The following is a 144,179-nucleotide window of genomic DNA, read 5'->3' on the forward strand; positions in this document are numbered from 1 at the left end:
GAGTACAGACACTGTGAGTTTGATTGTATATAGACTTTATTTTTTACATAATCAGTGTATAAAATGCTCACAGTTGCATAAAATCAACAAGTGGCTGCATTAGGTTGGGTTGTCATCTCAATTATTCCGTATTTTTCATACAAATTAAAATAGACTATTGCTTGGGAATCAGGGAATATGGCTCTGTGTAGTGCAATTTTTGAATAAAATATATGAACTAGTCTAGCTGGGGTCTTTGAATGAGCAATAACTTTTTTTTTTTCCATCTGTTTTCATGGCTTCTTAAGGATCTGGCATGCAGATCACTGCATTCTGAGTCACTGTACAGATTAGGTTTTTTTATTCCTGACACTTCAGAAGTTCTGGAGAAGTAACAAACAGGTTCATGATTTCAGACCACTTGGCAAGTATACAGGGGGTTTTGTTTTCACTTATTTCTAAACTGTTTGGAATTAATATTTTTAATAATGGACACATGTATGGGGTAGTTTAAAATGTTTCCTTTCAAACTAAAGTGTTTGGTGTGTATTTTGTTAACTGATTTCCAGGCAAGGATGAGACTTTTTGTTGAATTAAGAAAGATAGTTCAGTACAAATGCTTGTTGTGTGAGGTTACTATCCTTACCAGTAGTAAAGTTGTTTAGAAAATTAATGTTCTTATGCCTCTATATATCTTTCTGGATTATTTCTGCAGCCAGTAAAAGTTGATATTACAAGTCAGATTATTATTAGCACAGAAAATTTTGTTTTCTCTCTAACTCCTTAGCCATGAGGGTAGCATTGTGCCAAGTCCACTGGATTTTCATCTGTACTTGCTGGTGATTATTATGTCAGTTTGGCCAAAAACAGTTTTTGGGAGGGAAAGTATTTAAATCTTTTGGGGCTCATGTTTGAAAAGTAGCCTCTTATTTATTTTGTGCACTCCATGGACTTCTAACGTGAAACTTTCTGAAAGATGTGCAGACTATAAGGTGGTAGTCTCATAAAATGCCTTTCCAGATATTTTAAATTGAAATGAGGAAACAAAGGACTATGTGAATTTGTTAATGATTTCTGTTTGTGTTTTTGAGGACTGTTTTAGCTGTTCCACAGACTCCCTAGAATATGCTTGGTTGTGGCCCTGGAATCCTGTCAGTTTGCTGTCTCTGAGGGCAGCAAGATATTATTTAAATGCTGAATTGTAATTATTACATTTCATAGTCTTTCAATGGCTGCTTCAATTTCCATCATCTATTGTAAAATCTATTGCTACTCTGATTTACATAATGACAGCCTACACATCTGAATTAATATGCTGCCTTATAAATACACTGTATTTATAAGTTTCCTAAGTGAGATGATTAAGTATGCAGCTCAGATGGCTGAAATAAACCAATAAGTAAAGTTTATTTACACTTGAATGTGGCAAGGGTTGCTATCTAACAAGTGCACTGAAAGATGTGTCTCTGTAAAATATTTAGCAGCAGCACAGGGTGTCAAACCAAAGCATTTAGAAGTTTTCATACAGAAGAAAAGGAATGTAGTAAGATTGTAATGGGATGCTAAAGAAAGGATTTGTCTGCTGAAGGGTCTGGGGGCAAAGTATTGTTAATTACTCAGGTAATGGTATCTTCTCTCTGTAAGAGTGTAAAAGCAAAAACTTATTATTGAAGGAAGGCTATGGAAATTGGCATAATCTTCAATTTAGTATCCATTCCTCTGAATAAACTGATGTAACACTGAAGACAGAGAATGTGAAAAACTTTCTGCGTTGCCCACAGTGTTTAATGTAGTGTATTTTTTTTTTAAAGATCTGGTAGCCCAGATGCTGCTACAGAAAAAATTGTTTTTGCATCATTTTAAAGCAAAAGGACAGTGATACCACATTTCAGCATTCTTCTCTTACTTGAGATTTCCTTTCTTGATCTAGTAGATAAGCTTTGAAAGCTTAGATAAGCTTTCTTTTTCATTATCCTGATGGCAGCTAAGATTTTCCTGTTTTCAATATACAAAGAGTAGAGTTCCTGTGACACAGGAGCACCTTCCTTTTTACTCACACATTGCTACTGCTCCACTGAAGTGCAATTTTTTGCACTTATCATTAATTCTTACCTTTTTAATTACACTTTTTCTGTCTGAAAGCTTGGAATCACCTTACATTGCCTATTGGTATGAAATACAGTTATCATTTTTGGTTGCCTTCATGGGTGGTTATTAGTCAGAAAAAACTGCCCTATCTTTTGAGTCCTCTTGAAAGTGATATTAATTGAAGAAAGGGAGACTCATATCTAAGGAACAAGTAAAGGAGGAGAACAGAGAAAACAGAACCAGCCTGTTGTCAACCAGAGTTGAACAGCAGGACAAGAGGCAACGCTCACAAGCAGTAGCAAGGGAAATTCTGTTTGAATCCACACGGAGGAAAATCCAGCAAGGAGGGTTTAGCACAAGAATTGTTTGTCTCCAGGGCTTGTGGAATCTCTATCCTTTGAGATCTGCAAAATGTTCCTGAACAAGATTTTAACCTGATCTGGTTTTGAAATTATCCCGTCTTTGAGTAATTATTTGGGTGACCTTCAGAAGTCCTTGCCCTCTAAATTATTCTGTGATTGTAAGGATATCTGAAGGTAAAATTCTTCAGGAGTGCTTGTTTCATTATAGTTGTTCCCAAATAACTCTCTCATGAGGCAAACATCAATGAGCACATAAATGTTCTGTAAAAAGGTAAAAAGTAAGTTGATGTATGAACCCTGTGGTGCCTGGGGAACAGTGGGTTTCACTTTTTAAACTGTTGAATTCTAGACCTACAAGAAAGGCTGTTGCACCTGAATTTCAGGAAAAATGAAGCCCTGTCATGGGAGGTCAGGTGAATGAATCAGAGCCCCAGTATTCTACAGCCTTCAGTGTGCCAGGTCTCAGCACCATTATTTACAGATGAGGTCTCAGACACTAGGAGGAATAGTTCTTCAAGAGGTGGTTAAATGCTAAGTACATGCTGATTTGAAATGAAAGGAGATCTGGAGCGAGCAGAGGTTTTGAACCTCATTCTCCAGTGTTCAGACCTGGAATTTAAACCAGCAAAGAGCTGCTTTTGCAGTGTGGCTCCTCTGCTCCACAGGCTGCCAAGCACCAGCCAGCCCATAAGGTACACAAGGGACATGGGGTCATTTGAGTTTGGATCCTCTGATTTCCAAAGTTTAAATGGTCTTCTCTCATTTTTGTGGCTTACAGGCTGGTTTGCACACTCAGTAATTAGAAAATCTGGCTTGTGCACTAACATTTGGTTAAATGAAAAAAACAACAAACCAACTGAAAAAACTTGGTGCCTGTGATTTAAGTATTTTTTCAACATGCAATTTTGATGTTGAGACCTCTCCTGCATGGAGGAGTCTGTGTCAAGACTAAGGGTTACCACAAAATATTTCTGTGTTTAATGTAAATTTATATGTACACATATTTACATATTTTGGCTAGAAGATGCATTTTCAAAAATGCATCTCATAAATCTTAGTATCCCATCCACTCCATGACATTGACCTCCATTTGAAAAGAAAAAATTTAGCTTTTTATACTAGTTTAAAGGTAACCTTTTTTTAGGTAACCTTCAAACAGATCCGAGAAACAACCTTAAAAGAGAATGAAAAAAAAAGGTGTTTTTCGTGCTGATCACTAGATTTTCAAATCACTAGATTTGACCAGTAAATAAATCTGAAATATGATGCTACAGATCATGGATTTTAACATATTCTGCTACTAAACTATATAGTTAATACCATCGAGTTAAAAAGCAATTATTCCACGAGTCATTATCAGATCCAGACAGTGGTTTTGGACCCTGCAACAACAGAAGAAAAATACCGAGGGAAGCCACTCGATGTCAGTGTTTCACAAAGTTTTGTGCAGCCCAAACTGCACTGAAAAGCCTCTTTACAGAGAAGATGTTGAGTCAGGTCTGACTTCTGTGTTGCCTGGGTGCTCACCTCTATCTTGTGATAATTCTTATTACTCTATGGCAAAAGAGGTATTAGTGTCACCACAATGGTTCCTAAACATCCTGTATGATGATGTGATTTACCTTTATCTATTTTATGAATGACAAGAATCATATCTTTTTCAGTTTAGGTCCATATTTGATGATCAAAATCAGGAGTACTTTTAAAATTAAGTATGACTGAAATAACAATGCTAAGATAGCAAGCTTCACAGTTTGTCAATTATGCTTGATTTCAATGCACTAGAATTTCAGTTTGGGAAGTGCTTTAAATGTCATAGTAAGTAATTTGCATACTTAAACATATGCTGCCTCGATGCCCTAGTTTATTACTTTTTGTAATACATGTGATTGGTAAACTATTTTTTCCCCAAATTATCAAAATTCAGGAATTCTTTTTTGAGGGTGTGGATTTTTGTCTCTGTTTTTGTGTTGTTCCATTTGTCAGCACTCTTTTATCATTCAAACAGCTTGTATAATATTCTCCTGTACTGTGTTCTGTGATTTACAGATTGCACAGTTTGGTTGCTTTGAACTAGTACCTATCACCCCTTATTTTAAATCTGGCTTACATTCCCATCCAGCTGTGCTTTGTCAAACAGACTTGGAACATTTCATAGGATTTCTTTTGGAATTTTAGCCACCTTTCCAAAAGACCCAAGTTTCATGTGATTAGGATTTTTTCCTGTCTTTTCTTCCTAAGACTTTAATCTAGCATTCACTTAATCTTCTACCCACTGTTTTTTTTTTGTATTTGACAGAAAGATCAAAACCAAGATCAAAGAAATTGTTGATTGGGATAGAGGACAAGGACGAATGGAAATTGCTTTCCCTACTGAAGGTAAGTTGAGGAAAGCTCAATCATTATAGATATATTCAGTGTACATTTAGAGCTCAATCATATATATATATATATATATATATATATTCTGCCAGTGGCTAGCCAGCCAGAAAGGTGCAGATAGCTTTGGATTAATGACAGCATGTACTTTTCCTTGCCCATTGAAGATAGATGGGAGAACAAGGGGAAGTGACTTGGATGTTCTTGAGAAGCAAATGCTGTACACCAGCATGAATACAGGTTTAGTGAGTCAAAATTTGCTTAATATTGGACGTTTGCAGGCATTCAGTGAGTGATCTGTCTTCTTGAGAAAACTTCCAAAGAGCAAGTCACATTATTTCCATCGTGTCATCTATGCCTGCTCAAGGTACAAATAACTTCATTTAACTTCTGTGAGTAAAAGTGAACATAAGCACATTTCTTGAACTTTCCTGTCAGTTTCTGTGATGAGCAGAAGCAGTTCTCTTGCAAGAGAGCAGTGATTTCCTACAAAAGCTTCTTCCTGTGAAGTGGGGAATAGGGCTTCTATCTCAGAGTCTCACAGAAATTTGTCTTTTTGAGTTACAGATTGTATTAAGGTGTCAGATTTTTTTTCTTATTATATTTTTAATTTATTGCTTTTGTTTAAGGTCATAGCTAGAGAATCAAGCTTCCTACCTTCATGTATCCACCATGTATGTAAATACACAATACCTGTAAATGTTAGAGGAGCTGATGAAAATATATGCTGCCCCCACCAAGGTTAACCCTATTTTTACAGAACCTATAATAAATTAGGTTTGAAAAGATGTGATCTATCATGTAATAATTCTAGTCCTTTATCTGCATTCTAAACTTTTACTTATGGTAGTTAAGTTTTTAGTAGTGTACATATGAACACTGCTAGAATTACTGTTCCAAGAGAAAAACATCTATCTAATAACTTGAAAATAGGCTTTACTTAAAGAAGATCATGGAAAGAACGACTTGTAAAAAATCTAACCTTACAATTTGTGTGTAAATATACTGACTTAAATGTATAAAACCAAGATTAATTATGCTTATCCTTGGTGTTCCAGAAAACTAAGTTTTATACACCTGTTTCAGGAAAGGAGAGGGTATGTGAGTCCTGGTAGCTCTGGTCCATGGTGATGCAGTTTCTATTATCTGTGCACACTTTGGGAGTTTATAGACTATAGGTTTTCAAGTTGATGAAAGCCACCTGATGGGAAAATATTTAAACATTGTGTGTGCATTGTATGCGTTTCACTTAGGATGCTGATACGTTTTAGGAAAGTGTTTTTTGATTCATTGAGGTTCAAATGTTGTACTACTATGTAGTGAGGTATAGGCTTGTTGTTATGCATACCTGTACATCTGTTTTCCATTAAAAAAAATTAATTTATTTGTCTGGGGGGCTGTAAATTATATGTTGCTTTGTGTTGTTGCTAACTCACTGTAATTTATTATATCTAAATTGCAACAAAGTTTTTCAAGACCAGTGACAATGTTATCAACCCAGATTTAATATTAATGGACTTTTTAACTCATCAAAGCAATTGTTGGAGTAAAAGAAAATTTCCACACAAATTCCACATCATGATGGACATTCCAAAGACTTTGTGTGTGCAGTTCTGTCTGCACTGAGCAGAGCTTATTTTTAAGTATTAGTTAGAAGATGTTTGCACTCATGCATGCACACACCCATAAAGAGAAGCCATCCCTTGTTATTGGTGAGGCACAAAAGTCTGTTGACATAGCTAATCCCAGGAGTTCAGATATTAATCTAGGGTTGATGAAAAGTGTCCAGATTTACTGACTCTGCGAATATGAGGTGGGAAAATCTCAATTACAGACTTTCTCAAACAGCTTCAGCATTTTGATGTGAGAAGTTTGAAAAATGGAGAGTATGTTCTTATGTGTTTAGTGATGGTTCTTGGTGTCACAATGGTTTTTGGGTTTGGTGTTGGGCTTTTTTTGTCAGTTTCAGAATATTCAGAGCATCTAGCAAACTATGATTTTTATCTTTTTTTTATTGGACATATCTTTTATACAAATACCCATATTTGGCTACATTTTTGCAGATACATATCTATCTGTAGAAATTATTTTGATCTTTTTTTTTTCCCTAGTAAATGTTATTACAGCTAGAGATAGTGAACATTTATGAAAAACTGAGCAATTTCTGAGAGGTGACTGTTTTTCACTGTATCTCGAATGAGTCCTCTCCACTTCTGATCATTGAAGGTAGGGTAAGATCTTTGTTGTGAAACACTTGGCAGCCATAAAAACCTTGATTTTGAAGTCCCTGGACTTCATTTTCAAGGTAAAAGCAGTGTTAGATACACACAAAACACTAACTCCATACTAAAAATAAACAAACAAAAAAAAAGAATCCATGCTTAGAGGTTTATTCTAGTTAATAAAGGTACACTTGTCCTGTGTTTCTTGTGTTCTTTAAAATTCTTCTCATGGCGAAAAGATGGGCAAGACAAAGAATAAGCTCTGCTTATGGAATTGTTTCCTATTATTTCTTTCTTTGCCTTTTCCCTTTGCTCTTCTAGGGGACAAAACAAGGGACACCACCTGAATGTAACTCCACATGCGATGCATTTGCCCTTGTGCCTTTCTCCTTATTGCATTTGTAATAAAAGTCTCATTTTTCTAAAGCTGTTTTGGTTAGGCAATGCTTCAGTTCTGTTCTTCTTAAACTTAGCAAGAAAACATAAATTAAGTGATATGAATAAAAATGGAATTAATTAAAAAATACATTTATTGCTTACTGCAGAATAGTGACTGGGGAGACACTCCACCCATACAGTGTGTGTCAGATTTAAACTTAAGTTCCTTTGCCATCTAGAGATCCATTAAAAAAAAATTAAAAATTAATCACTGTGTCCTTGCTCCATATCAGTCAAGGCATTTAAATGTCCCAACATTTAAATCTCGTCAATGTTCTTATCACTTGGAGCACTTTGTATGGTACACAAAGTGTCTGACATTACCAAGAGAAAAGTTACTTGCTGAACTGTCTTCACTGAGAGAGCCTCTGATGGTTGGAGTACTAAGAGCAGAAAGGAGTAACTTTGAAGAGTGACTGTCACCAGCATTCTTGGCACTTCCCACATGGAGCCAATAACTTCCAGTCCTTCACTGCACTTGGAGCTTGTTATGCTTAAATCCAAAGCTCCAGAGAGAATCTGTGTATGTTTTCAGCAGGACTTATTGCTACCTGATGTTCTGCATTAGCTGCATAAACAAGCTTTTGACTGCCAGTTAGAAGACAAAATGTTGATGGAGTAGAACAAGTTTCCTAGCACTGGGGTTACTGAGGATTTCGTGTGGCCAGAGGAGCCCCCCCCCAAGGAGAGGCAAAGCTGCTCCCTGGGCTTGGCAAGGAGATGCCTGCTCTGCTGGGCACTTCCTGCTCTATTAGCATAGCCCAGCCTATATCCCACACACACCCAGTAATACCTCATTTTGCCACTGGACTGAGGCCAAATGTACAAGTATTACAGGGAATATAAAGCAGGAGGTTACTGGAATAAATCCGAAACTAACATGAGACTAGACCAAATTTTTGCAAAGAGCAAAAAGTGTGAGCTTTTCTATAAACAGTTCTTGCATTTCATGTAGCTGTTTATCTGACTGAAGCATAAAATAAATGCTTTTTATTGAGTACAGTTAGAGGCAGCTGCAGAAATCTTAAGTACTCCTCTTTTTTTTTTTTTTTTTTTCTTTAGTTTTGGAACTGAAAAATCTCAGAAGAGAACTGGAGACTGACAGAGATCAGAGTGACTCTTCAACTGTGCACTCTTCTGAAAGAACTGCTTTTGGGGTGTAGGAAGGATGACAGGAGCAAAAAAGAGAAGAAGTGCAGTTTGGAGGAAGATTCAAACTGTTCGCTTTGAAGATATCAAAATCTGGTGTTTGAGAAGGCTGCCTATCTTGAAATGGGTACCTGCCTACAATTGGAAGGAAAATTTGATTCCAGACACAGTTTCTGGGATGATGCTAGCCATCCAACAGGTGACTCAAGGTACAGTTGACTCAGATTCCTATTTTGAAACTTGACTAAGCTGAACTGATCTGGTCTTTTTTTTTTTTTCTTTCTTTCTAAAGTTTTGTTTAAAACAAAGACATACTTATGTATCTAGTGCTGATTTAATCTAAATATAAGGAAAAAAATCGTAACTTTAACTCTTATGTGTATGCAGTTGATGTGCAAACGTGGTTAGAAATGCCTTGTGTCAGCTGAAGCTAATTTCAGTGAGCTGGAACTTTGCTGTATGTCTCACCCCTCTGAAAATTTTTCAAAGACTTCATGTAGAAGATAAGAGAGCAGTAATATTATTCACAGAGCTTCTGGTAATATACAATGCTTTATCATTCAACTTACCCCCTTCTTTTTTCCCTAATTCATATGGGGAACAAATTATATCTACATAATAATTGCATTGAAAGAGATGCTTCTCTGAAACAAACATTGGCATTATACCTGTGGAAGTCCAGAGAACAGTAGGAAAAATTAACAGCTTTGTGTACATAAAGGGTGTTCCTGCCAGAGGCAATCCCCACGGAGAGGCTCTGCCTGCATCTGCAGTTTGCTTACTTCAGCCTGTGTGTGGATTTAATGCTGGATGACATTACCTACCACATCTATTTTGAAGCAGTGATACAAAATGGGTGGAGCTTGGCTCCATTTGGCAGCTTGGGAAAAATAAACTACAAAAAAACCCAACTACCCCATAAAAACAACAACAACAACAACAAAAGATCTGCAGAAACCTGTCCTGGTAATCTGGGTTTGTTATGTGATTGTTACTGGGAAATTTATTTTTTTTTTGTCAGTTTTTGGTATGTCTTTGACAGTGTCACCTCCTTTGGCAGTATTGGTCTCAGGCAAACTGCAGCTCCTTATCTGCTTCAGATGGACTTCCCTTATTAAACAATATATATTTTTCTCTTAACAATTTCCCATATTAGCTATGGTTAACGAGTCTTCGTGTTGCTAAATTATATTCACTCCTTTAATTGTATTATGGCAGAGCTGGAAACAACTTGTTTAGGTATTTGTGCTTTAAAAGTAATTAGGAACATCTGCATTGGCATGATCTAACTTTGGAAACTTTAATACCATAACACTGCAAAGTATCTAATTTCACTGGAATGTGCGTATACAACAACTGTAATTAAAATGCTGCTAATAACAGTATGTTGAAATTGATCAAAAATACTAAGTTAAACAGCACTTCTACTCTGATGGTAGTTTTAGCCAGGGTTTTCTTGCTTGAGTCTTGTACCAAGAAGTAAGTTAATGTAAGTTAGAAGGTCCAGTGAAGACAGAATATATTGGGTTTCTTTTTTCTAGATTACTTTAAGTATTCTGGAAATAATTTTGTCCTTATTTTATGCTGTTTAAAAACAAATACATCTATACTTTTCTCTACTGCTGACCTGTTTTTCCCTTCTCTCTCTTCCCTGCTGCTCAAGATTTCAGAATCATTTTAGAGGATGAAAAGGAGGAGAGATAGTTACCAAAACATTTAATCATGTTTGTGGTAATTCAACTTGAACATATTTATTCAGATCTTGATTTCATTAGCTCTTTTCCTAGTGTGGTAAGCCTTTGACTTACCAGGACTAGCCTTTAAAATTTCACAGAGAGAGGGTTATGTGCAAGAAAATAAAAAGCACCATTTATCATAGAACAGGAAGAGAAGAGACCCCAAATTTTGAGAGGTCTCCTTGTGTCTCTTTTATTCCTCTCACAAAATAAAATGAGATTTTGTAATGAAGTGAAAGGCAGAAATTCTAACAATGGTAAGAAAAAATAAGTAACCAGTGATAGCTGACATGCAGACCACTGGGTCATTTGGTGTTGCAGCAATATAATCTATATTATAATCTATAGTCTAGATATAGACTATAGTCTATAGTCTAAATATATAGACTAATATATATATATAATATATATAATTAATATATATAGACTAATATATATAGACTAATATATAATTCAAATATATGGCAATAAACTTGTGTTATAGAAGTAAATGGAAAAACCTGCTGTATTTGTATGCAACAGTTTCCTGAGTGATGAAAGCTGCATATTCCAGTGTAGAGAGCAATTCAGTGTCTTAAGAATAATTAAAACCTTCAAATTGAGCTTCACAGTTTCCTATAATGGAATTTCTTACTCATCTGGCATCGGTGGTATTCAGATTATTCAGGCTGGCAACTGCTCTGATCTGGTGTAATGTGTCTAATTTCTAATCCAAATTTTAGATAGTATATCTGGCTTTGCTTTCTGAAGGAAGGGAGAGAGGAAGGGAATGGAGAAGGAAGGAAGGGAGGAAGGAAGGAAAAGTTACTGTCCCTAGTGTACCATAGTAAATACAACAAAGATAATAATTATAACTGCTCCTAAGAGAAATTTAAAGAATTGTTTCTGAAGAATATACAGTAGCAGGTTCGGTGAGAAAAACAAAAGAGAGAATGAGGAGAAAAATCAGCTATCAACGTATGCAGATAATGTCTTCTCCAAAATGTCTTTCATAAAGGTAGAGGATATTTCAGAATGGCTTGTTCCTATGACATTTTTAATTTTTGGATGAAGTTTTAATGAGCAAGTACCATTCATTTTCTGATATTCAGGATAAAAATTATTGGTTTCTAGATTATTGGATTGTAATAGGGCACTTGCTCAGATGTAGACACACATGATGTAGGCATCAACATTTAGGTGAGATGTATCTCAACATTGTGAGATACATAATAATACCAGATTTCTTTTTGTGTCTTTTTCTTGTGTCTTGGGCACCACCTACTTGTACAAGAAGGATACTTTGATCAAGTTGTGTCTGAATTTTTCTCAGTTTCCTTAAACATGATATAGCTAAATCTCCTAAAGCTGTCATTGTGCTTTTTTTCTGTAGCCTTCTGAACATGTACCATATCCCTTTCATATCTCTTCAAAGTGCAGCTGCTTAGCTCCTTTTCACAGTCTGTGGTAACTTTTTATTGCACCAAGCAAATTATTCATCTTTACTTTCAAGGCCTTTCATAGGTGATCTTTTGTGGCATCATTTACTCATTACCAAGCTGTTGATCCAGCTCTCATTAAAATATTTTGCCAGCCTTCTTCATCCAGCCTTGTTCTTTCAACCAAATATGTTTGGCTTTCTCTCAGGGTTTAAGACACTCAATATATGTCTCTTTGTACATCACATTTCAATATTTGCTTTTGCATTCTTATTTAAAATTGGTTCTTTGTGGTTGGCTGTGGTTTTTCTTTTGTTTGGGTTTGTTTGTTTTTATTTTGTTGTTTTGTTCCGTTTGTTTCTTTTGAGCTTTTTGTTCTGTGCAGAACAACTATGCATACTGTCCACAAATACTGGCATCTAGAAGCCATGTAGGTAATGCTGCAACCCATCAGTAAGCCTGTCTGGCAGTAATGGACTGTAAAAAAATAAGTTAGGGTTTGTCTGAAAAAGTCTATACAAATGTACCCTCTGAAATGCAGCTGAGTTCATCACCGGAGAGATTATCCCCAAAGTTAGTCTGCTGGAATATGTATGTTAGTGTACATAATTTATTTATTTATATCAGTTCTCTATATAGTTAGGGGACACAGACACATCTGAAGCATTTTGGTTAAGACATTTGGTAATTTGAAAATAAAGTTGCTTAACACCTAAAATTGCCTTACTCTTGCTCCATGTAAATTCCTAATGTAGGTACCTAACCTCAGACAATCTCAACCCTTCCCCTTGAGATCTTGCTTGAGGTCCTGATAACTATAGTCCTCTTCCACAAGTTGTTAATGACCAAAGAGACTCCTGCTTATGCAAATGTATGACTTAATCTCTGTTTTGCCATTCCCTGATTACAGCATCTTGGAGCTCTTTACATTGTCCAGTAATAGAAAAGTATATGGAGAGGGAAATGAGAAATACAAAAGTACAAAAGTGCCTTTGCTTGAAACACAGAAATGACTCATAGAATCATAGAATCATAGAATGGGTAGGGTTAGACGAAACCTTAAAGATCATCTAGATCCAATCCAGGGATCAGTAGGCAAGGGACAATAAGCAGGGACAGGTACCACTAGATCAGGTTGCTTAGAGCCCCATCCAACCTGCACTTGAATACTGCCAATATTCACTACTTCCCTGGGCAACCTATGCCTTACTACCCTCATAATAAAGAATTTCCTCCTAATATCTACTCTAAATCTCCCCTCTTCAAGTTTTTACCACTACCCATTGTCCTCTCGGTACACGATCATGTAAGGAGTTCTACCCCAGCTTTCTTCATAGGCGAGGTGCTCAAGTCCTCTGATCATTTTTGTGGCTCTCCTCTGGACATGCTCAAGGATCTCTATGTCCTTCTTATGTTGGCTAGTCCAGAACTGGACACAGTAAAGTGTGATATTATATTGATAGTTTATGGTGCAAAGAAAATACAGGTTTCAATAGTTTGGTACTATCCATCATCATGTCTGAGTTAGACCCTTCCAGAAAAACTCAAACCTGCAAATGCTTTTTCAGCCTTAGAAAAACAGAGGATAAAATGAAGACATATTACTTCCTGCCTAAGTATTTGGTGTAGCTGAAGCCTCAGCACAAAATTAACCCTTTGTCTCAGCTTTCCTGAAGGATGATTACTTTGTCCGTGTGGGAAATGGTTGAATGCTTGGATAGGTGACTGAGATTAAACACATGAAATGAAGCACACTCAGACCAAGGGCTGAGGTGGGTAATTGTCATCTCTGAATCCTGAAAGAATAGGTAAATGACATCACAGATCCAGTAACAAGTGCCTTTGATGATTCCATCAAATTTGGAATAATAGGCTCCAATTGGATCATAGTTGCAAGTCTACATTGCAGATTAGAGGCTGGACCAGATGAAAGCAATTGAAGTGTATACCCCTTTTATGATAATAACATAATATTTGCATGTGTGGTAATAAAAGATACCCAAGTGATTGATTCTTCCACACAATTCTGAAGCAAAGCTCTAGGACAGATAGTGAGTTTTGCTTCAGTTTTATATATGCATTCTAAAGACAAATCTGCTGATTCTCTCAGTTAGGGATAGTTTTAAAGATCTGCTGGAAAATAGCCTGTTGGAAAAGATGTTTCAGTAGGTAGGTCAGGAGATGATGACCACAGGTAATGGTGTCTATTGATTCATTATCTGAAATACAGTGTGTCATTTGGGTTGCCTTTATTTGTGGAAGATGATTTCAGACTCCAGTAGGAGAAGAAAAAGGTAGGAGAAGGATCAGGACAACAAAGATTATATTGGGGAGAAGACTTAAATGGTTTGGACAGGTTCATTAAAGCCTAAGAAAGCTTTTCCTTATCAGGAAAGACATTTAAAGATGGTTGCAGCACGTGAACACGTGTATAAAGTAGCATGAATATGTTTAAAGTTGGAAGTAGTTCTAAAAATATTCCATTAAAATATTGGAATAAGAAGATTTAGCTTCTTTTCACATAATTCCATTCATAGATGTACTAAATTACATTTTTGCCTGTCACAAGAGGGAACAGGACACAGGGCAAAAGGGAGTTCCTTCACAAGTTTTTGTTTCCTTTCAATATCTGCTGCTGCTCAAAAAAACTTGGAAGTTTTGAACTGAAATGTATGTATCAATAAGTTAAGACAGATACATTGACAGATTTATAGTGTTCTGCATTTGCAGCCTTTCCTATGACTTATCATGAACAAGAAGTACTTCGGCTTGAGTGGGTTTTGGTGGGCTGTTTTTTTGGGAGGTGGAGGGCCCTTGAGATGTATTTCCTCTAAAAGTGAAATATGTAGATGGCATCTGATGAAATCAGTGGTTTTATTCCTGCCAACTGCTTTTTTCATTCTGCAAGACCAGTAATAACTCACTGAGGATTGGTGTGTTTTGTATGCTTTAATTAAAGTTAATTTAATCTTCAAGCTGGATTTATTGCTGAACAGCTAATTCCTTAACACTGGCTGGAGACTCTGCCATTAAAATAATGAACTATATTGCCTTTATGCGTTCCAGAACTGGTGCCCAGTGTTTTGGAAGGCATGATGCCAGAAAGTTTTTTTGAGTGTTTTTGTTTTTTGGGTTTTTTATTTAGCTTCTCATAGAGGAACCCCAGCTGTGTCTTCTCAAGGGTGATGGTTGCCAGAGGCTTTTTTTCAGGCTCTGACCATAAGTGTAGACATAAATATACTCGTAGCAGACTAACTGGAGCTAATAATTTTATTAAGGGGTAGAGCTGTCTTGTAAATATATATCTGGCATACAAATACCATGTGTAGATGAAATTGAATAAGCACATTTGGAAACAGAGCCAGAAATATCTCCTAGAGAATGCATTGGAGAATCCATGTAGTTCATAAATGATTTGTGGAAGAGAGTGTCCAGCTGAACTCTGTTATAGTTCTCCCATACAAAGAGTAATGATGTAAGCTGATCATGAAATGTAACATGCTATTAAGTAAATATATGGCAATGTTTCATATTTATACAACTTTCCATCTGAGGAGAAAGGCCCTGATGCTGCCGTGCATTCAATGTTTCATTTCTAATGTCTGTTAAACTTCTTTCATGTTACATATATGCTAATACAGACCTGCCTAACAGGCTACTAGAAATGTGAAATGAGCTTCTGAGTGACCTCTGCGTCCTTTGCAGCCTAATGCCCAGGTACACTTGTCTTAGTATGCCCAGAGAAGCTGGGCAGAGGTTCTGCCCCTGTGCCCAGGGGTGCTGGAGCAGCATTGACAGAGACTGGCAAACCCAGCAAATGTTGATTTCCTGAAGGAAGAAGAACAAATTACTTCACCTATAATCTTTCAGATCAGAGAGATCAGGGAAACTTCTAACACTGACATCATTGGCCACCAATCTGTCAAAATGGACACCCTTTTAATGGATTTTCAACAGCTCAGTTCTTCTTGGTTAAGGTCTGTCATCAGTCATGACTGGTCTTTGGTTCTCCAAAGCATTGATGGTTCTCAAAATACTACCTCACAGGGACTTGCTGGTCAGAAATTTCTTATGGGTTTCATTCTCTGCTTATTCTTACTGAGATGCAGAGGAATTTTCTTATAATTCACTTTCAAATTTGGAGTTAGCCAAATTCTGTAGCAAGACGAACCTCTCTTAGGGAATGGCGCTTCAAGGTCCAACCAGGTGTTCCAGCAGAGACTCACGAGCAATGCTCTAAGCCTATGGCTCTCAGAGTTGACTAGCCCAGATTGGTGGTGGTGCTGGTGCTGCTGCTGGTGCTGCTGCTAGAGCAACTGACCTCTCTGCTGACTAGCTCAGGACTGAGCTGAGCCTGTGCTTCAGGACTCACCTTTTATTGGCCCCCTGGTCCTGCTCATGCGCAGTGGGGGCCCGCCCTAATTAGGCACAGGTGGGCTTGACACAAGCTCATGCCCACTCCCTGGCAATTAGGGGCATCTAGTTGCCTTGTTACACTACAAAATTCCTCAGGTAGTATGGCTGACCAGTGTATAATAGTTGATTGAATCCTCTGTATAATAGTTTATAAAATCTCTGTGGTGTTCAGATATCATGTCAAATTCATCCTAAAGATATCTAAATGTGCCCATCATGAGTGGCCAAGAAGGCCAATGGCATCCCGGCTTGTACTGGGAACACTGTGGCCAGCAGGGAGGTGATGGTCCCTCTGTACTCAGCTCTGGTGAGGCCACATTTTGAGTACTGTGTTCAGTTCTGGGCACCTCACTGTAAGAGGGACAGAGAAGTGCTGGAGAGTGTCCAGAGAAGGGCAACAAAGCTCCTAAAGGGCCTGGAGCACAAGTCCTGTGAGGAGTGGCTGAGGGAGCTGGAGGTGTTCAGTCTGGAGAAAAGGAGGCTGAGAGGAGACCTCATGACTCTCTTCAATGCCCTCAAGGGAGGTTGGAGGGAGGAGGGGAACAGCCTCTTCTCCTAAGTGAACTGTGATAGGAGCAGAGGGAATGGATGGAAGCTGTACCAGGGGAGGTTTAAGCTGGATGTTAGGAAATACTTTTTCATTGAGAGGGTTGTCAGGCATTGGAATGGCCTGCCCAGGACAGTGGTGCAGCCACCATCCCTGGAGGTATTTAAAAGGCTTTTGGATCTGGTCCTTAGGGACATGGTTTAGTAGTTAGATTATGGTGTTGATCAAAAGTTGGACTGGATGATCTTAGAGGTCTCTTCCAACCGAAACATTTTATGTGTAAATATTTAATCTCTGATTGTCTGTCAAGAGTCATAGATTTTTTTCCAGGATCTCCAGTAAAAGAAAAAAACCCAGTAGTTTGTATTTCCTATCTGTTTTGGGGTGTACCCAAGTTCTTTTTAGGTACAGAAGGGTCAAGCAATCTCAAACAAAGAATTCATAAGAGGGTCACAAAATCCTCTTGTTTCACCTACAGTAACATTTGCATATCCTTTGTTTTGAACGTCCAGATATGATTGTCAGTATCTGGAGATCTGCAAAGTGGCAGAACAGAACAGTGTTTTCTCAAATATAGTTTTGATATATCTGTCAGATGGTACACTGGTAGAGCTGCATTTCAGATAATATGAAATGCTGTGAAATCAGGTACTATGACTAATAGAGCTGTGACTGAAAGAAGCAGTTGCATGGGAAGGAATTCTTGTTCAGAGAGCTGAGATGTGGACACAGTTTCTGTCTACTGGGTTGAGTTTCTTGTGCTCTACCCACAACGTGACAGTTTATGCTGGATCAAACATAGCCTGTCCATAATCTTCAAATGTTTCAGATTCTGAAGGTCTTAGGAAGCATAAAAAAAGTGAACACATGTAGAGAAGTGAGAACTGGCTTTTATAGTCAGAAGATGTCAGAATATTTTGTGGTAGCTGAACCCTTGTTTTCTTTGTAAAATGTCGAGACAAGAGAGCAATGTATACTTTTCTTAATCCTGGATTAATTGGAAATATTGAAGAGTAAAAGAGTTAGTAGTCCCTCTTATGGAAATATTTAGCCTGAATTGTATTACTGTACCCTTCATTTTTGTTTTGTACAGCTTTTAAGCTAACCTCCTCTTGAACTGAGTGATAGAGTTACTAAGGGTGAAAACTTATTAAAAATGAGCCATGTAGATTTTATAAGGGAGATTTCAAGGTCCAAAATTAACACAATTGAAGGATAAACTCAAAAATAACATGAACATAATCTGTTTTCTGTGAAATGAACTTGATATTTCAAAACATATCTTTCAAAATTGTTAAGCTTTCCCAGCAAACAGGGAGTCTTTGTACTTCCCTTGCAATAACTGATGGAGTCCAGACATTTGGGAAAAAAAATGCAAGGAGGAGAGAATGTAAAGAAAAGGACTAAAATGAGTTCTCTATGCTCTATGTAGCTGTTCTGCAGTGTGTGAATAGGAATTTTTCGAAATAGGAATGTTTTCAGATTAACATGTTCTTCTACATATATACTCTGGTACAGTGTTAGAAAAATCCTTTCATTTAGTGAATATTTGAAGCATAGAGAATTTTGCAGGTCAGGATTTGTATTCCTCTTTTCAATAGTGCTTATTAAGTACACACCTGGCTCATCAGTTGGTACTGAATCTTCTCTTATACTTGACCACCAGAGGTCACTTTATTTCAGTTATGTTGTTACAATTAAAATGTGGCTGAAGTAGTTCTGGTTTTGCTGGTTCCTTTGATATTTGGAGAGCAAAATAATCTTCTTGCATAGTGCATTTTTCCTAGACTGGAAGATCTGTGTGTATTCTACTGCTGTGGTATTCTATATACTGAGTGGTATTCTTCTCCAAGCCTGGAATATCAGGGTGAATGGTATTGATATAAGGGTTAATATAAAATGCCTGCTAGCAGACTATATCAGTATTCTTATAGCCAATGAATGATGAGGGGTTTGTTTTTAATTTCATTCATAAAATGTTATAATGGAAGAGATTTTTAATGCTGAACAATGCTTAAAACTCTCTTCTTTTCTCTATTTTTTGGCTCTTTCTTTCTTTAGTCTGGATAGGGTCATTCAGTCCTTTCCTGTGCTGTTTTTGTTCTCCTTAGGCACCACCCTTCTGTGTTGAACTTGGAGCAGAATCTTCGCTGACATCCATTGATCCTGTGAAATTGGATGTACAGCTATAATTTCAAAGATCTTTCTGATTAATGAAAATGATATGCTAAGAAGAAAAAGGGAGAAATGGTGATCAGTAGATAATGCAAATTAAAAGGCAAAAAAATGAAGTCCTTTTTAAAACAAAACAAAACAAAACAAAACATTTTTTTCAAAGCTTTTTTAAAAAAGCATTGATATTTTAAAACAGACATGTTTAAAATACCTCCTCTCCAAGTCATAACCAATAGTGTTTGCTGGGAGCACTGTGGATGAAGATGATCCCCATAAGACGCATCTCAGCAAAATCTTTACTGTGATGTTTTCCTAAGAACAAGTGAACTGCTAGGCCTTGTCTGCTTCACAGGGAACTTGACACTTCTGTCTTTTGGTATTTTATTGTATTCCTCCCTCATTTGCTCTTTTGTACAGATAAATGCAAATTCAAGAGGAGAGCTCTTGAATCAAAATGTTTAATGTTGCCACTGAAAGGCAATAAGCAAGGATACTCTTTGGCACTCTCTGTGTTATTAAAACCCCATACACCAATGTTTAAGCTAAAAAAAAGTTTTCTGGAGCATTCAGCAAAATTTGGTGAAAACAATAATTAGTCCTATGTATTTGATTTGCTTTGGAGATTTCAGCTGTACACAGAAGGCAACTCCATTTCATTGTTCTGAATCACTTCTCTCATGGACCATGCATGGTCATTCTCCCAGTACACACACACACACACACACACACACACACACACACACCAGTTTAGCCTGGTCACTCAGGTTGCAGGTGGACTTCAGAAAAGCACCTTGTGTTTTCCACAAGCTAACCCTGTCTTCTCTGCTGCATGAAAGGGTATTCACCAAGATTTGCTCGGCCAGATTATTTCTCCTGCTCTTAATTTCTAGTAGTAAAAGCTGTGAAATGGCATTAGAGACTGCTGGTCTGAAACACTATCTGGGGAGTCTCTCTGCTGACTTGAAAGAAGACAATGCAGACTTCCTTGCTATCTTAGATACCTAAAGTTTAACAGCAACCACAGCTGCTGCTTTGCAGGGAGATCTGTATTAAAGGATGATCTCTTGGTATATTCTGAAACTTCCTAAGAAAAAGGTGGATGCTGTCCTCTATAGTTAAGCAATGAATATAACTAGTAAGTCTGCAAACTCTAATCCTAACCAATTCTGTTCTTTCTCAATATGAAAGTCAAATACTTTCCATTTCTGGACTGAAAGCTTTCACAACAGAAGAAACATTAATATTTAAAAGATTAAAACCCCCAGGCACCTAAAGACAATGAACTTTGGAGTAGTTTTGTGGGGTTTTTTTGGTTTTTTTTTTTAAGGAATGAGAAGAAAGCAGACTAGAGTGGCTCCAGACCAAAATGACAGGTTTTGAACTGTTTGTAAGAAATACCTCTCTGATCCCCTGGAGTCCTGGAAGTCTCAAACCCATGTTTATGAGGATGGGGGTGAAATGGTGCTGCCTCCTCCTGTCAGGATGGTCTATTAAAGAAAGTTTAGAACTCTTGATGGAGGCAACCTGGAACTATGATAGCTGGTAGAGTGTATCTGTGATTTCTTTGTTTGTGCTGGTGAGACCCAAAGAAATTGTGAGGCCTTTCATGACACAGAGCAGGCCAAAACCCTCCCATAGATCTTCCTGAGCCTCATTGTACAGTATCTGGCTAATGCTCTAAGTTTTTGTAAGGTAAGGTGAAACTTTTCCCGCTCTTAATAAAACAATAGATGTTTCCTCATAAAAAAATGAAAAATTAAGAGTTTTATCTTCACAAAGTGAATTAATGCTATTTAACTTCCTGTAGGACTGGCCTTTGCGGTTCTGTCTTCAGTCCACCCAGTTTTTGGTTTATATGGCTCTTTCTTCCCTGTCATTATCTATGCCATATTTGGAATGGGACGCCATGTAGCAACAGGTAAGTGTCTATTTGATAAAAAGCTTTTCAGCTATATCATCAATGAAAGGAAAATTACCTAAGGCTAAACAGAAATAAGATGATTTTGTGCTTCCTGTCACAACTATTTTTGCCAGTTTAAGTACTTTAAAGAGCCTCATTAAGAATATATTGGTGTTACGCCATTATAATTTAATATTGGATTGATAACTTCCTTTGTAAATGCAGTTTACAAAGGGTTCTTGTATTCTTACACTGAGGAATCTGCTTCAGGATAAGATTTTAACAAAGGGCTCTGCCAGCAAGATATATGCAAACAGGAATATAAAAAGCATGGCTGCTTCTTTAACTATAGAAAACACACAATACTTCTCACCTGTCTAAAAAACAGAACAAAACCCTGAATTTCTCAGGAAAATAGCTTTCTGTGCATATTTCCTACTACTATGTTCAAACCAGAGATTCTCCCAGTGAGTTCAATACAACTCCTGTCCACTTGTGTAGTAATCAGGTAGGCAGCAAAAGATGTTCTCTGGGTAGTATGTTACTAGTTATGAGTTGCTTGTTTACCTTGGATAAGGAACTGGCTGGCTGGTCACACCCAAAGAGTTGTGATCAATGGCTCAGGGTCCAAATGGAGATGTGTGATGAGTGGTGTTCCTCCAGGGCTGGTATTGGACCAGTGCTGTTTAACATCTTTGTTGTTGACATGGACATTGAATTGAATTCAATTGGAATTGAATTGCACCCTCAGCAAGTTTGCTGCTGACACCAAACTGTGTGGTGAAGTCAACACGCTGGAGGGAAGGGATGCCATCCAGAGGGACCCTGACAGGCTTGAAAAGTGGACTTGTGAAAACTGCATGAAGTTCAATGAGGCTAAGTGCAAGGTTCTGCACCTGGGTCAAGGCAATCACATGCACGAATACATGTTAGGAAGAGAAAGATTTGCAGACAGCCCTGAGGAGAAGGACCTGAGATTGTTGTTGGACCAGAAGCTTAACATGAGCTGAAGATGTGTGCTTGCAGCTCAGAGAGGCAACCAGGTCCTGGGCTGCATCAGAAGAAGCACAGACAGACAGATGAGGGAGGTGATTTTTCCACTCTGTGCTGCTCTTGTGAGACCTCACCCAGAGTACTGTCTCCAGTTCTGGAGTCCCCAGCATAAGGAGGACACAGAGCTCCTTGTAATGTGTCCAGAGGAGATCCACTAAAATGATCAGGGGGCTGGACACCCCACTGTGAAGACAAGCTAAAGAATTTGGGGTTGTTCAGCCTAGAGAAAAGGAGGCTCTGAGATGAACCTAGATCAGCCTTCCAACATCTGAAGAGGGGGCAACAAGAAAGCTGGAGTAGGGATTTTTACATGGGTATATAGTGGGAGGACAAGGGGAAATGTTTTAAAACTTGAAGAGGGGAGATTATGTTAGACATTAGGAAGAAATTCTTTAATTTGAGGATGGTGAGACACTGGAGCAGGTTGCTCATGGAAGCTGTGGGTGCCCCCTCCCTGGAAGTGTTCAAGGCCAGGTTGAATGGGACCTTGATCAACCTGGTCTGCTGGGAGGTGTCCCTGCCCATGCAGGGGGGTTGTAACTCAATGATCTTTAAGGTTCCTTCCAACCTAAACCATTCTATGATTCTATAATTAAAGAGCTAAATCTGATGTTTTATCCTTGGATGGGAAAACTACTTAGAGAAAGATTTGTTGAGAGTCCCGCAGCTCCACAGCTGAATATTCCAGCACAGTCCACGGTGTGTCTACTCCAGAATTCAATATTAATCAAAAAAGGAAACGAAATGGTTCTCTTGCAGTCATGAAGATGTTTTAAAATAAATGTATGCAACATGTGGTCTTGATCCTTTCCATAGAAATGTCTCATGCACTCCTCCCATCAGCCTTGGTTAAGTTATGGAGTGCAGGCTGAAATGCAGCTGTACTACCTGCCTCCTGTCCCCTGATACTCCATAATTCCTCACATTCATTGCTGGCAATCTCTTCTCCTACCAGAATTTTCTGTAAGGCCAGAAGGGCTCTCCTTGTGTACTCAGGCTATGAAAAGTGCCCCTTTTTAGTGGAGTCAGAGGCTAGATTTGGACCAGATGTAAAGAAGAAATTTTTTACAAAGAGGGTGATGAAACACTGGCACAGGTTGCACAGAGGTGTGGTAGATGCCCCATCTCTGGAACATTCAAAGCCAGGCTGGATGGGGCTCTGAGCAACCTGACCTGGTTGAAGATGTTTATGTTCACCGTAGGGGGGTTGGACTACATAACCTTTAAAGGTCCCTTCCAGCCCAAACCATTTTATGATTCCATCCTGATATAAAATGGAAAATTCAGAAATGGTCCAGTTCTGTCAACTTTTACTCACTTGAAATGTCTCTTCTGTGACAGGTGAGTTACTCACATGAGCAACTAACCCATTCAGCTTTTTCTGCACTGTTTATTGGTACAGTTGATCCTGAAGCATCCTACAAGACAGTTTCACCTGTCACCATACCACATAAAGATCTTTGAGTTCAGATAGATTTTTTTGTAAACCGTTTTATTTTGTTTTATTTTGTTTTTGAAGTAAAATAAGAGAATGTGTTTAAAGGAAAACAGAGCAAAACGAAACCCAAAATACTTACAACTATGCTGAATACTGCTTTAAAAATGTATTATATAGCCAGATAAAATGTGTATCATGATTCAAAAAAGAAAATGTCATCCAAGAAAACCCTTCATGGCTCAATGGGACAACAAGAGGACTGTCACAGAGAAAATTATGGCACTTGAAAAATGGAAAGCTTGATCAAATAAGGTGAGCAGGAAAGTCCTGTAGTGTGGTAGGTGAAACATATGCAAGAAGTTTAGAAAGCTAAAAAAAGGGATTTTGAAGAGTGCCATGAAGAGGATGATCAATCTTAGAGTTTTTAAATCATCAAAATCATGAAGCCAGGAAAGAAGCTGCTGGGACACCTTTCTGACAAAGGTGCCTCACAGGGACATAGTGTGACAAGGCCACAGGGCTGTCAGTATCAGTGTGATTTTATCTGTCAGAAGAGCTCTGGGGAGAATCCTTGGAACTGCAGACCTGTCTTGCACCACTATTATTAAAGAATGCAATAAAAAATAAAATCAACTGTCAGATATGTATAACCAAAGACTGTTGGAGAGCAGTTAGTGTGCCTCCTGTAAAGCAAAATCCTACCTCATCTCCTAGAGAACTGTGTGTTTCAGTAGGCACGTGGGAAAAGGAAATACTTTGAATATAAGATATTACAATGGTTGAACAACTACTGATAAGGGTCCACACCAAAGTTTACTAAAGAAACTAAGTTGCCCTTGTGATAGAAGAAAAGTTCTTTTATTAACTATTAATAGCTTAACAGATAAGAAATAAAACACAGGACTCATTGGTCACTTTACAGGGTGGAGGTTTCCCTGATAGGTTCCCAAAGAATTAATGGTGAGAGGTTTACTCTTTGAAGACCAAGGTGAAATTAGAACTGTATTCCACCACGTCCTGCAACAGAAGAAATAAGGAGAGTTCAATGACACTGCTGAGAGAAAACTTTAAAAGCCTTTAAAGTTTAGATTAAAGAAAATACTACAGCACATGGTGAACTTCTGGAACCTTCTCCCAGAGGACATTGTGAAGGCAGAAAATGCAAATGATTCAAACAGAGATTTAATAAATTCAGGAATGCTACTCCATAAACAAAATCTAAAAGGGCCAGAGAAGGATGCACTTCCCTAACACAAGAGCTGTGGATGCTGAGTAATTGTGACAGGATTGGCCTGCAGAAAATGACTGGGCTTCTGTTCCTTCCCTGACTAATGCTTCCAATTGCCAGAGGTGGACCACTGGTCTGACAGAGTAGGATGTTTCTCATGCTCTTGGAGCTCAACATGATTTCTTTGTGTTTTTTAATACTGAATTATCATCCTTATTTATCTATGTGTCATTAAAATTGATTTATCTTGCTCAGAAAATAATTTTTTCTCTCATAATCTCTCTCCATTTGTCAGAGTGCAGACTGTTGAGTTTTTGCTCTAATCTGCTAGTTCTAATGGGTTAGGTACTATGTATACAATGTGAATTAATTGCCCTAGAAATTTGAATGGTAAATGTTTGGTACCTTCAGACAAAAAGATGTTTCCTCAAATATAGGGTGAGTTAAAAGCAATTGTGATAACTTGAAAACAGTGTGAATTGTGCTTGAACCTCTTTGAACATGTCTAAATTAATTTGCTCGCACAAATAAATGGTATTTAATTCACACGTAAGTGTTGTAATTTACAAGAAGATGTGTGTGTTACATAAAAAGATTACCTTAAAATTGTAACTAGGGTGACAGGAATGCACAAAATGACACTTCCACTCATTATGGATAAGTTTTGAAAAGACACTGTGAGTCATAAGTACAGACAGATACAGAAGTATTGGTGACTAATATATGTTTTTTTTTTACAGGAACTTTTGCTTTAACTTCCTTAATATCAGCCAATGCAGTTGAGCGTCTTGTTCCTTCAGTCAGCACAAATTTTACTACAAATAATAATTCAGGAGTTCGGGGCCTCTCAGAGTTTGAAATGCAGAGGATTGGAGTTGCAGCAGCGGTTTCATTTCTAGGAGGAATCATTCAGGTTGGTGGTGAATACATATCCTGTATGCTACTGATGCATTGCACTTGTGACAGGTGTGACTTTTTAAAGACTTTTTATCTTCTCTAGGAAAAACTGCCCACGGGTCTGGTTCGTTGTTTGTGAATTATGAAATTAATGTGTTTTAAGAACTTGGTGCTCCTCTGTTGGCATGAAGCAATTGTCTGTATAGTGCTTCTAAGGTGTTGCAAAATTGAGACCACATTCAGTCAGCTCTAATAAAATATTCTCTTGCTGTTGATGCTCCCTTTCATTCTCCTTCAGAAAAAACATAAGAATCATCTCCTGGTAAACACTGACATATTCCTGAGGTTTTCAATTTCTCTTGTCTTGAAGAGAATGACAATACAATATTCAGTAATTAAAACCGGTAGGGAAAATCTCTTTGAATTATCTTTGGAGTTCACAAACCCATTATTAAAGCAAAATAAATTAGTAAAACAGATGTCTTCAAATGGTCCTCCAAAGCTCATTCAGATGATCAGAAGTCTTTTAATTTTTTCTCTTTTTCTATTCTAACCACAAGCCCTCAGTCCCTTTATCCATTGCCAATAACTTAAGTCTTCAGAGAAGCCTTCCTTTTTTCCTTGTAAATATTAATATGGAAGAAATGTTCCAGCTCTCTACTTTGCAACATATCCTGGGTACCTGGCTGCCAAAAAGAAACTTAAACCCCTGCATTTGGTGCTTTGGATCCCTCTACCACTCAGAGGATGAGCTAAGGAGCCCAGAATGATCTCCAGTGCCCTGCGTGCTTGGCAGAATCTGGGGTATACACTCATGTTACTCAGCAGGGAGTATCATGGTAATTTCTGTTTGGTTTTTTTTTTCCATCTTGTGTTGGCTGAAGAATTATGCTTAGGGTAGCACGAGGGAAACCCTCCAGACAGCATGTGGAGTAGTGATGATGCTGATTGTGCCTGGCTGATGCATGTGCTGCCCCGTTGCACCAGGACATGCAGCAGCACCGCACTGGGTGAGGGGAGGTTGTGGCAGCTGAGTCTTCTGAGCACACTGAGAGCTCTTCACATGTGACTGCTGTGATTGCAGTTACTTATAGGTAAGACTGTCACTTATGTCAGCCCAGAGAGGCTTGAGTGTGGAAGGATAGAATGCTTCAAGCAAGAAGCCAGTTTCTGGATTCCATCAAAAAAATCTGGTGCAGAAGTTTCTTGCTTAGCTGCTGCGGGATCCCGTGAGGTGTGTAAATCCTCCAGAAAAATTCCTCCTTCATTCTGAAAAGTTCTGCTTTTTCACATGCCTTCTGATGATTTATCTGAGCCTATGTCCTGTTTAAGCCTGACTAAGATGAGAAGAACTAGATAATCCTCTGCTTGCATCTTCAAAGCATGTCTGAGAGAGGAACTGCATCACGTGCATGGGCTCCTCTCCCAGGTCAGTCGTGTCACTTGCATTAGAGTCACCCTAATACAGCTGGTGCTTGTAGTGCTGCCACTAGTCCTTCATGACAGTTTAATAGAGACCAGATTAAAATACTTCTTTCCTAGAGAAGTGCCTTGAAGCTACTGATCCATGATAATCAAGTCAAAGTCAGGATTTAGGCTGTGATTAAATTTTCTGTCATCCCCGGTGCTGCTAAGCAGGGAATCCTTGTTTTTCATCATGATTCCAGTCTCCTAGAAGACAGTTGCTGCAATTCCCAGATAAGATGACACGGCACATCATGCTTGTAGTGGAGAGCTGAGTCAGTGACCTGCTTCTACTTATCAGACTAAACTAAAAATTAATGAATATCCTGGAACTCATGGGGTGTTCTGGAACAAAAAGAACAATATGGTGCATTCTGGGGCAACAGACTCCAGGTGAATGCATCCTGAAATGCAAAATAGAATTGTCAGTGTTTGGGATGGTACCTCTTTGGGAAGAGAGCAGACCTGTATTAAGGTATCTGCCCATAAAAATATTTCTTTATACAGAAACCCCCCCCAAAATTGTGGTATTCTAATAACCCACTAATGACTCAAAAATGACTAATGCTGTGACTACCTCCAGCAGCTTCCAAAGGAGGGATGAAATACACATCTTTAAAAGAGCTGTTTTTTTCTTAGACAAAGTAGGCAAAGATCTGAACCTCCTTGGCCAGAAAAACAATTTGATATGATTTTTCCAGTAGCCTGGCTAAGTAATTAGAATATAATGTTCAAGAAAAAAAGAAAGGACACCCCCACACTCCCATATAATATAATGAGTCACATAGGGAAGAGCTGTGTTTTTGAGATTAACTTCCCTTGAGTATTTTGTGTTTGATGAGGACCCATAAGTGTGCATCTGGTTGTGAGGCAACCTCTGAGCAGGTTTTGTGAATCTCAGTGCCATCAAAATGTGAAATAAATTCAAACTGTTTCCTGGTCATCAGGAAGTTTATAAGGTTTGAAATTTGGGGCTTAGCTGCCTAAATTTTTCAAGTAATTAACTTCAGAATCTTGTGTTCATAAAAGAAGGAAGATATTTAGTTGAAAGGCATCCTGATGCAGATAACACAAAAATAACAAAACATAAAATAAAAACTGTAATTATCAAAAGCATTTAATATAATACATTCGGAGCTAATCCTATTTAATTTCAAAAATCAGAATGGAAAGCGTAATGCAGATTTTTTCTTTTTTTATGTTTATGTAACTGCTACACTGTAAGGACAAACAAGGCATGGAAAGCAATGAAATTAATGGAATTATTCCAGGAATTATTCCCTGGTATTAAATATCTCAAAGGTATTGATGGGGAGAGGAAATGACAGAACTTAATAGATTTCTATGGAATTATTTTTTAATTAGAATTGGATGATACCTTTACAGCATAAAAAATTCTCAAAAAGTGGTTTTGTGTAACATTATTTTTCCCCTCTAGCACATTATATTCAAAAGAATATTTGCATAAATATGAAAAAAAAATTGATCATACTAAACTGGAAATCAACATAAAATACATTGAGTAAATAGAGGAAAGCTGCTTGCAGTTCAAAGTGAGAAAAAATATTTTTTCACCCAGAAAAAACAGTTGTATTCTCCTAAGAACCACAGTACTACAGACTTCAGTTGTGCTATTCTTCTGCAAATGAGACATAGCTTGCTACTGCCTTCCAGTATTTTACATTTTTACTGAGCTGATGTACATTATTGGAAAGAAAAATATTTCTGGTTATCTGGAGAACAAGTTCACATAGTCTATTATAATTTGCTTAATAATGAAGGACCACTGTTTAATACAAAATGTGCTTTTGTAAGGGTAATATTCTTGTCAAAAGTTTTGCTTCCCTGTTGGGAAAGTTATGCTGCACTATTCTGTATTATACATAGTTATTCATGAAATACAAACATAAATCTTTATTATACAGTGACAATCAGGAAAAGAGTTCATTTTTCTTTCACAGTGGAAATAACTTCTTGCAGACTGTTCTGTATCTTGAAAAGGAGAACTAGGCTGGTTGAGAATCCTGGTTCCCTCAGTCATGGTACAGCTTGCTACTTGTTGGTCTGGAGAGCCCACAGAAAAGAAGCTTTTTTCTGGTCCAGGAGTGAGGGAAGCTCTCCCCATCAGATGCTACCAAACACTCTCCAGCCACCCACGGTGAACTTCTTTTCCCATAGTGAATGCAGAAGACAAAAGCTCCCAAATATAATATTTATTTACATGGGACAAAAAGGTTTTATACTGGTGTCTTAGTCAAGCTGAACTGTGACTGACTCTCTACAGTTCATCAGTATCATCACTTCTGCAGCCTCCAATTTTGAGATTACAAGATACTAAATGAGAAGCTCAGAATCTGCACTGTTTCCTTCCTCATCTCTCAGCACATGATCAGAAATAGTACCACCTTTTTTTGTTTGGTTTAATGGGGAAAAAAGCCACACCTTTCAGAATGTGGAAATTTGAGAGTTTTAAGGTTTATTCTCCAAAGCTGAATTCATGCAGCAGGTAACATGGTAACAGCCTTTCAATAACTGTGGACAGAAATTTTGAGATTCGTGCTTTCCAAAGTGCCTGTTATGTGATAAAATTTTTTTCTGGCCATAAAATTAGATTAACAACACCATAACAGTGGAATTTTAACAATAATAAACCAAGAGTGTTGTCATGGGAAGAAAGTATTGAAAGTGGACAAGAACCAAAAGAACTTGAATAAATGAACACAAGGGCTTAGCTTTTTGCAACCATTGGTTTCTTTTCTCCTTGCTGAATCCTCATTGCCTTCTGATTGACAGGATAAAATTATGGAGACAGCTGAAAGACAAGGTTCCTTTTGCATTCTTTTTTCCATTATCAACTTTGCTTTTAATTTTTTTCCTATAAATTTTTCTTTTTTTTAAGGAATCCCACCTTCTACCATTTCTGTCTAATCACTTGTTTTAATAATTTATTTCTATGATCTTCTCTCCTTTACAATGCATTAACTCAAGGCTGTTTTCCTTCACTTTCTCCTGTGGCTTTATTTTTTTCTTTCTATGAGAACTCCTGATTTCATTCACATGAATTTAATCAAGACTGTATAACTGGTGTAAGCCAAGTTCAACTCAAGACAGTTACTTTTAATGAATAAAATGTACTCCCCCGGCTTTCTTGTGGGCTCCCATCACGTACTGGAAGGCTACTATAAGGTCTTCCTGGAGCCTCAGAAAATAAGATGTGAAATCTGCATCGTGACCACAAGGATAAAATCATTTATTAAAAATATGTTTAAGAATATTGAATTTTCTACATTTTGGTTATATCTTGGTGAAAGTTTTAATGACATAATGCAAGTGATGCAGTTGTGTGCTGTCAGCCCAGCTTAGCTGTGACTGGTGTTTATGCAAAAAGCAGAGGCAGCCAAGCTGTGAGCTCTGTGTCTGTTTCTGATCACAGAAGGCTAACTGGAGACTTAATCTGGGCCTGAGTAATTGCTACAATTATGAAGAATTCTCACATGCAACTGGACTTGGGAGGCTTGTTTCAAAACTGCTTTTTGCCCCCTCTTCACCTGAGCAGTTTCTGTCCATTACTCATGTTGCAAGGCAGGTAGGAGTTCCCCATACCACCTTATGCCAAAAACTAAATCCTCATCCACAGATGGTTTTTGTTGTCTTTTTTTTTTTCATTTTTAGGTGTTTAACATGGAAGATATATAGATGCATATGATATTTCACTAGAATTTAAATAAAGAACAGGGTATATGTGCTGATGAAGCATTGCTGTTACTCTGGAAGTTGTGAGCTGCTCTCTGCAGTAAGAGATAGGTGATCAGCGTAGGCTGCTCCTTCTTTAATGGAGTGGTTCAGAAATTGCCTACAGAAATTACCTTAAACTATATTCATAATTTGGATATATTTTACATAGTTCAAAATTCTAAACAAACAATAAGAACCATGTTTGAAGTGTAACCTTTTGATTACTATCTGTGAAGCAGGGTTACATCCCTCTAAAATGCTGAAGATTTAAATAAAAAATTAAACAAAAAAAAAAAAGTGAGAGTGATGCTGAAGTTGCTGAATTCTGCAATCTGACTCCATTTCACTGTATTTCACCATAATAACTTTACCTGAGTTGTTAATGTTAACTAATATTTCTCTATGATATTATGTACTTCAATGAATTGTCTTTGTGATTTTGAATCCACAGCTAAATAAACATCAATCTTATTCTCTGAAAACTTAGCTGTTACTCGGTGTGAAATTTCACATCCATACAACACCAGCTGATCTTGGAAACCAAACAAAACATCAGTAGGAAAGGGAGAATTTGTTTCTTATTGAACTTTGCTACCGTGAACAATGTTTTAAATACCTGAATAAGCACACACCATTAGAACAAAGAGCTAAACAAAACATCTGAATTTAGTAATTATTTGGCTTAGGCCTGACTAACTAAATTACTGCTCACTGAGGGTATAACAGTAATTATCATTATTGGGGTCCAATCATGAATGGCAATCAACATTCTGATTGTTCTTACTACAGAGCCATTCATATGTTTTAAGTGGGAAACAGAAAAAAACCACCTCATATTTAATCTCTCAGATGAAAGTGGAAATTGCTCACTAGAGGTTTTTGTGGTGTATGAAAAGCCACCCACTTTGGTGTGTTTGTTCCTTTTGTGGTATTATACTTGTAGCTCATTGATTACAGGTGAGATTTATGGTGGAAAAATAAATGGTTTTCAGGCATAAAGAATGATAACACTTGAAATTTTTAAATTTTAGCTTAAAAAAAAAAGCCAAAAACCAACCAGCCAACTAACAAAAAACCCACAACAAAAGAAAATGAAGCAGAATAGGCTTTTATATTCCAAAAGGATGATATTTAGTAATGTAAACACAAAATAATCCTCTTATAAGGTATTGTAACAACTCTGTGCAAAGAGCATGTAACTTTTCAAGCAGAAGTGGGTTCTTATAGAAGTAAGAAACTTCTTTTTTTTGCCCAAAGAGTCTGCAGAAAGGGAGATAACTTAAATGTAACTTAATATCTTAATATGATTCAGAAAAATATTAAGTGTTATGCAAAACACGGTAGCATCTGTAGGTAAGTAACTACTTTGTTGAAAAAATTAAGACCTTTCAAATCTCATTATTCAGAGGAAAAGAGTGATTGCAGTCTGAAATAAGGGGAGAAAACATAACATACACAGTAATTCTTTGGGTATTTGTCCCACACTCCTACAATGTATCTGCTATAGTTGCACAACTGAAGTCTAGATTCCTGGATTTGAGAGGAATATTATTCTTTAATTATATGTCTTTATTCAGAAATAACATCTCTAACAGTTGCAACAAAGCTGACATAATCTTCAAGGTCAAATATACTGCAACTACAGAGTCTACTTTTTTTTTTTCTATCAGAGAAATTCAGTTTGTATTTGGGATTGTGTTTATATGATTGGATGTTGAATTTTTCTTCCTGTTTTAAATTTTCTGATTGTGTGCAGATATTATGCTTTAAGGTAGTACAAGTATTTCTCAAATGTACGGGAAGTAGATTTTAAAAGTCATTAAAATAGCTTACTTTTGGTATAGGTTTATAACATTTATTCATTCAGAACATATAGCTATATAAACAGACCTGTTTCTCAGTACAGAAAATAAGTATTTTTATATCCTGTCACCTGAAGCAATTTCTGTTTTTCCCTTACCTGGACACCTGCAAACCCACAAACCTCAGTATGAAGCTGATGTAACTAAAGGTAATGGATTTATGATACTTGATGTATTTGATACTATGATGCAGTAGCACCAGAGCACAAAGTATTCCTCTATATGGAACCCTATGCTCAGGATCAGCCTGGAGCACAGCAAGGCTCCATGGGATGACAGAGCTCTGACCATTAGACTCGTATCTCCACAGTTTTAACACTTAATGAATTTGGCAGCAAAATCATCTGGGTTGGAAAGGACCTCTGAGATCATCAAGTCCACCCCTTAATCCACTACCACTGTGGTTACCAGACCATGGCACTGAGTGCCCCATTCAATCTTTTTTTAAAAACCTCCAGGGATGGAGAATCTACCACCTCCCTGGGCAACCTATTCCAATGCCTGATCACCCTCTCTTTAAAGAATTTTTTCCTAATATCCAACCTAAACCTCCCCTGACAGAGCTTAAGTCCATGCCCTCTTGTCTTACTGAGAGCTGCCTGGGAGAAGAGACTTCCCACACACACCCCCCCCGATGTTTTTATAGTGTTTGTTTTGTTCACATGTTTGAGTGGAAGAGAATACTAAGCATTCCATTAAGACAGTTTCTCTGAGACTGATTTTGTTACTAAACTAGTATTAGAGTCTGGTAAACTAGAGGTACAAGTTAAATAATGCAGGTAAACCCATAGTGCTCCAGTGGTTCCATTTTCAGCTAGACTCATCTTTCAAAGGACTTCTGCTTTTTACCTTTACTTCATTTGTCTTACAGCTTATTAAAACAACCCTGATTCTGTGCCCTGTTGCCAGGAAGCTGCATTTTATTATATTTACTGATACTTAAACCTTTGTCTTTTAGGTAGCAATGTTTATGCTGCAGTTGGGCAGTGCCACGTTCTTGTTAACAGAACCAGTGATAAGTGCAATGACAACAGGAGCAGCTACACATGTTGTGACTTCACAAGTGAAGTATCTTCTGGGAATGAAAATGCCATATATATCAGGACCACTTGGATTTTTTCATGTGAGTTCAGTAAAAGAGATGGGCTGTTCCATTAGCTACCGTTTTCTTCAATAACTGTGCTATTTGGCTACATATAGAAGTGTAAGAAATTGCCTATGCATGCATGTGACTGAACAGAAAGTGTAATATCCAAATCTTCACCTTGCTACATCTGTTTGTAAGAACAGTTTAAGAAAATTTGATGAAGCAGGAGCAGAAATAGCTCTTATTTTGAAAGGATACACTAAGCAATTAAAAATCTGTGTATTGCACCATTAGTAACTCCATTCATTAGCCTGAGCAATTCTGCACTTGTACAGGGACTGATAACTCTTTCTGGATCAGTTTGTGGGTGTGATGGTTTAATGCTTGGCCAGCAATTGAATGAATGGGATTCTCTCTGTTAACCCCTCTTCCTTCCCCTATGAGGAAGGGAGAGAGAATAATGGAGTGAGACTTAAGAGCTGGAAAGTAAATGAAGCAGCTTCAATGAAAGAGCAGTGGTGAAAAGGAAAATAATGAAATATATACAAATATATATGAACATAAACAAAATCCACTATTGTGCTGCCCTCCAGTAATGCTCATATCACCCCTAAGGCTGCAAGTCAGGCACTTAGGACCTGGTTGCAGGAGCATGCCAATTCAGGAATGCATGGATCAGGATCCATGAAGGCAGATGAAAAGACAAAGTCCTCTCAGCCCATCCCTGCCCATGAATGGAGGGAACCTGACCTTCATGATCCTCAGATTTATACCAAGTATGATGTGTATGGGGTAGAATAATTTGCTTGGTCTGCTTCTCCCTACAGGAGGGTCCCTTAACTCCCTTTTATTTCCTGAACAAAAGATGTTTCTCAGAAAAGGAGCAGTGGCCCTGGTTCTGCATATCCCTTGTTATCAGTCCTAGAAGTAGACACTGGCTGAAAAACATGCTTTTAATTTCAGCAAGTGGTGCTATTTAGAAGACATTTATCAAAAAAGTAAAATTGCTAGAAAAAAAATTGGTTTTGTCTTGGCTCAAACCAGGACAGTGGGAAGGACATATCATGATATATTCTAAATGTCACCCTAAACATATTTTCATGATATTTTGCTGAATGAAACCTCACCTTCGTGTAGTAAAAGGAACATGACCCATGATTTGTGGATCTCCAATTCAAAAATTACTCTAGATATGTTACTTATTGCTTTCTGACTTAATATTACTTTGCCATAAACACAAGCATATAGCTTTAAGGTAATTTCATAAAATGCATGCAGCCTTCCACAGAGTATCATGGCTACTCCCTTTGAAGAGTTGGCTGAAACATTAAAGGAAAAGGTTTTATATTCTTTTTGCATGAAAGATATGAGAACATATTCTTTATGGTAACTTATTCCAGGAAACACTGAGTTTAGGTGCTGTGAGTATAATCTCTTGGCAGAAGCATTAGTAGTTTTACAATAGTATCTGTTTAAATAATATTATCATAAAAAAACTTAACTTACTTGATGAGGTGACATTAACATTGCACTGATAGCAATTAATTATTTGATGGCCAGATGAAGTGAGGTTACATCTTGTTAGCCACTAAATTAGGACACTTTATTTAAAGGCATGGCCTTTATTTTCTTCCATTCCTTTACTTTTAATTTTTTCCAGCTATTTTTGGGAAATTTATGTCATCTCTGTGATAAGATATAGCTTTTTTAGAATGTTATTTCATAATAGTTTTAAAATTTGGTAACATTTTGTATTGGTAATCCATACAAGTGATTGCCAGGTTTTTACAGGATTAATTTCTTAACGAAAATCAAAGACATGTAATGAACACAAGTAATTAATCTTGCAGATACATAGCTAAGAGTGCTGTAGCCCTTTTTATGAGTAGTCAGTTGGCCTGTGAGACTATTACAAGTGAATCATCAATATTAAAAACCTTTTCATAAATACTTCTTAATAAAAAATGTGACCAGCCTTTTTTTCATGGTGTTTCCATGGAAACTCTACTTACATATAGAAATATTGCCATCTTACAGGGATGACTGTTAAGTACCACAGCCAAGACATAATCAAAATATACATTATGGCCAATAATAAAGAACAGCAATGATATGAAGAAATATTTCCATGTTGGTGTACTGATGATATCATAAATGAGATCATTTGAATGCTTTGAAAGAAATCTATTCCCATATCCCTTGTATTTTTTAATGTATCTGAAACAAGTTCTTTGCCCTTCACTTCACATTTTAGATCAACCCCCTCTGAATATATTCCAAAGAAAGATTTTCTTGATTCTTTTAAGCTTCTGAATTCTCTGTAGACTTGTGTGAAAAGGGCAATTTACCATGCAAGTATTTTACGAAGTTTCTGGTATCTCTTCAGATTTATGCATTCCTTTAAGAAGCTCCAGTATCTCCGTAAGAAGCACCAGATTTTTATTTAATTTTTTTTTTCTTCTTCCCCTTGTAGAGGTAGTTTTGTATGAAAATTATACTAATTACATATATGTTAGAGTGCACATGTCACTAGAGAGTGAAAATCAAATTTGGTATATCTCTTCAGGCATTTTCTTTACTCCAAATGCTTGAAACTCAATTCTGGTATTTTTTTGTTACATATTATTTTTTTTTTAATTTCTCCACTCCAAAACACCTCCCACTCACAAAGCTGATTGCTTTGCCTCAGGCAGCCTTCGGGTTGGCAAGGGAAAAATAAGAATGTTTAATAAAGTGTGACAGGAGAGTTGAAAGTAAAGCAAGCCAGTGAAATGGATTCTTTATAGCAAGTGAGATCATGATTAAGTATGTAAAAATAAACTTTGTATAGGCAGAAAAAAATCTACTACGCTGGTGTTGAGCCTAGGGGATTTTTGTGTTTACTCATAGTGTAATCTATTAATTTCCATTTTCCCTGTACAGGGTTTGTAGCACTGCGGAGGAGCTGCACACTGCAGAGTCCATTTGTACTTTGCAAATGGGAAAGTCAAGGTGTAGATCAATAAAAACAGTGAGGGAAGACTGCATGTGAAAATTAATTTTTACAGGGACAAGTGTCAAGTTTTCCTTAATATCTGAAAACAGCAAAACATCTATATTGCTCTTTATCCCTGAGTAGGTACATTTATCCTTCCACAAGTTTCTGGGAAAACGCAACTCTGCAAAATGAGCTGCAGCCTTACAAACCTATTTGGTCAAATGCAGTCTCTTGTGGCTGGGTTGCAAGTTAGCAGCAAGATCTTTGTGGCTGTGTTGCACCTAGCTGAAAAAATCTTTCACTTTCACCTATCAGTCCCCCCCTTCACCTCCCCCAAGATTGTTCCCTATGCAGTTCAGAGGAGTTGCTTGTACTTTTTTTCCCCACAGTGTTTTATATTCCTCTAATGAACATCAGAATGAAATATTTTTGAAAAAGCAATATGAGGTCATCTACTCTTAAACTGCATTATGTGTTTTAACTAATATGTTCCTTTAATTCTTTTGTTTCCTTTCTCCTCCATACATTTTAGAACTAGTTGTTTTTTTCATGTATATATTAAAAATAAATAAAAAATAATTCACAGCATTTCATAAATACACCAGAATACATAGACTTTTTAGAATATAAATCATTACAATGTTCATTAATACCCTATGAAAGCTATTAAATTCCTATGAGACACATTCAGTATTTGTATCTATATATATGCAGTCAGAATATTGCTTTTTCACTTACATGCAAATTTGCTTCAGTTGCCAAAATGTGCACTGATTCCTCACAATATTACCAGATTATCTCCATAAAAATCTCTACACAAAACTAGCAATGAATATAAAAAAACAAGAGGCAAACTGTGCAATTAGCATATCATTGCTGTATTTTAAGGTTTTGTCAATTCTATAATGACACAAAAAATTCTTTCGTACACTGCAATATCAGACTCAGTTCCACGACCTCATTTCTAAATTATTTCAGTAAGGGCATAATCAAAATGTATCAGATACTGAGTGTGGGGTGATATTTATGGTGAAAGTATTTGTACACATTTCTTTTGAGCCTGATGCCAGTGGTGCTGCAAGCTTGAGCTGTAGGTGCTCACATTCAGGATTTACACTTTCACCTCAGATGAACACAGTAACTTACTGGACAGTAAAATGTGTGAACTGTATAATATAGAGAGAGGACTGCAGGGTGTCTTAACCACAGCCATGTTAAGAGCCGCATGCTCTTTTTCTCTAAATAGCCTATGAGTGGTTTGTGAAATGGTCTCCTGGCTTTGCTAATCCTATCTTGAAATGGGTGAGCTTAGGTTTTCAGAGAATGATTACCCTGGAATGGACCAGTTGGTGGAAGTTCTGTAGCCCGATTCAGTAATTTATTTAATATTTCTGAATTACTGCCAGATTTTTTGTCAGTGTACTAGGGACACTTTGAGGGTGGGGATGTTGGTGCTACTGAACTTGGAGGAGGAATGAAGCATTGGCTGATGTAGAGTACATACTACAGGGTATGATTTGAAAAGGGAAGTCAAAGAATACTGTAGGCAGTTCATGTAAAGTGTTTGTTGTGAAGCCTGAAAAAGCTATACAGAGGTCTCTAAGATCTGGATAGGTATTTAAAAATTAAATGGAAAATTCTATTTTAGTATATTTTAGACAGTGTAAAGAAAGACAGAAATTCTAAAAGTTTATACATATTTCTTTGTAATAATTTATTAAATTTTTATTTATTCATCCAATTTTATGTCTCACTTTGTCTAGGAAAATTCAATTAAATGCCACTAACATAGTTAGCTAATGCTGACAGTTCAGTAGGCACCATTCATTTCAAAACAAGCCCACATCTCTGATTCTGACAACTGAAAATTAGGAATCAATCGTTTCTTCCCTTTTCTTAGCCCTTCACCTTCTCTCTAGCTCAGTCTTTGGTGAGTTTGTGGGCACAGTTTGCTTCATAGTTTTCCAGATTGCCTCCTTTTGTCCTAATCAATCACAGCTTCTGCTTGGGCATTGAGCCAAGTCCTGTGCTCTCTTGAAAATGCACTCTTGAAAATCAGAAGTACAGAGGCTTAGTCCCAAGACACAACCCACATATTGTCTGGTCACAGTGGAGAAATATGTGGTTAAAACACGTGGTTTGATTACCATTCTTCAGAATTACGACATATATAGAGCATACTATTTAACAACATTTTAAAATGTTTTCCTTGCTTTTGAGTGACCTTTGTGCTAAGCATTTTTAATCAAAAGTTAAATGGTTGAATTTTAAAGTAATGGGTTACATTTTTTGTTTTTATGATGAAAGTTACATTTTGTCTTTTTTTCCTGCAACTATTTTTAGAGGGCTTTTTTTTTTCCCCCTAGAGATGATGAAAATTTTCATAGGAAAGATGAGAGAGGAAAAATCAGAAAGTTATTTTAATACATTCATTCTTCAAAATAAATATCATCTTTTCAAGGAGTGATAGAATCAGAAGAATGGAAAAAAAATGTATCATCATATTGAACACCTGTCTTCTGGAACAGTGTTTCTTCCTAAGATAATTTATCTAGTATTTTTTCCTGTCCAATATAAGTATATGTATTTAAGCTCCAAACTGTCAAACCTTGTTAACATTATACATGTGTTTGAGAATAGGTTTTCTGGGGCAGAAAATTATTAATCTTTGTTTTGATAAAACTACATTTGTCACTTTTCATTTATTTTAGTAGTCGTCTTAATTGTTGCCAGAGGTTCAAGCCTCAGTTGCTTGATTTTATTATGTTTAATATTGTGGTTTAAAAAGAAGTTAATTGTGTTGCACTCTAAATCTACGTCCTAGATTTTAACCTCTTTTCTCTACATAGTTTACATTTCAGGCTACACACCATAGTTCTTGGAACAAAAATGCAGAATTCAACAGGCTAAGCTTACCTTGTTTTTTTCCCTCTACAGCTTTAGTAAGCATGTGTAGTATATCAACCTTCCTGCCTCTTTGTTCCTTCAGGCAATAGAATATTGCTTTTATTCATGGGGCATGAAAATACTTGTGTTAGGTTTTTTATTATTTTGTTTATTAGGACATAAGTTCCCTCTTGCTTTCTTTATCCCTTCTGACCATCACAGTAAGCCTGTGATTTTTTTTTCATCACTCTCTCCAAACCTGGTATCATACTGATTTATGCCTCATTTTCTGGACCCTCAAATTCAGAGTAGAATTAAAATTACAAGTCACTGATAACTGAGTCATTCCATGATGGAAGACAACAAGGTTCTGAGTCTGTAACTCACAGCATTGTATTCTTCATTAGAAATCCCTGTTAGTCATCACCATTGGTCATTCTATTCCTATTCTACATTTCTATTCCATATGTTCTGTATATTCATAGTTGTATTTCCTTTCTTCATCATAGACCCAACTATTTTTTTCTGACCATGTTTTACAGCATGTAGCACTGCAGTTTAACCTTTGAAAAGATGAAGGCTTCCTATTTGCAGCTCCACAGCTCTGCTCCTCTCTTCTTTTTCTGTTTTAAATCTGCAGCCTGCTTCTCCCTTGAAGTGATGTAACCATTCCCCTCCTCAGAACCTCCTATGGCAGGGTTGGAACCTGCTGGTCCAGCATGTCCCATCCCTTTCACCTGCAATTCCTTCACCTTGTCATGGAGTTTCCCCTGGAAAGCACTTGCCTCTGGTGTGTTAATCATCCCTTCTTCTCCTACCTCTTGCTTTCCAGCCTTTAACTTATGAATTTATCCTAGGGACAGAAACAAGGCTTAGTGGATCACATTAGTTATTTAAATAGCCAATTACCTCCATATGCAAATCTTGACAGCTAATTAGTGTGTGAGGCATCTGGACCTGATGAATGCATGCTCCATGAAGCACTGTTAGTGCAATGGACAAAACCAGCCAAGAGGGAAACTGAGTGCACCCTAGTGAGGCTATATGGTTACCCCAGAAAAATATTTGGATGGATCCCCTTGTGCACAGGAGAGCATGCCCTGGAGATGTGCATCTAGAAAGGCACCTTCTGCTTCTCTTCCCATCCAGCCACTACTGCAATTACCCTCTCTGTTCTTCCTCTTTCTCTTTCCTCTTCCTTTCTGTCTTTTAAAATTCTTCCTCAGAAGTGCCTCTTAATATTAGAGTTGATGGATGTTATGAGATAAGGACATTGAAAATAAATCATTGTACATATAACCTTCCGTCAACATTTTTGTGCCATACTCATTTGTCTCACTGAACTTAATGAAACTGAATATGGAAAAGATACATGCCACATTTAATTTTTTCCATTGATTCCACCAGTAGAAATTTGTAAATACATATATATACATCTACTGCATTTTTTTGAGTTTTCAAAAGTCCATAGTATTTTAGCAATATGAAATTTGTTAATTTTTTATTGCAAAGTCTCAAGTGAAGGAAAGCTTGTTAGATGACGCAGGTCCTGCAGTATTGATTCAGCTCCCATGGATACTTCTAGTTATCTGAAGTTGTGTAGAGTATGCCATAGATCGTGACCCAGAGTGATGTATTTTTTGATTTGTTGTTTTTATTTGTTGTTCACTGTAGATTTATGCCTACATATTTGAGAATATCAGATCAGTTCAGCTGGAGGCTTTACTTCTCTCCTTGATGAGCATTGTGGTCCTTGTTCTTGTTAAAGAGCTGAATGAGAAATTTCAGAGAAACATTAAAGTTGTTCTTCCCATCGATCTAGTTTTGGTAAGTGCAAAATCCAGTCTCTGACTTTTTGCTTTCCAAAGCTTTCAGTGGTTCAGTCAGTCTGTTGCAGTTATGTTGTCCATTGTATAAGGGGCCATACCTGCTCCTTATAAATGGACAGCTAATTTTCCTGGTTATATGTTAAATGTAAGAACAGGGAACAGTCTGGCTAAACAATTGAGAAAGAAGTGACATGTGTTCCCAATTTGTATAATATTTTTCATATGTTTATTTCTTTTTAAATAATCACAAGAACATGAAACCCAGAGTTTTAAAGTGTAACAAATTTGTAATAGAAAATGAAAAGTAACTGGCACACTGAAACTACAGGCAAGGCTTGTGTTAGGTTGTTGTGGCTCAGATGTTGCTTGTTATCTAATGCTATTGCTTTCTGTAGGCTAAATAAGTTAAATGAAATTAGCTATTGCATTTAAAATCCTTAATTTAAGGATCAGGCAAATAACCAGATCTTAATTTATTTTATCTCTCTTCCACCAATGCAAAAATTTTTGTTATATACTTCCCTGTCTTACTGAATTGATGTAGGGATAACTGCATGAACCCTGACATACCCTTCAAGATGGCAGTAACAAGGATAAAAGCAATAAAAACATTCAATTTTTTTCTGTGTTGAATCAATAGATAATTGCTACATCCTTTGCCTGCTACTATGCTGATATGGAATACGTCTATGGGCTAGAAGTCGTGGGACATATTCCTGAAGGGTAATGTGGTTTTTATTAGCTTGTGGCTTTTAAATATGTTTACTTCTGAGAACAGCCTCTGTTAGCAAAGTAGTTTTCTGAAAGAAGAAATGGCAAAATTCTATTATCTTTTTATTTCCAGATTCCTCAAATATTCTATCACAATTCAACTTCATGTTAGCAAGGTGCGTGTTGTTACCTTGTGGGATAAAAAGTAGGAACTCAATACCTGATGGACAGGTGGTTTTGATGATTGCCTTGGGTTATTGCACCAGAAAGGACTTGCAATGACATAAGACTTGTAGAGTACTAATCTTTCTTCTCCACTCACTTATATATTAATTTTAGAAAATGTGGTTTTTGTGGGAAAAGGAAAGGGTTTAGATATGCCTACTCTAAAAACATTTTAACTACAGATAATGATACATTTTTCTCCATGAACTTGAGTAGAAGGGAAAAATATTCAGTATAATTAGCTGGAAAGAAAAATTAGATTAGATATTAGGAGAAATGTTCAGATATTCAAACTCTAAAGGTTGGTATGAAATAGCATAGCTGTCTAATCCCCCTTTTAGAAATTGTAGGGTTTCCTTACATTTCATACAGATATGCAGCAGACTCTAAGTACTCCAAGACAGCCTGAGTACATGTGGGGCAGCTTCCATTTATAGGAATAAAATAAGGAAAGTTATCAAGAAAGAAAATTGTTTTTAAGTGTACAGAACATGCTATTACATGCTATTTATCTGAGGTTAAAACAGGGTAAAATATCCCCTTTTGGTATGTGTTGTGAACAGCTAAGTTGTATTGGTGCAGCTTTAATCAGGAGCTTATTCTCTGTCTAACCTCACGTGGGAAGATCCTGTAGTTTTGAAAAATGAAAGCAGAAGCTGGGATCCTTCCTATGTATTTTTAGGCACTTACTTGGGATGCCTGACTGCCTTGTCAGTGGAGAGCATTAGAAACCTTCAGAGCACAGTTTGGCTCTTAGAGAGTGTGATTTGAGCTCTGGTGAGAATGCAATTCTTTTGTGGAGTACAGAGACAATCTGGGGTGATAAGGTTCTTAAATGGGGCATTTAATTTCATGACCTTCCCTGGATGGTCTCCATTTTATTCCAGTGTGGAATAATTGTCCACACTGTCCATAACCTACAGGAATATGAAAATTTTTTTAGAGGTTTAAAGTGAACTTTTCAGGAAAGCCAACTAGAAAAAAAATATTTCTGTAAGTAGAATCTCTTTTGTTGTGTATTACAAAATTAAGGAATGGATTTACCTGTCCATGATGGAGCTAAGATATAAGGATCTCTTAATAATTTTTCAAATAGTAGTTTGAAGATGGAAGATTCCAGCTGAAACTCACATCTTCCTGTACAAATTCATCAGTTCCCCATGGACCAACATCTTATTAATAGAAAATACTGAAAAATGTAACTTCACAAGTACTAAAAAAATTAGCTGTGCATGCAGAGATGATTATTTCTCTTGTATTTTCATTACTTGCAGGTATATTGAGGTTAGATAGTGGGCTTTACTAGAAGGATTGTCTATTTTTTTTAGGTTGCCATCACCGAAAACACCACCTATGAATGTCCTGCCTGAAGTAGTCACTGAAGCTTTTGGAGTAGCACTGGTTGGTTATGTTGCATCACTGGCTCTAGCCCAAGGCTCTGCTAAAAAGTTTAAATACACCGTGGATGACAACCAGGTAAAGCTCTATCCTTACTGTCAGCAAGCCTTGAAATGGCTTCACCACTTTGGAAATGTATTTTAGATGAATGTCCAGTAGGAAAGGGTAAGCTCCACATGGCATCCTGAGGCCTTCCAATGATTACAGTAAAGCCCTAATCCAGTCCAAATCAGCTCTGCAGAATGCCCTAGTTGGCTGAGCTTCTCCTTTTGGGGAAATGAATCTTTCAAGATTATTTCTTAACGATATATTCTGTGTTTCATCTTGGTGTTAGTGCATTTTCCAGTGTTTTAAGATGACAGCTTTTCCTCTGGCAACTGAGCACTTAAAGACCTGCTAGGATGTCTTCACTTCAGTCACTGACTGAAAAAAACAAAGCAAATCTATAAATAAACCACGTACCTATAGGGCTAGCACATATTTAATGTTATAAAATGAAGCTAATGCAAAGTAGAAGTCTGATCCAGAATAAAGTTTTTTTTGCATAAAAGAAGCAGAGTGGACTCAAAAAGTGCAGCCAAATTTGCAGCCATAGGAGCTTTCTGTGCAGAGTTCCACTGTCCATGTTAATTTCTGCACTACTGTACTGCTGGCCATTGTAGGTGGGTAACACCAAGCCAATGGGAGATTCATGGACACAGTAATTTAAGCACTGTGGTAAGAGATGCTGAGTTTTAAAATAACTGGCAACAGTGCCGAGAGATGAAAATGCTGCCCCCCAGTTTTATCTTAAGTGATTTGGTGTAAATGACACAAGGCTGAATGAAGAGCAGTTGGCTTTGCAGCTATAGGTCTTTCGAAACACCCTATCTAGACAGGTCAGTCTTGCTGTGTCTGCACATCTCACAACTATTATGTCACTGGAAAATGCAGTGGGAATGTTCTTGCCCACTCAGGTCTCTGAAATATTCTTCTGAATTAATACATTATGCCATAAATTTCTACTGATGCTTCAGAGACATGATTTCTAGGGAGCAGAGGGCAAACGCCACAGTGATGCACTGCATTTTCTTTAGGGCACTAAACCAAGCACAGCAACCTATATGTCTTTCTGCACCTTTGGAAAACTTTTAGCTTAGACTGCTTGATTACTGAAATCTGAAAAGTTATGTGTATGTCTGCATAGAGTAATGGAGCAAAGGAGCAAACCCTCCAATAGAACAGAGACCACAGAGGCTTCGAGGTGGCACGGTTGTGTTGCAGACAGGAGGCAGGCTCAGCGCTCTGGATGCTGGCAGGTGGCTGTGCAAGCCTGGCTGGGGAGCTCTAAGGGGGTTCTGTCCTGTGCTGTGAGGGCAAACTTATGATCAGGTGTTGCCCTGCTTGGATCCAATACCATTGTGTCTACTTCTAGGAGGACTGAGGCATTTTCTTACACATTGTCCTCAGCAGATGAATGAGCTCATTACAGCCTGGGGGAAAAAGGTGGATGCTGGGTTGGCAAGTTGGTGTGCTTTTTCAGAAAACATTTATTCAGCTCAGGTTGCAGATACAAGGTGGATTCCCCACTTTTTCTACTATAAATGTTTGTTCAGATATTGCTGAATTTCGCATGTGAATAAAAGCCAAATAGATTTGTAATGAAAGCATGCAGATAGTATTGCTACCATACCTCACTTTCTCTAAGGCATGCTCCAAAATAAAAAAAAAAAAACCAGTCACTGGCTGTCTTTTTCCAATAGAGTCATAAGCCAGAAACAACATGGGCACTGTCCAAATCCCACTGCTTGAGACTCTGGACTCTTAAAAAGCAAATGTGGATCAAGATGTAAATATTTTGGCTGAATTTCATCAAAACTTAGCACTACCATTTATTCTGTGAATAAAATGTGCCTTCTACTTTTGATGAATCTGGTTGAGCAGCTCCATCATTCAAATTATTTCTGAGTTGTGAAAAGATAAATTATGTTGCAAGATCTTTTATCATGTACATATGTGGTTTTCCCCTCAAAAATACAACCATCCTTTGTAATTGCTAATATTTAGATAGGGTACTCCTTTGTTGGCAAGAAGTATTGAAATTACAGAACAATAGCAAAATTTCCGTATTCTGTTTAACAACTTTGCAGGAATTTTTGGCTCATGGCCTCAGCAACGTGATTCCTTCATTTTTCTTTTGCATACCAAGTGCAGCAGCGATGGGACGGACGGCACTTTTATACAGCACAGGAGCCAAAACACAGGTAATGGGTTAGAGAGAAGTACCTAGGAGAATTAAAACTTTATTACTGCTCACTGGGACTTGCACTGATTTACCAGTTTTATTTCCCTATTCTCCTTTTCCTGCTGGCCTGTCATTTTTAATAGTTTGCATGGATGTGCATCTGTTGAGAAACTGTCTTACTAGGAAAGCTCATGGTTCCACTTACTGGTGTTCACCTGCTTAATTCAATATAAATCCTAAAGTCTGGCAGTAAAGGGGTTGGTTAGGAGATGTGCTTCCACGCTGCAGGGAACAACACACAAACCCTTTCAGTTTTACATGAGTTTGCCAGCACTGTAATAGAAGAGCCCTCTAAAGGTGTTTAACAGATTTGATGGTGCAAGCTAAAATGAAGTTTTAGGAAAAAATCTGATTTAATTTAATGCTTCTATCTGATTTTCAAACTAAATTGAAAGTAATCTGAAGAGCTGCTTGTTAAAAGAAAACCAAGTAAACTCCCAGCTTCTGTCTAGTGACATGGTACACACTGAGACCATAGAAATGAGACTCAGATTTTCCAGGATTCTGGGGGCTGTTTCCTACTGTTGGGAAAGCAACCCAGAGGTTCTTATTGCAGTAGCTCAGAAAAGAAGGACCTGCAGTTGATGGAAATTATAGTTGTGACCTTGTGAGGCTGTTACCTGCCTGAACTCTGCTGGTGAACATGAGAAATAGCAAATCTGTGACCTTTGCTTGTGATGGCACCAGGTGAGCCCTGCAGCCAGGACCCCCTGGGGCAGCTCCCTGAGTGCTGCCCCCTCCCTTTCTCCAAAACTCAAGGGTCCATCAGTGCTATATAAATATTATGTTCTTTGAAGTCTGTTGCTGTTGTCTTTTTCTAACTGTTACACTTCCCTGTAAATGCCATTTACTGCAAGGAAAAGGGTAACAAACCACTGACATCAAACACTTGAATGTGTCCTGAAATTATTTCTCATGCAGATTGCACAATACTAAGAAACAATGGAGAGCTTTCTTTCAAAACTCTACATGTTAAATAATTCCTATTTAACCTACAGAGTACTCTGAACTCACTGTCATAATGAATAATGAATTCAGTTATAATCTTTAAAAGCATGTATATGCAAATAGGTTACCTACCATTTTGCTTTTAGCTGTTTCATATCTTTGAGCTGGATTCAATGTCATACCATATGTCCTCATCCTTATAGACATCCTCTTCTGATACCTATTCACACATTGTCTGTACAATGTGCAGTTGTACTGAATCATGGTTTTTCCAAGTAAACTTTAGGGCAAGTTCAAGACCTATACCTGAAGATCTTAACATGAAGGTGTCTGAGCACTTTCACTCTGGTACATTTAGGTGAAGGCTGCAGTAGAAGGTTTTTCAATATATGAAATGGAAAAAAAGATCCTTGTGGCTTGATTTCAAAGTAGGAAGTTCATGGTAAAATTAGCAAGTATCTACTTGGTTTTATCCATTTGTTACACAGTATAGCAGAGCCTGCATCCAAAAGTAGAATCTGGCCATGCTTTATGAGAGTACTTAATAAACACAAAATTCTCTCTCCTGCCTTCTTTTTGGAAAGCAACACATTCACTCAATCCTCTGCTTTTGAGGCTGTCTAGGAAGAAGGAGGAGATGAGGAGAACATGACTGATATATATTGGTCAGTTTACAGGCAAAAAGAAGATCAAGGGGTTGCTTTGTGCTTTGAGTACGTGGAGAGAAGTTGGTTTACTTTGGCATATTCCATAGAAGAACTGCAAAAGAGCCTTTCAGAGGCTCAGAGCAGCCTTTTTTTTCCTCCAGGGGCTATACCTGGGATGCAGTGATGTTATTTAATCTTCAATGATATCTTTTCCTGGTAGAAAACAGAAGTGAGGGACTTTATAATGAGATAGAATTGTCCTTCAAATAGAATCAACACTTTTTCACTTTTTTTTTTTTTTTTTTTTTTTTTTTTTTTAAGGCAGGAAGAGGGAAAAGTTCCTTGTGACTTTACCAACAGATTTTGTATTCCTTTTTCTGTAAACACTCTGTCTACTCTTCTTGATGGTATTTTTAAGTACACCATGGCTTTTATTTCCTAGTGTTTTAACAACTTGTCTGTTCTTGTTTTTAAAAACTTGTCTCTTAAAATGAATCCCAATCATTTTGGTAAAGAAACACATTATCAATATAAAAATAAAGTGAGCATCTGCCTACTTATTGTCAAAAACCTTCTGTGAATCTGGACTGTATCTTAATGAGACCAGAAGTACTCTGTGAGCAGAGTGGGGTAGGAGATTTTAGTTTTACTGTAGTTTTCCAGCAGATTAATATCATATAATAGTATGAAGAAATGTATCATTCTTAGACTATTTATCTGGATTCATGCCACCTGCACTAATTATAGTTTTAAATACATATCTATATAAATAGTTGTTCCTACATTTTCTAAAGTCCACTGATACTAACACAAAATCATTGGTGGTTTCTGGCTTGACAGAATAGTCTCCTTTTAGTGTTGATCCCAATAAAAGAAGTTATAAATCTTCTCTTTTGCAAATATATACAATACAGTTCACATCTAATTTTTGCTCAAGGCTAAGACAGGTCTGGTTTTTAGGGCAACATAGACTGCATGGCTGTAAAGATGTTACAGAATGACAGTGGGTGCTGTGAAACTTCTGGGATGAGTGAGATACTACACACACATACTCCATTTAATAACTGGGGTGTAAGTGATGCTGGGATGTGTGTCCATGTGTTGTCAGCAGGGTCAAGCACAGATGTTGAAATCCCTTACTATGTTTTCACTGTAGTTGGCTGAAGGTGATCACCAGAGATTAAAACCGAAATTGCATCCACAGGTACCTTCATAGCTAACATCTTTAATATCTGTCTCTTCACTTTGTCTAAATATTTGATAAGTCCTTTTAACACATTTTAAAATTGTAATTTTTTTTTGTTATACTGAATAATCTGCCTTTTTTTGTTTATTCTTATAGATGGCTTGCCTTATCTCTTGTGTCTTAATTCTTGTGGTGATCTATGCAATTGGACCCATGCTGTACTGGCTGCCTATGGTATGGTACTTACCTTCTTTTGTAAAGATTATGGTAAACATTTTCTAATGACTTAACTAATTTCCAAGACACATCACTCAACGTTTAAACCACCTCTACTTAATTTCAATAACAGAAAGAAGAGGAAGGGCACAGCAAGTCTCAAAATCATAAAATGTGGCAACATAATACATATAGATTTTACATGTATATAGCTGCATACCTAGGCTATCCTGTACTTATATAAGAAACCATTTTTCTTCTGCTTACTTTTGTCACATAGTTTATGAAAGAATATAAACTGATGTTGCTGTTGATCATTAAATTGACAAAATGGGGTAGAAGTTCATGAAGATGGAAAATTTTTCTCCAATTAAACATATTATACATCAATTTTCAAATAAATTTGGCACAAATGATTGTAAATAGTGATCTAAATTTAATTGTAGAAAGATTTTAAAGTATTCTTATATCTCTGTCATGGAATACATATTCTACACTCTTTAACTCATATTCTTTGAACTCATATTCTAGACTATTTAAAGCAACATATTGTGCTTTCCCATAAGCTATATAAAGCTTTGGTATTAAAAATTAATGACTAATTTTAACGAGGGGCAAGTCAAAGATGCAAACTACAGATCCAAAATTATCCACAATTTTGCCATGTTGGTGCATGAAATTTTAAGTCAACTTTGTTTAAAATTTACTTTGTGCCACTGTTTACATGTATCACATGAAGGTTCTCACTTTCCAAACACAGATCTTTTTATAGCTCATTTTCACTGTGTAAAGTAAGAGGACTTGAAGAGAGGTGCACAATATGTCCTTTTTCTTTCTATACTGCTTTCCTCTCTTGATTGTTTCTGTGGATTATATGTAAATTTGGACTAGTTTCTTGTAGGCTTTTCCCCCATCTTTTTAAAAAGACTTTTAATATGTTGTTTTCTCTATATTTTATTACTTTTCCACAATGCTTTTTTAGCCCTCTCCACATTTGCACTTCAAGTGCTTGGTACTCCATCCTTTTTGGGTCCAGATTTCTTCATCCATTTCCTCTCTTTTCTGATTTAGAGAACATTATTTTGTTTGCCTCAAAGTTGGATTTTTTGCACTAGAGGCTTTCTCTAGAGGTGATGAACAGTGGGAACTATAATTCTTCACTGTGTAGAAGTTGAGTGCTGATTTGTTTCTGAGTGCCCAGACTATGACAGAATGTTGTTGGTCTGGTGACACATGGAGATTGTTGAGAATTGCTGATGTTTCTATCATTTTTCTCACAGTTAGGTGGCCTAGAGATTGACTTCAGGAAAAACAAAAAAGGAGCTGATGCTGTTATGTTTGTGTGTGAGGGATGCCTGTGCTTATCCTGTTTTTGAAATACAGACTTCATTTTTTGATAGTGTAATTATAATATTGTCTGCTAACCTGAGTAAAGAGATTTGTTTTCACTACCAATTCTGCAAAGGGCTTTTGTTTTTTATGTTTTGGCAGTGTGTGCTAGCAAGCATTATTGTTGTGGGCTTAAAGGGGATGCTTATGCAGTTCCGTGACTTAAAAAAATACTGGAATGTGGATAAAATAGACTGGGTAAGTGAAAAATAATTTAAGGAAGTTTTTCCTAAGACTCTTTAACAAATTCCTGCTAAATAAGTTATAACAGTTCTGTGGCTTTAGAAGAGATAAGTGCAAGACATTATTATTAGGGGTTTTTTGTACTATCAACTTCTTTTTGATCTCGGAATAACAACATCTGTAATGTCAATAGTATTTATAAATTAAATTTTAATAAATGATAAGGAATAAAACTTATTTTTATGCTTAAGATGTGTATATAGACAGCTCAGATCAATCTGCCCAGATATGTGTCTAATTTTGTATGTCTTCTCTAGCTGGTTAGCATGCTTTTGCTTTTGTGGTATTATTGAAGAGATCTGGGTTATCTTTGTCCTCAGGGGATATGGAATGACCATACAGCACAAAGAGAACTGGAAAGACTAGAGATGCAGAAAGACACATGTCCTAGAATGCTGTATCTAAATTACCTTCACTCTTTCAGTTTTTGCAAACAAAATGCCTATTGTTTATCTCCTAAAGAAAGATTCTATAGTATGATAGGAAGAGTACATCAGAAAAACAGATAGATGGAAAGAGACATAATACGACAATCTAATTTAATGCAAAGTCTGAACAGACTGACATACATTTGCACTGAATTCCTAGTAAATATTAAAGATGAGTTCATATTAGGGTGACCCCAAATTTCCTCTTCTCTGGGAGTTTTTGAGTATATTGGCCAGTTAGTGGAACCAAAACCTCCAAGCACTTACATAAATACATATTGACATCCCATAAAGCTTTTGGAAATTCTATTTATGCAGTTACAGCTAACAAATTTTCAGAAGGTATTTTGTCCATACCCTCCTCCTCTGTGGTGCAGGATACACCATATTACTGTAGGTAATATGGGATTTCGTTGAAGTCACACAGTTATTTATTTCTACAGGGATAATAGCAAGACTAGACTGGCAATGTGAGGTTTTTCACATTTTACCATGGAAAACTAAAGAGTTGTTTTTTTGTGTTTCTTTGGGGTTTTTTTTGTGGGGTTTTTTTGGTTCTTGTTTGTTTGTTTTGGGGTTTTTTTTGTTTTGTTTCTTTTTTGTATCATCCAAATGAAAAGCTTCATCATTCATGAAATCTTATGTTCCTCAAGCAGCATAGTTCTGAAAACATTTTCTACCGTTTGTAGTGTATTTGATCTTCAGCTTAACCTAGATTTCCAGTGTCCCAGAGGGTGGATGATGTGGATCAAGAATTAATTTCGGGACTTGGACATAAGAAAATTGGTATTTATGGGAGATATATATGTAGCTTCTTTATCAATGCATGGAGATAATGAGTAGCTTAGTTTTCCAGAAGAACATTCTGCAAACTCACTGATCTTGGTGTGTCTTCATAGAAAGACTAGCCTGATTGATATTTGCTTTTGTGGTTTTGGCAGAGAAGGATGGATGAGAGATTAGTTATTACATCTCTGGCATATGTAGTCATTTCTAAGAAAGGTTATTGAGAGGGAGAGTTTGCTGGGTTTGTCTTCTTGACTGGATTTGCTTGAGCAATGATTTATCTTCAAGTAGTTGCACTATAAATCCTTAGGCTGACAGGATTAAATTATCTTGCTTTAAATAGCACCATCTGAAGTAAGGCTGTAATCACTGATCTTCCATTGCTGCCTGGTCTGAGGAGCCCCACCAAGCCCAGTGATTTGAGTAACTACACTGGTGTTGGTTTTGGCCTGAAAAGATTTATCCTAGCAATAAACAGCACATTGGTGATGAATCAGTTCCATTACCCAGGTTATCCAAAGTGTTTTGAAGATAGAAATGCTAAAAAAAATTTGGAAATAATTAGCAGCTGTCATTTTTTGAGCTGATTCTTTGAAGGGTGTGTGCCATGTAACATAGAAGTTAGGTTTGTTATGCTCCTAGGTTTGGCAAGTGAGGGTGGGGGAAAATAGATTATTATTTTATTATTTTGTTACCTTGTTCATTTCCACTTCTTTAAGCTTCTCATTGAAGACAAACAGGATGAGTAATATTTGTTGATTAGTAATATTTGTTGATTCTGTCTTTATAAAACCTAATCCTGTTAAATGTATGTCAGGAATTGAACTCAATGATTCTCATGGTTCCTTCCAATTCAAGATATTCTGTGAGTCTATAAAATCTCTCTCTTTGTCCATGGATTGGTTTTTTCTTCAAGATTTAATGTATTGGAGCTCAGCTCATAGGAGTAACTAGGCTGACAGACTTAAGTAGCTAATACCTAATATTATCAGCTGAACATTACTACTTATATTTGCTTCAGTTTTCTTTCCATTTGTTTTGTTGGGGGTTTGTGGTTCTTTGTGGTTTTTTGGATCAGCTCTCAGGAATGTCCTGTTTTATATCCCACCTCTCAACCTAGAACCCTTACTCCAAGGGGCCCTTTCCTCCTGTTCACAGCACTTCAAAGGTCTCTTGCTTCAGTTAAGGTCTTGTCAGTCCCTCCATCTTCTTGGATGACTTCAATAATTTCACATCAATAATTGCTCTATTCCACTCTATATGTTAAATGCATAACTGTGTGCACATCAGCACTTGTCCTTCCTCCACTGTCTTAATGTTTTGGCTGTTTCCAAGCTGTTGATTCCTGTGTTATCTCTGTTCTGTATATTAACTTGATTGGTCTTGAATTTTTGCCACTTTTTGGAGAAATACCAGGAAGTTCATCTGGAATTTTTCTTCAAGTGTATCTCAGTTTTCAGGTCTTCAGATCAAAAGCTGATTTTCAAATCCTTGCTGCAAGCTTAATTTTTGGTGCAAGCCTCCCTCTTGACTGACCACCCTTTTTTTATTCTCCTCTTGTTTGTGCACTCTCCTAGTAGCAACTGAAAGACCAGTGAAGTTCTTAACTCTTGTTTTTAAGGCTGAACATCCTTGATGAGCTGCAGACAGTTAAACTAGGCAAAAACTGCTGCCTGGTAGTGGACTGCTAAAGAAAAATGTTCTTTTTCTGTTAACTATTGGACTTGAAAGTCACAAAAGTTGAGGGAAAAGTATTTCAAAAAGTAATCCTTTAAGTAAAAAATGACAAGAGAGGAAGGATTATTTTTACAAGTTAATTATATAACAGAGATTTGGGGTACTTAACAGAGAAATATCATGGCATTTAAAGAAAATAAAACTTTTAAATTGTACAAATGACTTTGCCAGGAAATGACCACAGCTGAGGCAGAGCTAAGTTCTACACTTGACTTGTGAAGCAGAAACAATGGGAAAATTTATGGTAATAATTATATATTCCCTGCATGGTGCAACAATGGGAGATGTAGTTATGGATGTATGAACTTCAAGTGTATGCACATATATTAAAATATAAGAATGTAAAAAAATGCTACTAATTCAGCAAATAAAGTAGATTCAAAGAGGAGGGTCTTCATTTTGGCAAGTGTCCTCCAGGATCTTGCCAGTGTGAGTTTCTAAGACACAGAGTCAAGATAAACTGGAGTAAGTGCCCAGGGAATGTTTTCCATGGAATTTTGGAGCTCACTGATGCAATTTTATGTATTTTTAGTACTTTTAACATATTATCCTCACAATGGAGATGAACTTCTTTCTGGTGAAGTTCATATTCATCACATGGGGGCCCTGATTCATGAGAGAGCACTTTCTAGATAGACAATTTTCCAAAGAGTAAGAAGCTGCCTCTTCTGTGGTAATAATTTTATGCGAATGCTTCCAGCTTATGACATGCTAGGGAGATTTTCTATACTTCCCTCATTAGTGAACATGCTACCCTGAGTTGTATTAGGTTTGCTGCAGTTAATCTCAGTGGGGTGGGGGGTAATTTAGAAATGCCTTATCTATTGCAAGTATAATTGCCATGCACATTCTTTCTAAAAAATAATATTTATATCAGTCTGTCTGTCTCCAGCGTGGTCTGTATAATTACCTTCTCAACCATTGCTTATGGAATGCTTGTGAAAACTTGTATAAAAGAACTACCATAACATTTTACTATTAAGCAGTTCCTGCTTTGTGGTTGTAGTGGTCTTCTTTTCAGCACTTGAATCTTAAGTTGTGATGAAAGGTGTGCTGAAGATGTATGCACACATCAGTCATTTGCATAAGGATGTGGGAGCATGGGCATCCTATGCAGCCTCACTAGAATCAGAGTCTTGTCCTGAACTCCAGCATCTTGTCTGCCAAGGCATGGGCATTGCTCCCTGAATGTACATGGCTTTTGTAGGAGTCCTCTTTTGCTGGTTACTTCAGCAAAGACCTCTGTATCTGAGCAAGTCATCACATCTCATATTATGGACAGTACAAAGCTGGTCAGTCAAGTGGTGTGAGGGAATGATTCGCCTCTTCTTGAGTAGGTAGCAGCATAATCAGGTAGTAGTCAGGTGAACTGAATCTTAAATTCTCTTCAGAGGTTAAGCAGACCTCTGTTGGTTATTGTGGGAATATTGACAGTTCACCCAGCTGTAAAAATCTGTGCAAGAGATAGTTAATGCCAAGAGAAATGCACTCTACCCATACAGGCAATAGCTGATTTTCTTCTCAGCTTGCAACAACAAAAAGGAAGTTTATAATCTGCAGCAGAAACATTTAATGTGATAATATCTTAGTATTGCATTGTTTAGCCAGTGGCTCAGAGAGTATTCTCCCACTTCACCCATTATTTCTTCACTTCACTTACGGTTCCCATCTCTGTTCCCATCTGTTCCCCATTGCTCTCTACAACTACCTGTAAGGAGGCTGCAGTGAGGTGGTCTGTTCTCCCATGTATCTGGTGATAGGAGGAGAGGAAAAGGACTCAAGGTGCACCAGGGAAGGTCCAGATTTAGTACTAGGAAAAATGTCTTTACAGAAAGAATGGTCAAGTATATGAATTGGCTGCCTAGGGATATGGTGAAGTCATTGTCCTGGAGGTTTTCAAAAAACTTGTGGATGTAGCACTTAAGTGTATGATTTAGTTGGTTGGTAGTGTTGAGTTGACAATTGGACTTGATGATCTTAGAGGTTCTTTTCCATTCTTAATGATTCTATGTTTATATTCTATGATTTCACACTCTCCACAGCACTGGATGTGTAACCTTATGAAATGATCTACGTGGAAACACACTGCCCACAGAATTTCAGATGCAACTGCTATATAGACAGTCACAATGCTTCCTATACTTTCTGAGATAAGCAGATTTACATATAAATCCATATTTCCTACTTGGGTTCTTTTCTCCCTCTTCAGATTTTTCTAAAAATTATTACAAGCATATTTTGAACTATTTTTTTGACTTCTGAGAATAACATGTACCTGTAATATATTACTTCTGAGATTTGAAGAGTGATTAGATTCTCTCTATTCTGGAGTATATAATAACCATTGTAAAGTAAGTTGCTGCAGAAAACTGATATTTTTTTTCAGCTTCTTTATTTGAATGTTGTGAAAATGCATGAATTAAAAACAAGTCTACCAGATCAACATAAATTCTTTTTACAAGTTTGTTGCTACACTGCATAAAAAAGTACTGACTCCAGGCCAGTACAAACACTGACAAGATGATTGACAGACGAGGATAAGATTGTTTTGGCTTATCCCCTACAACAATTGCAGTATCCAGTTATAGCTATGATATGAGACACTAGGCTTCTAAGTACTCAGCAGTGCTTTAACATCATCACAGAATATGTCATAGAGTGGCTAGGGTTGGAAGGGACCTTAAAGATCTCTAGTTTCAACCCCCCCTCCATGAGCAGGGACACCTCCAACCAGACCAGGTTGCTCAAGGCCCCATCCAACCTGGCCTTGAACACTTCCAGGGAGGGGCCACCCACAGCTTCCATGGGCAACCTGCTCCAGTGTCTCACCACCCTCAAATTAAAGAATTTCTTCCTAATACCTAACCTACATCTCCTGTCTTCAAGTTTTGAGCCATTTCCTTTTGTCCTCTCACTACACACCCATGTAAAAATCCCTACTCCAGCTTCCTTGTGGTCCCCTTGTTGGAAGGCTACTCTAGGTTCACCTCAGAGCCTCCTTTTCTTCAGGCTGAACAACCCCAACTTCTTTAGTCTGTCTTCACAGGAGGGTACTCCAGCCCTCTGATCATGTTAGTGGCTCTCCTCTGGACACATTCCAGGAGCTCTGTGTCCTCCTTATGTTGGGGACTCCAGACCTGGACACAGTACTCTGAGTGAGGTCTCACAAGAGCAGCACAGAGTGGGAAAATCACCTCCCTCATCTGTCTGTCTGTGCTGCTTCTGATGCAGCCCAGGACCTGGTTAGCTCTGAGCTGCAAGCACACATCTTCAGCTCCTGTTAAGCTTCTGGTCCAACAACAACCCCCAGTCCTCCTCCTCAAGACCATTTTTGGCTTTGATTCTTCCTATGTGGACTTTGTTTTGGGTTTTCATGCTTTGTGTTTTATTTTGGGATTGAAAACTTTTGCAGGTCTTACAACAGTGATTTAGTGAAATGCAATGAGGCTCAGGTCTGCAGCTGAAGCACACTGCTTAATCTGAGGCACTGCCAATTATTCAGATTATTCAGGATGGACCAATTCTTGTTCCCTTGTGAACTTCAGCTTTGTAGTACTTCTATTAGTCCTTTCACGTCCAGTGAGTACACTTAATATATATTTGTACAAACAGATTTGTTAATCTTAGCATTACTTTCTCACTGATTATTCAGAAGGTCAATGTTTGTTACTTTCAAAGGCATTCTTTGCAAATATATACACAACTATTTTTATGATATGTCATAAAATATAACTGGAGGTTAAGCAGCTGCACCATTGAAGAGACAGCAAAACCTCTTGCAGAAGTTTAAAATTTTGAAGATGGGGGAGGAGGAAGTTTCTCTGTGAAGCACAAATTACTACAGTCTGACATTTTAAATTAATAAAATAGCAGTTCTGAAATCTGCTCAAGCAAAATTCCTGTGCTCAGGCTGAAAGTACTCTATTGTCTCTGACTTTCCTGAGCTAAGTGAAAGCATCAGAAAGGATAATTTTAACACTCATTGTGCCAGTGTAATGTGACCTGTTCCTCTGCAAACATTAATAAATCACTCTGATTGTTGAAATGCACCTGTGGAGATCAGTATATCCAGAACAGTGCAAATACTTTCCATTTCACCTTTAACACTTTTTTTTTTCTTTTTGTTTTAAATAAAGATTAGGTACAGCCCCTGTTTAAAGCTCCCTCAAAGAAAGAAAGAAATATGTGCTGATAGTATGTTGGTATAAAAAAAATCAAATAATTTGTACCTTTCTCCTTTTAATTGTAAAATCTGGATATCTCTCAACCATGCACATCATTATAGTATGAAAATATAAGTGATTGTTTCTGTTTAAAATATAATTTAGCAAATATTTTAAAAGTTAAAATAATTTATTTTTTTTATATTTTAAATTCCTTTTCAAAACTACTTCTGTTTCAGATATGCTTCTTTAGAGTTTTTTTATATTGTATTTAAAATTAATCCAAGCTTTTATTACTCAGGTATTGAGAGATGAAGAAGTAATATGAAATCTCGCAATTTCCATGTGAAGTAATTAATTCCCCAGCAATTTTTATTTGTTATAGGGTTGGTTTGAACAGCTGTACTCTGATAAATACCACTTTTAATTAACCTCTTTGAAAATAATAATTTCCACTCATACAATTAGTGGGAGAAGAGCTCTCTGTATGTAATGTTTAGAGTACCTCGTGTGCAGTGAAGAAGGTGACAAATACTTGCAATGTGAAAAAGAAAACATAGATTTTAGAAAACAACTGAGTTAATTCTGAATCATGCTGTTAACACAACTACATGTGCTGGTTTTAGTAACTTGGAAAGGAACCTCTGTGAGCACTGGGATTTGTAGTGCCTTGCTATTTGTGTTTCCCCATGGGTTGGTCTTATTTTAATCACTATAAAAATCTTCAATATTTGTCAGTTCAAAGATCAAAATTTTTACCTCTGAGAAACTGTTAATTTCAAAAAGTCTTTATTTGTGATTCACAGGATGTACATTGTTACAACAATTAAAAGTAATCACCTCTTTCTGTTTCTCTCCTCAAAGAGCATATGGGTCAGTACCTACGTGTTTACAATTTGCTTTGCTGCTAACGTGGGGCTGTTGTATGGTGTTGTCTGCACTGTAGTAATTGTGATTTTCCGCTTCCCCAGGTAAGAAATAACTTCCTGAAATGTTCTATTAGCACATTGTTATGTCTTCTTTCTGGCACATTGCTTCACTGTCAGTGTAGCCATACAATATATTAAATTTCACTATGAAACATTAGGTTTTTAGTTGCAGAAAATGACAGTTCAGGAGGAAAAGTCACACCTGTGCTGTAGGTTTACTGTAGGTTTAGGATCTCTTATACATTTCACATGAAGTGATTATTTTGGGATTTTTCTAATGTCTATGACTCATTAAGTAAAGTGAGCATAAGAAATCAAGAGTAAGATTATAAGAAATAGATATAAGATATAAGAAATTATAAGCATAAGAAATAGCAAGAAATCAATAACATTATTATTTTTTCCATTAGATACTTATTTGTTTCCGATGGAGAAAATACATCTGGCAAGCCTTAGTAGCTAAGCACCTCTACAAACTCTTAGATCTTATGTTGCATGGGAGCTGATAATTGCCATTAGCACTGCTGACACATCTTAATAAAGCAGGACAGCCTAAATATTCTAGTGTCTAATGGAAAGTACATTATAAATTCTATGTATGAATTGCAAAACCCAGGACAAAGAAACCAGAGTGAACACAAATTCCTATATTCTTTTTCATATATTGCAGTAGCTACTTTGAATTTTGTGTAAAGGGAAGTATCAGTTGAGGTTCATGATCATTTTGTGCTACAAAATTAATACATAGCCCACCAGTCCTGAAAATTACTTGCAGCTTGCAAGAAGTTGTTTCCATGAACATTGAATCCCCCTCAAATTAAGTGCATTATAAATAACTGCTAAAGTCAGTGATGTTAATCATTTGTGCATAGCTCTTATAAAATTGTAGAGTGAAAATAGCTCTAACAAATTATCAGAGATGGTTTTTGCTTGAATTAATCAGTACTTTTTTGGTAACCATTTGCTACTCAGCAAACCAAAACTTTGATAAATCCTGCTAGTAAGGGAAAAGGGAAGTTTTCATGGGGTTTATACTCTGTGCCTTGCTGTCTGATGTTCTGCAGCAGCATAAAAGGAGAGATACCCGACACAAAACATCTTTTATTGTCTGATCTAAGAGACCTCAGTCTAAACCTGCACTAATTAAAGCAAATGAGATTCTTCCCAGTGATTTCTGTGCCCTCCAGTCAGGTTGCACTTGATTATCCATTAGAATGTAAAGAGATTGAATGGGCTCACAGCCTTACAACCTGTGCTGTGCACGGGAGGTTAGCAAGAGAACATGAAGTCAGTTGTGGGTAAAAAGAGTAGTAAGAAAATGCTGTAGGTGATTTACTGGGAAGGTTCTGTTCAAATGCCAGAGTATCAAACACGGTACCTGTTACATATCAGAGTGTATTAAAAGCAGCAGCAGCTACAGCTCAATTTATGCAAACAGGAGATTTTTGCTGATTTTTGCAAGCCACATTTAACCAACTCCAGTACCTACAAATACACCTCACAGACTGACACATCTATTACATGTCTGTATTCTGGAACTGTTTCCATTGCCTAGCATTAGGCACGGAGCTCAGATGTAGCTGGTTTTGTAGTCTTCTTGTACTGCAGTTACATCCTTCCTGGAAAAGATGTGATGCAGAAGAAGTTTCATCATAAACTAAGCTGCCTTTCCAAGGAAACTTTCTTTTTCCCCTGACTGTGTAGGGAGCAGAGGGGTACTGACTTCCAGTTAAGTTTCCCACTTTGAGAGCTAGAGTGCAATGCTCTGCTTCATCATAGAGAGAGGCATCAAAATTAATGACAAATAAATCACCCTTAGTCTTCATGACCAGTATCTATTCAGTATCTTTCCCCCCCCCTTCCTTACAATATGATTTTGCAGGTGGAAAAAAATATTAATTCAACCTCTGTGGCTATATATTAGCTATTTTTGACTTGATAAGAGTTCTCTGGCCACCTATAAAAGAAGAACAAAATAAAAAAATCAAGATTTTATTTAGCAGAAATTTCCATCACTGCAATTAAAAACTTCTATGATATAGTGTTGATATATATCTTCTTCCTGTTTCTGTTAAAGACTACTGATGGTAGCCTTACAGATTTCCTCTGTCTACTAATTACAGAGCAAAGACACTGAATTTGAAAAATGTGAAAGAAGTGGAATGCAAATACAAAGCAGAAGATATTTGTGTAAGTTAAATGTTGATGGTTGAGTTATTTGGGTTTTTGGGGGTTTTTTTGTTTGGTTGGTTGGTTTTTTGTTTTTCTTTAAATTGTGCTAAATCAGATTTGTTTCTTTTCTCTAGCTGATTACCAGATTCTAATCAGTGAGTCAAGGGAACATTTTTCTGAAATAACCACCTGAAATTTAAAGCCAGGGTGACCTAGTAAACACAAAACTATTCTGGGCATCAGAAATGGGAATATTTTACTGATGGTCTGCAAAGTTAGGCAAGTCCTCTTAGATCTGTCTATCTCAGTTTATCTGTTGCTTTTAATTAGGAAATGATCTTTGTAAAAGTTTCCTAGTCCCTCAGTCTAAGAAAAATCTCTTGACATCAAAGGCAAGGCCCACCTGAAGAGACCGTAGTGATCTGTATATTCTTATCAGATTTCCCAATTTTCTATATGTCCTTTAATAGTCTCAGTATCCACAATCTCATTTCTGACCCCATTTCTTCCTCTAACACCTTGTGATTGGGGAAGCAGGGACAGGCTGTTTCACCCATCTCACCATCCTATCCCCAAACAAGGGTACCCTCACAGGAATAAGATGGAATAATCTCTCTGAAAGACTGTACTTTTAAAATTTGGCTTCTTACAAACTTAAACCTACCGGTCAGAGGTTTTAAATTCTTTTGGTTACTTTCATTGCAATTATCATCAAAGATGCCTTGTGGTCAGGCCTATGGTAAGATGAGAAGGGTAATGATCCAGAGAGGTGAACTCCCTCCTCTGAGATGGGGAGGTCAGCAGCCAAGACAGAAGTAGAACCATGTGCCCTTTCAACACAGAATCCTGTTATTAGGACATTCTGCCTTCTCCATCATGGCAGTTTCTATGTCGTCTTTCCTTTCCTAATGCTTTAAAGGGTTTTATGTATCACCAAGCAACATGCTCAGCAGTTATTGCCTCACCATTAAGGAGCTCTCTTCAGAAGAATTTATGTTTTCTGGCAAATGTTTTACATCAGATCTATCTTGGGCTCAAAATCTGTACTTGGCTCAGGGTCTTTTACTGTTTTGGCATGCTAAACAATAGTGTAGTGATAGGTACCTGAGAGTGGAAAGGACTATGAAATGTGAATTAAAAACACTTGTTGAGACTGGCTCAGCTGTCAGTTATTATATCACTTTTCATTCTTAAGAAAAATGTTGGAGTAACTTTGTCAAGGATGAGTAAATGAAATTTGATTTGTCTGCTTTTCTTCATATCAGTTCATAAATTATTTTGTACAAATCCCTTTGTTTCTTTTTGTCAAGCTCCCCTGCTTTTTTTTTTCCTCAGTCATTAAGATTAATGCCAGTAACCAAGTAATAACAAGCTAGTGTCTGCAGACAGTGGGGAAAATAGCATTTTGTTAAGAAAGCAAATTGCTCAAGAGCTTATTACACAAAACAAGGAAGAAAAATATTTTTAGGATTTAGAAACATGCCTTTAATTGAATTTACAGTCACTGGGTTGCAGCAGGCATTTAGAGTAATTTTTCATGTATGAATGTTAGACTGATCCAAGTTCCTCTGGTAAATGACAGCTTAAACATAAACAACAGGACTTTTAAACATGAAAGTATGCAAGCTTAATGATCTACCCTGCCATTAAGGTCTGTGGATTTGTAGGGTTTGTAGGAGAAAAGACTCTTTAATGTGGAAAAAAAGTCAAGAGGGTACTTAGAATCTTATGTGAAACACATTTCATCACTGCCATTCACTGAACTGAACTCTTTCCCAAGCAAAGGCAATGTGTGCAGAGTGCATGGGGCAATTGCCAGTATCTTGATAAGGGGCACCTGAGATAATTTTCTTTCTTATCAAGGTCAGGGCAATGAGGAAGTCCATTTTCTATCAACTGTTCCTATTAATAAATGAGCTAGAACCAAACCAGAACCAGGAATAAGTGAACCAAATTAAGCAGAGTTGTCCTTGCCCATCCTGGACAAAAAATTCACCTAAGTCTGCCATCTCCTTGATTTGGCCTTATGGTTTGAGCTTTTCAGGTTTTTGAATTTGAATTTATGGAAGCTTGCTAACTTCTTGTATACCACAGGCATGTATATCACATCTTGTATATCTTGTAGATCTTGTATATCACATCTTTGCATGTCACTTCTCCTGTTTTTGGTTTTCATCTTCCACTTGCAGTTTTGCTATGGCGCCAAAGTGCCCATTTTTCTCCTCATGAAGCTGTGTATAGCCTTGTTTTAAGGGAATTTGTGGGATGTCAGAGTATTTCTCCCTTCAAGCATATATTGCCTTTTGTTTTGCCCTTATATTATAGTTTTCTTTCATATGAATTTAGCTATTTGAATTGCCAGTTAGGCTTCGCCCCTTGACTGACCAAGGTATGTTGGTGATGTGATATTTACCACAATCCCATTCATAGGTAAATTGTGCAAAGTCCCTGTACATAGTTTGGGGTTCATTGCCTCAGCTGAGGATGTTTGGAATGTTTCCTTAGGCTGTATGATGGTCACTGTGGTGGTGTCCGAGAGACGGTCTGGTTCCCAGAAGTGGGAATTGCAGTCTACAATAAGGAGGTAGTTTGAGCAGTTTGTGGTGGAGCTTTCCATCCCTGCTTTGTCTGAAGGTCTGTTGGGAGAACTGTGGATCTTCAATGCAAACCCACACTTTTTTTGAACTACTTAAAAAATTGTCTGTGTCAGCACCACTCACTTACATTTGACTGTGACCTTGTAACATGTCTCTGACTTCTGTTAGGAATAACAGAAGCTTTTCAAACCTGTATTATCTTGCAAATTTTTTGTTTTTACTTCCCATTACCTGCTGTCACAAGTAGTTAATTTTTGACAGTTGATACTCACATGAATCAGATATTTTATTTTAGTAGCAAATGGATATTTGCAGTATTCAAACCCCTTTCTGCACTTAGTGATAGGCTACTTCATTGCATATAGCACTTTCATGGACTGAAATCCTCTCAGAGAACTTCTTGAAATCAGATCTCTTGGTCTGCCCTCACAGCCTGAGCTGCAGTATTGTCAGCTGCAATCTTCGCTCATTAAAATCCATAGATAGGTGTCTCCTACTCTGTTGTCATTCTTTCAAAGTAGGCAAAGTTTTTGTGAGGCTGTTGAAGATGACAATGAGTGATACCAAGTTTTGCATGGAAAAATGCCCAGTGGGAATAATTGCTGTACAATGGTCAGGGATTATGTGCAAGAATCTTCTTTTCCTCTCAGCTGGAAGGAGAATGCTCTGAACTTTCTCATGTAACCTAGAGATTCCCATCTTCCATAAAATACATGCCTGAAAGGCAAATAAACCCTATTAATTTTTGCAAATTAATCCTATTTTTGGCAACAGGTGCTGATGAACAGTGTTACTGAGATTATTTCAGATTCTCTAGTTCCATGCATGCTCATCAACTAGAAAAATTAGAAAATGCTACTGAAAATATTGGTAACTTTTACCAACGTTTTTACAATCTACTAACTTTTGCAGGCTATACATTATCCTTCTTACTCCTGTTTACAGCACTAGATGAGCTTAATACAGTTATTTATTGGGTTATAAATGAGGAAATTTATAAATAGATGTAATATCTTTTACTGGAACAAATAGTACAACTAGCAAAGTGCAAGACCCTACTGGCCAGCAGACTATTCCTCAGATCTGAAATAGAATCAGCAGAAACCAAAGCAGCAAGAACAGTAGCTCCATGTTCAATTCAGTCTGTCTCAGACAGATTTTTTCCTATGGAGATGACAAACACCATTTTTAACCTGCTTAAAGTGGAGAGTTTGGTAGAATTAACTTCATTCTACCTACCTGTGTACCCAGTATTTCAACTGATCTTGTGATTGCTGCTATCTAATATATTTATATATAAATCTTTTTACTTGCTTTTGAAAATGCTTTATAAATCCACTTGAGAATGAGACACATAGGGCTTGTTTTGTGGAAAATGGTCCCCAGTGATACCCAGGGGTTTCTGACCTTTATCTGGTGTCCTTCACAAATCATTCTGCTGCATAACTTCTGTGTTTTGAGCTTCACAGTTTCTTTGAATGTACCAGCTGAACTGATTGATAGTTATTTAAGGAAGTGAAGAGACATGTTCTTGGGCAGCTGATGGTTCTTTTGTAGGTTATTTATTGTGTTGGTTGTAGGTATGTGCTGGCAAAGATTTAAATGTGTCACTCAAGCTTTTCGGGATCTGCTTACCTAAGCATTTCCATGGAGAAATATCTCTGTTGTACTAAAGTCAGCTTCAGTCAGCTGAGATATTTCCAGTGTTTCCCAAATCACCTGTAATGTGTGGCCCAAGCCTTTGTGTAATTTTTCCAATATATGTGTATTTCGAATAACAGATATTCCCTGTCCGCAAACCTATCTTGCCCATGGGGATCATACCAACTCTCATTCACCAGATAGTAGTTTTTAGTATTATGAATCATAATGAATATGATTTGTCTTTCATATTAACTTGAATAAAGAAAAATTTTCCTTTTAGTTTCTTGTGTTTCCTTTTTTACCTCAGTTGTGTGTGAAGACTGATGAATAAAGTTGCCTGTTAAATAACTCTTACAGTCAAAAGCTCCTTCTGAACTGATTTACAGGAATTTTTGGGACTTTTGAAGAAATTAGTTTGTTTTATGTTCTGCAAACCCAAGATAATATTTTAAGCATCATGTTTGTTTTATTCCCCAGGAATCATTAAAACAGGTAAAGATAGTTTCAGTCTGCAACCCATTGGTCTTTCTGAATGCCAGGAAATTTCATGCTGACTTGCTAAAGATAATCCAGAAGGACAGCATGAGCAGCCAGGCATGTGAAGATGGAAACAAGGTAGGATGAGCCATGTGGTTCAGCAATCATGGTGACAGTATTGAAGTAAACAATTCTTTCCTTGAATTTTGTGGAGACCAAATCAGAAAAGATATAAAACATAATATTGCAAATCATTATTTTAGAATAGAATAAAGTTAATTCTTATCATAATCAGATTCAATGTGGATTTATTGGTTAAGTGGTGTAAGGCTGACAGTTGGACTTGCTGATCTTGAAGGTCCTTTCCAATCATGATGATTCTATGATTCTATTACTTGAAAATGATGTCTCTACTATTTCTGTATATGATCCCATTAGAGACAATAAAGCAGTGATCCAATATTCTTCAAAATTTTTGGCAGAACTTGCATAACTTCAGATGATATAAAGCTGTGATTTTAAAAAGACAATAACTACAAATTTGCTTCAATAAAATCTTATTCTTTTGATGGAGATGAAGCCATGAAAGACAAGGCACAATTTCTGTTTCTAACCATAAATAATTCTAGAATTAGGAAGAAGACACATATTGGCTAAGGTTTTTATCAAAGATAGTGTTTGGGTTTTGTTTTCTACACTGATTGTATTGGAAAAATAAACAGTATACAGCTGATGTATACCCTTGTTTTGAAGATACCTCTGAAAGCCTAGGGTTTTCTTTATTTTCACATAACTATTGCAGCTTCCTACAACACTCCCTAAAATGGAAAAAAAAAATTTTTGTTGTTTTTCTGTCATTACAATGAAGACATTCCAACACCATATAATGCTTCCTGTAGGTCATTTCATCTGGTTTGTCAAATTGGGCTGAGAAATCACAGCTGTTTCTTCAATAATTTGTTAAGACAGTGTTCAGCAATGTGTGTATCCCACATCCACTGACAATTGCCACCAAGAGCTCTGCTCATACCTACGTTGATGGGTGGCCTCTTCTCATTGTTCAGAAATGCAGCTCAAAAACTGTGCTGCTTTTTTTTTCTTAGCAATGCTAAGAAACCGATTTGGGTTAATGTGAAAACAAACACCCAGTCAGAGAGAACTTACTTGGGATTTGCATGGAATTAAATTGTGAAACAATTTAATAAGTTTATATATAGATTAGGAAGAAAATTTTAACCTTTGCCTCTTCTCTAGGGTACTTGACAGTATAGATACCTTCAATCCCTTGCTGGGTTTTTTTTTGGGTTTTTTTTTGGTTTTGTGTGTGTGTGTGTGTGCATGTGTGCGGAATAAAGATTTATTCTGTAGCCCATAAAGGGAATGTAAAACATTGCACTTTGAATGTTGTTTCTGAGCTGTATTTCTGGTCCTAAAGCATATTTTGACTGATAACATTCATATTGAAATAATTATTAAAAAATTCTCCAGATAAAAGTAATTCTTTAATAAATTTATGTGTCAAAAATGCTCTCACTTTAATATTAGTATGGCAGATGAGATTGCAGCAAGTAGAAAATAAATCAAAAATTAATTTTATAAAATCCCTGGTTAGATTTTATCTTTTAAAGAACATATTTTCCATCTTTTAATCACTTAATAAACAACCTCTGCTTTCTCGAAAGCACCACGTTCATAACTTGCTTTATAGTGAATCCCAACATGACAGAGGTTGAGTCATCTAAAAAGAAATGTGAAATACCAGTTTGGTGTAACTTTAGAAGAATACTGAGAAACATATTCAGCGTATATTATTTATCCAATAGGCTGTTGCCTAGAATATGATTTTGGAGAAAATTTAACTTTGATACTGAGAAGCAGAATTCTTATGTATTGCATTGGTTTTCTCTGATTACCATGCACTGGGCTAGTTTTCCTTGCTATGTTAATAGTTTGTTGCTTTTATTTCAGTGTGAACAAAACACATTGCTCTGTTCATTGTCCAATGGAAGTTGTCATGGTGAGTTTATTATCTATAAATTACATTAAAACCAAGATGAATATAAGTCTGCAAATTGGTCCACACTTGTCTGCTTGTTTCTAGGTGAACTCAAGTTGTCTGGAAACTAATATTTTCAGTTAGACCAAACATTCAGTGGCTGATAAATGATAAACTGTGTTAAACTCTGTTAACCTTGGCCTAATGGGTCCTATTTTAATTCTGGTTTTGACTAACTTTTTAAGATTTCAAAACTGGGGAACCCATGAAAATACCTTTTCTGCAGGAGTCCTTGCTTATTCCACAGAAACCAATGTGTATGTGCTGGGATAGGTGCACAGGTAGGGGAATAACTCCCTGCTTTACTGCCTTGACTGATCTTCAGGCAAAGGCCTAAGAACCATTTTAATAAGTTTTGATCTTGATTTTTTGCACTCATGGTGAGACTTGAATATTAGCATGCAAGAGTAAAAATAGGATAATAAAAAACCATGTTAAATCTCAGTGATCTTTAAAGCCACTTAGGAGAACATCTCGGAAAATGTCAACTGAATTATCAGTGACATAGTAGCCATGGATATTATGCAGTATATCCATGCCATATAGAATAAAGGAAACAAACCAGCCACAGGGTTTGCTGGATAATTCCACTCTTCCCACATTTTATAACACTTAAATCAAATGAGAATACATACATTCCCAAGAAAGAGCTGCAGCAACCTTTTTCAGGAGATACTTTATATGGATTACTTCACTGTGGATGTAGTTATAACACTATGTTTATTAAAAACACTTATAAGCATTAAGGCCACTGTACAAAATCTGAGTTGGAGGCTGTTGTCTGAACATTTAAATTAATTCACTAGACTTCTGAAATTTTTATGATACTCCTGTATTTAGTTTACTTGGGGGTAGCAGCCTGCTTTGCTGTAACACAATGTAATGATAATGGCTACTGAAGACTACACAGTACTAAACTGTAAAATACTAAAAGAGTGTACAGCACCCCTTGTGTGTGAAGTCCTTGCCAGGATATATTTCCATCTTGTTTTGGAAGAGCTGGTTTCTTCTGTTACAGAAGTGATGGACAGCACAAGACCTTTTTTCTATTTGCTCAAGCCAGCCTTGAGGACTTAAATGTTCTATTGGTTTTTATACCAAACAGTCTATGGCAACTCTTCATGAGGGCTTTAGAGTGAAAACCAGAGAGAAAGAAAGAAAAAAGCCTGTAAAAAAAACAAAAAACCAAAAACCCAACAAAATGTGAAGCACAAATTTTAAGGAAGGAGGGGAGAAGGAGGACATAATCCTTAATCCTTGCAGCAGTAATCCTTCAAAGTGTGGCAACTTTTATCTTTCTCAAAATCTTTCCTTTCTTCTTCTGGGAAACACCAGTTTGCCATTTGTCTGTATCAGCACCAAATTAAACAGCTGCTGTTGCACTTGCAACTGGTTCAGAGAGGGAGGAGGTCTCCATGCTTCCTGTTCAGACGCCAGGCAGCCTCTATGGCACTTTGGATGCCAGCTGGCTGGGAAGGTGGCATGAGTAAGTATTAGGGAGAAGGACAAAGTTCTTTAGTTCCAGAGGCAGAAGAGATGCATAGAAAAGAATACAGTGAACAGCCTAACAGATGCCATAAATCTTTTGTGGATTTTCAGCACAGTAATGTCAGGAATAAGGTTTCCTTTTAAATTCTGTATTTTTGTTTCACATGTATCTAATAATGTATGTTGGACAGTACAAAGACAGTGAATCTCTGGAGGTGCAAGTCCAAAAGTCTCTGACTCTCACACTGCTGTCAGAAAGGAATTAGCACCATTATAAATCTATACCCTGGGGAAAGTCTAAGTCCTCTCAAGAGTTCTAAATCTTTTCCTCTGCTCTGTCAGAACCATTCAGATTAAACCATCCAGAATTCCTTTTGTTCATCTTTTATTTTTTTCTTTTTTTTTTCTTTTGTGGTAACTAATATTTATTCACAGAGGAATGTAATTAAGATGTGCATTATTTTCTAGCTTTCCCCTTATGAAAGCCAGGAAATACTAATAGAGAATGTGCTTGGTTTAAGCAGATATAGCCTGATGTTGATGAATGAATATAAGACTTTTGCAAATCTTACCAACTTAATTTTTTCTCTAGTATTAGTCCATCATAGTATATAAAAATGAAGCAAACAAAATACAGCATAGTAAAACCTTAGAACAATGAAGCACTCCTTTTTACTTATTTTTCTTCCTTCTGGGCAGATATGAGTTAAGCCACAGACAAGCATTTAGGTACTGCAGAAATGCAGTAATGATTGTCATATCAGAACTTAAAAGAAAGATATATTCTCTGTGTATCCCATGTAAATTCTTCCAAAGAAGCCAAGATATTATCCTGACTTGTTTAGAAATTCAGCTCTGAAGAAACACTCCAATTCTTGAGAGACTATTGCTGCCTAAAACATCTCCCTAAGAATATGTCCTGTTTTCACTTCATCCCTTTGCTCTGCAAGTCCATCAGTTCTTCTAAAACAGGGCATTTGCTTGGCTGATATCCCAGTCCATATTAGTAAAGTTTTTATTATGATAGTTTGGGTTTATTTGGCTGAGTTATCATTATCGTTATATGTATTTCTTGAGTATTCTCTCTTTTAATTAAAGTTTTTCATTTACCCAATGTGTAGGTGAGTCCTGTCAGAGTGAGCGATGTGTTTTGATATTAGACTGCAGTGGACTGAATTTCTTTGACTACACAGGAGTCTCAGTGCTGCTTCAGGTACTCATGACATCAGGCATATTCTGTACATAGAAACATAATTACACTTGCAAATTACTTGGCAAGTCAGCTTGCCTGTATCAGTGGTTAAATGTCACTCATGGAAAAGAGAAACAGATTTAGTATTAAGTTGCACTGTGTTTATATAAAAAATTATACAAAATAATTTGAAAGATTTTTGTTGATCTTCAGTACATATTTAAGTATCTGAATATAATGGAGGTGAGTTTGTGACTTTTTTTTTTTTAATTTTAAACCTGGTTTAGGTTCTACTTGGCCCTGTCACCTCAGTTATGTCAGTTGCAGTGAAGCCGTGTGTACATTAACCCCTTTAAAATTTCACCTTTTAATTCTGTGATTTTATCTGTATCTCCTGCTTCTGCTAAGCTGGAGGTCTTAATGATCTCCATGTTTTCTCCTGTGGGTTACATACCTACCAGGCTGGATCCCTCAGGCATTGCAGGAGATATCCCACAAGGCTCAAACCAGTAACCACGTAATGAGCATTTCTATGTAGTGGATGAAAAATTATGCTCAAAAGCTGAACCTTATGATTCCATTGGGTCTGGCATTTAATAGTTGTGTAATGGGTACAGATTTAAGTGGGTATGCAAAGTTTGGTACATATAATTTTTCCAAGGAAGATAGAAGACTAGATTTGAACTTGGTTATCAGCCCAGGCCTTTTCTTTTCATGACCATTTTCTCAAGGTACTGCAGTGATTAGCAGTGAAGTAGGTGCTGCCTTAAAAATGCTAAATTATCATGACATATATAGGCGAGGACATAATAAAAAAGAAACTGGAAAAATAAGGTTAGTGGGAGTTACTCTTTCTTATATCCCCTCCAAAAATATGGCCATTCAATAAAACATGAGTTTAAAACAAATGAAATGATACTGATGACTTTTAGGTCCACCCAAAAGACGTTAGACACTTCAAAACTACAATTTATATCAAAAAAGTGTTTGAAAATATTGTGAGAGGTCATTTCAGTGTGGGCTGTGAAGTGCCCAGGTCAGGAGTGCTGCCTCTGAGTAAAGGGCTGATCCAAAACCAAATTACCCAGAGGAGGAACATCCTCAGCATGTCCCTGTTGTTACACTCCTTCCCGAATTATCACCATTATTGCTGGATTATAATAAGGGGGATTTTTAGACTGGGGCAGGTTTTTTATTTATTTTAAGAACTGGGATATTTTCATGTGTCTCTCATTAAATCTTTTAACTCAGAATTGTTCTACTTTACATGGACTCTATAAACATTTTTTGAAACATGGATTGCTTTGTGTGTTCCACATCTGCCAGAAAAGTGGCCCTACTTTAGTTCTAAAATTATTTTCACTTTACTTTCTAGCTTATTATATATTATATAACATAATAGTTATATGATATATAAATTATACTTATTCTCTGTGAAGATATTTTTGATGTCGTTTTCAAAGAACAAATAAAGAACTAAAAAAAGTAAAAACATTTCCTAATCTGACACATGCCCTTGTGGGCTGGTAGATGAGGATGTAGAGGGGTGGTGGGGAAGCACTGAAAAAGGAGAACTAGGAAAAAACCCACCTACAAATCATATTGAAAATACATAACTATTTGATGAATCAAATTCAGATTTAATTCTTAGACACTTGGGGGGGGGTGGGAGTGTGGAATTGGTATGGGTTTGTGATGTTTGCATTATAGAAGAGCTCACTCTGGTGGCTGCCAGCTGTATAGCTTCCACAGCAGCATTTTTTACTCTATTTTCTCTATGTTCTTTCTGCATGTGTTTGTCTTTATTGGTATTTTAAACAGTTTTGGTGGGTTGGGGTTGTTTTGTGTTTTTGTAATTTCTCGTTTTCACACCTATAGGTTTTCATGGACTGTAAAACCAGACACATTGATGTGTTACTAGCACACTGCAAAGGCAAGTATCAGCTTACAGTAAAATTTTTAACATGATGGTTTATATATCCTCAGTATCTTATCAGTGCTCATATTTTTGTTTTATTGCAGCTTCCTTGATAAAAGCAATGCAGTATGGTGGAAATCTTGACTCTGAAAATCCTGTCTTCTTTGAATCTATTTCTTCAGCAATCGATGCCATTCAGATTCACAGGGTGAGATTCACAGCAGGGGTGGGTGAAGTCTGGAGGGCTTCTTGGATGCCCACAGCAAATTTTTGTAGTCTAAAGAAATCTTATTTACCCATTGAAACTTCTGTGTAAAAATCTTTCATCTGTCAATTTGCTGCAACTTGTCCTCAGCCTATGCAGTTACTGAGGTTTTTCCTGCTAGCACTGGTTTCCCATCCCTGTCTCTCCTTTAGCAGCAACTCCTCAGTCTTCTATACTAGCTCTAGAAGCCCTGTGTGCTGGTGCATTCATCTGGCTGCATTCTCCCCTGGAACGCATGAAGTCAGCTGGAAACACCTAACACAGCTTCTCAGTGGGACAAATTAACTTCCACCCAGTTCCTCATTTCTGAAACAGGACTCCTTTGTTCCTCAGCCTGACTTGCTTAAAGCTTCTTCATGGAGCATCACACTCTTCCGATCTTCTTCTGGCTCCTTAATTTTTCTTTTTCTAGCCAAAAAGCTTGTCTCTACCCTGCACTGCAGTGTGCTGTGTCAGCTCACCAGCTGAAAAAGGGGAGAGGATTTGCACAAGATGGGAGAGAGCTAAAGAGAGAAGGAAGAAAAAAGGTTGGCTCAGAAACTGAGGCTTGAGGCTTGAACATATATTTAGTCCTCTTTCAGTAATAATTCTTTCAGTTCTTTTTAAAAGGCTGTAAACCTGGCCTTTCTTCATAAGCAGTGTGAGCCTGTCCCACTGCAGTCCCAGAGTAACTGAGTGTGCATTGCAAGTACTGAGCTTTCCCATGGTTTTATTTATAATTTCAAACACGGCTGAAGCTTGGCCCAGAGCATTCTCCAAGAGACATTAAACTCATCATGGTCTGTGGCTTGGCATTTTTCCCCCTCTGCTTTATATTTTACTAATTAAATTAGAGTTGCCTATGGATAATTTCCATCAATTTATCCAGGTAAGTCAGGTTGGCACTGTTGGTCTAGTGGATTGACCAGAAAAATATGTTCATGTTCTCTTCAGAGCTTTACAATATGTTTAGTTTTGTTGCAAAAAATGATTTACTGAAATAGTAACTGCAGGGCAAAAATAATGAGGATGACTATTGTATATTTTGTCTGGGTTTGATTAGATAAATGAGGATGATTGTTGTGTTATAAAATGTTTGTATTCTTTATAGACTTTAATTAACCTTCTTAACATTCTTGTAAGATAGTTATGTAGTAGCATTCGCATTTTCTGGAAATGGATTCTGGAAAGAATAGAAAAAGGGGGAGTTAAAACACATAAACCCATTTTTCTAGGAACCAGTCCTTCTAGGAGAATCTAAACTTTGCTTCATGCAGTAGTGAATTAGTCCATAAAGCTTGCAATCAGCTCCAAATTTTAAATCTTAATATGAACAGTGTATATATGCTGCTGATGCCTCTGCAGAATATTCAAGTATGTGATTTGGGGTTTTTTTTTAATGTGTTGCTTGTGTTTAACACCTGGACAGGAGTAAAAAAGGTAATGTGACAGCAATAGCAGCACTGTACTGTAATACAGTCTGTCTGTGTATTCTTCCTGTGTATTTTTTAGGTGCTGGGATCAGCAAGAATTTTGAATGTTTCCATGAAGGAGAAGAGGCAGGATGGGGATGGGATGGGGCAGGGTGGGATAGGTTGGGATGGGAAGGGACAAGACAAGATAGGATAGGGTGGGATGAGATGTGATATAAAAGAGAAGAATAGAGAAGGGGAGTGGGAAGGCCGAGAGAGGAGAGGAGAGGAGAGGAGAGGAGAGGAGAGGAGAGGAGAGGAGAGGAGGAGAGGAGAGGAGAGGAGAGGAGAGGAGAGGAGAGGAGAGGAGAGGAGAGGAGAGGAGAGGAGAGGAGAGGAGAGGAGAGGAGGAGAGGAGAGGAGAGGAGAGGAGAGGAGAGGAGAGGAGAGGAGAGGAGAGGAAGAGCAGAGGAAGTGGAGAAATTGGAGAATTTTGGAAATTGATTAATTCTGATTTACATTTCAGCATCTGCCCACAGCAGCAAATAGTCTTTTATTCGTAGCAAGGTAGAGGCAAGAGGGCTTCATGGCTCCTTTTCATCTCTGATGCTGTTTGGATAGGCAAAAGTGGTTTTATCTACATCCTCCAAGGATAATATATTGTAGTTCTTATTTTTGTGTTGATAAGAAACTCATCTGTTGCTTTCTGTAGTTCATCCTCTTAATGAATAACTTTTTGATTTATTAGTCTTTATAATGGTGGCATTTTCAAGCTAGCATGGCTTAAGCTGTTAACCTTACACTATATTTCAGGAAAACTTTCTAATATATATTTTTTTCTGTTTCTCCCAATTTAGAATTACAGCAAGTTCAATGAACAGAGTGAAGTGTGATGTTGACCCATTGAGAGTGGCTAATTTGATCTGCTGTTATTCAGAATTAAGTACACTGTGGTTTCTCCTTAGCTTTTTTCTCCAGGAGATCTCACAGATGATCTTTTATATGCCATATATATTTACTACTTTCAGTAATGACAGATCTGCCATTCAGAAAAAAAAACCCATTTCAGCTGCCATCACTCAGCGAATGTTCATACAACTGTTCTGTAGCAGTTTTATATCATATTTTTATATACATTTAGATACAAATTATTAGAAAGCAGGCATGAGGTGCTGTGTTTACCAGTAAGGTATATTCTTTTAGAAGCCTTCTATTGTAACATTAGTTGTAACATGCATCTGTAGTTTTGTGCATGGAATAACAAGACATTATGCTTTCTTAAAGCCTTTGTGTGTTGTAATTGACACAGTATATGCAGAAAGCCATATACCAGTACATACTCTGTTGCTAACAGCTTTACTTATCCCTTCTTCTGTTCAAGACAGCCATTTGCAATAACAATATCACATCACAGCTGACATATTTGATGATTTCTTGTGCCTGGTTTTGTGTGCTTTTTAATGCTTGCCAAGGTCAGTGGGAGTGCTGTATATTCAGAGAAGGCAGATATATTCTGGCTGAGTGCTCTGGATTGTCTCTCCCTCAAGTCATTCTCATGACTTATTGTTATTATTTGCTACATTTTCAAAGCCACAGGTATTCTATAGCCTAGACTGAAGAGGAAAAACTGGTAATATTTTTCCAAAACTTGTTTCCTTTATAACATAGTCTGCATTTTCTATTTGAGCTGTGATTTGGTGTTGCAGTTTTCATCTGTGGCAGCTGAGAGATGGCAAGGGAGTGACATGTAAGTTGTGTGACATAGAATCATAGAATCATAGAATTGGCTGGGTTGGAAGGGACCTCAGAGATCATCGAGTCCAACCCTTGAACCACCGTTGCGGTTTCTAGACCATGGCACTGAGTGCCACATCCAGTCTCTTTTTAAATATCTCCAGGGACGGGGAATCGACTGCTTCCCTGGGCAGCCCATTCCAATGCCAGATCACTCTCTCCGTAAAGAAATTCTTTCTAATATCTAACCTAAATTTCCCCTGGCACAACTTAAGACCATGCCCTCTTGTCTTGTTGAAAGTCGTCTGGCAAAAGAGACCAACCCCCACCTGGCTACACCCTCCTTTCAGGGAGTTGTAGAGAGCGATGAGGTCTCCCCTGAGCTGCCTCTTCTTTAGGCTGAACAACCCCAGCTCTCTCAGCCTCTCCTCATAGGGTCTGTGCTCGAGTCCTTTCACCAGCCTGGTTGCCCTCCTTTGGACCTGTTCCAGGACCTCGATATCCTTCCTGAACTGGGGAGCCCAGAACTGAACACAGTACACACATATTTCAACCCCAAATCTGGTGTGCACTACCATGTATGAGCACAGAAATGGGGTGGAAGAATGAACGAGTTGAGTACTTGGTTTCTAACTATGGATTGCCATCTCTCACTGTATATTATGCTATCATATCAGTACCATGTTATGTATCAAGGTGTATGCTCTTTGTTTCCATACATAAACACTAGCAATAAAATGTGAGTTGAGCAAAAAACAATCAAAAATTGAGAAAAGATGCAGTAGGATTTTTCCTAACTCCTGGAGTTATTCCCCACTTTGTGCCACAGATGACCAGAATTATTCTATACGTGTTCTGCTGAGACTGCTGTCATAAATGCTACGTAAACTGTTGTTTAGGAACTGTGAGAAGCTTTTATCATGGGGGAAATAAGTTCTGTAAACTATCCCAAGTGCATTTGTTTCAGATGCTGTAGTTTATTGCAGATGGATCATCACATCCTTGGGTTCAGTAACAGCCTATAACATTTGATTAATGATTTCCTTAAACAGTTTCAGTAATTTATTAACACTTTAGAAACTATTTCCATTATACTTCAATTGTAGAAGCATCAATTGCATGTCACAGTTGAATGGAGAGCTCTACTTAACTGCAAACTGAATAAATGAATAAATAGTGTCTTTTCTACTAAGTTCAGTGTTTATTCTTTGACAGCTAAACATGTTTTGGTTGGTTGGTGGGTTGTTATTTTTTTGTTGTTCTAAAAATTTTCAGATAAGTTGATTAATAAAATTTTTTAAAAAAAGGTCCTTAGCAAAGATAGCAACTATCAGGAGACTTTTGGTTTTGTTCTGAATGATCTTGTAAATGTAATCTTGTAACAATGAAGATGCTTTTAAAATTCCTTGTAGTGTTAGTGTCGAATTTTTCTGCATCTCTGCATCAAATTAACAATTTTGTAGTGCTAATCAGAATGGCTTCCATTTTCCACTGCTATCATTAGGAATAATGTTTCCACAGCTAAATGGATGTTTTTAGCTGGACATTTGCCCCCCCTTATCTTGTAGACTTTCAGTGTCATTTTAAAAAGTGTTTCATTAGAGTAAGATTTCCAATTCAAAATTTCGTAATGCTGTGATTACTGCTTGATTGTCTCTGAGGGCAGAATCAAGGACAAAATCCATTTCTTCCCTTAAAGCATTTACTCATAACTCTAAATTTCCTAACCTTCCAACAGAGAGCCTTGGGATACTTATTCCTGTAATGTATTTTACCTTATATAAATAGCCTAAATATCTTTCTATTTCTGAGAATATACATTGCTAATTAGATTCCCTTTCCAGCAAGTGGCACCACTTTGGGAAGCTGTTTCTCAGCAGAACAGAGCATTCAAGAGACATATGATGATAACTGCCCTTTCAGTAGCTTCTAAACCACATATACAGAACTTAATCTCTCTCAGACCAGAACTGCTTTACAGAACCATGGTTAGTTGGTGAGGGATAATTTATTTTTTACTCTTTGACTAGGAAGCCAAATGACCTCACTGCTGATGCAGGTTTTGTTTCTCCACCACCACTATTCTGAGCTATTGAAGTTTGCTAAAACTGGTGATTGAGTATTGCCTGTCTTCAAGTGATGAGGATGGGATGCCATCAGGTTTCATACACTAGTGACCGACCACCAGGAGACCATTGGTCACTCTGCCAGTGGAATGGGTGTTGCTCAGAGTTGCCTGAGTTGCTCTCTTCAAAGCTCTGGTGGTGGTGTCCTTGCTTTGCTTGCAAAGTGAACTGAAAAACTACTCAATTCTTTGGTGAAGATTCAAGGAAACATCCTAAACCTTCTAGATTAACTTTTGAAATTCACTGCCAGTTTCAACATTCTCCTCAATGCTTTATTTTTAGAGGCTGTCCACTGGCTTCCCTCTGGCTCTCAGGAAGATTTACACTTTATGAATAGGTAGGAGCTTAACCCAAATCATCCCAATTATCTTCACTAGAGTAAAAATAGAATAGAACAGAACAGAATAGAATAATAGAACCATTCATAGAACCATTCATAGAACCAATCATAGATTCATAGAATAGTTTGATTTGGAAGGGATCTTAAAGATCATCTGGTTCCAACCCCCCTGCCATGGGCAGGGACACCTCCCACCAGACCAGGTTGCTCAAAGCCTCATCCAGCCTGGCCTTCAACACTTCCAGGGAGGGGACAGCCACAACTTCTCTGGGCAATCTGGAAGCCCCATCCCTGGAAGTTTTTAAGGTCAGGCTGGACAGGGCTCTGAGCAGCCTGATCTAGTGGGAGGTGTCCCTGTACATTGGAAGTAGATGTTCCTAAAGGTCCCTTCCAACCCTGAAAATTCTACAGTTCTAATCATCTAGTCACACTACCTTTATTGTAGAATAATAGAGTATTATAGAATAAAATAGAAGATAATAGTACAGAATAAACCATATTTATTCTTCCGATTCAGAAGGTAGAAGTGAGTCAAACTCTCTCCATGGCAGAAACTGCACAAAGTCTTTCAAGTTTTTCTCCTTATGATGGTGCATGATGTGATGCTGCTATCCACATGGGGGTAAATTACAGCCAGTAAAAGTTTTAGTTATTGTGCCCTCCTGAGGCAGACATTCATCTTAGTACTTTCCAGCCTTATTTACCTGCACCATCTTAGGGAATTTTCAGACTAATGCAAAATTTTATTAAATGTGCTTGCATGCATAAACTTGTGTAGTGTTAGTAATAAAGGTAGATTCCAGTATCTCCTTTTTTTAAAAAATGAAAATGATGAGTTCACTAATCTGAATAGTAAGCAATTCTGAAAAATCTAACCATTCACTTCAACTTCTATATGTACACATAGAAGCTCAGATTTTACATTCCCAAACGTACGTATCACCTAGCTTATGGAAATAAATGCTTCAGTTTTGCTCACTTTGATGTATTCCGAACTTCGGAGGAAAACCTCAATGCAACATTATTTTCAAGACATGGCCCAGTATTTCTGAAGATGTTCTATTTCCTTCAGGTGTTTAAGAATTTTTAGCTATTTTTAGGACTTTTTTCTAAATATTAGGTAGTACATTATGTGAATGAAATGTTTTATCCAAAAGTGAAGATCTGATCATATGCTTCCTACAGAATTTGTGTTTCACATGTTCCAAAACAAAGCAAGTGATGAGGAAAAAATTAGAGTGCAAACTGATGTTAAGAAATGAATATAGTGACAATTACAAATTAGGCCTAAAATATGTAATAAGGAACAATTGTTAACATTATATTTATGCAAATGAAATGCTTCTAATTCTTGTCCTATGTCGTTAATTTAAAAAGTTATTTAACCTGATTCTATGATGCAAGTGTCACAAGGTCTGACTTTAGCTGCTTTGACAAAATTAATCTGACAGCTCTATGTGGCATAAATACATAATGTAACAAGGAAAGGTGTCTTCACTGTTGAATGAAAACATCAATGCATCAATACTGTGTATGAATACTGTCTGACATTTACTAGCTACAGAAATAAAATACACTGTATGCCTTGAAAATATGGCTCTCCTATTTTTGGAAGATACTTTCTTTGTCTACAGAAAGTAGTGTCTCATAAACAAATGAAGTTCCAGAGTGGGTGCTAAATGGCACTTTCATCATTAAGATGGATTTTTAGTAAAGATCACACAATCTGTATGTTTCCATATGTTATGGAACAATTTATGTTATATTTTTTCTTGTTTCAATTTTCTGTATTAGCACATAGAACAATAAATTTATACGGAAATAAATTGAAATATGAAACAATTTACATATAGAAAGAGGAAAATGCCCTCATCATCTCAATACTTAGCAGCTTTTTTTTAATGTTCTGTACTAACCAGTCTGTAATAGAATATGCTGCCTTCTCCAACCTCAAAACGTTGTCATTGCATTCAGAAGTTTGACTTCTTCGGAGTACTTAGTATGGAGTCTAACACATTTTTATCTCTGTTAAAGATACAGACTTCTTGGGACAATTTTCCCAATATTATCTCTATGCATGCACCATCATTTGAATACTTTTATTTGAATTGTTATTTCCACCTACAAGTGGTGCATCTCTAAGTCTGTGGCTTTCCTCAGGAGAGAGGAAATTATGGGTAAACCTTCCCACACCACCTGTGTGGGCTTTAAAAATTGGCCTTGGTCCAGTTCTGGGCCCCCCAGTTCAGGAAGGAGATTGAGGTGCTGGAGCAGGTCCAGAGAAGAGCAAGGAGGCTGTGAAGGGATCCAGCACAAGTCCTGTGAGGAAGGGCTGAGGGAGCTGGGGGTGTTCAGTCTGGAGAAGAGGAGGCTCAGGGGAGACCTCATCACTCTCTACAACTCCCTGAAAGGAGGATGTAGCCAAGGGGGGGTTGGTCTCTTCTCCCAGGCACCTCTCAGTAAGACAAGAGGGCATGGTCTTAAGCTCTGCCAGGGAAGGTTCAGTTTGGATATTAGGAAGAAATTCTTTACAGAGTGGGTGATCAGGCATTGGAATGGGCTGCCCAGGAAGGTGGTGAATTCTCCATCCCTGGAGGTTTTTAAGAAGAGAGTGGATGTGGCACTTAGTGTCATGGTCTGGTAACCACAGTGGCAGTGGTTTAAGGATTAGACTTGATGATCTCAGAGGTCCTTCCCAACCCAGATGATTCTGTGATTCTGTGAAAGTAGAAGCTTAATTTTTTCAAACCTAGTAATTTAATGTCTTTCTTGTAGTGAGGGGCCCAGAACAGAACATAGTACTCAAACTGCAGCCTCACCAATGTCACGTATAGGGGCACAACATCACACAGATCAAAGTTTCATCCCAGGTTTGTGTTGTGCGGGAACTTAGTGAGGGAGCATTCAATCCCCTTATACATATAATTGATAAAGATCTTAAATGGGACTGGTCCCATCACTGAGCCCACTAAGCAGCACTTGTGACTGGCCACCAACTGGATTTAAGTCCATTTACCACAACTCTTTAGGCCTGGCTGTCCAGACATCTTTTACCCAGTGAAGCATCCACACATCTAAGCCATAAATAGCCAGTTTCTCCATCAGAATGCTGTGGGAAAGTGTCAAAGGCTTTACTGAAGTCCAGATAAATGGCATCCACAGCCTTTCCCTCACCCACTAAACAGGTCTTCTGGTCATAGAACGAGATCATAGAATCATAGAATGTCAGGTTGGAAGGAACCTCAAGGATCATCTGGCCTAACTCTTCTAATATTGTTTCTATGATATGTCTCAGCACCATGTCGAGCTGAGACTTAAAACTTTCTGAAGTGGGAGAATCCACCACTCCCCCTGGGAGACCATTCCAATGTCTGACTGTACTCATAGAAAAAAAGTTTTCCTCTTGTGTTCAAACGGAGATTAAATTCATCAAGTGGGCCTGCCTTTCTAGAACCCATGCTAATTGGGCCTGTTCACCTGTTGCCCTGCATGTGCTGCATAATGGTATTACTGGATCATCTGTTCCAGAATCCTCCCTGGCACTTGGGTCACATAACATGTGACAGATATCATCCTTTAGGTGGCGTCAGATTTGAACCACTTTCAGCTTCTGGAGTCATTCACCAGTAAACTGATAGAAAAAAAGTTATTTCAGAAACGAGGACTGGAAAGGACTTGTTACATCACTGAGTTGTTTTTTCTGAGTTCAGACACTGAACATCATGTTTGCCTGAGGATCAAACTCATCTGTGCTATCAGTGCTATTAGAGACTTTTGCCTAACATATATAGTTGATTTCCCATGCTGTCTCTGTGGACCTGCTGTTTTTACATCTCTGTTAGAAAATTCCTTTTGATTTTCAAATAGAATTATGACATTACTTATCCAAGAGGGCTTAGTAGGCACTGTACTGGAATTATTAGTTAATACTCGAGTACAGTTAGTTTATAAACAAATACGAGTGAATAATTTCAAAGACTCTCATAATTTTTCTTCGAGTTCCTTTTTCTCTTTCTCTCTTTGTACCTGTTTTTGAACCTCTGGCACTTAATTCCACACTGTTTTAGTTTGGTTCCTATAACTAAATTCTTAATTCAGAGTACCTCTATAAAGGAAGACGTGTTTTGAAAGGATGAGAGCAATCCTAACTAAATGATAAGAAAAAAAAGTGTACTTTTTTGGTCTTGGAGTGTTTCCAGATTTGAAACAGGTTTTAGAATATTACATTTGCATTTTGCAATTTGTGATCAGTTTAATTTTATTTTCAGTTGTAAAATTGTGCATAAATCTGCCAATCATAGCTCAAGTTCAGTGCTGGTCTGGCTCCACTGTGGCTGTCATTTCACATGTCTGCAGTATACCTCTTCTCTTCAGTTCCAAACCCCACGAAACAGAGATGGAGACCTGTGCTGCTCCTATCTCTCCTGCAGGCAGACAGTCTGCTCTACAGAATGCATAACACAAGTGCTGGTGGGTGTAGCAGAGATGGAAATTCATGTAAGGTAGTGCAGATGTGGAGCTGGAGACCAGGGCTAAGATGCTGGTGAGCTGTGAGGTTGTGGTGCATGGGACTGGGAGGTGAGAAGGGCACTGGGGTGGACAGTGGGGAGTGGGAAGAGATTTTATGGGGGAGAAAATCTCATGGGAATGAGACTGTGTGATACTGTGCATGGATGAAAAAGCTGAGGAGCGCATGATGCAGCTGGGATGTCAGTCTGCATGGGGGTCATGGGGGTGATGGCTGAAGGAGAGGTAGATTGAACCAGTTGCTATTGGCAGGCCCTTGATCAGCATGCAAGATCTTTGTCTTCAGAAGTGCAGTTTGCCTCCCAGAAGGAGTTTCCTCACACAGCTATTCGTCTTGCTAACATGGTTTTAACAGCAGTTCCGTTACTTCATAGCAGTAAGAAGGTGAGTTTTTTTTCCCAGTGTAAGACCTTTTCAGACAAAACACAGCATTTATAGGTGTTTCATCCATATAAGGAGGAAGTACTTGTATAAACAAGCTCACATCTGTCTCCTTGCAGCCTTGCAGATTACACCTTTCCAGAGAGACAGGTGGTCCATAAGGAGGAACAGGTGCATCCTGAGCATTACCACCTCCGTGTTATGGACAGTCATTGCAAACATTGTACTCAAAGCATTTCAATCATTTCTCCATCAATGTCACCACTCAGATATTTCATCAAAAATCAGCAGGGGTAGTGGCAGCTCCTTTCATGGTGTGTATCCAAGAAAATTTAAGGTAGGACTAGAAGGCTGTTAACCAGAAGAGAGAAAGGTAAAAAGAAATGAGTTCAGTTGAAAGACTAATTTGAAGCTAGGAAATAGTGTTAGAACAACCAGGGCTAGTTAGGCCAGTTAGGGCTAGTCAACAGTTAGCTATGAACAGTGTTGACAGAGTTTCATGGGGATGTGGCACGCTGTGCCTCAGTGGGTGCCACCACTCTGCCCACAGGAGAGTGCTGAACCAGGCAGCTTTGAAAGAGCTGCCATATCTTGTGTCTGAAATCAGAGCTATCACTCTGTTTTGTTAACTCTCTGCTATTGAAACAGTGGTAACACTGAGAGTGTTACTATGAAGGGTACCATCTGTGTTATTTTCCCAAGGAGTAAGGAAAATACCTCACTGCTTGCCCAGGAACAGCTTTGGTGCCACCAGAGCCATGAGTCTGGGTATCAGATATAAGCAACTAAAGTGTTTTCATACCATTGTACCCCCTCCCCCAAGTCATCAGTAGCTGCCAAAAAACCTCTTCTGGGCATCAGAGGCATACATATTTCTCCAGAGAAATGTTATTTCCCCTAGCAAGTACCAGGGGGAAAAAAAAATAAAGAAAAAAGAAAAAAAGTTTAAATTTGTGGTATGTAAGGTGTGTCTGCATCAGTGATTTCTTCCCCATGGAGCACAGCAGGTAAGTTTTGGTAAGAGTCCAGTTTAGGGTTTTTTCCTCTCCAGTTTTCTGACATTTGTCAATTTAAGCTGGGTTCTTAATGTTACATTAACATAGACTTCTATGTGTCAATTTAAAGATAAATTCATTATGAAAACTCATTTAGGAAAGGGCTGACACCAGACAAAGCCTTGAGGCAGCTGTGGAGTGCTGGGATGCAGCATCTGCTCCATCAAACTGCATTCAGATGCTCCCACCCCTCGGCTGTTTGCTGCTGCTCTGCCACGTCTCAAGCAGCTACTTACTTCCCCAGGACATACATGTCATACATGTTTGGACACAGACCCACAAAGGCCAAATGTCTTTGTTAATTCTCCCGGGCATAACCAGCTACAGAAAGTTGTCAAGGTATGCAACCCTTTGACATCATGAAAGAAAAAAGTCTGAGCAAACTACATGCCATGTTGACTTGTCATGTGAGATTTGCTTTAGCAGATTTATTTACTAAGTATTGAACTTGACATCCATGTGAAACGTTGACTCTGCCTTTGGAAGACACCTGTTTTCTGAGCTATGAACCTCATTTAGTAATTTAGCTTTCCATTAAAACTGGTGGTGCTTCTCATGACATAACAGAAGCTGACTGAGAAAGTAGCATATGATGTTATCACCTGTGTGTGATCAGCCACATCTCAAAGATCGGAAGGCAAAATTACCATTTGGCATGTCTGTAAATTCAAATACACTGCCTGCGCCAAGAGGAAAATTAATGGCATTTTATCTAGCTTATATATATATCAAAGTCTTTGTTATCACTACTGACATAAAACATGTAAACAGGTAAATGACATCCACAGCCTTTCCCTCACCCACTAAACAGGTCACCTGGTCATAGAACGAGATCATAGAATGTCAGGTTGGAAGGGACTTCAGGGATCATCTGGCCTTATCCTTCTAATATTGTTTCTATGATATGTCTCAGCACCCCATTGAGCTGAGACTTAAAACTTTCCAAAATGGGAGAATCCACCACTCCCCCTGGGAGACCATTCCAATGTATTCCACTTATTATTTGTATTATAGTAACTATCCACAGGTGTTTAATCCTGCAGAGCTCATCAGGCTGCAATCTGTAAAACACATCCTCTTCTGCCTCTCTGCAGACTCTTTCCTTCTCAGGGACATTTATTGCTTTCAGAGGCACTGTTTGACCATCTCCCTGTCCCAAGGCAGGCCCCACTAAGCCATTTCCAATAGGTATTTTTTCACAAAATAAGAGACAGTGCTAAAATATTATACTTATACATACACATTTACGTCTCTCCATATATGTGTAGTGTATGTCAAAAATTCTTACATCTGGTGTGGCATTATTTAATTTTAAAGGGCCTGCAATTTAGAACAGGACAATTAGTGAGGAGGAATCTTATCTGCACATGTTCTGAATAGAGGACTCCCTGAGAGTGAGCAGATTTCCATGCAAACACATGGCGAGATCAGACCCTTCACGGGTAGCTCAGTTCTATACCTGTAGCTGTGGTGCATTTTCAGCCAGCACACAAATTCCTCTAGCTGGAGTGTGATGGGTTTTGGCCCAATTGAATTCACAGACATTTTTTTCAGGCAGCCTCTGCCACTCAAGTGTTTTCGATGAAGGCTTCTTTTCGACAGCTACAGTTTCTAAAAGGGACAAATTATGCGTCCAGTCCTGCAAGCCTGCTTGCAATGAATGCCTTTAGAAATCAGTGGAGCTTTCACATGGCAGATGGCTCCCTAGGATTGAGCTCTACATAATTTTGTGATATTTTAGCTGGGGATATTTTAGTGACTTTTTCCCTATGCATGACAGCATGATTTGCTGGCTGCTAGAAAATGTCATCAGACCCTTTCTCATTCCACAGTGAAACCTATGGATTTATTTTTTTTTTAACAAGTAAAAATGTTTTCTTTGCTTGTTTTATAGGACACTCCTCTCCAATGAAAGTTAGTTCCAGATAAAATAAGTGAAAGTGGAAGGGTAGAAGGGCAAAATAGTCATGTTATGTTTCAAAACAGACCTAAAGCCAAAAGAAGAGGGTAGAGGTTTTCCTAAAAGCCACTGAATAAATTTCCTGTGGTTCAAAATATATCTATCCCTAAAAATCTTTGTTTAGAACTCTCTCATGATTTCAGTTGTGGTATTGTCTGCTTTCTCCATAAATGCAATGCATGAAAAATGTGGTAATTTCACCAGGCTGAGCATTTCTGCCTTGTCTTACAAAGGTTAATTGCTTAAGTGTAAATTCAATGGTTACTGCAGATCAGTCTTCAGCCAGCCTGCCTCCTACTAAAACACAGCAAAAGAAAAAACAAAACAAAACAATAGAGTGCAAACCTCTCTTCAGTTTGCCAGCATTTGATTCTGTTCATTTTTTACCCCTGGCCAGGCCTGTATCTGCACATACAGATGGCATCAAATTATTTTGCACTAGTTTTGTTGATAGAATTTGCAGTGTAAACACTTCTGGAGGCTGGACACAAAACCCATTAATGGTAACAAGATGTATTTTGAGCAACCACAACAGTGCTTAAAATTGAGCAGCATGCCCAATAGGTATTTAAGTTCCAGGGACCATTTAGTGAGTGAAGTAAAGGATGTCTAGGTCCCTTGGTGGTCTATAGGATGACACTGGAGCCATATTCAGACAGTTTAAATTTCCCAGCATGTCTTTGGCATTGAATATATATGTAGCTATCACTTACTTGCTATGGCTGGTAAGATTAATCCTCCCATCAGTTTTGTTTTACAAGGCAAGTGAAATTCTAGTCATCTATTATTATAGATGACTAGAATACTATAGAGGTATTATAGACCAACAAAGTACCCTGAATATGTCTCGTTCATCCTTAGACTTAGTGGTCTGTAACATCCTTTACAGCACACAAAAATACACAGCCTCCTTTTTAAGTTTTTCATTCTAATAATTATTAATAATTATTGCCTTCCAATGTTTCCACCTGTTTTCCTTAGACATTCTTTTTTCTTCATTCATTCTTTTCTTCAAGAAATTAATGTGGCTTCCCCATTTCCTTCTTTATACAGCAACATAATAAATGACATCAGCTGGTGCCTGAAGACAAGAACTGCTAGTTAACATTCCTTTCCACTCTTGGCTGAAGAGCTGTCTGGCTTTACAGGGTGTAAGACATTGTAAATTACAGAAAATTAGTGGCTATCCTTAACAATATGGTGATACAACTATTGTATTAACAGCAGGATGTTTTGAGTCATTGTTCACATTCATTCTTCATATAATGAACACTTTGGGATTGGAATCTGGGCCACTGAAGAGAGGGGTTTTTGTCCAAAATAATTCTTAACCATTGGACCAATGATACTCAGAGCCAGACACTAGATCAGAAAGGTCTGGAAGTTTAGGGGTAATATTCAGAATCCCACCTGAGGTCTTCATGTGAATTTCATATGCTGCCCTACATGAGCTTGGATTTACAAAGGGGTAAAAACTTTTAAAAAAAAAATAAAAATAAAGTACTAGGCATGATAGGATCAGTCTTTCCTTTGAAAGATAATACCATATCAAATGGACAAGAGTTAGTTACAAGAAAGGAGAATGGATAAGAAGAATTTGCCTTGTCTGTTGACAGTCATGAATGTTTTTTGTGTATGGTAAGTAGCACAGCCAGGGAGGACAAGTGCTCATGTCTGCACCAGGGATGATTTGACAGTAGGTGAAGAGTTAATAACCTCACATTTAGAAAATTAGGGAAATGGGACCTTGAGGAAGCACTGTAAAACATAACATCCAAAGCCATTTTTGCTAATCAAAGATGCATTGCAAACTTAGATGACATTTGCTTTAATGAAAGGGTTTCATTGCTGTCCACCTCCTCCACAGAGTTCAAAATTGTGTAGATGAACTCTGAACTGTCTAATATTTATTGCTGAAGGGCTGGACTTCTTTTTCCAACAAAAAAAGCCAATGGATTTTAGGTGTCCATCATCCAAGCTCTGTCCAGCTGGTGTAGGTTACCTCTTCGCTTATGTCCCATAAACCTGAATAACTTAATGAAGATAAGAACAGAATTTTATTATAGGAAGAATTCATCAGAATTAGCATACTTTGCACAAACTTACTGAACTAAACCAGTAAGATCTCCCATATGTGTCACTTCAAATTCCTCAACATTTCCTAAATATGCAAACATTTCTCTCCAGATTTTAGAGGAGCCTATAGTTTTCAAGCACTTAACAAAATGCCAGCTAAATAGTTGCTTTCATGAACAGATATGCAAAGCAAACTCCAGAAAAGAGGAAGTCTCTTAGTCTACTTTTATATTTAAAAATGTGAGTTGAATATTAGTTTATAACCTCAATACTGTTATATACATTAAAGATCCTACCCACCAGGAGTCCTTGAAAGGTTTCATTGGTGTAGCTTACACCAAAATCTAGTGACAAAAGAGAGAAAATAGAGAACATTCACTTTTGTTGTAAGAAGTTTTCAAAGTGGTTTTTTTGGAGTCTCTTTTTGAACTAAGCCAATGGTGTTGCCTTCACCATTCTGAGATTTGAAGGGAGGTAGTCCTTGCAGTGGCAGAAGAAGCAAAGAATTCTTGGGACCCGAAGGATCGGTTTCTTGGTCATCACAAAATATAACTTCAGAAGTGCCGGATTCTGGGATTGACCCCTGAAGAAGAGTTGACATGTCTGAGATATTCCCTCCCCTGTCTAGAAGGTGAATTCTGGCACTATCCAGCAACATTGTAAAACAGAAATGGTTAAAGAAAGGATATATATATCAGAACAAATTAATTCTTACATTTTATTCCAAAATAAACCTTTATTTTCTTTCTTTTAGGATGGCTTGGGAAGGGTAAAGAAAAAAACTCTTCTGATGAAAAAAAAAAACCAACAAAACCAAACATGTTCCATCAGTTAAAATGATTTAGTGCATAAAACATAAAAGTAAAGTGCTTTTTGTACACCAGTGACAGAAAATGCATTTAGGTTTTTGCATCTGAATATTTGATCATTAATTAAAAAATCAGAATTCTTGAATCTTCTAATAAAACTTCATGTTAATTGCAAAATCATTTCCACAGGGGAAAATATTTTGACAGGAAAATGTCAGTTTATCCTGATGTAAATGAGAATTAAAACCTGACATGTTAGTGGAGAATAACAATGATGTAAACAAAATTACAATGTACTGGGGAAAAATAAGTTTCATTTATGAGAGGCAAGCGCCTCAGTGTCTGTTCAGCTGAAAGTCCTTAACATCCTTCCAAAGTTTCAGTCTGAGTTGCAGCCCATGTTTTAGTTGCTTACAGGATCCAGATTTTAAATCAGAAGATGGAGCTGTCTTGACCAAAATTCTGTGGTTTCATGTTTCCAGGTTGCTCCCCGTTCCAAGAGATGCTAACACAGGCAGATTGTGAAGCCCTGACACCTTCCAATACCTTGTTCCAGCAAGGTTTGAGCTGGTCCACAAACATCAGCTGAGCTGAGCTGATCTTATATTTTTCATCTTCCAACCCAGAGGGAAATAGGAAAACAGGAAACAGGAAACCCAGTTAATTAATCCCTGTATTTTATGGACACTCGGTATTGAAAAAAGATGAGTTCTGCTTAATATTTTGCATTTAATGTTCACTAACATTTTCACAATAGATGTGTAGAGATGCTCGACTTCATTGATAGGTAGTTTAGAGTAAGCACAGTTATGATTATTTATCATGTAATTTCCAAGACTGGAATGAAAAATAAAAATATTCTTAATTTAAAAAGGGAAGCAATTCCATCTTATTGCTCTGACCATTTATATTAGATGTTTCTGAGAATAATATTGTTGATACAATTAATACATTATTATAAAGTTTAGACATTATTATGCAATTGAAATGAGTATTACTGATTCCATTAAGTTGTTGGTATTTAGTACCAAATAAACAGTTTGCCTTGGATTTGTGTTTGAAAATGTTTACAAAAAGCTGAACTAAGACTAAGTAACAAATTGTATGGGAATTTCACTGACTAACGAGACTGTGACTTGCTGTCTAAGAACAGCATTGTGTGAAAACAATTCTATAGAACTGCTTCAAGATAAAAGTGCAGTTTTGTCATTTACAAAATACTCCATTGATCTTGAGAAAATGTACCCTGAAAAAAGTAAAAATAAGATTTATTGGTTCTTTCACTGATTTAATTTATCATCCCATTCAAAGGTATTGAATAATGTATTACATCTAAGGAACATTATAATAGAACACAAATTGCAAACAAAATATCTAAAATTATAACTGGAAACTCATCATTTTTACAGTTTTAAGTTGAGTGATTCTTATGCTACTAGAGTGTTGTAATTGAGGTCAGAATAAGCTAAGACTAGATAGACTGCAGAAATAGTCTTCTTCAATGGGCATGTACTAAAGTTTTCTGGAATTCTTATTTCCTGAGAAATTTAGGAATTTCAGCTCACCATTTCAGTTAATTCATATTAAAGGAGAATACTACTCAAAATTGATGTCACTGCACAATAAATGGAATTAAAAACTATCAAAGAAATCTTGGCCTGTGGGATTGCATTTATATGCACAAGAACTGATGTTACTTATTAACAAATCTGTGTATGTGCACATGTTAAATGAAAATAGAGATCTTGACATGACAGTTAAAATATTCAGGGGTTTATCCTTACCTTCTAGTACATGTTTATCACTTTTAATAGGACACATTATTTAGTTCTGCTTTTCACTTGACCCGAGCCACTAAAGCAAACGGATTACCCTTTAGTTCAAGTTGGTTTATACAAAGACTCTTTTCACTGGCAGTGAGCTGCTCCAGCACAATAACCTCACAAAGGCTCCACATAAAAGGCTGTGTAGTGTATTTTTAGTATACTTTGTATATTTTTGATCTACTTCAGTATATTTTGCATACCTTGTCTGTGTTGCTATGATTTGAGTTTTAACTACAACAGACTTTGTATGAAGCTACAGAGGAACTAAACAGGGAATTAAACTTAAGAAAAAAGAAGATTCTCTTCTATGCTTTCATTTGTGGTCAGTCACCACTATATCCCTTCTCATTTCTTTTGAGATTTGTAGTCAAGAGCAGATCTATGGCCATCTGTTTTTAATCTGCTATTCAGGATGATAGTCTGTGGATCAATGAACTCTAGCCATAGTCTAAAGAGAAGCTGCAAATCTTTTTGGGATAATTTCCAGAGGATAATAATATTCACAAGAGACTTCTTTTGCCTTCCTTATCTCCAACTACAGTTTTTCATAAAAGAATGCTATCATAGCTGCCTGTTCCAACAATTGCTTCTGTCATGATGCATTATTGCCAGGGAGTTAAACAATTGAAGTAATAAATCTTTGAGCTTTTAACTATGCTACTACTGCCCAAAGGAGATTTTGTGAGACAGCAGTGAGCTAAAGAGAGTCAAGCGACTAAATGCAAGAGGGTAAAATGGGGCAGACAAGCTTTTCTTTTAAAATAGTGTTTGGATTTTCTTGCAAGAAGATCATAGCATGAAATAAAAGTTCTTTGACAAGCCTGAAATTAAACAGGGTCCACTTGCTTCACTGAATGCCCACTAGACACTAGCCATAGTGACATAAATGAATAATTCTAGTGGCTTTCTGTTATGCTGAGAAAAACATTTCATTCAGGAAATAAATATTTATTGCTGTCCTCGTGTCCACTGACTTGGTATCTGCTTAGAAGAAAATGCACAAATGGATGTGCTAAAAGATGCTAATCTTGGATATTCAACAGTTCATCTGATTAGCACAGTTCTACACTTACTTCCAATTCTGTGTATGACTTGCAGCCCTCCCGCCAAAGAAAAAATAATAAATTTGTGTCTTAGTAAATACCTGAGAAGGGGCTGCAATGCTGCTCGCCCCTTCCCTCCTCTCCCCATCCTGACAAAAAAAAAAAATAATTTGGAGTGTATTTTCAACTGAAGAGATGCAGGTTCTTCATTCCCCAGATGAATTCTATACAATTCTGCAGGATGCCACACTACTCTCTCCAGAGTCAGCTGAAGTCCCTCGACCCTTAAGGATGTTCATTACAACATATGCATTGCCATTCCTTGCAGAGGGGATGAAGGCTTGACAAGTCAGCCAAAAAAACTGCTCCAAATAAGTATAAATATGCAGCAGTCCTGAACTATTAATTCTTCCAACATGCTTTGCTCTTTCTTTCAGAAATCTGACAAAATGAAAGCAACTCAGGAACATTTTCTGACCTGAAACGCAGGCCTCCTATCCAAAGTGCATCACTGCACTGAAAAATCCTTGTTGATTTGAATACCCAGCTTTATAAATTACTGTTATAGATCCTATGCAAGCAGCAGCATCCTTATATCTCTTGAGAAAAACCTGCACTGACCATTCTTTCAGATTCATGTAACATTATTTAAGTATGTTGATATTCTGCATTTTAAATATGAACAGCTGAATTCTCCCCTGAGGTACATAAATGCAATTCCCACTGAAATCAATTAAAGCTGTCTAGAAATCTTGCATTTATATCCATTTATATCCCTTGTGAATAATTGGAGATATATCATGTACATTGTCTAATGGAATGATGAATCTCTCCCATTTCACTATCTGGAAGGTGACTTGGGATACTAGAGCCACAGCTTTTCATTTGCTGTGAAGTTTTCAGAACCACAGCTTCTCTGTACACCTCTATTTGCATAAATTATTTCAACTTCATGGTGTTAATCCTCTTTTTTTTGTGAGCTTTATATAGATTTCCTGCCAAGTAAGAAAGACCTATGGGGAAAAAAAACATATTTTAAGTTTTCCTGAGGCTACTCATATAAAATATTTCTACTCTATAATATTATGGAGAACGTTTTACAATAAAATAGATTTTATTAGAAAGTGGAAAGGCTATGATATTAACCTGGGAAATATTTGCCAGGAATATGACTACAATGTTGAAAATTAAGATTTTTTGAGAGTAGTCCTTTCCCCATCCAGTCAACAGTTTTTGTCACGGAGTTTTGGGCTGGGTATGATTTCCCCCTTATCAAGGGGCATCTGAGGAAAAAAAATGAAAATGAAATAACATTCAAACTCCTATTTCAAAATAAGCATGTTGCAGGTTCCAAAATAACTGTATTTCTAAGCTCTCTTTAATTTCTATTAAAAACAAGGATGGATTCTATGCTCATACAAAATATTTCAAATCGATTACAAAATATTTCATCTGAAGTAATTTCTGTGCTATTACTTTCATTGTTTTAATACAAGTGTTTTTTTGGTCTCAATAGTTTTAATTGAGACTGAAGCAAAGTTTGGTTGGGGTGCAAAATCCATTTTGAGAGATTTATCTGGCTGTGACATACAAATACAGCTCAGAATTTATCTGTAGCCCTTCTAGACAGCCACTGCAAAGTATTATTTTTGAGAATGGGAGTGTGAGGAGTTGTATGAACAGGCAGCACCTTGAGACAGGGACAGGGAAAAGTAGCTTTTCCTCCTCTTTCTACCGCAGAGCTTCAGCTCTACATAAGAAATTGGCTTCTCATCCTTACCTTTAACAGAACCGCCATAAAGTTTTAATTAAGAGATTAAACAAAATATTTTTGTGGAATAAGAGTCTCAGGACATTTACTGAAATGAGATTTATCTTCAAAGCAGAAGATATTTATCATGTGTTATTGCAAAAGCAATATTATTTCTTTTACTAGGTGATTGATGGCAGTGCAATAATATTGATTGATGGATGTCAGTATTGTCCTGGTTTGGGCCAGGATAAAGGTGATTTTCTGTTTTGTACTTTTGCTTTTAGCTAAGCATCTTGTAAGTAGTTGCACTTGCTGAAATTAACAGCAAGTTTCTCAGACAGTGTGTGCTTCTAGGATTGATAACACTTGATGTTTATAGTTACTGCTAGAGACTGGTGTGCAGAGCCAAGGACACTGCTCAGCTCTGAGGAAAACATTTTGCCATCCAGGAGGATAAAGAGGTCCCACCTGAGCCCTCCTTTGGGGAGGAACAGACAAGACAGATGCCAGAATTGACCAAACAGAGTATTCCATCCCATATACGTCACACTCAGTATAAATTTGAGGGATCACGAGGGCCAAGCCGTGTTTTCCAGATTTCCTGATTTCCTGCTTCCCTTCCTTCACCCGGCATCCTGGAAGGATCCCGTCCCTTCATCTGCCTGCAATAAATAAATTTTACCAATAAAATCTAATAAAGACTAAAGAAAATTTTTTTATATTTATTCTCAAAGTTGCATCCGAGATTTACCCACGGCTGTGAGAATCTCAATTATTTCTTAAGATCAGTGAGAACTTATCTATGTGTCTTTGAGGTGGGAGGAGACACATTCCTTCCTGGTCAGCACTTGGGGCACAGCCCTGCCTAATCTTAGCTGTGCCATTCATTCTCCACATAAAAACATACACAGTCCACTCATCCTTTTTCAAAATATATGAAAAGTATATGAAAATTTGCTCCTGAAAATATAGGTAGGGAAAAAATAATTTATGATGGCCATTTTTTGCTGAAGGCTTTACGAAGGATATCCCTTTCAAGAAAAATGGTGAGGGTGAGAACTCTACCTATGGTTTCCTCTCTATTTTACTCTCTTTTTTTTTTTTTTTTTTTTTTTGTCTTTTTGTCTTGTTCCTGAGGACTTGATGTTACTCACCAACCACTGAATCTGCCCTAAATATTGTGTTTTATTAGTTTTCCAAAGTCTTTTTTGGCCATTCTACCCTGAGCACAATACAGTTATATTGGGTAGAAGTGCTTATCTTTATTTCTACTTCTTTATTCAATTTACTGGGGTCTTAGCATTTATGGAAAAATGCTTCCTTCCTGTAGTCTGTTGGATATTATGATGGACTGGGAGCCTTACAGAAAAAAATAAGAAATAACAACCTCTATTTTCAAAAGTTTATTTTGTCAACTCCAAGTCCTCCATAGTTTCAAATAAAATATAGATGTAAATATGTACAAAGCATTTTTAAGTTTGAACACAATGGTATAGAAAAGATAGGGCATAACATGTCTGTCACTGCCTGCCACATCTGGATGCATGCTGTGGATACCTAATGAAGCATTCCTGTTAAACTCAGTGCTTGTGTTCCCTGAGCAGGTGACCAAGAGAGGTGAGGGGCTTAGAAGATTGCCAGAGGCAGATTTTTCTGGTAATTTTTGATATCTAATGTTAGATATCCTCCCCTTGGGGAGCCTTATAAGGAATCTAGAGTTTTTGGGGGTTTAGGGTTCCTAGAGTCCTGTGTATTGATTTCCTAATATACAGAATATTGCTTTTGCCAAATAGACTTTGCCAAAGTTTAGGTGCCCATCTTTGGTGACCTTTTTGAACAAATCTTCATAAAATCATATAATGTCAGGTTGGAAAGGACCTCGAAGATCATCTGGTCTAGCCCTTCTAATATTATTACTTATATGATATATCCCAGCACCCAACTGAGCTGAAACTTAAAACTTCCCAAGGTGAAGGAATCCACCACTTCCCCTGGGAGACCATTCCAATGTCTGACACTGGAATACTGCATTCCTCCTGCTCCTGTTGTAAGAATGGAATGACAAGGACAGGGACAGAGTGCATGAACTGGAGTTTTGGCTTTCAAGGAGCATTTTCTTGGCACACATCTTTCTCTCTATGTCTACTCTGGTGTTGACACCAGCAAGTGTGGGCTTCTGTTGTCACATAGTAGCTATGCTATAGTGAGTTATCAGGACAGACTGAAGCTTGAACATGAAATGAGGAGCTAAAATACAAATGAGAATCTATGAAGGTTGGGTGGATAACGGGTGGAGGGCAGCCCAGAGAAAGACTTGGCTGATGAGAAGCTCAACATGAGGCAGACATGTGCACTTGCAACCCAGAAAGCCAATCTTATCTTGGGTTGCACCAACAGAAATGTAGCCAGCAGGCCAAGGGGAGTGATTCTGCCCCTCTGCTCTGCTCCTGTGAGGACCCACCTGGAGTAATGTGTCCATTTCTGGATCCCTCGGCACAAGAAGAGCATGGAGCTATTGGAGCGAGTCCAGATGAGGGCCACAAAAATGATAAGAGGATTGGAGCACCTCTCCTATGAGGACAGACTGAGAGAGATGGGGCTGTTCAGCCTGGATAACAAAAGGTGCTGGGAAGATGTTAATAGTGGCCTTCCAGTAGTTGATGGGGGCCTACAGGAAAGACTTTGCACAAGGACATGTAGTGACAGGACAAGGGGTGATGGATTTTAGCTGGAAGAGGGTAGATTTAAGTTAGACATTGAGAAGAAATTCCTTAGTGTGAGGATGTATCTACTGGAACAGGTTGCCCAGGGAGGTTGTGGAGAACTTATCCCTGGAAGTGTTCAAGGCCAGGTTGGATGGGGCTTGGAGAGACCTGGTCTATTGGGACCAGGGGAGTGGGAACTGGGTGATCTTAAAGGTCTCTTCCAACCAAAATAATTTCTTGGTTCTTTGATTCTATAATGGGACACCCCTTCTATTTTTAAACCTATTTTCTCTTCCTGAGTAGGATTGATCAGCCTTGCTGTTTCAGACCCTCTCCCCCTCACCATCAGTAAAGATGCTGCTAGCTTGCAATGGGGCTTGGGCAGCTGCCCATCCCCTGAAATCCCACCCTTTCCTGCTCCTTTAATCCACAGGGTAAAGGCAAAGCAGACAGCTTTGTGTCCTTGGGGGTTAGCAAAGGGGAGCACCCCTGCTGCGCCTCAGTCCTTGATGCTCCCAACACCTCCCTCCTGCCCGGCCAGGAGCAGCAAGGGGCCTATGGAGGTTCTTGCCTGGTGTCTGTCTGCCAGGCCAGTTCCAGGGGGGCTGTTGGGCTCTCTGTGGGGGCTCAAAAGCTTCCTGGAACCCTGCAATTCCTGTTTCCATTGGTGCTGCTGAGAAGACCACCTCTCCCTCCCCAGCCTCTCCACCGCTCGCTCTGCAGGAGCATCTTGTCCCTCATTTGAATAAAACCATCATCAAAACCACTCAGTTGAGTCACCTAATAAACCACTTAATTCCAAAATCCATACCATGGGTGATTTAGAAAGGGCAATTAAAAAGCCAGAGAACAGTCTATATGGTCTTTTTATTGTGAGCTTCATCAGCCTGCAGTGCCACTTGCCATCCACTCTGCTAATAAAAGTCTAGATACACAAATTGAAATAGTGTTTTATAGGTGCCAGTTTTGTTTTCCTTCCTCTGCCCCAGCCCGTCATAAAGTGCTTTCTTGGATATGAATCACTACTTTTTAATTTGTTTTATTTACTTTACTTAATTTTACATTTTCTACTTTATATTATTTTATTTATTTTTTTTTATTTTACTTTACTCTGATTGCAGATTTAGGGCTACAAGAAGAATGATCATGACATAATCAACAAAGGGTGGAAGGCAATGAAACATTCACCCAGAAGGTCAAGTGTGGCTCTTCCCAGCTGGGTGCCAGACCAGCCATGGCTGTGCAGGGAGCACAACACTCTTCTCCTGGTCAAAGTCAAGGAGCAGCAGGGCCCGGGACCGAGCCAGCTCCATCACAGCTCTGCTACTGTGACAGGAGCCACTGAACACAACCCCTCCTCAGGATCAGGACCCAAGGTTCAATCTCACCCTTGGTAAAGGGTCAAAGACAAAGAATATAGGACTTATATCTACTATTAAGCTTGGTAAAACTCTGCTTTAATATCTATTAATTCCAGAGTAAGAATGCTGAGAGGAGAGTGACTAAAACAAGAGCCACATCAGGATTAACCTGATGTTAATTTTTTGTTCTCATGTTATCCTCCTGGCTGCTTGAAAAAAAGCTAGTATGCTAATGTTCCTTTTCATAGATACTGCATGAAACTTGCCTGTTCACATCCTGCAATGTCTGAATGAGAAGCTGGCCCAGATCGTATCTGTTCTGTGCCTCCATCTGTGCTGGTGGGTCAAACTGCTCTGTGAAAACAGCTTTCCCATAGCTACTCATTTCAGCTAAACCATCGAGAATCTGAAGTGCTAGGAATTTGGACTGAACTCAGTTTTCTTTTTTGATTGAAAAAAATCCAGACAAACACATGATTGAAAACCATCCCCTCTTTTCCTAGCTGAAGGAGAGGGCGAGCCTGAGCAGTAACTGGGAAGAGCTTTGCCCTTGGTGCCAGAGTGGAGCACAGGGATGGTGCTAGAATAGCAGGAGTGGGAGCTACATCTCATTCCTAGAATGAAACAGGCACAAGTAAAGCAGGCACAAGCCCACACCAGAGATCCCTGACTGTGCTGTGTGGGCCTTTGTGGAGACAGTTTATCTCGTGTTCTTCTCTTTGATAATTTGCCATCCCAGATAATTGCCAAGGCAGTGCTCCTTGCAGGATAGCATTAGTGGAAGTGTGTTTCCTTGCAGTTCCTACAACTGTCTGGTTTTCTACTTCTCTTCCTCTTTCTGTTTCCTGTTAGCACTGCATCCTAAGCTCTTAACCTCTTATACACATGCACATTTTCTTTTTTTCTTCTGCTGGGATGTGCTGCACTATGAGATCCATGTAGTGAGAGTTCAGTTGCTGTATGTTGGAGCAGTGCATATGCTAGCCAGTTTTCTCACCCACACCCCTCTCCGTGGGATTTCTCAGCACATTTGCTTTCCAACTCCTGCACTCAACATGTGGTGCAAAGTGTAGAGGAATATCCGGGTCTGAGGCCCTGCAGTGTACAGGAGGATTCTTCCTGACTTGCATTAATATTGCTGCCAGTGAAATCTGTGGCATTTTGATTACTTCAAATCTCCGGCGTCGAAATGCTTTTCGTTCTGCTTACCCATATGACTCTCCTTCCAGCTTTTTGTTTTCACATGAAAGAGAGGGGGAAGAAAAAAAATCTTTTGATGTTTTAAAGAATATTGTAAGATATTCTTAAGAAAACACCACTTCATTTGCTCAGGCTCTTGTTAATACAGGCTTTCATGACTTCCAGGATTGACTATTTTAATTTGTTCCTGGTGGTGTTCCAGATTGTTTGCTAAACTGGCTGCAGATGGTTTTGAATGTTGCTGCTGCCAGAATTGTTACTAGGACTTGATCTACAGATCATATTTCTCCAGTCTCCCATTCCCTCTACCCTGATGCCTGTTAAGCAGCATATGGCTTTAAAATTCTTTTTACTGACTTATAAAGCTTGCAGTGGCCCTGATTCTCTTTACCTTCCTGACCTTTTAACTCTTAGACTTTTGCTTAGGTGTGCAGCTTATCTGATGTAATGTCCACTGACTCTTTAGAGACAGCATTCAGAAAACCGTGTCAAGTGTGGCTTTGGGTTTTCTTCCTTGTCATGCTTTCCTGTAGCTTCACTGAAGGAAAGGGAGTAGGTGGGGTTTTTTTCTTCTGTTGCCTAATGTTCAAATCATTATCCCAAGCTTTACACTGAGCTGTTCTGCATAGATTTAAGCACAGACGCAGGCACACACAAAGTCAACACATTAACAGTACACTGCTTCTTTAAAATTCAAAGAGCAAACAAAACCAGTTTGCTTCCCAGCTGATGTACAAGAGACCTGATCTAATAAACTCTGAAGAGCCACTTCCCAGCTACACCAACTGAAGAGGTAGAGAGAGCTCCTTGTGTGTGCGTGGCATGAAAAAATTGGCAGCACTACCTTCTATTTGTGTGCCCTTCAAAGAGTCTGACTCCTGACAGCTCAGGAGCATCACTACTATCTTGATATTAACTTTTTGTTGCTTCAGCTGAAAAGCAGGTGTAGGAAAACAGTATCTTGCCTGAATATATGTCATGACACAGGATTTGGTCCTCCCTTAATTAGCTAGACAGTGCTGCTGGTTTTCATCCCTGTAGATGCAGAAAGAAGAACAACAGAAAGGATCTGGGTTCTTTTCACCTGTAACTAGAAGAGCTATTATTGACAGTGGCACAACTCAAATGCACAGCGGGTGAAATTTTGTATTTTCTGAAATCTATGGGAATTTTGCTGGCAACTTTGCTGCAGCTGATGCTTTAAGGAGTGAGGTTTAGAAGCAGCTTGGCTTGCTCAGATTGGCAAGTGACTGAAAAGAGCTCTTGCTGTCAGTAACCTAAGTCAGGATCTGTTTCGAGGCCACAGAGGTGTAACCAGAGGGTGTCATAGTTTTAGAGCTCCCTTCCAGAAAAAAAAAACTCGGCAAGACTAACCCCTGGCATTTATTTTTCAGGGCCTGGTCCAGGGTGAAGTCCAGCCCTCTTACTACCCTTGAGCTACTCTGGTCTCCATCTGGAAGGAATTCAAAGTGCTCCCTTTTGCTTCCACCTCAGTCTGCAAGAGTAGACTCAGAATCCCAGTGCATTCCACTACTCTGCCTTCACTGACTGCAATGCAGTTTTTATTTCTCAGAAGATATGTAAGAGTTTCTTTCATCTGAGTATCTTATTTATAGATATCTGTTTCTTCATTTTCTTGTCATTCTGATTCTGTTTGTGAGATCCTATATCTTTTGTACTTATGTTTTTCATTCTTTCTACAAGCCCTCTTCTGTTCTGCTTCCCCTATAAAAAAAAATCCCAACATTTTTTTCCTTCTCTTGCTTCTTCAGAGTTGATCATATAGTTGATCATAGCTGCATATTACATTAGAATCATAGAACTGTAAGGGTTGGAAGGGTTGGAAGATCACCTAGTTCCAACCCTCCTGCCATGGGCAGGGATACCTCCCACTAGATCAGATACTCAGAGCCCTGTCCAGCCTGGCCTTAAAAACTTCCAGGGATGGGGCTTCCACCACCTCTCTGGGCAACCTGTTCCAGTGTCTCACCACCTTATGGTGAAGAACATCTTCCTAACATCCAATCTAAATCTACCCTCCTCTAGTTTGAATCCATTTCCCCTAGTCTTATCACTCCCTGACATCCTAAAACGTCCCTCACCAGCTTTTTGCAGGCTGCTTCAGATACTAGAAGGCTACAATAAAGTCTCCTCAGAGCCTTCTCCTCTCCAGACTGAATAACCACAACTCTCTCAGTCACAGAATCACAGAATCATCCAAGTTGGGAAGGACCTCTGAGCTCATCAAGTCCAACCCTTGATCCATTGCCACTGTGGTTACCAGACCATGGCACTGAGTGCCACAGCAGTCTCTTTTTAAAAACCTCTAGGGATGGAGAATCCACCACCTCCCTGGGCAACCCATTCCAATGCCTGATCACCCCCTCTGTAAAGAATTTCTTCCTAATATCCAACCTAAACCTCCCCTTACAGAGCTCAAGTCCATGCCCTCTTGTCTTACTGAAAGCTGCCTGGGAGAAGAGACCGACCCCCCACCCCCCCCCGGCTACACCCTCCTTTCAGGGAGTTGTAGAGAGTGATGAGGTCTCCCCTGAGCCTCTTCTTCTCCAGACTGAACACCCCCAGCTCCCTCAGCCCTTCCTTACAGGACTTGTCTGTCCTCATAAAGAGAGGTTTACCATTGTGGCTCTTCTCTGCACATGCTCCAGCATGTCCACGTCTTTCTTGTAACAGGGTGCAGTACTCCAGGTGGGGTCTCACTAGAGCAGAGTAAATCAGAGTAAAATATTATCTTGTAGTGATGAAAAAAAGAAAGGAGGGAAGAAGGAAGAAAGAACAACACATCCATAAAAACTCTTCCCTCAAGATACTTGTACAATTTATTGAAAAACAAGTCAAAATTCAGTTTACTTTTTAAAGCTTAGAATATATTAAGCTAATTACTATATGTTAAATTTGTCAAGAGAGAATTGCAGTATTCCATACAAAGTGAGAGGGCTCTGATATAGTTTGTGAAGTATATGGAAAGAAACTGTAGTTATAAGGTGAGGAACCTACGACATAGAACATGGAAACTCATTAAAATTCATGACAATTTACTTCTGTGATGTTGAGGCCAAATGAGTTATTACAACCAGGTCAGTGATAAGTACATATTAGAAGTTACTTTTTTCCTGTTTGTGCACTGTAAGGCTAATGTGAGAACATGGCACACAAGTCTAGAGTCAGCTTTTTTAAGATGTTGAGCAATTGGAAAAAGAGAGTAAAGGAAAAAAAAGGAAAAATAATAAACAAATTTATCTGAGGGCTAGAGAAGTTACTTTGCCTTTGTAGAGTTGAAGCTCAGCATGTTGATTTGACTGGAAAGATGGATGTTGAAATAAGCCTTAATCAAACAGATATGTCCACAACAAGATAAATGGATGGACACTCTGCCCAAATGAAGTCAAAAGAAAACAGGAAACATACTCTGAACAATGGGGGCAAATAATTGCTGCAACACAATACACACACAAAACCCCAAGCCAAAACAAAGCAGTCATATTACCTAAACAAGTCTGAATGCTTTTCTGGAAGACTTAAGTTGACTCAACACAAGGTTTACTTTAGTCACACATATTACTGAGCTCTCCCAGTATGTGAAGGATGAATAAAAGATTGTACTCTGGGGTTTGCAGAAGGACAGACTTAAAGAGATGTTGGTCTGTCCTGGCCTTGAACTTTAGCAACTGGAAAGATAACTTTCTAGGTAAGGCTTTCTGTCACACTTTGCTTCATACATAATGGTGGCAAAAAACCCTAAAGCATAATTTGTCTTTGCTTTTAAAAGGAGAAAAACAATTAATATCAATCTTTTTACAAAACTAGTTTCAATGTTCTTCAACAGATTCTTTCAATTCTTTTGACTGAAGTTAAATGCTTTAACATTTCCAAATAAAAATGTCTAGTTTTGGTTTGTTGTCTTGAACAGTTTAGTTCAGGAGACAGAGGGATCCTGATTCCTCATGGGGACTGCAGTTCCAAGGCAGTGTTCTCATTTTACCACTGTGATTTGAGGGCTCTACATAAACTGCATCTTTTCAGATTTCAGCATTGGGAACATCTATAGTGTAGCTCAGTGAAGAAAGCTTTTGCAAAAAGAACTGGGGCATGCATTATCTGAACTAAGATCCAATGAGGCATTGCTATGGCTTTTGTGACGATGAAGTAAAGTTTAAATGATATGGTTTGAAGTGTTTTGGTTAACTAAAATGTTTCCCTTGGAGTCAGTGTTGCACTCAGAAACTTCAAAGAATATTATTAATAATTCCTTGCAGTAAAGTTCACCTTTGCAGAAAATGCATTTTCTATGAGAAACTGTTCATGAAAATTTCCTGACTAGTTTTATTTAAGAACTAAAGAACCAGCTCTTAATTAAAAGAGGGAAAGTGCCAAATATTAACACCCCCAGGGACAGCAAAACTGATTAAATACGTGTCTAAAGTTCTGTTTTTAATCCAAGGGAAACTGCATCAACGGCATACATGTTGTTTTAAGTTTTTTTAATTTCTATGAAAAAATATCTAAGTGAAACAGCATGTTCTTTATGTTGGGGTCCCATTCCCTCAGGTTACTCCCATCATGCTAACAGTGCACGAGTGCTGCTCTTTCTCTGAGCAAGCAGACGTGCCAGCAATGTGATGGCTGGAAGTAACAATGAAAAAAATACTGAAGTGGTCCTTGTGTGTGCCTGACTGACTGCTGGGTCATGAGCCATGGTGACACGGAGAGCTGAGCTCTCTAAGAGAGGCATGGTTACACTTTTCATTGACTTCCCACATGGTGTTTAGTCTTGCCCCCCTTCAGGGCTGGCTGTGACAATGAAACAATCAGGCCATTGCTGATTGTCCCTTCCCGATGGTACAGATGTTAGGAACAGCTGCACTTGTTGACCAAAATGGGATGCTAAAAATGGCAAAGTTTTGTTGCTGAAAAAAAAATCCTTTTTCAGAATTGTAGAACAAATTGCCTGAAGTTGGCATGGACTTCTAGAGACACTCCCTGCTGAAGCAAGACTACCTACAGCCTGTTGCCCAGGGCTATGTCTAGAAGACACCCCTAAGATGGTGACTCCACAACCTCTCTGAGCAATCTGTGTCAATGCTTGGTAACCTTCATAGTAAAAAAGTGTTTCCTAACATTTAGAAGGAACCTCCTGTGCTTCACTTTGTGCCTATGGACTGTCGCTGGACACCACTAAAAGGACCCTGGCTCCATCCTCTTTAAAATCTCCTTTCAGGTGCTTGCACACATCAGTAAGGTCCCCCTGGGCCTTCTCTGAGCAAAAGGGTCCCAGCTCTCTCAGCCTTTCCTCACAGGAGAGGTGCTTCAGTCCCTTAATCATCTTTGTGGCCCACTGCTGGTGTCCCCCCAAGATGTTCATGTCTCACTTGTACTGGGGAGCCCAGAACTGGGCACAGGTTTCCAGGTGTGGCTTCATCATCATTGCTTAGAGGGGCAGGATCACGTCCCTTGACCTGCCCAATGCAGCCCAGGATACCAGTAGCCTTCTTTGCCATTGCTGGGGCATGTTTAACTTAGTGTTCAGTGGGACCCCCAGGCTCCTTTCTGCAATTCTATTTTTGAGCTGGGTGGCTCCAGGGATGTGTGGGCTTGCTCCTCCCCAAGGTGCAGGACTTTGCACTTCCTCTTGCAGAACTTTCCGAGAAGACTTCCTTATAGAACTAGGCGGTATCAGATAAAAATCTCTGCTGGACAGACACAAATTACAAAATAGTGTAGACAATTTAAAGAAAGTAATTCTGATCTGCTGTCAACACTTAGAGCTTGTGTACCCAACAACAGCACTATTAGAGTACTTAAAATATCTTGCCTCCCACTATACCAGATCCACTTTTTTTTTTTTTTTTCCCCAGAAAATATGCATGGCATTGATCAATATACTCTTAAAATTCTGAAAATCTAAAGATGTGGAGCTACTGAGACTACCCTTAACTCTGAAATAATTACCAAAGCTTTCAAATCTCTGATGCCAAGGAGAGAAAGCAAACATCCTGGGTTTTGTCCCTTGGCTTTCTACCACTGCTGCACATGCTGAGAGGCACAATGTACCATCGCTGAAAGCAAATCCACATCTCTTCAGTACAGACCTTTATTAGCAGTGATCAAATGGTCTGTTGCAATGCAGCCAGGTGACTTAAGGAGATAGGCATGAGAGTCCAAATTGCCTTAGCAGCTCCAACTTCTCAGTGGTTTTAAATTTGTCAAATGGGTTACAGAAATGTTATTGTAATAAGTATAATATCTGCTTAGTGCCCATTAAGTTACACCAAACTACTTGATTCTTTCTTGAAATATATTGAGTACTTATATGTGTTTGTGTGTGCATATACAGGGTTTTTTTTTAATTAAATTGTAAGCTGACCAGCAGACATAAATCTAGATAGAGTGCCACACTTATTGCAGGTACTTGTTTCCTGGAAAGGCCAGTGGGTAATTGTAACTCTGGCAAATATATTTGCTTAGGTCACACCGAGGCTGAAAGCCATCTTTGTAATCTGTAGTGTTAAATACTTTTTAAAGGAAAAAATGTCTCATCAAAAAAGTCACATGTAAATGTAGGCAAAGGTTAAATCAAATCTGAACTTCTTCTACAGTGCAGAGAAGCAGAGCTGAGATCACATGAAAACCACAGTACAGTTCTGTAGACAGTACCCTGAGACAAAGCAGAAATTGTGAGAAAAACTCATCCATCCGTAACAAGCAGGTCCTTCTCATCAGTGAAAACAAAACCAGAGAAGCAGAAAAGACCTGTAAAGTATCAGTTTACTTTTACCACTAATTTGTGGATGACTAATTGGAGAGCACTGTGTGACAGTAAGCAACAAATGTTCAGTATTTATATCATGAAACGCAGTGAAATGGTGAAAGACAAGCCAAATTGTTTACAGGAGGCTTTCAGTGTGGCACAGGGTTTCAGAGTGGCTTTGCCAACACTCAGCTAAGCTCTGTTGGAGACACTGCATGTAACAGATTCTCAGAGACTGATCCTGGTCTCTGTGTACAAGAGTAGTAGTGACCATGTCTGCATAAAAGCATTACGTTTCTGGCTGCTGCTCTCGCTCAAATGGTTAGGAACATGGAGCTGGAAAAGCCCCCTGGGAATGCTGAATACACTCTCTAGCAAATAAATGCATTAAGTATTTCCTTTCTTAAAGACACTTTTAAAATACGATATAGAGCTAATAAATCTTGAAGTTACTATAAATTAAAAATGGAAAAAGGAGAGAGAGCTCTCAAAGAGCAACATTAGAAGAAAGATAAACATAGCAGTGCAATGTGGACAGGCAGTGTATCTCTGACCTGCAGTGCCAAAGCCATGCCTAAAGGAGGAACCAGAAGAGCTGCAGTGATTGACACTTGTTTCCAAATCTGCCCCTGGATTAGATTAGAACTGCTGTATTTCTGACAAGGGTTTCCTGGCCAGAAATATGTGTGCATGCACCACCCAGATGGCCTCCACATGGACTGGAAGTGCATCCCAACCTCAGCATGTCTGATGTATTGTGCATGTGCTATGCAGCTGTGCACACACAGGCAGTCAGATGGATCCAGTACACAAAGCATCCACGCTGTCGTCTGCACAGCCTATAAACCACCAGGGGAAGCAGGCATATGGCACTTGTACACAGTGTAGGATATCTTGTTGCTTTGGACTTTCTACATCCTAAGATTCAGCACAAGGGTAAAAAGAGGACATGCCTGGGACATCCGAGACAGATGGGGAACATTCTTTCTTTCATATGATTTACTCATATGATTTTGTAAGAAGTTGGAAGATACCTGTTGTGCATTTATGGACTGGGACACAGACAGTGTGAGCAAAACCAGTTCTTTTGTTCATCCAGTGAAAGAAAGTAAGTGTTTAATACACAACTCCTGGACCAAGCTGAAAATGAAATCATATCAAAGCAAAAATGCACTGTTCAAGTAATGCAACATAGCTCCCAGATGCATAAACCTTTGGAGTAAAATAAAACCACATGATCCCCATTCATAAAAGCAGCCTTTGGTGGCATTTGCTCTGCCTTTGACTTGCAAACATTCGATTGAAAGCTTTTGTTTTTTGATATATGTGGGGCTGTGAATACTTCTACATGTACACTATTGGTATTAAAATGTGTATGTGTATTCAAAACTTTGTGTAAATAGGCATCTACTATAGTGAGTATCTTGAATGCTTCTCTTCATTTTGGGGGTTGGGAAGCTGAGAGTATATGTTTGATGAATAAATGCAGAGTTGGAAGAACAAAGCAAATAAACAGTTCATATGAACTGTCATTATACAGAATTGTTTGAAGAAATGTGTGAAAATCAATTCTGTATTTTGGTAAGTCACTATCTAGGAATGAGAGTGTAATAGAGATGATACCTTGCTCATAATGATAGGTGTGCACAGTTTTCAGCTGTGTATAAGTTAAAATTTTATTGTACACAAGGGGAGATGCTTGAAAGATTTACAGAAAGGAAATCCATGATAAAAATGCAGTGAGCATTTTTGCCAAGAACAGAACCTCCAGCAGAACGTTCCTTTCCCTTGTCATTTCAATTCAAGACCTAAATGTTATTCACTGACATGCAAACTAACAATGACATTTTAAAGCTTGCCGAGTGCACATGCATTCAGCTCCCCTAGGAAAAGTCAGGCAAACACCTGACGCCTGCTGGGAATTTTGCTGTGGGTGCCAGACAGCTGCTGCCCATCAGTGTTTCCAGGTGTGCTTATTCGGTTGGGAGGTCGCTCCAGCTGCAGACAGAATTGTAGCAGGGACCCAGCAGGCTGGAGAGACAGAGGACATGCTCAGATTTTGCTGCTTGGGCTGCCTTGGTTTTGCCCTGATTCAGAGCACCTGGCTCGCTGCAGAATGCAGATGTTTGCTCTGTTGCGCAAGAACCAGCACTTCATTCCCTTTATAATGAGCCCTGTGACCTGGGGGAGTTATTAAATCTCTGGTTCAAAAGAGTCAAGTTTTCCTCTCTTTTTGTTTCTCAGCTGACAGTCCAAGGTTCACAAACAGATTAGTGGAAGACGCATATAGAAATTAAAAACTTAATTTTCAGACTCCTCTGAGTCAAGTCTAATTGACAACTTGAATTATAGCTTGCTCTGTTCTTTGTTTCATTTTTCTTTGGGGAAATCCCTGGTTATAGTTTTGCTTTGTCCTTTGCTATAATTTTACAAGCCTATATTTAAAAATTATTGTGAAGCAACTTCTAGAGTCTGAAGCAATTTTAGGACTACTGCAGTGCTGATGTGAGACCAGGCAATATTCAAAATTGAAGAGATTATACCTTACTCAAGAGAATAGGTACCTTTTTTAAGACCATCAATTTAATTAAAAAACACAGTCACTATATTAGCAGGAAGCTTATGGATCACCATATGCCAGTCAAACATAATGAAATACATGCAAATGTTAGACAGCATATTCTTTTGTCTCCAAAATTAGCAATCTTAGTGAATGCTCTCCATGCTGTGTGGAGGGATTTACTTATTTATTTAGCTTTATATTAGAAAAAAAATCTATCTAGTGAGTACCTTTTAAATGATAAGAAAGGTTATAAATAATCCACTGGCAACAGTGCTTTCTTTATGGCTTATGGTTTGGCATTCTCACCTTCCATCAGGGTTGTCTGCATCCTGCATGGCACTGACATCAAGTCAAGGTGTCCCCTCTTCTATAAACCTTCTTTTGCCTTTGGAGGTGATTTGCGTTGAAGGTGAAAAAAATCACAAAATGGAAGCCCTGGAGAAAATCACTTATGCTCAAGGAAAACATTTCAACCTTTCTGTCTGAACAGGTTTGCTTTCTTTTGCAACGTCATTCTTCATCATTGTCACCCATCCACTCGGCCATTTGTGTTTTGGAAGTCAGGGGACAGGAGAACATTTACTCTTTGTATTGCTCCCGCTGACAAGAGCTGCAGCAGAAACTACAGAACCGTGGTGCAACAGTTCCAGTGATTATGTGTCTCTCTCTACTAAATTTAAGTAAGGGACAACACTAAAATTGAGAAATATACAAATAGCACAAAATATCATAGAATCATAGAATTTTCAGGGTTGGAAGGAACCTTTAAGATCATCTAGTTCCAACCCCCCTGCCATGGGCAGGGATACCTCCCACTAGATCAGATGCTCAGAGCCCTGTCCAGCCTGGCCTGTCCAGACAGACATTTCCCAGGCATGGGGCTTCCACCACCTCTCTGGGCAACCTGTTCCAGTGCCTCACCACCCTCATGGTGAAGAACTTCTTCCTAACTTCCAATCTAAATATACCCTCCTCTAGTTTGAATCCCTCTCCTTGACATCCTAAAAAGTCTCTCACCAGCTTTCTTGTAGGACCCTTTCAGGTACTATAAGGCTACAATAAGGTCTCCTCAGAGCCTTCTACCCTCCAGACTGAATAACCCCAACTCTCTCAGTTTGTTCTCATAGGAGAGGTGCTCCAGCCCTCTGATCATTGTCATGGCTTTTCTCTGGACATACTCCAGATAATCCATGTCTTGTAACAGGTGCTCCAGAACTGGATGCAGTACTCCAGGTGGGGTCTCATGAGAGCAGAGTAGAAGGGGAGAATCCCCCCCGCCCTTGACGTGCTCACCACACTTCTCTAATATTGGAAAATAAATTGGGAAAAAAATCCAGAGTGTGAATCTGATATGAGGAAAACTACAGAAACAGTCTTGATGATTTATACATCTGAAAAAGAAGTACACTTTTAAGTTCTTAAGCATGACACTAGTATATGGCTTTAAATTTATGCCAAAGGGAAGGAATTCTGCAGTTCTTTTCTTGTATAGAGAATATGATTTTCGTACTATTACAAGGTCTTTGTGGAGTTCTGTTGTCATTATTTCTGGTAAATGATCATAAACTGTTACAGCTCTGTCCAATGATACTATTTTTACCAGTACAGGATCATCAGACATTCTTTAATGACCAAAGCAATACAGCTTAAAAGGGTCTCATGTAAGGAAATTACCTTTAAAATCAATATATCAGAATAATATTTTTTTCCTTCATGAATACCACCATTCTTTCAATTATTACAGTTGCTAGTGCTATAAAATTACCTTTGAAATATGCCATCATGTTCTGATTAAAGTCTATTCCTTCAAATATGTTTTGGGGACGGTGGTAATCAAAGTGTTTCCAAAGAGAGTGAGTCCTAAAATTGTTTATGAAAGAAAGAACTAGATTCTAGGCCTGATGTAACTTTATTTTTCAAAAGCCACATTTCACATCTGTTTTTGAACTTTTATTATCTAAATTATTTTTTATTATTACCTATTTTAAAATAGCCTCAGTTTATTTTGATTAGGATTAAAATAAAAATCAAAAGTCAGATTGATTAAATTTCCTGGCAGCTGTAATCCTGTGTATACAGAAAGCTTATTGCACTTATAAAGTGCTATTTGGGATTATTTAATCAATAACTTTTTTCCATAACCAAAAATTATGTTGTTCTTGTTAAGTTATCTAGAAAAAGAGAAATTATATTCAAAAAAGGGTAGAGATAAAATATATGCTTTTCCTGCAGTTGAACCACAGGATGTCACTGTTTCTCTTTCACAAGAAACAAACTTCAGATGTGAAAGTAAACCAGATTCTTCTTAAAACAGCAGAAATGACATAAAAAGTACAGAAATTAAATCAGACGTTTCCTTTTGTATGTGTGAGTCAACCTAGGCAATGTGTTGCCTATGTAGAATAACAATTTAATATTCAATTTGGTCTCATAATGTACCAAGATTGATATATTTTTGGTACATCCCTCCAGACAGAACTGACACATATCAATATGTCCCATATTGCATAAAGAGTCAGGCAGAGCTGAATAAAGTTCAAGAGAAAGTTAATCTAAGACATTAAAACTTCTTGTAGCCTTCCCTATTTAGCACTGAATTTCTAAAATTTAACACCTTTTGCTACCACAAAGCTGGATCTTGACAAACACATGCTGCTGCTTGTGATTTAATATGGTCCTTCTACAAGATCCTTGGTTTCCTTCATCTGTAGGGTTGCCCATCCTAGATACCTCAGTGGGATGCTGGAAACTAACTTAGGGATGTTTTAAGAGGTCAGTGTTCTCCAGGCAGGATTATTCAGGAGTCTCCAAGGGCACTGCAGAATAAAGTTTTTCCACGTGGTCATCTTAATGCTTCCTTTTACCCATGGAATTCTTTCCTCATTGCAGTACATGGGGGAACTCCCTCACTCTTTCCAAATCTCCTTCCAAAGTACCTTGATTTAACCTCCAATCTGGTTCACAAAAACTAAAATGCTGTCTATTCACTTACTGTTGCCTATTGATTCTACTTTTAGTAGAATTTGGGCTCTCTTGGGGAATGGTTTTGTTCTTTCTGATTTTTTTTCTGTATCCTGAGCACACTGCTTTCACCTGATATATAATGAATACGTTGAATTAGCATCATCAATTTTTCTCAGATTCTGAAGTTTAGTGGCATTGGTTTTAAGAAATATTGTGTGTGGGAGACAACTGCTCCCTGCTTTTGCTGGGAATGGCTTGTGTAAAATTGAGGTATTCTGGCACAATTTACTCACCTCTCTGATTTCTATCCTCTACTTCTCACAGCTTCAGCAAAAGAGACTCTTCTATTTTCGTTCCTTTTGTGGGATGATGACATGTGAAATATATGGAAAATGTGTAGGAAGATTTTTCACAATCGCCAATTTCATCCGTGCAACCCACTGAGATCTCAAACTGAATCACACCCCATCTTCTACATGTCTGAAATAATTCCCAGGCTAGTCTTTAAAATGGCAGCCAGGAGTCAGTGAGAGGCAGGGACAGTGACATGAAGCAGAAGAGAGTGCAGTACCTGTGGAAATCCTTTTTCTGAAGTCAACTTCAGAAAGGGATCATCTAACATCTCTCTCTGAAGTCTAAAAATTCCTGTTGCTGAGAAATCCTAAAATAATTATGCTTTTAATCTTCATTATAAATAATGAGGGTGCTTTACATGAGTCAGTCTCACTTCTTCCAAAAAAGAGAGGACTTAGCAGTTTGGGGTGAGGGATTTTGTGGTGGTTAGTGAGGCATATGGCATACAGCATAAGGACCATACTGGATGCAACTGAAGACAGCAGCGAAATTCCCACCCACGTCAGCAAATCCAAACCTGGCTGATAAATAGTTTCTTTTTTTTTAGAGAAACCATAATTCAACTGATATTGCATTTTATAACTGAACTTTAAAGTGGGAATATGAATGTCACCGGGCTCTCCCATGACAATGGCATCCTTTGTGCCATAGGAACAAATACACTTGAAAGGTGGGGAAATAAGGGTTTGTAGGACAGGAACCTAAGCCAAATACATAGCGACAAGCATTTGCTAGAAAAAATTCTGCTGTTTTGTGGAATATGAAGCTGAATTAGGCAGAAGTATCCATAGGCTAGAGGATGGGGATGTGGTACTTTATCTACTAATATGAGCTGGCTGAATGAGACATTTGATCCTTGAGTTTCCCTTTTCCACTAATTGCAATGAAAACTCTCTCAAACACTAAATCTGTGTCCCCACCAGCTCCGTTTGTGCTACCCTAGCAGAGTAACTGGGCATCTGGTAGCAGCATGGATAGACAGATCTTCAATAACCTCAGCAAGGCTGAAAGATGAAGGGGTAGCTGCAGTCATACCGATGGGTGCAGTAACTTTTTGCTTTTTCCAAACCATGTGTCAGATTTTACTGTGATCTCAGTGAAAGGAGAATTTTCTCTTGAAGAAAAGCCAAAGAAGATCCTATTAGGTAGAAGACAGAGCCCTGTAAGGAAAGTGAGTGGGTTACAAAGCTCTCCAGTGTCTTCTTTCTAGCAGTATTGATTTTTTTTTTCTAATTTCTATTTCCCTTTAAATGAATAAAAATAATTTGTAGGCCTTAGGACCCTCAGGGACAGTGAAGCCTGCAGCAGATTTAAGCATACTTACAACTTCAAAGTGAACTGGGCTTTCTCTTACAGCAGACAAGCCAGAATTGCAGTGGAAAAAATTCCAGGGTATTTCTCACTGGAGATGAGCATGGAGAAAATGTACTTGGCTTCCAGCAGAAATAAGGTGGCTTTGAAATGCTACCTTTTATATATAAGACTTTTGCCTTTAATATCTTCTCAATCCTCTGTTGTCCAGACAGTAACAGCATCAGTCAATACTGAGCTGCAGCATTCAGAATCTCTCAAAATTTGGGCAGATGGCACTCTGAGGGCTTGCAGATATGATAACTTCTGGGTTTCATAATCTTAGGGATTTGTGGAGAGCTGTTCTGATTTGAAGGAACAATTATTATAGGTTTATAGGTTTTTATGTGTTATGACTGAACTAACAGATCCCAGCAGAAATACATGCCCAGGTGCACCACACATCTCTCTGCAGGTTCATCTGATAGTAAATGTGAAGTCTTATCAGTGAGGGAGTATCTGGAGGCATGTGCTTCCTTCTGTGTCATTTACATATTGCTCTGGTAGCGAAGCAAATTAAGAACTTGGATTGAAACCCCTAAATTTAACTCATAGTCTAGCTGATAATGATGACAGGAAGAAAGATTTCATGGGGTTTTAAGTGGCAGAAGTTGGAGGGCCAACCCCCCTTTTGTGCAGTTGGAGCACTGGTACCAACCCTTGGAGGCCACAGGTGCTTGATTGCTGCCTCTGTGGGGAGTTCTGCCTGAACTTCTGAGACAGAAAATTGGTTTGGCACTGAGGACATGGAGGCACTTCCCAATGTCAGAGGTTTAGTAGCCTAAATAACTCAGGCCCCTCCAAGATAAAGGAGCAAATGAGGAGAGTTAGTCTAAAAGAATTAGAGGTAGGTGCCAAGTCCCTTCATGACAACACCTATGACTGAGAATTTCATTAATATTTTTTCCCAGCTCCTTTTTCTCCAATATCAAGACTGTATTGGAGCAGCAGCAGATGTATTATTAAAAAAAGAAACCAAAACCAAAAACAAACAAACAAACAAACAAACAAACAAAAAAAAAAAAACAAAAAACCAAAACAACCAAACACCTGACTCCTATCAAAATCTATTTGAACAGCTGAAAACTGACATTTCTATTGTAATGAATGGGATCACTTTGAAACTTGGGACAATTAGCAACAAGAACACATTAAACACCTTGGTTCATGTCAAAACCCATGGTGAAGCCACACCAATAGTGTCTCATATTTCTGAAGATCAGAACTTCACAGGATTCCTGAAACAAAAAGAGAGCAAAAGAAAAGGGGAGGAAATAGGTGCCTGGAGACTAATGTCCTTCTTGCTTAAGCTAGCAGTTCTCATTACTATTTTGTGTCACTTTCAGATGTGAACAGTCCAGCACTCAGTGATATTTTGCTCATTTTATGATCTAAATCTCTGTGGGTTCACAAACCGAGGGGTGGATAATGCTTATTTTTAGGTTTGTTATACTTCATCTTCTTCTTCCAATGTACAAGCTTCTTTGTCATAATCTACAATAAAATCAGCCTAAAACCAACCTAATTTTAGCCATCATCATTCTTTCAAGGCCTTACCTGCAACAGCCTCCAAGTCTTTAAAAGCAAAATCATTATAACTTTTTCCTTTCCTTTCCTTTCCTTTCCTTTCCTTTCCTTTCCTTTCCTTTCCTTTCCTTTCCTTTCCTTTCCTTTCCTTTCCTTTCCTTTCCTTTCCTTTCCTTTCCTTTCCTTTCCTGGAATCATCTGGGTTGGAAGGGACCTCAGAGATCATTAAGTTCGACCCTTAATCCACTACTGCCGCGGTTACCAGACCATGGCACTGAGTGCCACATCCAGTCTCTTCTCAAATATCTCCAGGGACGGAGAATCCACTACTTCCCTGGGCAACCATTTCCAGTGTTTGATCACCCTATCCATAAAGAAATTCTTTCTAATATCCAACCTAAACCTGGCACAACTTGAGAACATGCCCTTTCCTTTCCTTTCGGCAGGAAGCCAGGGTGGCTGTCACTCACATTCACTCGCTTTGTCTGGTTGTGGTGCCAAAACCAATTCAGACTGTGCAAGATCCTTCCTTGGCACCTAGAGATGTTGCCTTTCCTGTACACTTGCCTCAATGCCATCTTTTCAGAAAAACAATTCTACTTTCCTCAACAACCAAGCAGAAATTTTTCTTAATCTACTTTCCAACCTCCTCTGCCCAAATGTCTGTTTTAAACTTTTCACAGCAAGATTGGCCCACAGGTGGGTGCTACCAGCTGACTTTCCTCATGGTGTAGCACCAGCTTATGACTGTTGGTTATAATTTGATGACACCATTTGGTTATTATTGTGCCAGAAACAGAAAAAAAGAAAAAAAAAGGAAAAGCGGCAAATAGGCAAATAGAAGAAGGTGAACTCTGGATGTATTACCTCAGGATTATTCCTTGTTCTTAAAACCACATGCAGCTCCATGTGATTTGTTTTGAAGCATTTAAAAACACAACCAAGTAGAAATTGCTGAACAAAACATGTTATAATGAGTGTGGGTGTTTCACTGAAGTGAGAGACGTGTTGCATTCTGTTTTGGCTTATGACTAATGCCACATTCTAAGGGACAGGAAACACATTAAACAGAAGAGAATAAGAAAACTCAGTGGCAACCCTCACTAACCCCAGCTGTGCTCTCTTGGCTCCATAAAGAACGTGGTGATCATAGGCTGGCAGGGCTGTTGTAGAAAATGAGGTCTGGAACATTTTAAAAACATTTTTGAGTGAATTCTGTTTATTAAACACCACTGAGATCTTTTATATTAATTTTCAATCCTTTCAATAACTTGTTTTCCAACAGCACTAAATCACCCACCTCTTCTTCAGATCTTAATTAGGCCATCAATTAGGTAAATCACATCTGCTTGTCCTTTTTACCATGTACAGTAGCTTTGGATATTTTAGAGTATACATCCATGCTGGCAAAGCAGGATTGGCATTGCTCCCACTGCTATTGCCACCCACCCTCTGTTTTGCAAGGGTGCACACAGATGCTGCAGGGTTGAGGATCACTTCTGCTGCAAATGAGTTGGGTTTGAACAAGGGAGTTACTCTTGGCTGAAAACCCCTTAGTCTATGCAAGTATAAACAAAATCAGCAATAAACGTGATCAGTTTGCATGACTGTGTACTTAGCCTAATGATGAAATAGTTGCCTGGGTTTAAATGGCTGCCAACTGCTGTCACTCTGCATATTCCATATTGTGTACAAGTTTTCCATAACACGGAGAACCAGGCACTGTTTCAAAGAGGATGCAGGTGTGGACTCACACCTGCCGTGTTAGGAGGATTTCCCTCCTTCAGCCTCTGGGCCCACCATGATGCTGCCAGATGAAGTGCAGTGACATGAAGAGCTCACTCTGGCTTCTCAGTCACACATACTGAGCATGGGATGCTGGAGATATCCCTGCAGAGCTGGCACTCAGTCCTGCCTGCAGCCCTGCTGCAACTTGCTCTTGCTGTCATTGTAGGCACTCAGCTGTTTCCTTGCCTTGTTTGCAATAGAGCTGAGCCCACCAGGCTCCTTCATGGGTTTATTGATCCTGACAAACTTCACATTCAGTGGCTTAAAGTTCTGCTGGTGTAGGTGGACACAGAAGATCCTGAATCCTCCTTGGCTGAAAGTCTCTCATTCATCAGGTGGCTTTCACTTCAGTGTTTTGCACATTCAGGTTTCTTACATTACTGGGCACAACTGAGGAGATTATATTCAAGTAGATGGAGGCTGCAAAATGTGGCTTTGTGGTTAGAGGTCCTGACTCTTTTGAGTTCCTTACAGATTCATTGTCACTAGGAAAATATAAATATGGAGTGGATGTAAAACACAGATACTCAAAATTCTCCTCTCAGAAGGAAATGTACTTATTACACTTCCCACACTTGGAAATTACTAACCTAACATGAAAGGCAGTGTATAATTGTTCCTTCATAGTTAATTTGCTTGTGGGACATAATAATAGCGTGTATATTACTGAAGAAGCCAGATTTTACAAGTATTCCTATAACAACTTAAAACAGTTGGATGAGACATTAAAAAATTATACTACACTTTTCAAAATTAAAAAAAAATGTTTCTGATTTTAACTTTCAAAAGTTTTAAATATTACTATTATTACAATTGCACCTAAGAATATTTTGCTGCTATGTGTGTGCACTTTGAAGCAGACTACTTATATGAAGTGATTGCTCCTCTGATAGATCCATCTCGTTTGATGAACAGGATCAAATCCTCTGGTGTACTGTTATGATGCTGTAGTGAAGAAGGGTGCTGTTAGCTGGGGGATCAATGCATCATTTGTTAAAGAAATAAGGAATTTGATTCAGTGAGTGGGTTGCAGGCAGAGAAATTATTTCATCATTAGTTTAATGGAATGCAAGTTTAGAGAGTAGGATTGTAGCTTAGTGTATACCACAGGGTTCCTCTGCTGGTTAGGCAAGTCACGTAAAACCTTATTTTCATGTGAGGCTCATTAACCTGTCTGCTCCTTGTTTTCTGGATTCCCAGTGCAAATTTCTGAAAACCAGGTTAGCAGAGATGCCAAGGGCTCACAAAAGTAGGACTGGTGGATTGGAGCCATGAGAAAAGAAGCTATGGGCTAAAAACCTACCCACCTTCCGTGTTCCCTTGACTAAAATCCACACCCCACATTCATCTGGCCCTGAGTATGTTAGGGAACATCTGAGGCATAACCCAATTTCTCTTTCTGAGGCAAAAGAATGACACACACATGACATATGCCAATCACCTCAGTTCCTCATCTTCCAGAAAACAACAGGAGATATTGCTATGAGGGAATGAGCTCCACTATGAGATGCAGTACACTAATGGTTCCAGGGTTCATGCAAGAATAATTTGGGAAATTAATTCACCTCTCATTTTTTACTATGTTTTCTTCTCTATTGATACCCTGCCCCAGTCTTCCTACACATCTTTTGAGATGGAAAGGATCATGGGAACACAAATCACACACAATGGAAAAATAACTGACAGCTGATATGGCATCAAAATTGCTTTTCCTTCCTCTCCTTTTGGCAAAGGAAATGCATTCCCAGCAATCCTTATGTGTCTTGGGAGGAGACCATGAGCACCCTGGGAGCATCTGCCTATGGGGAGGTCTGGCTGCCAGGCTCAGGGCTGGCTCAATGGCACAGCATCCTCAGATGGTCCCTTCCTTTGGTGACACACAAATGCAGAGATGTTGCCTTCTCTGACTGCTGTACTCAATTGTTCACTGCCTTCTTGTGGTCATGTAAGTGAGAAGCTCCTCCAAGAATTAGCTCTTCCCTCTAGTATTAAATAACTCTATATTAATAGTTGGAAAAATCAGGTCTATACATAAGATTCCCACAAGTGCTACAGTGTCTTGTAACACCCTTCCTTCACTAACTAGCTGTATGCCCAAATCTTTTTCATCCCTTGCCTCAGTATGTACTGTACTTTCCAAATGCTAGTGGTTATGAGTTGCAGAAAACCAAAATGTTTCTCCAGCCCAGCTGCTTGAGTCCTCCAGAGGTTTTTTCCTGGCCTGTCTCAGCTGCAGAAGGGAAGACTGCCTCTTCTTTAAATTCCCAGATGAGTCACGATAAAAATAGTGTGGCACTTGTGTTTCTTCTAATGCACCTGCAGTATCATCTGTCTCCCAGCTACGAAGCTGCAAATTTCTGCACTTATCTCTCTGTAAGTTAAGATGCTTATAACTCTGCCAGAATAAAACATGTATACAACTCTGCAAACTCTGCAGAAACTGTGTAGAGAGACAGGAAAAAGTGTTTGTCCTGAACAGTCCTGAGTGATGGGGAAAACACGTAATGTTATATAAGATATTTAGCTTCACATTATTGGTTTTAGACTTAGAATAATGTGATTTAAAAATTATTAGGCCAGTTTCCAAAATATTTTTTGCTCTTACAATGTTTGTTCCACAGTAATGAATTCGCTTCAGTTCTTTTTTTTTTTTTAACTACTTTGTTGTAGATCTGATTTGTCAGTGTTAGTTCTAGTTCCAACTCCAGTAAAGTATTTAATTATAATTCCTATAATATTAAAAATTAATTTCAGTCCATTGTGTCACAGTAAGACATTAGCCTGGAATATGTTTATTTAAAATTAATAAATATATAAATGCTGAATTTTTTATTGAGTGTGATTATGTCTAGTCAGGGATACCACTCAACCTTGTTCTTGTGCTTCTGCCATCCCTGCAGGGCTCAGCCTGCTGCTTGTGGTTCTGTTCTGGTTCTGACAGATTTGTGCAGCTCTCTCCCTGGACCCATTAACAAGCTTCACTTCAGATGCACAGCTTTTGCTTCTAGTGCTACATCTTGCTAACTTAAATGACTTGCTGGTTCTAGGACATATTCTGAACACATTTTCAAAACCATTGTAAATTACTTTGGAACCTAAACCTAATGGAAAATGAAAAAAGAGTTGAAAATTTTGAAAATTTATTTCTTCATCTGTCTTCTAGGAAATCATAATCCTTGTGTCAATGTCTCACGTTCAGTTATTAAATCTTGATTCATGTGGAGCCACTCAATGGTGGATTCAGTAAGTGCAGATCCTGCTTACATAAACAAAGACTCAAGGGGAAAAAAAGCAGCAAAAAGCAGCTTTGGGAGCACTTTACATGTATGTCACGATCTCACAATCTCCTCCAAGTTAACAAATTGCATTATAGAACTCTGTTTGGTAATTATTGCATTCATACTTCAGAAGTAAGACCCAGGCATTATGGTTGGTTGGAATTCATCTGAATAAATAGCAGTTTGCCACATTCTTAACAAAAACATTATTCATTAGAACTATTACGTATTAGCAGCACTGAATAACATTTGGCAATTGCTTTGGGTATACATTACTAAAAGGTCCATAGACGCATACAAATCGCTTGGTGTGCTAATATAAAGCAGGGGCAGTAATGAAATAGTAGAGTAAGTATTAAGCTCCAGGACTGCAGTTTTATTCTGCAAAATGTTCCTTTTGCAATTTGTAAACATCTTAGAAACTTGAATGTTTTTCAGCTTTTTAATGGCTGTTAGTCGTAAGGCTTGATTTGTATTTGCTGCAGGACCTGCCTACCCCTTTCCTTCTGCAAAGAGCATTAGTCTCAGGCTGAGTTTGTCAAATGATTTTCAGGCATGACAGCAATAACCCCTAAAGCCTCTGAGATTTTTTAAACACAGATTCCTGCAGGCAGTTATCATAAAAAGACACTTTGAAGAAAGTAGCCAAATGGGTGCTATGGCTAGTAGTGCTGACTGGTAGGGCAGTAGCAAGTGCATAGGAGTGATGGGAAACTTTATTGGCAGCTCTTTAAAGAGAAATGGCATCTCTTCAAACCACGTATGACCTGTCTCTGCCCCTGTGCAGGGCTCTGAATTGCTCAGAAAAGAGAAGACACTTTTAATGAGCCCCTAAATGACTGCTTTTAGAAGAAGCTTATGTTTTATCCCACTCAGAAGAAGCGTAGTCCAGAAAAATGCAGTTTTGTGGCTTGGGCTTTTGGAATTTTTTTGTTTTGTTTTTTTGGTGGTTTTTTTGGTTGGTTTTTTTTTTGTTTTTTTTTAAATTTGGTTTTGGTTTTGGTTTTTTGTTTTTTTCCCTGTATCATATAAAAATATAATTTCACAAAAATATTTTTACACACAAAAAATCTGGGATCTCATTATAGTATCTGGACACTTCTGGACCTACACAGAATCTAACTAGAATTGGTTCTGTGAGATGGTTCTACTCCCCTAAAAGACACAAAAAGCTAGACACACCTCCACAAAGGTGTTGGAAGTGCTGGACTTCCAACTGGGAAGAAGATGAATTTATTACCTCATGTTATAGTTTTATGGCTTATGACTCCAGTCTAACCACTGAAATCTGCAAATAATCTATTAACCAAATAAAGGCTCCTTCTTCTGTTGGAATATAAAGTTTCCAAAGCATCTGCTTCCATTTCTCTCAGAAATCTGGAGGTTATGTTGCAGCTACTTTAAGGCAGAAATAAAGCTCAAGAGGCATAGATTGGTATACATGTTACCCATAACTGTGACAATGTATGGGAAATGAGCCTGTAATAGAGCCAACTCCAAAAGTTGGAAGGAACAATATATACCTTCTGCAATGGGAGAGGACTTGAGTGCTTCTTCTTGTGCTTTCCCTTTTAAAATATTTTGTAGAATACTAAGACAACAGTAAGCCTTAACCTGATTTCTGATTCATTGATAAGATGGTATTTTTGAGTGTGGGGAATGACTAAAGCAGGGAACATGGAAGAAAAGTGTAACTGCACCCATATGTTTCTTGTCTTATGGGTGATAATAGTCTGCAGACATGGACCTAAGGCAATCTATTTGGATGAACAAAAATGCCAAGGAACAAATTTGATCAGTGATTACTTTTCCTCTGGTATTTGCAGCATTCTTTCTAATATCTGGTAAGATGTTTCAGGACAGCCAAGAATTCCCCATTCCTAAAGCCGATTTGCCATCAGGTCTTCAGTGTCTCCAGACCAGTTCAAAGGCCATCAGGCATCAAAAAGATAACATTTATCACAAATACTTCCTCCTTTATATTGGAAGTTACAATTTGCTCTTACCATCAGCTAAATACATGGCAAATGAATTGTGTCTGTGTGCATTGCTGTAATTCCTTGATTCATCTGTCTTGTTTGCTTGCCATCAGCATTTTAGGACAGTGTCTATCAGAACCCAGAAATTCACATTTCACATAGGGTTAAGAAGTATTTTTATAAGGTTGTGGTAACAGAAGACACTTACTTAGCCTTGAGAGAAAACACATTAGTTCCACAGCAGAAGAGCAATCATAAAGGAACGGGGGTGTGAGGGAGACTTGTAATTTATTGCCTCTAAGCATCTACTGTGAACTGAAATTAGCACATTCTTATTATGGTTTCCAGTGATGAAGTATTTAATTATTGGGAATTGCACCAGCTAACTATATTTTAGAAATGGATGTAAACTTGCCTTCTGTGTTTAAATTATTTGAATGACTTTTTGCTTTCTAGCAGTCAATTTTAGGAAAAAAGAACCTATGGTTAAAGGCTGGCTTGCTCAGTTCTTCACAGGAAGCCAGTGGCTTCATCTGAATTTTGCAATAGCATTATTCATCTCTTATTCACATGTACAATATTATTCACTCTTTTATAGTTAAGCCACAGAATCAACAAAACACGTTTTAAATGCACTCATGAACAGAATACCTTCACTGCTTCTTGAAAAGGGGAGAGAAAGAGGGAAAGTGATGGTTCAGAGAAGACTGCCCTTCACTTCAGAGTGCTCTTTGGCACATGGATACACAAAGCAAATCCATGACACAAAGCTTAACTCTTGTCCCATAGGTACACTTGGGTAAGCAGCCTGGGAGGAGTACAGGTCAGAGCAGCTTCCAACTACAGCTGGCAAAGCCCTTGCTCATCTTTTCTTAGTGGGGATTAGTGTGCTGCTCTGAGCAGGAGCTTGACCCTTGGAGCCTCTGCGTCTGCTTGTTCAGTAGAACATGTGGGAAAATAGAAGGCTTCCCTTGCTCTCCTAGGTTATAGGGCAGTAAAAATGTTAAAAGACGTGTGGATTTTTCTGACTGAGACTGATAATTACTGCTCTGGGATCCTTTTTTATTTAACAAATTAAATAGCAAATAAAATGCCATTCATCCTATTAGATAGTCTTTATTATATAATATTGTCAAAATGCAGACATTGGAGATCACATAACTGAAGTGTAGACATTTGGAAAATGCTGAGAATCCTGGAGTTTCCTTTACAGGAATGCTGGTTGCACACATCTATATACAGTAATGTTGCTGATAGGCAATTTCATAGCATATATAGAACATCACTGCTGAAAGAGTGGCAACCACGTAGAGAGTGAACAAGCCAGTGAGTGTATTTTTTCTCACTGTACTGTGAAGCTAAACAAAGAGCATTGTGCTGCATTGACTTGAAAAGACTCTGGGTTATATAATAAAAACTATATTTACTGAGTTTCAGGTTAACATGGAGCACCTGAAGAAAAGAATGATCACAGGGTTTCTCTCTTTTAACTGTAGGTAAGAGGGGAGTAAAGAGAAGGAACTATTCATGCTTTTAGCTTGAATATCATTGAATTTAATGAAATGAGTGGCTAAAACCTCACACAACGCATTGAAAATACAAGAGTAACTTCTACTCTGTTAGTATGAATGATAAACCAGCCAGAAAATGTATATAGATTTTGTAACAAGTAAATAAGTCATCATTACAGTAGCACTGGTCTGTTTGGCCAAATAAATCAAAATATTAGGGGAAATTTACTATGCAAAAATACTTCAAGTTATAACTGAACATGTAACAACTGAACTGAGCTACTGTGGAACAGTTTTGAAGATATCACCACCAATTTACAATATTACAATAAATAACATGGCATAATTTTGCAAGACAGCAGAGTTAGCCTTTCCTTAGTTTTGTTTTATATGCTTGTGTAAATGTAAATATGATGCCAGAAAGCACCTCTCTGAAGTACCCTTTGATATTCAGCTCAAAGCACACAAATAATTACAAAACTACAGCAGGGATTGAACCCAGTCTTTGTCAAAAATATAATGCTGCTGACCAACAAATAATTACAGAGCAAAATGTTCTGCCCATAGATTAGAGCTATCCACTTATCAGAGTCTGCCCTTACATTCTCAACTCCCATCTCTGACACTTTTTTGGATGGCTCTTTAACCATCCTGGCTTTGCCTGGAAGCATTCCCAGAGTCCAGGAGACTCAACATTACTACATACTTGCCTTTTTGAGCAATGGTAGTGACAGCTGCTGTATGTAGGTTGTTTTTTCCTGGAGGAGGAACTTGAGGAAAGAAAGGTGAGTGAACAGGCTCTAAACATATCTTTCTTGTGAAAATTATCTTCATAACACGCCAGTAAAGTGACTGAGGAATTGGGAAGGTTTGTGGACACTCCTATCTGGCAGAAATAAAAAAATCTTTGCTTTGTCATTTTTTCCTTGAAAAATTTCCATGCTTATTATTTCACCTAGAACAGCCAACCAGTCTTAAAGTTCTGGTTGCTTGACACAATTCACTGCCCCCCAGCCCAAAATGAGGATTTTTGTTGCCATCACTCCCTGAGGCTTCGTTTGCACTTGTGTTTCGGAATGAGCCCTTGAGCAATGGAGTGGAAGCATCGCTGCAGCCCTGACAGTCCAAGGGAAGATAAAATTTCTAACCAGACATTTTTCTCTATACAAACTGGTGGAGTTGAAAAGATGAGGCACTCTGAGGGCACAAAGATTCTTCTGCTCTGAAGTAGAACGATTGGGGGTTGGACTAGATGATCTTTCGAGGTCCCTTCTAACCCCTAGGATTCTATGATTTGGCCACTTGTGTGTATTATCTTTAAGGGTTTTGCACAATGCTTCTTTGAGCCTTGTCATTAACTTCTGTCTCGGTTATGCAGAAGTAACCATTGCATTCTTAGTCCTTTTTAAGTGTCCTGAGCATGTTCTGGACTATAAAAAGAGTGGTGAGGGATTCACATTTATTGTGCCTCAGTGGCCTGAATGACATTTTCTCAGTTTAGAAACATCTCCATGTGCAGACTCAGCTTGGGATCTGAAAGTCAAGTTGTGCATTTTCTGGCTCATACAGCTTTGCCATTAAAACCTTGTTACATCAAATTCTGCTCACAATTAAAATTGTGCAAATGATCTTGCCTCTGAGTTTGCATAGGAATAGTTGAGGTGGCAGCATTTGGTCCTGGAACTGAAAAGCATTTCACAAATCTTTTGGTGATACATAAGGCAGAACAGAAAGCAACTTTTTCTCTCATACCTTTTGACAACACTAAGAGGTGAAAGAAAAAAATGTAAAAATTTATTTTAGTACTAAATACATTGGATAAAAATACAGGCAAGGAATAGATCAATGAGTGAAAGGATGCAATTTTTGACAGTTGATTTTCATCTTAAGAAAGAGACAGGTGGATGTTGGAAGAAAGAACTTTCTTTTATATATGAAGGTGAATCAAAGTGTTTTTGTACTTTATTTGCTTAACTGACAGGCAGAAAATAGGTTTCTGACTAGTGCTGCAGCTCTTCAAGATTCATACGGGATTTGAAATTGAAAGTAATAATAAGCTGTAATGCTAGCCACTCCTTTATTAGAGCAGGGACTTGAGGATCAAGGAGCCTAAATTCTTTGACTCTTTCATTGAATCTTTAGCTTATCTTATAAATATTGTCTTAAACACCAGCCAGCAGTGTGCACAGGTGGCCAAGAGGGCTAATGGCATCCTGGTCTGTATCAGGAACAGCGTGGCCAGCAGGTCCAGGGAAGGGATTCTTCCCCTATACTCAGTGCTGGTGAGGCCACACCTCAAGTACTGTGTCCAGTTCTGGGGCCCTCAGTTCAGGAAGGAGATTGAGGTGCTGGAGCAGGTCCAGAGAAGATCAAGGAGGCTGTGAAGGGATCCAGCACAAATCCTGTGAGGAAGGGCTGAGGGAGCTGGGGGTGTTCAGTCTGGAGAAGAGGAGGCTCAGGGGAGACCTCATCACTCTCTACAACTCCCTGAAAGGAGGGGGTAGACAGGAGGGGGTCGGTCTCTTCTCCCAGGCAGCTCTCAGTAAGACAAGAGGGCATGGACTTAAGCTGTGCCAGGGGAGGTTTAGGTTAGATAGTAGGAAGAAATTCTTTACAGAGAGGGTGATCAGGCATTGGAATGGGCTGCCCAGGGAGGTGGCGGATTCTCTGTCCCTGGAGGCTTTTAAGAAGAGAGTGGATGTGGCACTCAGTGCCATGGTCTGGTAACCACAGTGGCAGTGGATTAAGGGTTGGACTTGATCATCTCAGAGGTCCTTCCCAACCTGGCTGATTCTATGAAATCTGTGAAATATCAGATTTTCACATATTGGTACTACTTGGTCAGGCAGTTTAATCTCCCAGGCTGGAAGCCCAAATAGACCAAAAAACTGGCATGTATGCCCATACACAAACACCTCTCCATATTGTTTCTCATATAAGCACAGTGTCAATACATAAGACTACCTTACAGAAGACGCAAACCAACAGTTCAAAGTACCTCCTGGTGTCAGGGAAAAGCAACAGGCTCAGCCAATCCCAACCATTTTTTCCTATGGCATAATCTCTGTTTTCTCAAGAAATGTTTGATGGATCAAATGTGATAGCCAGGACAGACTGCAAGACACATCTCCCACAGTGGAGTGGAGCTCTAAACTTTTTAGACTCTGTTCTGGGATCTTAGAGGACTGCAAGGTGACCCACCTCAGTGGGGACAGTGATAAGCACAAGCAAGCTGAGAAAAACTTTCTCTTTCTATCACAAATTATTTCTTGGGGTTGTGGCAGCAGACCCCTCACATTGTGACTGCTTTCAGAACAAGTCCTGTAGCCCGGCACAGGTCTTAGGGTTATTCATCCCCCTCAAAACTCTTTTCCTAGCACTGACAGCTGAGTCAGATATCCTGTGCCTGCCCCTCTGAGCAAGAAGCCCTCAGTCTATCCAGCACAGCTGCCTTGTGGCTCCTAGAAAGCTGAGTGTGGCAGCACTGCCCACTGCAAAATGTGTTGGCTCATGCATTTTTTCAGTCTTGTGCAATGGTAAAGCTGACCCACATGATAGTAAGATTTCTAATGAAAAGAAAGAAAGCAAAAACATTTCATAGAAACACAACATAATTCTTTGTGCACTCAGCACTTATAAGCAAATGTTTCACTTACTCAGGCCGGCAAATTAAACCCTAAAATGCTCTCCAGGCATGTTCTGAACTGAGATTTCAGAAGATGCTCATGTTTTGATCCTGTTTCAACTCATTTGCAATCACATGTCAGCCACCTGCCTTCCTTGACTCTCTATTAACCCAGCTGGACACTTTTTTTTTTTGTAAAATTGAGGATTTCAATGAAAACCAGATGTTCAATCTGATCCAAACTTTCCTGGGTAAATAAACTCTCACTCTGTTCCGTCCACTTAGTTATAATATACCAAACCACCTCTAATGGAAATGCTTTCACAGACCATTTAGCAAAAATAAGCTCCTATTTCTCCTAAAGAGACATTGATTCTGTGTGCTAATGCAGGAAATAGTGGCAGGAGTCACCCTGCCCCAGTCGGTGCCTGTCCTTCCTGTGTGCTGTCATGAGGTCCTAGACAAGAAAAGAGCCAAGCAGAGATCATGAAAGCCAGGAAAAACCTCAGGTGGATCTGCAGCCCCGAATTTAGTATAAATGTGAAGACCACAAGAGGAGATTTTGTATAGAGATGTTTGGAAGGGAACATGAAGCAGTGTGGATCAACCATGCAAAAGAGTGGGGCCACAGTAGAAAGCAATAACAATAGGAATATTTGAAGACAAAATGTGCTGAAGAACTGCATTTTCCCACCTTGTTGGTACTCTACCTGGTCCTCCACCTCAGGGAGGGAAGCCATATGATCCCAAAAAACCCCAATTCATTGAATTGAAGTTACAGAAGGCATTTCTCAGTGGCAGGATTTGGTACTGCCATGGGCTGTGTTCACATCACAGACACCCTGCCCCAAGGCAGCAGGGGATGGCTGAGATCCCCCAGGCAACTGATGAGATGAAGCACTAAATACAAAGTTCTCAGAGCATAGTTCACACAATGGTATGTTCATGTGCATCCTCCCTTGTCTTTTGTTCCTCCAGCTCTCATAGTCACCTCAAGAAAGGGGTGATGTGCTGTTTCTGGCTAGGAAGAGAGAATCTGGAGTCACAGTACCGGGGTAATTTGGGGCTGTCTCTCTGGTCTTTGACTACTGGGCAATGCTTGGCATGGTTTCATGGGTTGTTTTGGTATGAACAAGCAAATCCTCATTTTAGGAAGAATGTGACAGCCTTTGTGGAAAAAAAAAAAGGGAAAGACTGGGATTTACCTCCATCCCTAATGTCAGTGCTCTTTAGCTTGAGATAGAACTCACCATGACATTTTTTTAGTGGACCTGTGAAAATATTTTTTATTCCCTTACTTCCAACATAAACAGATTCTGCTTAACCCTGTTTAAATATTTTGTACTAGACAGCACTGAGAAGAGCACTTAGAAGAGGATAGCAGGCTATTCTAAGCATCAAATTAAAATCATTTCACCTAAAAGAGAAAGGAGGTGGATGTACATCTTTCACTATATTTCAGATATAGATGGCTTCAGTTCACTTGTTCTTGCTAGCATTTTTTTTTTCTTCAATATATAAAAAGACTTATTGAGAGGTTTTGCAGACAAATGCAGACCACTTTGAGGATCCCCTGGAAGGCCAGCAGTGTAGGCAGTAAGTCTGCCTGTGAAGGCAGGGGATTGATGGCCCTGTGTGTCCAGCATCTTGCTCCTGGGAGAGGCAGAGGCTCCCTGGGCACAATTTTGCTATGCTCTGAGCTCAAAGAAACTGGTGAGGGAGTTACCTCTGGTGAGGCAGCAGGTCTTTTCTCACAGCTCCCAGTGACTTACAGTTATAGCAAGAGTTGGGAAGGTAGATGAAGATGGAAATCTGTGGACCTGTGCTCCAGTGAAGCAAAATACTCTGTTAGCTTCAATGGAAAACTGAAGGAAGCTGAATTTAAAGAGATCCAAACAATGAGAAAGTTCACAAAAATGATTAAAGGACTGGGAAGCCTGATTATAAAGAAAGGCTCAGAGAACTGTGTTTGCTCAGCCTTGAGAAAAGAAGGCTAGGAGGAGACCTTATTCCTATAGTCCAATACTGAAAGAGTAGAAACCAAGAAGATGGAGACTCCTTTTTTACAAGGAGCCACATGGAAAAAGCAAGCAGTAATGGGTACAAGTTACTCTTGAGGAGATTCCAATTGGACACAAGAAGACAATTTTTCACAGTGAGAGCATCAGTCTACGGGAATAATCTCCCCACAGAAGTGGTGGATTACTCAACATTAGACAATTTTAAGATTAAACTGGCCAGGATATTGGGCCATCTTGCCTGGATCATGGGTTTGCTGGAAGAGGTTGGACTTCATGATACTTGAAGTCTCTTCTAACGCAGTATTCTAGGACACATCCTTGGAGGAAGCTTTTTTTCCTCAACCTGTAACTTCATCTTTGTCTTCTGCCTCCACTGGGACACAGTAAAGCTCAGGGAAGAAAAGTGAGACAGGGTACAGCCCCTGCACACTGCTCTGAAGGTGCAGCCTGTCCTTATGGGCAGGCTCTGCATCCACTCTCCTGCCTTGTCCCCAGCCCAGAACTGCTCCATTAAAACAGGTATTTGCAAAATGCTGTATATAGAAAGCATGTTGATTGATCTCACTGCACACCATGCCTTAAGGCCAGGAGAAATGAGTTTCCCCATTCTGCAAAGAAGGAAACAAAATGAAAATTGTTAAGTGACTTGCTCAAAACCAAAGAGGGAGCCCATACTGGAGCTTGGAAGAGATGGTGAAAATCACACAGTGCATTTCCCAGGATGAATCCTTTCTGAAGGGCCCACGTGTCTCATGAGAAGGACATGAGAAGGACATTTTTCTTCTCAGAGAAGGGCAATCACGGCTTCAGCCAAAGAGGCAGAAGAGTTCAGTGACATTTCTTTTAGTACTGAGGTCTCAAACCTCTTCAGGTTTTCTGAAAAATATCTTAAAAACACATGGAGCTCTGCTTCTCTCAGAAAACAAAATCCAGCCCCAAACACCCCCAGAGAGACTGTGAACTAAATGCAGTCTTGAGAGGAAACAGTAACAGGTTTTTAATCCAAAGCTTTTCTCTTACCAGATCCCAAAATACTGGTTTAAGGTTGAGAAACTGAAGATTAAAACATATACAGATTTTTCAACAAATTATTCAGTCATGGTGTGTTGAGGGATTTTTTCTAAATAGAGAATTAAGTACATTTTTAGAAAATATGTAATGTCTTAGAGCCACTCTGGAGTTGGAACAAAACATGTTTTCTTTATTTAAAATGTAATTTTTATGGATGCATTAGACTTGGAGCCAGAGAAAACATTTTTAACTGCTGAGGTTTTACAGCCACTCTAGGGTTAGGAAAGAAACCTGAAAAAATATTCTGCCTGGCAGATTTTTTGATACTTCATTTTAAAGTAAAATAAAAAATTAAAAATGTTGTAACTCTTCCACCTGTACCATAGTTCATCCAAGTGAAAGAGACACTTTCATTCCATCCCTCCTACCTGCAGTGAGACACAATCTGGAACAACTTGCTTTGTGTGAAAAAATGGACTTTTTCTGGGCTGAGGAACACAGCACAGGGTCTACTCCGTGTTCCAGAAGGGCAGTAAGCCTCTTTCCTTAACTGCAAGCCACAGTTTCTTGCTTGTAAAATTGAGAGAAAACGTCCTTCCTACCACCCGATTCCTTTAGGTGTGCTGGGAAGCAACTTGGAAATACCTGATTTTTGACATAATTCAAGGTAATTGATGTCAGCCTGAAAATCTGCTGCTGAAGCTTAATGTGTAATTAGTCATTTGCTTAATTAAGTAAATAAAAAAGCATAATATTTTGATTTGTTAAAATTAAATGACTCCCCTCTCCAAGTAAAGTGTTTTCTAAAGGACCTAAGGAAGGTCCTGAGCAAACGTGGTCTCCCAAACATCAACATGTTGAGAAAGCACAGGGCCTGACATGGTGCTTGGTGCATTGCTAGAGGAGAAAAACATTCCAGACTCATGTGTAACTTAGTGCCTGGTGCCTCAGAATTAAACCAGGCTTTCTATCCACATTTTTTTTTAATGTTGACATTCTTGCACGTGGAACCTGCAGATCTGTGGGTGAGAACATACTGATGAACATACCCTATACAAAAAGGCAGAGGAACAGATGTACTTTTTGTTTACATGCACAAAGAGACTAATCCACTCAGATGAATAATGGTGTGCTGTTCTCACCCCCTCATATGAAGATTTGTCCTGGAGTACTTGATTTTCATGTGTGGTAATTCAGAAGCCTGGCATCTGCTTCTTCACCATGTTCAGTGTAGGGTGGCCCAGGTTCAATTTCTGCATTGAGCTCTTAGAGGCATTTTCTTTGAAATCTGAGTGTTCCTCAACTGGGTGTCTTTGTCTGTAGCATAGGGCAAAAGGTCTCACTCTCAGTATGATTGTGTAGCCTGCAGAAGCAAAGAAAATAGAACTAAAAAAGAGCAGGAAAGGCCATTTAATCCACTGCTTTGCTTCATGGGAAGGTCAGTGTTGTCAAATTAACACCTTGCCTGACCTGGTTTAAGTTTGAAAACAAAAAGCAGTTATGTGTAAGGATGTTCCAAATATTTCTCTTTCAACTATAGAATTGACTTCTGAGAGGTGGTATGGCCCGCCAGCCCTCAGGATTTGAGGTCCAGAGCAAGACATGAGATAGTTCTTTCAGCTTTCCCTATTTCCATCTTGCATTTACTACACAATGGGCAGTACTGTTCTCCTAGTCTTATTCTAGGTCATAAGATCACTTTTAAAAGCAGTAATGAAGATTTGGTCTGTATACAGAAAGATTTACTTAGAAACTAAAAACAGCCAGAGCAGCCAGAGCAGCTGTATGCTTTCCCCAGGAAAATTTTGAGAGCATGGTGAGAAGAGAATGAGTTTTGTTGTGGGAGCACCAGGAAGTATGGGACACCCATGGGTTTCACTTGCAGTAGAACTGCTCACCCAACTGAAAACCTGATGCAAAAGCTGAACCCAGGACCTAGAGGAATTCCTCAAAGAGGACCAATTATTATAAATAAAAATTTATAACCAGTAATGGAGGAGAAAAGAAGGGAAGCATGATTTTAAAAGCAGCAACAGTGAAGGGACAAGGGCAGTGCACTTTTGGGGCTACAAATGAATGTTAACTCCTTTGCAGTTGAAGTGCCAGGATTGCTCAGCTTTGCTTCATGGTTCTCACACCTATTCTGCTCATGAGACAACACTTTAATATCACCAGATGTAACCCAGATGGTGTATATCAATTTATATATGGATGCTGGAAAATGTATATATACTTTCCATTTGTAGTCTTTTAGTATGATTTTTATATTCATTTGAAAATTGCTCATTTTTATTTCAGCCATAAGGCAGCCAAAATACATCTCCCAGGTGAATGAACATTTATCTGCTCCACCCTGAATGATTCCAGGTTTCTATGACACTACTTTTGAAGGTGTGTGTTCATTTCATTTCAGAAATGATTCTCACTGGCTCAACAACAACGTGTTACTGTCAAACATCCATTGTTATGCTGAATGAAAATGGTAGGAAGACAAATTTAGAACATTATTCACCTTATTTTCAATATTAACAACTGTTTCATAGACTTGCCAGAATACCCATGTGTGACAAAGTAGATTACCTTGATTTAAGGCTTTCATTGTTTTTCTGTGTCAAACTTGATTTAATAAGCAATGATAATTGGAGCTGGACATGATCTTTAGATAAGTAATTGAGCTTGATCATTGAACAGAGGAGGAAGAAATTATTGTGGTGTTTGTCACAATAATCTATGCACCACAAAGACCGGTATTTCCCCAGGCCCTGGAATCACTGACAAAAGGTGATGCAAAAAAAGAAAATATACAGCTACTGGTAGATCATCAAGACAGCATTAAGAAACAGCTACACTTCTGGATTTGTAGCTCCCAGTTCCTTTCATCCTTCCATCCCATTTCTTCTCTGCTTCCACATCAAAGTGAACGCAATTTCTGGAGCTGTATTTTCCAGGCTCAAAACTGGAATCCTAAGTGCTGTGTTTCTGCCAGAGGTGGATCCATTGCCCCAGAGAGCAACAGGGAGTAAGTAAGAACCTAAAAATATCAATAAATATTTTTTTTTAGTACTACTTCACAGGATAGTGTACTATTATTTCTGTTGCATAAAAGTGGGTATCCAGAAATCAAGATAAGCCCAAACTGGTGCCCTTAGGAATCAATAATGGAAAAGGCATTCTTCAGGCTAGTCTGGTCAATCTTTTTCATAATGTGCATTATGTTATAAGACTAGAGAAAAACTTTTCCTGGGAGGATCCATCAGCAGAGCAGACAGGGTGGTACTAAAGTGGAAAGTAATCTACAGTATATGTGTCCGAAATTCTCAGTGTGGGATGCTTATCCCACATACTTCCAACTGCTTTTCTCCCCAAACTCCCCAAAACTCAGACCTACCTCCCTCTTTTCCACCAGCCCATTCAAAGTTGCTTCACTCCTACCAGCTCCTCTCCCACAACCAATCCATGCTTGCCAAAGTTCATTCCTTCTCTTTTCATTAATAGTAGCTGCAAATTTCCACTCCTATTTGAGGCAATACCAAACAAATGTAACATTTTAAAAAGTAGTAATTTGTTCATTTGTTTAATAAGATTACATCAGAATAAGCAGTGAAATGATGTCCTATTTAAGGTCAAAAAAACAAACAACATTTCAGGACCTTAGGTAGAAACATTTTTTATTGACATACTGTTCTATCACTATCTGCTGTGAAGATATTATTTACCTTCAACAATTCTGTGTTGGCTGCTGTCAAAAAAAAGTCACTGGATTGTTGGTCTTCTGAAATAGGACAGTATCTTTATTCCATCCTGTCCATTGCCTAAGTAATATCCTGCTGAAATGATATTTAGCTACTTCCCATAAATCCATTGTTAATTCCAGTCATAATTCTCCTAGTTCTTTCTGGCTTGTGTCATTCCATATTTACAGCATCCGTTTGGTAATGCCAAACTCCAGCACAATATTTCAGGTATATTCATAAGGTACAGTCACACATGGAGACAGTAAAAAGGGACTTCCCAGGGGTAGACAATTAATGACTATGAAGAGGGCTGTGAGGCATCCTGCAGTAGCAACAGCACACATTTTCCAGCAATCACTGCCCAATGCTTTGGAAACAAACACTATTGTGTTATGCTGCTGCTTGTTAAATATCTTGGCATTTATCTCACAGCAGAAACCTTTGCCTGTGCCAGGATTCTGTTCCATTGACAATGTCTCTTAATGGCCCTGTTGTTTAAATAAACAAGACAAGATAATTAAGAGATAATGACAAAGAAATACGGTGTTAGTGATAATGGGTGGTAGATCCCTCTTCCACTCTAACTTCACTATCTAGAGCAGTCCAGACTCTGCCTTCATTGAGTGTCACAGCAACCTTTTGAACTTTGAAAAGGGCATTTTGCCTTTGTTTATCCAATCTAAATCAGCAAATGTGAAAAAGTCTGGAGGAAGAGCTCAGGACTGGCAATCTGAGAGGATCTGATGATGCAAAAAATCATCAGTGTAAGACAGATGGACTTGCAGCACAAAGAGAAGTGATTTTGTGTGGAGAATGACCCAGCAGAAGGAGATGTCTGGTGCTTCACTGGTCCTGGTAGTTAGGAACTGGCCTGAGTGGTCCTGTTCCTGCTCCTGACTAAAGCTGTGCAGCCTCTTTCAGGGCTGGCTGCGGGAATGTCTCTTTGCTGATGCCAGCTACCTGGGCTGCTGTGGCACTCATGACTTCAGGTCACTATTTTCCTTGTTGTTTTCCCATTCTGAGGGGTCATAAAAAAGGCTGAAGTCAGTCTTTGAGCAGTAATTTACTGAAGTGTGATATTCAGCTATTTGGAGCTAGGAATAAAGAAATTTTAAGGTGTATTCCTACACTTGGGACTCTAAATAGATCAGTGGTCCTTTCCATTCACTACCTTGGTCCCTCAACTGGGGCTAATAGTTGAAGATACAAATCCCAGCAGATTTGATAAGTATAAGTAGTCTGGGAATATTTTTTCTGACTCATACTACTAAGAAGCAGACTGCAGACTGATGGTTCTTATTGCTTGTCTGAAATATTGATTTATTTTGGTGTTCAATTGTATATACAGATGCCAGTCACTGGTTCTGCATGTGATGATGCCCTTGTACACTTCACAGTATCAGAAAAGATCACTCTGGCAGAAACACACAGCTAAAAGCCAAGTGTATGAACTTCTGCTAAGCAAAGAGTGGTACAGAAAGGAAAGACAAGTTCCTTTGAACTACTTTGAAGTTCCTGTTCTCTCTCCTGGCTTCCAGCTCGGCTCTACACTTTGCTTCAAAGACTAAAGCAGTATCATAACAGATTTCCTTCCAGTTGTCTCAGTCCAGACATCTTTCCTGCTGGTTATTGATATTGATCTGACAAGCTCCATGAGAGTTTTTCAGCGTGTTCTTAAAGCACTTGTGTTGGGCTCAAATTGTTCAAGCCAGCTGAATGTAAAAAACCACCATGCAGCCTTTTAGCTGGATTTTGTGTCTGTCCTAGAACAGATTACATGATACCAACAAAGTTTTAATAGTGGGCATAAAAAGGAAATTTGTGAGACAGAAGTGCAGTGTTTGCTGCACAGTGATGTCTGCCTGTATCCTGAGTCAGCAACCATGATGGACTTGAAGGACTGGCTATGTATTCTTAAATACTCAGACATTAAAGACAAGAGCAGAAATGTCCAGCAATCTTGCTGAGTGCTGGTTTCTTCAGTTACTGCATATTGCTTTACAATCAGTCGAACAAGAAGCTAATTTTGGAAAGGAAGGAAATATGAGAAAGATTGCTTCTCATGTAGTGGGAGATGTACCAAGACACAAACACCCATCACAAGTTTCAAGCCTGCTTCTGGAAAATTTGGCAGTGGCTTGTGTAAGGTTGGCCTGGAGTAGGTTGAAGAATCACTGCTGGTTTAAAATATTTTTAGTAAAACTGAAGTACTTACATGATGTTCAAGAGACATTAAGAAATTCTGCAGGTCTTTTGAGCTTTAACTTTGATATTTATTTTTTTATTAGCTACTGTCTTTCGGGTAACAGGCTGAATTGGTAGGTCACTGAATAGGCAGCTTTTGTAAGGGCTGGGCTTGTGTTAGAGGGGTAAATTATACTGCAGCTCAGGAAAGAGTAGAAAGATGGTTTATTGACTTTGAGGATTTTTATAAAATCAAGCCTGAAATCTTCATCCTTCCAATCCTAGCTTAGTTGTGTTTAGATTGCTCTTTAAAAAATAATCATTAAGATACCCATTTCAGGCAGTGACTTCGGACAGAGAATAATGAGGATACCTAGTATATGGATCACCAGTACCTATGTGACACATAGATGTTCATGTGAACTGAAAATAACAGGCAAAAAGCTTTTACAAAAATAAAGCATAACAGTGTATTGCAAAGCTGTCTGCAATAGCACTTTCTTGAAGAAGGCCCTGATAGACAAATACCCACTTCTGTGATTTTTTTTTATTTTTGTAATCAGAATAGTATTTTTGTCATATCATATTCATATTTGATCCAGGCTTGCATTTTGAAATCATTCAGAGGCAAAAGCATGGGTTCATTTTATTCATGGGAACAGGAACTTGCTATGCCCCTATCCCCCAGGAAATCTCCCAGAATAATGAAGGCATTGAGTTTTAAAATAAGTGTTGAGCATCTGATCAATTAACTACACCACTATTAGAAAGAAACAAAGAAAAGGCAAATAAAATGGAAGCTTATTTGCATCTGATTTACATTATCCTTCTGAGCATTGATTCCATTTTTATTCCATTCCTCCTAATACTATTCAGATTGCAGACTGTAACCTTGCAGCACATTTACAGCTGAGTTTCATTGTTCATTTAATCATCTCAGGTGTTACTGAAATAGGGAACACTGCTGCTTGAAAGATTTCCCCTGCGGTTTATGGGAGCTGCTTGTATTCTGAGGCTGGAGGAGGGGGCCTGCAGATACATTCTGGCAGTGCAGCTCTGAATTTTGATGATCATCTGTCAAAAAATGAAATGGGTCGTCTTGTCTCAAGACCATCATTGCTGTCTCCTCCTTTTAGTCAGCAATTTGTCTTTAAGCTTGCTACTGAGGTTATGTCTTTTTCTTCTCCCTCCCTAAGCTCTTGTATCAGCTGAAATATTTGCTGTAACATACACTCACCTCTCCCTCACTCCTCTTAGAGGCAGGAACAAACACAGAGTGTCAACACTGTGCAGATATCTTTTAACCAGCAGATTACTTTGGCAAGTTATGGTGAGCTATGAACTCTGTGTGGTAAGCTCTCAAAACAAGAGGATTCTTTGATAAACATAAATAACTGGAATTTACCACACAGGTATCCTCATCAGGGAATATTTTTCTTTCTATTTCCTAGATTATTGCTCACTCTGCTTCAGAGATCCAAAAAGCTACCAGTCTTGGGCAACAGGCAGTGGTATTCCTGATTTGAAATTCTGCCTTAACTAATATTTTATAATGTTTGCTTAGAATATACTGTGTTTGCAAGCAGCCCCACCTGTAAAATTATTTACCATTGAATATTTGCTGAAAACAAACAAAAAGCTTTCTCACATCCTAAGTTATTAAAAAAACCCTAAACAAATAACAGTGAAAAATGTTTTGAAATCTTTATGTGTCTGTGGTCTCTTTCTATTGACATAGACTTGCAGGAATCTCCTGGCTCAGATCTCCAGTCAGAAGCTTCCATTTGAATTCTTCAAATCAAGTTTTTTCCCCATTTTTGACAGACAAAATTGTGCTTGGATGTTTTTGTGATGGCATCATAATAACCAAATGAATGAATGAATAAAAATGTAAAAATGTACCCTCAGGCAACGAATTTGCTGATTTTAATGCTGGAAGTGAAGGTTAAGTGTTATGTGACAGAAACTGCTCTCATTGTTGCAAAAGAAGCTGCTCATTTTGATCAACAGCAAAACATTTGCCTTCGAATCTTGAGACTCAAGTCCCAGTAGGAGCTGCAACCTTTCCCCTATAATTAATTTTTGTGTGCTGCAGTCCATTAGAGAAGAGAGTGACAGCCTCTGGACACAGATTACTGTCTTATGTATGGCCCGAAGGAACATTATGGTCTTAATTAAAGGTGGCTCAGCATGTCAGCAATTGCAATGGTTTGAGCATTTTTAATACCATGTCAGTGTCTAACCACCTTAAAGGAATTCTGGTAGCAAGCAAACTAAGTAATTTAAAGGCAGCTCATGTTCTCTGTAAGTTTTGTAGGACTGCTATTGGGAATACTTGATAATTTATGAAGGCTTACACCACCAAATTAATTACATTTTCCTGATGCCACATGTCTTTTTCATACAAGCTAGCTCTGAATTATAAGTAACAATATTGTCCTTGTTCATTCCTTCAGTACAGGAGACAGCTTACTAATAACACCGGTAGTATTCAGTTGCTGTATTTTAGAAGTGTCATTTATTAAAGCATCACTAGAGTTAAGGTGGTGTGTGCCTCTCTGATATTAGCCCTGATTTCTGCTATACGTAGTACTGAGTCTTGGGTCTGAGCCTTCAGCATGGCTTTGGTTTGGGAATATTTTTTATACAGTTTGAAAAAATGTAAGTTCACAGGAAGTGGCCAGTGCAGGCTTGCTGTGACATGCAGGAGGTAAAAAGCCACATACTCTACTGCTTTGTGTGTGAAAGAGGTTGTAATAGAAGGCTCTGTTCTGACAGACAAAAACTCCTAGGGGTCCTTACCGTAGATAACTCATTGTTTTCTGTTGTCAGTGGGCTCCCTCTGAGGCACTGCAAGCTTGAGTCATGTTTGGGTTTTGCACAGCAACTACTGCTAGGAAAGTCTGACAAAGTCTCCTAATGGGGTTGGCTGAGAAAGAATGAACATTTTGTCATTGTGATGTTTTTTGGTTGCTTTTTGTTGTTTTTTTTAAAATTAAAATAAAACCAATTTGAATAGAGGCTCTATAAATACAGCTAACCCCTGAGCTTCCAGTTAATCTGGAGAGAAGTGGAAAATCTATTTACTTGACTAACATTTTAAAATATTGAAATTTTGTTTTGTGCCCCTTCCACTTTTCTTATTTGTATGAAGATGACAGAAGAGAATCCAGATCTGCTTTTAAACCCCTTTTCAAAAGAGTGATCTGTCTTTCAAAACACACACGATACACTGTTACTTAAATTTAAAATAGAATTTGAGATAAAATTCCAGGAGGAGAATTTTTTGCAAGAAATCTTACTTTTCCACAGTTCCTTTGAATTCTGAAATTTGGTCCATGAAAGAAACCTTGCTGTTATTAAGTTTCAGCAGACTCAGGGGAATTCAGTGGACTGGTAGCACTTAAGCACAGTCTTGAAAGATAAAGAAAAAGCTGCTTCCATCCAGCAAAGGGCAGACCTAAGAAAAGAAACAAATCACTCTGTCTATTCTCATCCCCTTAAACAATAATGATTTTCAAAGCTAGTTGAATTGTCTAAATAACACCATTCAAGGTAATTTGTTTTCTTTTCCAAACAAATAAATATGCCACCACCCCAGTGAGAGCAGAAAATGAAATAAGGAAGATTAAATAAAGAACTCTTAAAGTAACATTAAGATGTAGATCTTGGCAAACCATTGGCACTCAGAAAGTATTTTGCTGTTAGACATTTTCAGAGTGGGCTCTGAAGGAGTAGATGCCAAAGTTAATGAGCCTGGACATTTAATAATTTCAGCTGTCTGTATTGGGTGGCCCAGTTGGTGCACAGATTTGTAGAAACCACTGTGTTTAAGAATTTGAATCCACAATAGCAGTGCTGATCATTTGTGGAAAAGGTGCATATGAGGAAGAACAAAAAAAATTGACAAAACAAAACTCATACACTGGAAGAAAAAGCAGTGAACAGACAGGATGAATTCAGCTTCTTGATGCTGGTAAACTCACATTCACTCAAAGACCAAGTTATAGGATATTGATGGTTGACAGTGAAAAAGACTGCATCATGCTTGAACATAACTGAACCCATAGTAAGGATAGATAGTGAGAGAGGGGTATGGAGGCATTTGCTGGCAAGTCAGTGGCTGCAATACCCAGGAGAAGTCAAACGTTACATGATTCTGGAGAAAAAAGGAGAGATGGACATACATAGGAAAGCTGAGTTATAGGCAGTCTTGCACCGTGGCCATCTCTGGACTCTGTTGCCATCTGGACAGGGAAAAAAACTCTCCTCACTATCAGTTGCCATTTTAACCTGAAGTGTTTGACCCACAACAAGAAGTGTTATGACAAGGTCTAAGACCCTTCTGATCTTCTGCTAGATTCTTGCTTAATCCACAGAGTGACAGATGTAAAAGAGAGGTCTTAGTAATAAAACCAGTTAAAAGATAGTCTCAGGCAAAGACATCCAGACCTCTGTGAGAGCTGCTGAACGAGGGGAATGAAGTTGAGAGAGAGAAGTAAGTGAGAAAAGGGGTTAGTTTAGGAGTGAGGGTGTGAAAATTAGGGAAGGTTGAAAGGATGGAGAAGTTAGGATTGAGTCTAGGAGGTGAAAAAGAGTAGATGTTGCAGTGGATTCTGTGTTTGCTTTGCTGTGAAAAGCAACAGTGGTGGGAGAGAAAAGGGAAGAAAAGTCCCCTGGAGCTAATAGGAACATGACAAAGGTGTGATGAATGAGGGAATGGAGTTATAGGATGCAGAGGACAAAAATGAGCAGGACAAGACTCTGCAAAATAGGAACAGAGTGAAAAGAGCCTATTCAACACAATTATTGGGAAGTAAAACAGAGGAAAGCCCAAAAGGTGCCATCAAAAGCAGCATATATAAATGTACTCTACTTGGAACGTGCTGGAGGATTTGTATCATCTTCCTAGAGGGAAATAAAAAGATCTTTGGGCAATGACACTAAAGGACCAGTGAAGGAGAAACCATCTTGGAGCTAGCAGCTCTCCAGAATGTAGACTTTACACTTCTCCCAGTGAGGTCTCTATTCCATTGTTTACCTTGCTGCTGTATTATGATACCATGCTCCACTTTTCATCTGTATCAGTGATCCACGTTTTAAAGGTAAGGCTCCAAATAGTAGTGATTCTGCTGAGAAGACCATGCTGAACCAGTGGTGACTTACACTTTCTGCTGCACTTAGTCTCCAGCTCTGGATAATATTTGGTCATCTCCACATTATGTTGAGAGCAACGGATGCTGAAGGCCTTCCAGGTAGTGACATCTGGTTGTTCTACTTTACACTACACAAAATGCCTCAAGGAACTAAGCCTCAAGTAGCTCAGCATCTGTTTCAGGTTGTTTCAAGAGATGGTATACTCCTTGTCAGCTTGCCCATGAAGAATTCTTACATGAGGTTTGACAGCAGCACCGTTTTTCTACTTTTTCTGTAGCATGTACTTAGAAGGTTATTGTTTTCAAAGATTTGTTTGTTCTTTGAAATTTAAATCTATCTGAAACTGACTGGTAAGAACTGTTAATTGAACACCAATAATACTGCAAATACTTGCAAGGAAAAAAGCATATTCAACAACCCTTCACATAGAAAAGACTGTTTGTCTAGGATGGTACTGAGTGAGTTTTGTCCCCATTGCCACTTTAAACTTAAGAAAATCCAGGTCTTTTTTTGCCTATTCAGGGGTCTGCCATCCATTCTCGCCCTCTGTCTTCTGATAGCAACAGTGTCCTTTAATTTCTCTCTGTCAGTAATAGCATAATTCTCTGTAACTGTTGCACAGCAGTCAATAAACCAAATAAAAATCCTTTTTAGAAGACATCATCTGGTTTCTGACCAAAAATTAAATTCTCCATCTTTTGTTCTGTTTTGAGACAATGACTCCTGAGTTTATACAACTTTAATCCAGATTGGTTTATTTTGAACTAAACCTGAAATTTAACCAATCAGAAAGAACACCAGTCAAATAGTTTGTAGCTTTTTACTCATACAAATCTAAATTCCCCGGGCCAGGGCATATTAATTGGGAACCACAAGGTGATGCTACTACAATTGGACTCTTTTTATTTTAGCTTTGTTTAATAAGCAAGAAAATACTCTTGCCTTCTCTCCAAAAGAGGCAACAAGAAATGACTCAGCATGAATCGCTTACTCTGTTGTTCCCCAACACATTTACAGCAATGTGGAATTTATTTTCAAAATGTCAGGATGACAGACAGAGCTACATCCTCTTGTCTCTCCTTCAGCACCTCCAATGGTTGGATAACTCTAGCTTGCAGGAGTTTCTTTTTAAAATATTCTTTGTGCAATATATTGCACAAAATTGGCTGCCCTAAATGTGTTAGGGAAAAAATAATGTGAGCTCTCTGGTGATGCCATATCGAAACACAGCACTGCAGCCAGATCTGTGCATATCCCAAGAGATGTTGCTATAACTTCAATAAGTGAGACATCCTCCACTTGTCATTTGAAGGGATGGGTGACATGGTTAGGTATTTGCAAGCCACAGCAGGGTGTTAGTAATTTTTCCAGTGCTATACGTGCTTGTTGCAACCTCCCTTAAAGCTGTTAATTATTTGGGATACAGAAATTCTCCCTAAGAAAGTAAACTTTTAGTGAAAGTCTCTAAGGATCATTGTAAAGGTCTTCTGTTGCATCTTGCTAGGAAGCCTAGGAGATTATTGCTCATGCCTGCCCCTCTGCTGGGTTTATATTCCTGAACCCACTGCCCCCTGGATGCCCTGATGGATATATGTGGGTCAACATGAGCATGAAGCTGCTCTGCTGATTTAAAAATTCCCCTTCTCCTTCATGCTAGTTTTGTTCTGTCAGGGTTGCTGTGCTGTGGTGGGAGAGAGCTTCTGCCTGAGCCATGGAGTCACCAGTCCCTGCACTTGGCAAACTAAAATGCCCAGCAAAGGTATGGTAAATGTGTGGTAAAACAGACTGTTTCCCCTCACATTAAAGTTATTGACTTTGGAGCCAGAAAAGGACCTGGACATATACTGAGGGAGATTCGTGTGGCTCAATGGAACACTCCATGCCTTCGGGCTGGTTGGCTACCCAGTGACAACCCCAGTCAGCCCCCTGGGTGGGAGACCTTGGAAATACCAACCTGCCAAAGAGCACAGAATCCAAAAAGAGCCATGTGGCACAGCTCACAAAATGACCACACAAAATGGGATATTTATGCTGACTCAAGAGCCATGGGGTGAAATGTTGTGGATATGTCAATAAATTGAAAAAATATCTGTTGAATCAGCAAAATTACATCCAAACTGGCATGAGATGGTGCCATTTTCTCTGCCTAAGCTCTTCAAAGATAACAAAGTTAATTTTAGCATCAGGCCCCTCCTCCTTTGATATGGTAACAGCCACCTTTAAGTAGCAAGCTAATAAGATAAAATGCAAATCAGAACGGCTTCTGATACAAAGTTGCCAGACAAGTAATGAAAATTAAAGTTGCCAGACAGGTAATGCAAATTGGTGCAAAGCTGCTTGCTTGAATACAAGAGCTAAGGGATTCTTGGGATGCTTGAATACTAAATGGGAGGTCTGCAGTTACAAATTGAAAAATCCCTGGCAATAACTGGTGAAAAGCACAAATTCTGGCTATAAAATCCAGAGACAAAAAATGAGAGAATTCATTCCACATCATCCCACATCTTCAACATCATCTACACCATCAATGTCATTGTGATCATCGAGACTGCGGTGGCAGAGAACTGGTGATTTCCTGGAGGACCTTGGAGCGTGAAAACTGAGAAACTGAATCTGCTTACTTTTTTGTTTTGTTTTGTTATGTTTTGTTTTGTTTTGTTTTTTCCTTCTTTCCTCTTTTCTTAAAAGTTCTCTCAGGTGATTCATCTGTCTAAAAACTGGTTTCGCTGCACTGTTTCTTCCGTTATTAACCCCTTCCTGAAACCCGTTACCAACTGGGTGCTTTTGCCTTAAATAAACCATTTTAATTTGCTCAAATCTTAACAAATCCAATGCCATAAAGCACTGACAAAAGGTGACTTTGTGCTGTGGCTGGGGGCTTTGCTGATGGTGTTCAATACCACGCGTCCCCTTCTGCCATCTCTGCTGCAGGGTGATAACTGCTGGCAGATGACTATGAGCATCTAAGAGCTTTAAAATGTCCCAGAAAATTCCCCAAGGGTTTATTTTGTCAGAGTCTTTGCATTGTGCCACCTTCATTAGTTACCCTGTATTGCTTGTCCTAGTCCAAGTGAAACTACTGAATGAAAGGGATGTCTTTTGTGGTAATAACAACATTAATCTCTGCTGGATTATGACTTCATTTATCTATCTATTAGCAAAAAAATGATAGCAAAAAGGTGTATGCTGGAGCATGTTGAATAAGTCCATAATAAGAAGGCTGTTGTTGCAGGGTGCTCAATAAATAATGTGTTGTCTGCAATGAGAGAGGAGCTTAGAATAAACTGTGCTGAGAAATAGCATAGATATGTTCATATGAACCATGAAGAAATCAAGACAGACAAATAAGGAGAATCAACTCTTATCCTGGAACTAAGATGTAGCTCTTTTGAGCACACACAGACATGCACAGTAGTAGTGTATTCTTTCTGTCCACATTACATTTTTACCAAGGAGTACTACTCAAATTCTGATAGACAGTTCTTGAAACACTATGTGATTTATCTGGGTGCAGAATGAACTCGGTATGTTTTTACATAGTCTGGTTTTGTGTGAATATGTTCATTTTTTTGGCATGCTGAAGCCTCATGTTAATACATACACACACTGGTTTCTTCACCACTGTTTACCCTGTGCCCCTTGGTTTTCTGTGCAGACTTTCACAAACATTTAGGTTTAGGTTGCCTGCTGGCTGGGCTTTTGATACTGAAGGA

The 144,179-nt window shown here is 38.3% G+C and overlaps 1 protein-coding gene across 1 annotated transcript; it reads left to right on the forward strand.

The window, feature by feature from the left end:
* The first annotated feature begins 8,636 nt into the window (after nt 1-8,636).
* Nucleotides 8,637-74,648, forward strand: SLC26A7 (solute carrier family 26 member 7). The gene is made up of 19 exons (XM_030445583.1): nt 8,637-8,826; nt 20,717-20,827; nt 25,269-25,441; nt 33,445-33,609; nt 41,111-41,263; nt 41,906-41,988; nt 43,530-43,677; nt 45,729-45,842; nt 48,821-48,898; nt 50,372-50,467; nt 58,491-58,597; nt 60,679-60,745; nt 65,446-65,583; nt 67,414-67,466; nt 68,499-68,503; nt 70,111-70,202; nt 72,060-72,114; nt 72,204-72,307; nt 74,613-74,648. The coding sequence occupies exons 1-19, from the start codon at nt 8,637-8,639 to the stop codon at nt 74,646-74,648; spliced, it is 1,968 nt and encodes a 655-aa protein (XP_030301443.1).
* The last annotated feature ends 69,531 nt before the right edge of the window (nt 74,649-144,179 follow it).

Source organism: Calypte anna, chromosome 2 (assembly GCF_003957555.1).
Source record: "Calypte anna isolate BGI_N300 chromosome 2, bCalAnn1_v1.p, whole genome shotgun sequence".
Taxonomy (NCBI): Eukaryota; Metazoa; Chordata; class Aves; order Apodiformes; family Trochilidae; genus Calypte; species Calypte anna.

Bases quoted from the DNA above. Each gene is read 5' to 3' on its own strand.
- SLC26A7 (XM_030445583.1), top strand. From the start codon at position 8,637: ATGACAGGAGCAAAAAAGAGAAGAAGTGCAGTTTGGAGGAAGATTCAA. The intron at 20,828-25,268 runs GTAAGTGTCTAT...TTTTTTTTACAG, and splicing joins GGGACGCCATGTAGCAACAG to GAACTTTTGCTTTAACTTCC. The intron at 41,264-41,905 runs GTAAGTGCAAAA...TTGAATCAATAG, and splicing joins TTCCCATCGATCTAGTTTTG to ATAATTGCTACATCCTTTGC.